Genomic DNA, 139,660 nt, shown 5'->3' with positions numbered 1-139,660 from the left:
CTAAAAATAATAGCGCTGACCTACGGAATAAGAGACTGTCTAAGAATCACAGAGTAGTTCAAACAGCAGTTTTCCAAAGGAGGGATCACCGTGCTTCACAAGGAGGAAGGAAAGCTGTGCCCATTTGCAGGTGTTATGATTGCTTATGTAAAAACCCAAGGAGCCCTGGCCGGCTTGGCTCAGTGGATAGAGCGTCGGCCTGTGGACGGAAGGATCCCAGGTTCGATTCCGGTCAAGGGCACATGCCTGAGTTGGGGGCGGGATCCCCAGTAGGGGGCGTGCCGTGGGCAACCGGTCAACGATTCTCTCTCATCATTGACGTTTCTCTCTCTCTCTCTCTCCTTTCCTCTCTCTGAAATCAATAAAAAAGTGTAAAAAAAACCCATACACACCAAAAACAAAAAAACCCAAGGACATCTATGAGAATTACTAGAACTAATAAGTGAATTTTGCAAGTTTACAGGGTAAGAAGTTAATAGATAAAATTCTATTGCATTTTTATACACTTTATATTCTTATACAGGGTGGAGCAAAAGTAGGCTTACAGTTCATATAAAAAATACAATAATTAATAAGTAATAGCCGGCCGGCATGGCTCAGTGGTTAAGCATCGACCTATGAACCAGGAGGTTTGGTTCTTTCTTTCTTTCTGTTTTTGTTGACTTCAGAGAGGAAGGGAGAGGGAGAGACAGAAACAGCAATGCTGAGAGAGAAACACTGACCAGCTGCCTCCTGCACGCCCCCTACGTGGAGCCTGCAGGCTGACGCTCTACCCGCTGAGCCAAACCAGCCGGGCTCCCCGGGCATCCTCGGTGGAGTCTATGAAGCCCATCGCCTCTGAACCAGGAGCTGCCGTGCTGTCCTCCTCCGGGATGCCCTGCTCTGGCAGTGACGCTCCAAGTGGTTGGGACAATGGCTGAGAGTGAGCAAGGCCGTGATGCCCAGGGCGTCCAGCATGCCCTGGCGGGAAGCATGAGAGCCCGCCCCCACCCCGGGACCGGAAGGGCAGGGCTCCACGGGGCCACCCTGACCGTGGAGCGGGCGCGGCGGGATCTGCACCCCATCCCGCGCTGTCAGGGGCGTCAGCGCTCAGGGGGAGGCTGAGCCGCAGGGGGGCCAGCGGGTTGCCGCACAGCCCGGGGCGGGCAGCTGGAAGCTTCATCTCCTCCTTCGAGGAAGAGGACGCGCGGCTGAGCTGCCCGCGGCCAGGGCCCGGGTGCAGGGGCCACGCCGCTCAGCCCGGGGCACGAGGAGCTCCAGGCCACGGCGCCCCGGTCCGGTCCGGTCCCGGCCCGCGCGGTGGCTGGAGCGCACGCTGGCCGGCAGGCGCGGTGCTGGGCGCTGGGGGCCAGGAGGGCAGCCCGCAGCCCGCACCCGCGTCCGCAGGCCTCCGGCGGGCCCGCCTCCGCGACCAGGGCCGGGGCAGCGCCCCCAGCGTGCGGGCCTTCCTGTGCTTTGTGCGCGGAAGCCGAGGGCAGGGAGGGCAGGGAGGGCAGGGAGGCGCGGGCTTTCGAGGAGAAGCCTGACCTGGTGACTTGCTTTGCGCGAACCCCAAACTGCCTTAGGGCTGAGCGAGTTTGATGAGCCAAGTGTCATATGAGCATCTCGTGCTGCTTCATGGCGCGTGCATGGCCGGAGACAGCAAGAGAGGCCGTGTCCCCCCCTCACCCTCCACCCCCCACTCCTCACCCCCACCGCCGCACCGAGCCTCTCCATGGCAGCGTTAGAAATACACACACAGGGCCCATCGCTGTACATGTGCCCTCAGTCGCCCTCCAGGCTCCCACCAATACCAGCCCCAGAACACTCTCAAGCCGGACCTGGTTCCAATGTCCCGTCACTGACTGCCCTTCTGCAGCTCTGTCAGGGCCACACTGCCTCTCCACCCTCCATCCCACCCGTTTAGCTCACCCCAGGAGTTGGGTGCACAGCCGAGAACGGGACAGGCTGGCAAGGTGACATGATCGTGTACGATGGGGACAGCGCAGGGCACCCGGGGTGGCCAGAGACCGCCGACACGGCCTGGAGATCAGGCAACGGTTCTGGGGCGGTGAGGATGGGTAGGAATTAGAGGGGTGTTCTAGGCAGAAGACACCAAATACGCAAAGGCCTGGATGTGAGATACAGAGAGAGCTCAGAACCTTCCAGGCTGTTCAGGCAGAGTTCTGAGATGGGGGGAGGGAAGGTGGAGAGGTGAGCAGGGTGAGGATGGAGGAGCCGGGAGGGAACAGCCAGGGCACAGTGTAGTGACTCCTGAGGCGGAGCCTGTCCACAGGAAAAGATGCTCAACCTCATTGTCATCAGGGAAATGCAACTCCAAACTGAGAGGTTAATGGGATGGCACGCGGACAGGCTAAACGGCCATCTCACATGGTAGATAAAGAAACATTGGCCAAAACCGGTTTGGCTCAGTGGATAGAGCATTGGCCTGCGGACTGAAAGGTCCCAGGTTCGATTCCAGTCAAGGGCATGTACCTGGGTTGTGGGCACATCCCCAGTAGGAGATGTGCAGGAGGCAGCTGATCAATGTTTCTAACTATCTCTCTCCCTTCCTCTCTAAAATATCAATAAAATATATTTTAAAAAAAGAAGAAACATTGAATGTATTTACGGGAAGGGGATGGTGGCTGGGAGACCCAAAGGGAAGGGCTGCACAGCCCGAGCCAAGCAGAAACCGGGTGGATGGCCGCAGCACCAGGGGCAGGATCTCACCCTCACGGGCAGCCACTGGCGGGAAGCTCCTGTCACCAGTGGGGCTGGGGCTGGGCTGGTGGGCTGGGAACTCAGGTGTGTGATCAGGTGTTTTTATTTTTTTTAAATTTTTTAAAACATACTTTTATTGATTTCAGAGAGGAAGGGAGAGGGAGAGAGGGATAGAAACATCAATGAAGAGAGAATCATTGACTGGCTGCCTCCTGCACGCCCCCCACTGGGGATTGAGCCCCCAACCCCGTCGTGTGCCCTTGACCAGATTCGAACCTGGGGCCTTTCAGTCCGCAGGCTGATGCTCTACCCACTGAGCCAAAGGACAGTTTTAATTGCTTACATGTTCAGACGCCTGGTGTCCAGCAAATCTTCCTGCTCTCTGTCCTTCTGCGGTGGAAGCTTACAAATGGCCGTTAAGGGTTATAGGGCCCTATGGTCCTAACACAATCCACCATGAGCCACTAGCTCACACGCACCAGAATGGGCAAGATTACAAAGATTCACAGTAGCACGTGTGGGTTATGTATTGCTGACGGGAATGCAAAATGGTGCAGCCAAACAATTCGGCAGTTTCTTCCTTTCTTTTTTTTGTTTTTAATATATTTTATTGATATTTTTCAGAGAGGAAGGGAGAGGGATAGAGAGTTAGAAACATCGATGAGAGAGAAACATCCATCAGCCGCCTCCTGCACACTCCCTACTGGGGATGTGCCCGCAACCAAGGTACATGCCCTTGACCGGGATTGAGCCTGGGACCCTGGAGTCCGCAGGCGGATGCTCTATCCGCTGAGCCAAACCGGTTAGGGCTCTTCCTTCCTTTTTTAAATATGCTTGTTTGTTTGTTTTAAAAAGTATTTTTATTTATTTCAGAGAGGAAGGGAGAGGAAGAGAGAGAAACATCAATGATGATAGAGAATCATTGATCGGCTGCCCCCTACCGGCCCTACACTGGGGATCGAGCCTGCAACCTGGGCATGTGCCCTGACTGGGAATCGAACCAGTGACCTCCTGGTTCATGGGTGGAATCTCAACCCCTGAGCCTCACCGGCCGAACTGGGTGGAGGTTACCTCATAAACGAAGAACCAGGAGGTGAGGAGCATGCCAGTGGCCAACAGTACCACAGTCGATGGGGGAAGGTGGCTGGGGTCACTGGGCTGGTGTGTCTGCTCATGGCTTCAGCTCCTATTTGCTGGGCACAGGCTAACCTGCCACTGTGCCCCCTGAGAAACACACCAGCAGGAGTTGGTACGATGTTCAGCTGGAAGACCTTTATTTTTTATTGATTTTGAGAGAGAGAGAGAGAGAGAGAGAGAGAGAAACATCTATGTTAGAGCTGCCTTGTGCCCTGACGGGGAATCGTACTAGCAACCTTTTGGTGCATGAGACCACACCCGACCCACTGAACCACACCAGCCAGGGCCAGTTTGGCAGTTTCTTAAAGTAGAATTATCCTACAGCCCAGCCATGCCACTCGTAGGTATTGAGAGAAATTACAGCAGGTGTCCATATGACATAAATGAACATCTATTGTAGTTTTATTCGTAATACTTACAAACAGAAAACAACCCAAATGTTCAGCAGGCAAACAGATGAACCTGTGGTCCAGCCATACACTGGAGTAGACTCGACAATAAAAGGGAACAAAATATTGATGCATGCGCCCACACGGAGCAGTCTCCGAATCATCACGCTACGTGTGTTGGATCGCAAATCAGCGAGCTGGACAAGACGCCCAATGAGCCAGTTAGTTAGGAGTCATCTTTATTGCGCGCAGGTTCAGAGCAGATTACCTCTGTCCAATCATGAACAGACACGGGAGGGAGTATTTCCTTTTTATAGCCTTCTCGTTCTTTGTGTAAGACAGCTTGTAACCTTGAGTACATATCGTATTTAATCAAACACCTGTCATAGCTACACAGACACCTTGTAACTTTGAGTACATATCATATCTAATCAAACACCTGCAATACCTATGCAGGGAACTTGTAACTTTGAATACATATTATATCTAATCAAACACCTGCAACCTGGGATGAACAAACACTTGGCAGAATATGTGAATTAATATCAGTATCAGTGTATCAGCCCCTTTAGATGGCTAGCTTGCAAGGTCAGACAGTTCAGTTTATCTTTTCTATTCAAGCAAAACACAAAGTTATTTTACAGCCTATACCAAAGCCGGTTTGGCTCAGTGGATGGAGCGTCGGCCTGCGGACTGGGAGGTCCCAGGTTCAATTCCAGTCGAGGGCATGTACCTGGGTTGCGGGCACATCCCCAGTGGGAGATGTGCAGGAGGCGGCTGATCGATGTTTCTCTCTCATCGATGTTTCTAACTCTCTATCTCTCTCCCTTTCTCTCTGTAAAAAAATCAATAAAATATATATATATATATAAAAAAAGTTATTTTACAGCCTAGAAATAACAGAGTTGATCTATAGAATAAGAGACAAAGAATAATGGAGTTGCCAAAACAGGTTTGGCTCAGTGGATATAGCGTCAGACTGCGGACTGGGAGGTCCCAGGTTCGATTCCGGTCAAGGGCATGTACCTGGGTTGTGGGCACATCCCCAGTGGGAGGTGTGCAGGAGCCAGCTGATCGATGTTTCTAACTCTCTATCTCTCTCCCTTCCTCTCTGTAAAAAATCAATAAAATATATTAAAAAAAAAAAGAAAAAGAATAATGGAGTAGTTCAAACAGCAGTTTTTCCAGAGGAGGGACCACTATGCTTCAAGTGCATGAAGCAAGCACAAAGCTTACATATGAAATTTGGAACATGCAAACTCATCTTTTTTTAAAACATGAAAATTACTCTTGATCACAGTCATGGCTTCATAGATTTATACCCGTGTCAAAATGGTGTAAAGTGTGGATTTAAAATACGTGCAATATATTATACGTGGACTCTAAAAAGCAATAAACAAACAAAATGGAAACAACTCATAGATACAGAGAGCAAATTGATGATCACCAAATGGGAGGGGTTGGAGCCTGGGTAGAAAAGGTGAAGGTAGTAAGAAGTCACAGAGTCTGACTGGTGTGGCTCAGTGGTTGAGCGTCGACCCATGAACCCAAAGGTCACAGTTCAATTCCCAGTCAAGGCACATGCCCGGGTTGCAGGCTCAAACCCCGGTAGGGGGCGTGCAGAAGGCGGCCGATCAATAATTCTCTCATCATTGATGTTTCTATCTCTCTATCCCTCTCCCTTCCTCTCTGAAATCAAAAAATATATATATTTTTTTAAAAGTCACAGAAATGACCCTAACCGGTTTGGCTCAGTGGATAGAGTGTTGGCCTGCGGACTGAAGGGTCCCAGGTTCAATTCCGGTCAAGGGCATGTATCTTGGTTGTGGGCACATCCACAGTAAGGGGGGGCGGGGTGCAGGAGGCGGCCAATTGATGTTTCTCTCTCATTGATGTTTCTAACTCTCTATCCCTCTCCCTTCCTCTCTGTAAAAAAAAATCAATTAAAAATACGTATTTTAAAAAAGTCACAGGAATGTAAAATACAGCACGGGGACTATAGTCAATAACAGTGTAATAACTGTGTCTGGTGTCTGGCTTATAAGTTATATAAATGTCTGATCACTATGTTGTACATCCGAAACTAATCTAATATTGCATGGCAAATGTAACTGAAAAATAAATTTTAAAAAATTTTAATGTGCAATTTAGTGTACTCCAATTATACTTCAATAACGTTGAAAAGACGGGTAGGAGGCAGAGGAAGGAATAACAAGGGGCCATTTCCACCCGTCAGACTGACAGATAAAAGGTATGAGAACTCAGTGTATTCTCAAGGGAGTGTAGAAACAAATCGTTTGCTGCTGTGAGGAGTGGAAATGGCTGGCTGTGCAGACTGGCTCAGCTGGGAGCTGAACAAGTTGCCCTGGGCCCCAGGGAGTCTCCTGTAAGCGAATGAGGCGTCCAGGAATGACATCCATCCAGGGTTATTTATTGACCTGAGCGCTGTTTGTACCGGCAACCAGCTGGAAAGGACCTAGACGCCTAGCTGCCGAGGATGCGCTGGGACGCTCTGGCCGTTCTCAGCGTGACGTGGTCGGCAGCTGTGCAAGAGAACAGGGCAGCGCAGTCCTGATGACGTGGGGAGACTGTGAGGAAAAGCAGGAGCAAATCCACCGGGGCGGGAAGGGTTAGTTTGTCAAGAGAGGAGTTGATGTAGATTTCCTCTGTGTAGACTCTCTCCGCATCGAAACATGAAAAACTTGTTCCTCTGGTGGCCCCTGGGGAGGGAGGGGTGCTGGGGAGCCATGATCAGCAAAAAGGGGAGACTCAGTTTATAGCTTTCCCCTTTGGTTGAATTTCGTATTTGCGAATAGTGTTTAAAAGGTGTTTCATACAAAAATAAAGGCTATGTAACCACACGGAATGGGAGAGCAGTGGGACGATGGGGGCTGTTACTCAGAAGTTGACCATGAACCAAAACAACCGTATTGTTACTGACAACAGCAAACGTATCCAGTGCTCAGCAGTGCACGGGCAGCCACCACTGCTTCTCACCCGTAGCCATTCCTTTAGCCCTGAAACCGTCTCAGAGGGGTGTGCTGTGACCCCATTTACAGAGGGGGACACTGAGGCTGGGGTGTGAAGCGACAGGAGGGAAGAGGTTCCAGCTTGCTCTGCTCCCCCTCGGACAACGCCCTAGAACACCCCTCGTTAGGCTGAGCCAAGGAGAAGGGGTCCAGCTGGGGACGGGGAGACGCTACGTGGAGCCCATGGGAACCCCTTCTTCACCTTCTTTTGCTTCCTAGCACATATCACTCTGCCCAGATACATATTTTTCTTATTTATTTTATTTTTGTTCATTTATTTACCCCGTTTGCCTGCCAGCTCCCCCCAGGACTGCAGGTTTTGGTTGTCCTGATCAGGACTGTGTCCTCAGTGGGAATGAATGAATGAATGAATGAACGAATGAATTCAGGAGGGTTGGGAGCAGGGACAATCGGGGACAGGAGGCCAGAGTCTGAATGGGTTGGCAGCGAGGGTCCAGGGGAGTGGGTGGTTTGGGGCGTTTTGAGCAGAACTCTAGCCAGGTGAGCCCTGGAGTACCAGGCGCCAAGATGGAAGCGTGGGTGAGCAGCATGAGAGGGCTCGGCTTGGGGTCCGAGGTCCAGGACCAGCTTACCGGGCTTGGATTCCTGCATGGGTGGAGGCTGGGGGGAGCAGAAGGGAGGGGTGCACTGGGACCAGACAGTGTGTCCCGGGCACAGCGGGGAGCCAAAATGTACAACAACAAAAAAGCTTTTAAACAAACATTAGCCAGATCATCCTCTTCAGCTGCAGGGTGGGTCGCCCTGACCAAGACCTTGGAGTCAGACGCACGAGGCCCCAAGGCTGGGGCTCTCCGTCCCCACGTCCTCCTCCTCCCCCTCCCTTTCATTTCTGTCCTCACTATTGACGGTCCTTTAGCCCATCTCGTGCTCTCCCGGGGACACTGAGTTTGTGCCCCGTCCCAGCCCCGAGTTCCTCAGGACCTCTGTCCACCCACCATTTACTCCACATAGTCTGGGGGAACTGGGGCTCAGAGCCGCGAGTTCACACACAAAGGGAGGGGCACGACCAGCAGGGCAGGACGCCTGCCTCCCCAGACCTGACAGTTATACGCCCTTTAAATCGCACAGCACCCCTAGGCGCCGGGACCGATTATTAGCTTCATCTATTGGGTGGGGAGACTGGGGGCCGGAGGGAAACTCTCAAAGGGATTCTAACCTGCCCCACACCAGCCAGTGTCCACGCTACCTGCCCGCCGGAGGCAAAAGGGCTTTGCTGCCACCTAGTGGATCCTTGGGGCAGTGCCGTTCGGATGGCGTCCCCTCTAGCCTGGAAAGGGACCAGGGCAAGACCCCAAAGTAATTCTGTAATTATAAAAGAGAGGATACCTGCATTGCTTCTCCTTTTGTCTCTTACATTATTCAAAAAACAGTTGTATAAAAATACAGGGTGGCCCTAGCCGGCTTGGCTCAGTGGATAGAGAGTCAGCCTGCGGACTGAAGGGTCCCAGGTTCAATTCCCGCCAAGGGCTCATTTCCCATTGGGGGGTGTGCAGGAGGCAGCCAATCAATGATTCTCTCTCATCATTGATGTTTCTATCTCTCCTTCTCCCTTCCTCTCTGAAATCAATAAAGAAATATATATTTAAAAAAAAATACAGGGTGTCCCAAAAACATGTATACACACGTTAACAGTTGATAGCCCAATTGATGCTTCTTTTCAGCCAGACTAAGATTTGAACAAAGGAAATTCATCCTAAAATGCTGCTGGAAGTTTGCAAACGCAGCTGAAGTACAAATACTGCCTTTATGATTATTCAAAGTGAGTATACATTTGGGGGGGGGCAGTATCCCCCCAAAAAAATGTATACACAATTTAACAGCTGATAACTCACTTAATTTTCACTCCTTTTCAGGTTTAACTGATTTGAAATAATGGGTGAAGTCAGACTAAGCTTCGAACAAAGAAAATTTATCCACTAAAACATTTTATGGGGATACATGAAAGATAAAGCTTTCGGTACAAAACCGGCAACAGTGGACAAATTGAGGGCACACAAATACCGAAGGAAATGATTCCTGATGTTTGGGATTCCAGTGCTTCACATTACCAGCAGTGCTTGCACCGGGACGGTCACCAGTTTGTAAACAGGTGTTGACCAAAAAAAAAAAAAAAAGATTAATTTCTGTAGTTTCTTTTAAATTTTGAAAACGAACTGGATGTTAATAAACACTGACTTTATCCACTGAGCCAAACCGGTTAGGGCTATAAACACTGACTTTATAATCAGTCAAAGTGTGTATATGCTTTTTGTGACACCCTATATACAGTCATTGTATTGTTGGGTTATAGCATATATATTTGACCATAACAGCACAGAGGAGGTGGAGGGAGCAAAGCTGTATTGGAATAAGGAAATGACACCAAGTAATAATCAATCCACAAAAACTAATGAAGGGAACCAGACACTCAAAAGTAGAAAATTAATATAACAACTCTATCCTATCTAATAAAAGACAAAAAGGGTAATTGACCGTACCTTCGCTACGCTTCCCATTGGCTAATCAGGGTGATATGCAAATTAACCGCCAACAAAGATGGCGGCCGGCAGCCACGCAGCTGAAGTGAGCAGGAGGCTTGCTTGCTCCAGTGATGGAGGAAGCCAAGGTTCCCCACCTGCCGCGGCTCGGCTCTGAGCTCCGAAAGCAACAAAGTTTCAATTATAGAAGCTAAACAAACCCCAGATACCTGCTTTCAGCAGGCCGTGGCCTCAGAGCTGGAGGGAGCAAGAGCCAGCTCTTAGCTCCAGTGATGGCAACAAAGTTTCAATTATAGAAGGTAAATAAATCCCAGAATTAAAAAAAAAAAGAAAAAAAGGAGAGGCTGGGAGCTTCAGTCGCCGGCAGCCTGAAAACGACCCTCAGCCCCTCACCCAGACTGGCCAGGCACCCCAGGGGGGACCCCCACCCTAAACAGAGTGTGGCCAGCCTGAAAACAGCCATCAGCCCCTCATCCAGGCTGGCCAGGCACCCCAGTGGGGACCCCCACTCTAAAGGGGGTGTGGCCAGCCTGAAAACAGCCATCAGCCCCTCACCCAGGCTGGCCAGGCACCCAAGCAGGACCTCCCACCCTGATCCGGGACACCCTTCAGGGCAAACCAGCCGGTCCCCACCCATACACCAGGCCTCTATCCTATATAGTAAAAGGGTAATATGCAAACTGACCCTAACAGCAGAAAGACTGGGAATGACTGGTCACTATGACACACACTGACCACCAGGGGCAAACGCTCAATGCCCTCTGGTGATTAGTGCACTCCCACATGGGGGAGTTCTGCTCAGCCACAAGCCAGGCTGATGGCTGCCAGTACAGCAGTGGTGGTGGGAGCCTCTCCTGCCTCCTCAGCAGCGCTAAGGATGTCCGACTGCAGCTTAGGTCTGCTTCCCGCTGGCAAGTGGACATCCGCCGAGGGCTGCCAGGCTGCCAGAGGGATGTCTGATTGCCAGCTTAGGCCCAATCCCCCAGGGAGCAGGCCTAAGCCAGCAGGTGGTCATCCCCCGAGGGGTCCCAGACTGCTAGAGGGCACAGGCTGGGCTGAGGGACAACTCCCCCCACCCCACCCCACCCCCCGCACAAATTTTGTGCACCAGGCCACTAGTAATAACAATAATTGTACAAAAGGGGAAGAGGAAATGATCTATATAGAAGTCACATTTCTATACGTCATTAAAATTAAGGCTGCATAAACCTGAAGTAGATTCTAATTTAAGATGTATATGTTCAGCCCTATAGTAACCACTAAGGAAATAACTCAAAAAATTTATTGAAAAAATCATTAAAGGAGTTAAAATGTTATACTAGAAAACAGTCAGTTCATGCATAGGAAGCAGTAAAGGAAGAATAGAGAAACAACAACAAAAAAGACACCAGATATAGAAAAAACAAAAGTAAAATTGTGGATGTCATGTTGTTAAGATGACAATCCTCCCCAAATCAATCTAAAGATTCAATGCAGTCCTTATCAAAATCCCAGCTGGCTTCTTTGCAGAAATTGACAAGCTGATCCTAAAATTCATATGAAAACTCAAGGGACTCAGGCTAACCTTTTCTATCTTAAAAAAGATCAAAATAGGAGAATTCACACTTTCCAATTCAAAACTGACTGCGAAGCTACAGCAATCAAAACAGAGTGGCACTGGCATAAAGTGAGAGAGACAAACAGAGCAGAGAAATCCAATTTAAAAATTCCAGAAATAATCACATTTTATTTTCAACAAGACAATTCAAAGGAGAATATAATCTTTCAACGAATGGTTGGAACGACTGTATATCCACATGTGAAAGAATGAAATTGGACCCCTGTCTCATAACATATGCAAAATTAATTAAAAATGGATCAAATACCTAAATAGAAGAGCTAAAACTATAAAACTGTTAAGAAAACACAGACATAAACTTCATAACCTTGGATTAGGTAATAGTTTCTTAGATATGACATCAAAAGTACAAGTAATAGCCCTAACCGGTTTGGCTCAGTAAATAGAGCATCAGCTTGCGGACTGAAGGGTCCCAGGTTCGATTCCGGTCAAGGGCATGTACCTTGGTTGCAGGCACATCCCCAGTAGGGGGTGTGCAGGAGGCAGCTGATCAATGTTTCTAACTCTCTATCCCTCTCCCTTCCTCTCTGTAAAAAATCAATTAAAAAAAAAGTACAAGTAATAGAAAAAGATAGTCTGGCCAGCATGGCTCGGTGGTTGAATGGTGACCTATGAACCGGGAGGTCATGGTTCAATTCCCGGTCAGGCCATATGCCCAGGTTGCAGGCTCGATCACCAATGTGGACCGTGCAGGAGGCAGCCGATCAACGATTCTCTCTCAGCATTGATGTTTCTATTCAATGATGTTTCTATTCTCTTTCTCCCTCTCCCTTCCTCTCTGAAATCAATAATATATATATATATATATATATATATATATATATATATATATATACCTTATCTAATAAAGAGGGAATATGCAAATTGACCATCATGCCTTAATAGTCAAAATGGCTGCACCCACAGTGGAGGCTGAGTTCCTGTAACAAGCCTTAATGAGCAATCAGCAGGGACCTAACGCTGCGCCCCCCGCCTGGTGGGGCTTGAGGGGACCTTAGGCCGTGCCTCCCACCCCCGCGCCAGGCTGGGGGACCTCAGGCCACACCCCCTGCCCTGGTGCCAGGCTGGGGGACCTGAGGCCATGCCCCCTGCCCCAACGCCAGGCCAGGGGACCCGAGGCTGCACTCCACCGCCCCCCTCCGCCATGTGGAGCTTGACAGGGTTCCTGAGACAGTGCCCCACACCCAGCAGGGCTTGACAGGGACCTCAAGGCATGCTCCCTGCCCCAGCCAAGGGACCTCAGGCCGTGCCCCAGCCCTGGCACTGGGCTGGGGGACCTGAAGGTGCACTTGGGGACCTGAGGCTGCGCCCCCCACCTGGTGGGGCTTGACAAGGGTGGGCCCGGCTAGGTCTGGATCTCGCCCAATGGGGGTGGGGCCAGCTGGGTCTGGGTCTCGCATAATTTTGAGGCTCTGCAGGTGTGCGGGGACTTGACTCTGGGTCCCGCTGCGCACCCCAGACTCTGACAGGAGGAAGATTTTCATATACATTTTACTAATTTTCTTTCATCTCTGACAAATAGCAATATTAAAATATTTCCTCTAATTAATCCCTTTTTTTTTTAATATTTTTTTATTGATTTTTTACAGAGAGGAAGGGAGAGAGATAGAGAGTCAGAAACATCGATGAGAGAGAAACATCGATCAGCCGCCTCCTGCACATCCCCCACTGGGGATGTGCGGGCAACCCAGGTACATGCCCTTGACCGGAATCGAACCTGGGACCTTTCAGTCCGCAGGCCGACGCTCTATCCACTGAGCCAAACCGGTTTCGGCTAATCCCTTTTTTAAAATATATTTTATTGACTTTTTTTACAGAGAGGAAGGGAGAGAGATAGAGAGTTAGAAACATCGATGAGAGAGAAACATCGATCAGCTGCCTCCTGCACGCCCCCCATGGGGGATGTGCCCGCAACCCAGGTACATGCCCTTGACCGGAATCGAACCTGGGACCCTTCAGTCCGCAGGCCGACGCTCTAGCCACTGAGCCAAACTGGTTTCGGCTAATCCCCTTTTAATGTGCACGAATTTCATGCACCGGGCCACGTGTGTGTGTGTGTGTGTGTGTGTGTGTGTGTGTGTGTGTGTGTGTGGCCAAATTATTATGACCACCTCACGTTTGTAGGCAAATTAGTTACAATTTCTCGCTGAAGTTGCTAGAGGGCCAGACCATTATAAATAGGGAAGCAGGTTGTTTACCATGACAGAAGTGATTTTTTTCTGAAGATACGGGTAGACAATGCGATTTAATAGCCTTTGAACGTGGGATGATTGTTGGCGCTTGGAGCCATGGAGCGAGTATCAGCAAAACAGCCGAAGGCCTGTTCGAACACCTTTGCTGTCTGCAGTTATCAAGATAAAACGTCTCCAATTCACACAGGAACACAAGGATTGGACAGTCGAGCATTGGGAAAAAGTCACGTGGTCCGATGAATCACATTTCCAGTTGCATCATGCAGATGGCAGAGTGAGAATTTGGCGGAAACAGCATGACAGCATGTACCCCACATGCATGAGTACAACCCTTCAAGCTAGTGGAGCATTGTTATGGTTTGGGGCATGTTTTCCTGGCATGATTTGGGCCCTTTAATTCGTGTGGAACAACATCTGAATAGCACAACATACCTAAGTATCGTTGCTGATCAGGTTCATCCTATCATGTTGATGGCGTATTCCAATGGAGATGGCTTCTTCCAAGAACCCAGCTGCCCTGCCATGCCACGGTGCTCGTGTTGTGCAGGAGTGGTTTCAAGAACATGAGGGAGACTTTACCTTGCTTAGGTGGCCCCCACAATCACCAGATCTCAATCCAATTGAGCATTTGTGGGACGAAGTTCAAAGAGCCATCAGGCAGCTGGTTCCACAACCATCAAATCTTACAGAACTGGACAGTGCTATCCATCAGGCATGGTGTCAGATTCCTTGCACCACCTTTCAACATCTCATGTGGAGTCAATGCCAAGAAGAATCGCCGCAGTACTGAAGGCAAAAGGTGGCCCAACGATGTACTGATGGGGTGGTCATAATAATCTGGCCACTCACGTTCAAATATATCCCATATTCAAAGGCTGTTAAATCTCATTGTTTACCCATATCTTCGGGAAAAAATCACTTCTACTGTCATGGTAAACCACCTGCTTCCCTATATATAATGGTCTGGCCCTCTAGCAACTTCAGAGCGAAATTATAGCTAATTTGCCTACAAACGTTAGGTAGTCATATAATCTGGCCACTCAGTATATATTTAAAGATAAATTGGACTTCATCAAAATTAAAAATGTTGCCCTGACTGGTTTGGCTCAGTGGATAGAGTGTCGGCCTGCAGTCTGGGGGTCCCGGGTTCGATTCCAGTCAGGGGCATGTACCTTGGTTGCAGGCACATCCCCAGTGGGAGGTGTGCAGGAGGCAGCTGATCGATGTTTCTAGCTCTCTATCTCTCTTCTTCCCTCTCTGTAAAAAATCAATAAAATCAAAAAATTAAAGTCGAAACTGGTTTGGCTCAGTGGATAGAGCGTCGGCCTGCGGACTGAAGGGTCCCAGGTTCGATTCCAGTCAAGGGCATGTACCTGGGTTGCGGGCACATCCCCAGTAGATGTGCGGGAGGCAGCTGATCGATGTTTCTCTCTCATCGATGTTTCTAACTATCTCTCTCCCTTCCTCTCTGTAAAAAATTAATAAAATATATTTTTAAAAAATTAAAAATTTTTGTGCTCAAAGAAACCAGTCAAGAGAGTGAAAGAGGGCTCTAGCCAGTTTGGTTCAGTGGATAGAGCATCAGCCTGCAGACTGAAGGGTCCCCTGTTCAATTCCAGCTAATGGCACATGCCTGGGTTGCGGGCTCGATCACCAGTAGGGGGTGTGCAGGAGGTGAGGGTGTGCCGGAGGCAGCCAATCAATGATTCTCATCATTGATGTTTCTATCTCTCTATTCCTCTCTGAAATCAATAAAAATATGGTTTTTAAAAAGTGGTTCATCAAAAAAAAAAAAGTGAAAGAAGGAAATTAAAAAAAATTTTTTTATAAGTCCTAGCTGGTTTGGCTCAGTGGACAAAGCATCGGCCCACAGACTGAAGGGTCCCAGGTTTGATTCTAGTCAATGGCATGTACCTAGGTTGCAGGCTCAATCCCCACCCGGCCCTGGTCAGGCCCTCTCACATCAATGTTTCTCCCTGTGTGTCTCTCCTCCTCCCTTCCACTCTCTCTAAAAATCAATGGGACAATATCCTTAGGTGAGGATGAGCAAACAAACAAAAATAAAATAAAGATTTAAAATTTTATTTATTTATTTTTTAACATATTTTATTGATTTTTTACAGAGAGGAAGGGAGAGAGATAGAGTCAGAAACATCGATGAGAGAGAAACATCGATCAGCTGCCTCCTGCACATCCCCCACTGGGGATGTGCCCGCAACCCAGGTACATGCCCTTGACTGGAATTGAACCTGGGACCTTTCAGTCCGCAGGTGGACGCTCTATCCACTGAGCCAAACCGGTTTTGGCAAGATTTAAAATTTTTAAATGAAAAGAGTGATGAGGTGGGTGTGGGCTAGAAGGGGGTCAATGTGGGGGGGAAGGGGGACATCTGTAAAACTTTCAACAATAAAGATAAACTTTAAAAAAAGAAAGTGAAAAGATAACCCACAGAATGAAAAAAGTTTTTGTCATGTATCTGATAAGGAACCATGTATCTATAGAATATATAAAGAACTCTTACAAAACTCAATTTTTAAAAACCTCATTTAAAATGGGCAAAGAGCCCTGGCGGGAATGGCTCTGTAGATAGAGCATGGACCTGTGGACTGAAGGGTCCCAAGTTTGATTCTGGAGAGTGGCACATGCCAGAGTTGTGGGCTTGATCTCCGTGGTGAGAGGGGGGTGTAGGTAGGGGTGCAGGAGGCAGCAATCAATGGTTCTCTCTCACATTGGTGTTTCTCTCTCTGTCTCTCCCTCTCCCTTCCACTCTCTCTAAAAATCAATGGAAAAATATCCTCTGGTGAGGATTAACAAAGAAATAAAATAAGAAAAAGCAAATCACAACCATGTCCACTCACTAGGAATCTACTTATATAAAAACCCTGGGTATAACATCACGTCCAGAACCGCAACCAACTGGAAGGAAGTCAGTCCTGCAGGGGTTGTCTTGGAAACAGCTGCACCCTCCCCTCCCCCCCCCCCCAGCTGTTTCCCGGAGCTGTTTCCTGTAAGGACAGGGTTTGAGGCAGGAACCCGCCCTCGGAGCGTGGAGGCATATCTTTATAAAGTGTGCCGCGCCAGCAGAGCCAAGGGTGAACCTGAGTGGGGCGGCTGAAAGGCTTAGAAAAGACAGACAAGAGAATGAAATCTGGGTCTCGATGGGAGGTTGCTTCTCTGAGAGACAGCGACCACGCCCACAGCTGTGTCTTTATTTTATAGCAGATGCCACAAGGCAAAGTAAGGACATGACCAAGATGTTTACAAGATTCTCCTGGGTTTCAATCCTACTCAACTACATGCACCGGAACTCTATCAAGCCCATAGTACTCAGACACGTGGGGCCACATGTTCCGACCATAGGTTCAAGCTCACAACTATAGCTGTTGGCTATAATTGTGCTGGGAGGGCCCTGCCCTCCAAGCTGGGACTTGCACGTGGCAATGAGAGGACTGTGCCCTCTCATCAGTCCAAGGCTTGAACGTGTCCAAAACACTGTAACGGCTCCCCACAATAAAGTTTGAATACATTATTATTTTTTTAAATTAAATCTTTATTGTTCAGATTATTACATTTGTTCCTCTTTTTTCCCCCCCATAACTCCCCTCCTCCCAGTTCCTGCCCCACCCTCCGCCCTCACTCCCCACCCACTGTCCTCATCCATAGGTGCACGATTTTTGTCCAGTCTTCCCGCATCTCCCACACCCCTTTCCCCCCCAAGAATAGTCAGTCCATTCCCTTTCTATGTCCCTGATTCTATTATAATCACCAGTTCATTCTGTTCATCAGATTATTTATTCACTTGATTCTTAGATTCACTTGTTGATAGATGCATATTTGTTGTTCATAATTTGTATCTTTACCTTTTTCTTCCTCTTCCTCTTCTTAAAGGATACCTTCCAGCATTTCATATAATCCTGGTTTGGTGGTGATGAACTCCTTTAGCTTTTCCTTATCTGTGAAGCTCTTTATCTGACCTTCAATTCTGAATGATAGCTTTGCTGGATAAAGTAATCTTGGTTGTAGGTTCTTGCTATTCATCACTTTGAATATTTCTTGCCACTCCCTTCTGGCCTGCAAAGTTTCTGTTGAGAAATCAGCTGACAGTCGTATGGGTATTCCCTTGTAGGTAACTGAGTTTCTTTCTCTTGCTGTTTTTAAGATTCTCTCTTTATCTTTTGCTCTTGGCATTTTAATTATGATGTGTCTTGGTGTGGTCCTCTTTGGATTCCTTTTGTTTGGGGTTCTCCGCGCTTCTTGGACCTGTAAGTCTATTTCTTTCACCAGGTGGGGGAAGTTTTCTGTCATTATTTCTTCAAATAGGTTTTCAATATCTTGCTCTCTCTCATCTTCTGGCACCCCTATAATTCTGATGTTGGTACGCTTGAAGCTGTCCCAGAGGCTCCTTACACTATCCTCGCATTTTTGGATTCTTTTTTCATTTTGCTTTTCCGGTTGGGTGTTTTTTGCTTTCTCGCATTTCAAATCATTGACTTGATTCTTGCACTCCTCTAGTCTGCTGTCGGGACTCTGTATAATATTCGTTATATCAGTCCGTGTATGCTTAATTTCTAGTTGGTTCCCCAATATAAGATCGAGGGTCTCATTAGTTTTCTTGTAGATCTCATTAAGTTTATCGGCGGCTTTTAAACAGTTCTTGAGAGACCTTAAAAGTGTGGTTCTAAAAAAAAAAAAAAAAAAAAAAAAAAGTGTGGTTCTGAACTCTAAATCTTCCATTGACAATTTTGTCCTGTTTCTTTGTCTCCGCATTTTGTTATGCTTCCTTGGTGCACCCCCTAATGGTCTGAACTTCTGTCCTCTAGGGAGGTGCTAATCTAGCCTTTGCCTGAGGCTATCCAGCAAATGCCGCTGTGCAGGGCTTGGGCGGGCGGGCAGGTCGCACAGGATCAACAGGGTGGGCCGGAGAGAGCAGTTATGGCGGCTCTCAGTCCTGTCCCCAGGGGCTCTGCCTCTCTGAGTCCCAGCAATGGCTGCAAACCTCGGAGAGAAAGCTGCACTCGCTCTGACGGAAGCCAGACAGTCCCGCTTCTCCCGTTTTGAGTCTGGGTCCCTAAAGACTCGCCTGTATCTGGAGCTCAGAGTCTGCGACTCCCTCCCGATTGAAAACGCCAACCGCGCCCTCCGCCGCCAGCCCGCTCCACGCACTCCGCACCTCAGAATTTGACTTCAGCACTGCGCCTCCTCTGAGTGTCCGTATGCGTTTCTCTTTCCTCCTAGTTGTAGGACTTCCACTCAGCCAGCGTTCCTGTAGTTCTGGGTGATGTCCGTGCCGTCTTTAGTTTCACTTTTGAAGTAGTTGTTCAAAGCAGCAAACTCCGGCGTTAACCTATGCCGCCATCTTGGTTCTCTCTCTGAATACATTATATTAGAGGTTGTGGTGGTACTGTTTTACCCACAGCGTCTACAGGAATTGCTGCAAATTTACTTCTCGGTGGAAGAACCTTTCATTCCCAATATAAATGACCAATTCAAGCATTCTGAAAGTGTTTTCACTCTTTTTTTTTTTTTTATAAATTTTATTGATTTTTTACAGAGAGGAAGGGAGAGGGATAGAGAGTTAGAAACATCGATGAGAGAGACATTGATCAGCTGCCTCCTGCACACTCCCCACTGGGGATGTGCCCGCAACCAAGGTACATGCCCTTGACTGGAATCGAACCCAGGACCCTTCAGTCCACAGGCTGATGCTCTATCCACTGAGCCAAACTGGTCAGGCTGTTTTCACACTTAATGTGGTGTACAGGGAGATATTAGAATAAGTTTAATCAATTTATCAGTCAGTTTGCATCACTGTTGTTTTTATATCATATTTTTGTTGTTTTCATATCATGTTTTTGTTGTTTTTATATATTGTATTGATTTTTTACAGAGAGGAAGGGAGACGGATAGCGAGTTAGAAACATCAATGAGAGAGAAACATCGATCAGCTGCCTCCTGCACACTCCCCACTGGGAATGTGCCTGCAACCAATGTACATGCCCTTGACCGGAATCGAACCCCGGATCCTTGAGTCCGCAGGCCGATGCTCTATCCACTGAGCCAAACCAGTTAGTGCAATTAATTCCCTTTTAATGTGCACAAATTTCGTGCACTGGGCTACTAGTGTTACAATAAAAAAGACAAATAATAAAAAGTGTTGGTGAGGCCCTAACTGGTCAGCCTGCAGACTCAAGGGTCCCAGGTTCGATTCTGGTCAAGAGTATGTACCTTGGTGGCGGGCACATCCCCAGAAGGGAGTGTGCAGGAGGCAGCTGATCGATGTTTCTCTCTCATTGATGTTTCTAACTCTCTATCCCTCTCCCTTCCTCACTGTAAAAAATCAATAAAATATATATATTTTTTAAAGTGTTGGTGAGGACGCGACGTTGAAACCCTCATAGATTGCTGATGGGAGTGTAAAGTGATGCAGGCATTTTAGAAAAAGGTATGGCAGTTCCTTGAAAGGTTAAACATAGAATTACCGTTTGACCCAGCAATTCCACTCCTAGCTATATATACCTAAGAGAAATGAAAACATACAACTTTTAAAAATCTGACTCATGATAGCTAAGACACAAAGATTTGCATGCAAATATCAATAGCTCATTATTTGCAATAGCCAAAAAGTGGGAACCACCCAAATACCCATCAACTGACGAATGGATAAACAAGATATATTCAGACAATAGAATATCATTCAGCAGTAATTAGAAATGAAGTACTAAGCCATGCTACACAGGGAATGAACCTTGAAGATGTTAAGTGAGAGAAACCAATCACAAAAGACCTCATATTTTGTCTGGTTATAATAATGTGAGATACCTGGAATAGGCAAGTCTTAGAGCAGTGGTTCTCAACCTTCCTAATGCCGAGACCCTTTCATACAGTTCCTCATGTTGTGGTGACCCCCAACCATAAAATTATTTTCGTTGCTACTTCATAACTGTAATGTTGCTACTGTTATGAATCATAAAATATCTGATATGCAGGATGTGTTTTCATTGTTACAAGTTGAACTTAATGAAAGCATAGTGATTAATCACAAAACAATATTTAATCATATATGTGTTTTCCGATGGTCTTAGGCGACCCCTGTGAAAGGGTCGTTCGCCCCCCGCTGTTTAGAGGCAGAAAACAGATTCCTAGTTTGGCTGGGGGAGGGGGGGGAGGGGGGGGGAGGGGGAGGCGGGTGGAGATGGAGGTGACTGCTAACTGTGCGGGGCTTCTTTTGTGGATGCTGGAAATGTTCTAAATTTTACTGTGATGGCTGCACAACTGTGCATATACGAAGTATATGAATGTGTCTGGGAATAAATGGTAGTAAAAGCCAGTGAATTGTACAATTTAAATGGGCGAATTGTATGGTATGTGAACTATGTGTTAATGAAGCTATTAATTAATTAGAAAGAGAAAAAGAAAAATGCGAACTGGGCTCAGTTGTCACCTTCTCCAAGGGCCGCCTCCGCCCCAATAAGCCCTCCAATTTATCCTCTTTCCTCTGTTTTTCTTCGCAGCCTGAAATCGTGAGGTGTTTGTGGTTCTTTCCTTTTCCATCTTCCGGTCTCTCCTCCGGGGGAGCCTCTCAAAGGCGGGGCTGCACCAGGTCAGTTCCAGCGCCCCCACTTCCTCCCCGCCCCCCAGGATCTGTAGTGGAGGCAAGGAGACAGGGTTTGAATTTCTGCTACTACGAAACACAAACAGGTCCCCATAATAATAGTAACAACTAGCATTCTAGCGCTTAATGAATGTTACCACTTGTTAATTGCTCTGTGTCTGGCTTTTACATGGGTTAGCCCAGCTAATTATGGTCACATTTTCTAGGAGAAAAACAGTGGAATTATTCCCATTTTACAGATAAGAATTCTCAGAGATGTGGCTTGAGATCTCCGTAATACACCTCCAGGAAAGGCGCCGCCATCGTATCATAACATCACGCCCACCCTAGAGCTGGTTCCATTTATACTTAAGCTTGAAGCGGGGGTAGGGGTGGGAAGAAAACGCTATAACCCGCCACGGAGGTCTCTCCGGGAGCCTACCACTCCCCGCGTGCTGCGTGCTGCGCGCGCCTACGCACCCTTACGGCCACGACAGAACCAGACGGACTCATCGCGTTGCCTCTTGGGAGTTGTAGTCTAGTCGCTAAGGAAGACGGGGCTGTAAAGTGATTGGTGCATCTAGAGCCAATGAAGAAACAGATCTGGTTGAGCGCGGAGCCAAGAAGCCAATGGACCCGCGGCTTCGAGAGGGCGGGACTTCCTGTAACGAAGTCATGGTGAGCGGCTGCGTGAGAGTAGACACTTCCTTTTGTGGGTGGTGGCGAACACGGGGAGAACGCCATGAAGGCCTCGGGCACGGTAAGGCGGCCGCGACAAGGGAGGGGGCCGGGAAGCGCATCATGGATCGGATGGGGGACCCAGGAGGGGTTGTGGACCGAGTTGGTAGTGCGCGCTCCCGGATGGGACCCGTGCGGTCGCGTGCGGCTGCCCTGAGGTGCAGTCAACATGGCGGCCATTCTGGGCGCCGCGTGGAGAGAGAGGCCGATTCTTGATCCGGGCCCGTTCGGGGATCGCGGAGTCGGAGGGAGGCTCGTGCTACCAGACCTCGTTGAGTCTCCGGATCTCAGTTGGGTAGTGAGCGTAGTTCTGGGGGCGACAGTAGTGTTCCATTTTCCCAGGATGGCCGTGAGAAGTAGAGGAAAGTTATGAACTCGAATTGACGAGGAGATTGCGAGCCTTATCGCTGTGGCAGGTGCTGGGCAGAATCAGAGGGCGCTTCCAGAGATGGAAGAGTGGGTCCTCGGGAAATACAGGGCTGGGGTGACGTCATGTGCAGCTCTCCAGCCCCAGTTTCCACGCTGGGAAAGGCATTGCGTCGGCCCCTTTAAGAACGGGTGGTCCGCGCGGTTCACGTGGCAGATTCAGAGGCGGAAGTAGCCGAGTCTGCAGTGTTTGGGGCTGGCTTCTCCTGATCATAATGAAACGATGGCGAGTCGTTTAGGTAGGTGGCTCTTTTCTGCTATGCCGCAGGGCTTCGGTTTGGCAGACACCTCACCTTAGTTAGCATCGTGTAGACGGGGAACCCACACCTCCTGGGCACCTGGGAAATGCAGGCAGCTGCAAGCTGCTGGCAGCGGTGCAGGAACCCGGGCTGGAGAGGGAACTGGGTTCTTGTTTCGGGACTACCTGGGGCGGGCTGTGAGATCCCGGGCTGGTTTCTGTCTCAGCCCCAGAGTGGAAGAGAACTTAGGCAAGATGTTCCTGAGCTGCGGAGATGCTGTGGGCGAAGAAGGTTGCCTGATGGTTCTGAACCTGAGGCTGCAAGTCTAGGCCTCCATTTTGCCACAAATATAAAGAGAAAGGGAGACACAGTGGGGCTGATGGTCCTGCCCAACTTTCTGGAGCCAGGGCAACGGGCACACCGCCCTTACTTTTATGGGGAAGGCGGGACAGTGGTGTGACCCACCATCCCCTGGATTCCACGTGGAAGCCCAGGGCTGGGACTGTCCCTCCTCTATCCCCTGATCAACATCACAAGTCTCGGGGAAGGAGAGCGAGGCATCTCCACAGTTGCCTGGTTGCTGGTCCTACCTCACCTCTGATTCTGTTTCAGCTTCGAGAGTACAAGGTGGTGGGGCGCTGCCTGCCCACCCCCAAGTGCCACACACCACCCCTCTACCGCATGCGCATCTTTGCACCTAACCATGTTGTTGCCAAGTCCCGCTTCTGGTACTTTGTGTCTCAACTAAAGAAGATGAAGAAGTCTTCAGGGGAAATCGTCTACTGTGGGCAGGTATGGAGCGTTCCGGACACGGTGGGGTCTGGAGTGGGTTTACATCTCCCATGAGGCAGCCCTGGCCTCACAGGGTTATGGCGCTTCAGAGCCCCTGGTCCTGTTCACAGGTGTAGTTCAGGCCCTAGGTCAGGATGGAGTGGGTGAATCTGCTCTTCTTTTAACGAGAAAGCCCAAGGCCAGGGGATGGTGTGGCTGTCGTGCTGGGATGTCTCAGCTGAGGTCACCACCTTCCCTGGACCTCATCTGTGAAGGGGAAAAGGTGCCATCGCCTGGGCACAATGGCATGATGGGCACTGGACTCTGCATCATGTGGCTACACTAGGTGGCAGCTGGTCCCCGTGAGGAAAGTGGCCTGGACTACTCTGCACCCCCCACTTTTGCCGTGGAGATTTCTGTAGACAGCAGATTGCCCTCGGTTGTCTGAAGGTTCAGGGCAGTGGCTCTCAACCTTGGGTGGCAACCCTTTCACAGGGGTTGCCTAAGACCATCGGAAAACAAATATATAATTATTGTTTTTGTGATTAATCACAAAAACCCAAGCACCTAAACCCAAGAACTGCTGTTTGCTGTAGCAGCAGTTGAAACAGGTGCTAACAGCAGTGGATCTTGTCGCCTTTGGGGGCTGTCACTGTGCCCCTCAAAGTGAATTGGAAGGTTCTACACTCCTGGTGGCCAGAGAGGGGTCTCCTAGGCAAGCACCTAATGGGAGTTTTGAGGAACACCCAGAGACCTAATGCTTTAATTATGTTCAATTTGTAACAATGAAATTGGGGGTCACCACAACATGAGGAACTGTATTAAAGGGTAGCGGCATTAGGAAGGTTGATAACCACTGGTTCAGGGGCTGTCCTTGGGACAGCAAGGGTAGAAGTATTGGCTCAGTGAGGGTAGGGGCTGGGGTGGAAGCCCATTTACTACTCTCCCCTCAGCCAGTCTCCTTTTTGACAGGTATTTGAAAAATCCCCCCTTCGGGTAAAGAACTTCGGCATCTGGCTGCGCTACGACTCCCGCAGTGGCACCCACAACATGTACCGGGAGTACCGGGACCTGACCACCGCCGGCGCTGTCACCCAGTGCTGTAAGTTGTCTTGTGTCACGTCCACGTCCTTCCTTTTAGAGTCATCCTTGACAGACATCTGCAGCTGTCTGACACCTCCCCCCTAGACTGAGGCAGGACAAATGCAAGAGGCTTTTGGGGGTGTGGGGAGTCCCAGGGATGGTGATGGGTGTTTGCTTAGGAGGTAGAAATGGAGAGGATATCCCAGGAACACCTTTTCCTGGAACCTGGCAGCAAGTGGACTTTTGGGGCCAGTCTCTGGTAGAGACGCAGCTCCCACCCATCACCGCGTCCAGCCCTTCTCCAGTTTTGGGACCTGTGGTGGGCCAAGGTGCTCCCAGGGTGGGCCACCTATCAGGGCTGAAACCCAAGCACCTAAACCCAAGAACTGCTGTTTGCTGTAGCAGCAGTTGAAACAGGTGCTAACAGCAAGCGGATCTTGTCGCCTTTGGGGGCTGTCACTGTGCCCCTCAAAGTGAATTGGAAGGTTCTACACTCCTGGTGGCCAGAGAGGGGTCTCCTAGGCAAGCACCTAACGGGAGTTTTGAGGATCACCTGTCTGTTCACCCTGCAGACCGAGATATGGGGGCCCGGCACCGTGCCCGTGCCCACTCAATCCAGATCATGAAGGTGGAGGAGATTGCAGCCAGCAAGTGCCGCCGACCAGCAGTCAAGCAGTTCCACGTGAGTGCACTGGGCCCCTGCTGGACTGAGGGGGGCTCTCCCTAGCCTTGGGTCTGACGCAGGAGCCCAGTGGGGCATGTCCACACCTCTGTAGACCTTTCAAAGGACAAGGTTAAGAGGCTTCCACCACACCACCCCCTCACCTGCCTCTCTCTGTCATAGGACTCCAAGATCAAGTTCCCGTTGCCGCACCGGGTCCTTCGTCGCCAGCACAAGCCACGCTTCACCACCAAGAGGCCCAACACCTTCTTTTAGATGCAGGGTCTCTCCCTCCCTTGGTCTGCCCAAATAAACTTTTTGGGAAAATCGGGGTGCTCATACACACTTGTTTTCTTTGCATCCCTGCAGAACTCAAAAGGGCATAGCCCAAGAGTTCTCTGCTCTGAGAGGGGTATTGCTCAAGTGGGGCCCAGACAGCAGGACCCTCAGAAGGGGTGGTGGGAGTCCCAGGAATAGCGAGGGTCTCACCCCCAAGCTCTCCTGCCCACTCAGGCTTTGTCCAGTAAGGAGCTGTCATAGGTGGGGTCCTAGTGTGAGGGCCAAGCTTTCAGCCCTATCAGGCAGCCCTCTGTTGTGAGCTTTGAGGGTGCATTGTAGGGCACAGGCTTGGCCCCTAAATCTGTCCCACGGGCCTCCATTTCCCTCCATTCTGGTGGTGAGATGCGGCAGCTGGACCCTGGAGGAAACCAGGATGGTTAGGCTGGTTCTACCTGGGACCTCCCCTCCTGGCCCAGAACCTAGTTCTTGGTTCCAAGATCCTTCCAGGGTATTTGAGGGCATCTGTCTCCAGGAAACCACTGAAAGCCTGGAAAAAATGCAGGCACGAAGCTAATCCCACCTGGCTGAGCCCTCAACAAGGAGGTTGACACAGGCCTTGGGAGCACCTGTCCTTAATGTGTCACCTTGATCCCTCTGAGCACAGGTGTCCAGGCCACCTACCACTTTTACTGATCAGCAGTGCCTCTGGTGCAAGCACCAGAGGCACAGGCTGGGCAGGACCCACCATGGAGCAGGAGGGAGCCCTAAGCACAAAAAGGCAGAAAGCCAGTCCTGGTCAGGGAACACAGCTGCTGCCCCCTGGAAGGGGAGTAGTGCATGAAAACAAGGTCTCCAACCCACCTGTGGAGAGGCCAGATCCCCAGGGCACAGTGTGTGCATAGCCAGCATTCTAGGCAAGACAGGTATCATCTACACTAATAAAAGAGAAACATGAAAATTGGTGTCACTCTGTTACATCCACAAGTCACACCCACCAGCCAATCAGGAGCGAGTATGCAAATTAACCCAACCAAGATGGCGGTGGCCACGGAGCTGGAGCAATCAGGAGGCTTGGGTTGCCCCCAGTGATGGAGGAAGCCAAGCTTCCTGGCCAGCCCTGGGCTCTGCTCAAGGCTACAAAGTTTCAATTATAGAAGGCAAATAAATCCCAGATACCTGCTTCCCTCTGCTCAAGGAGGCAATAAAAAAAAATAAAGAGGGGCTGGGAGGTTGGGTCGCCAAGGGCCTTGGTCAGCCTGCAAACAGCCATCAGCCCCTCACCCAGGCTGGCCAAGCACCCCAGTGGGGACCCCCACCCTAAAGGGGGTGTGGCCAGCTTGAAAATAGTTCTTAGCCCCTCACCCAGGCTGACCACAGCCCCCCAACGGGAACCCTCACCCCATAGGGGCATGGCTGATCTTCAAACCACCACAGGCCCATCGCCCAGGCCGGCCCACACTCCAAGGGAACCCCCACTCTGATCCGGGACACCCTTCAGGGCAAACCAGCTGGCCCCCACCTGTGCACCAGGCCACTATCTACTAATAAAAGGGTAATTAGACTGGGAGACCTTCCAGGAGACCTTCCATACATTCTTCTGGACAAAGTCATGGTGGCGGGCAGAGGCAGTTAGAGGCCAAGAGGGGAGGGCAGTTGTGGGTGATCAGGCTGGTGGGGGGCGGGGCCGTTGGAGTGAGCAGGCCAGCAGGGGGGCAGTTAGGGGCAAGCAGGCTGGCAGGGGAGGCAATTGGGGGTGAGCATACTGGCATGGGGGGCAGTTGGGGGTGATTAGACTGGCGGTGGGGGGCAGTTGGGGGCAAGCAGGCCGGCAGGCAGAGTGGTTAGGGGCAATCAGGCAGGCAGACAGGTGAGTGGTTAGGAGCCAGCAGTCCTGGATTGCAAGAGGGATGTCTGATTGCAGGTTTAGGTCTGATCCCTGTAAACCGGCAGTAGGACATCCTTCGAGGGGTCCCAGATTGGAGAGGGTGAAGGCTGGGCTGAGGAACACCTCCTCCCCCGTGCACGAATTTCATGCACCAGGCCACTAGTCCTATCTAATAATAGACAAACATGGTAATTGACTACCTTCGCTATGCCTCCCATTGGCTAATCAGTGAGATATGCAAATTAACCACCAACAAAGATGGTGGTTGATTTGCATACATAGGCGCAGAGCGCAGGAGCTCTGGCCCGGGTTCCCCGTGCTGGAGGAAAACCGGTGCAGCAGCCAGGGGAAGGGAAGGCCTATTGCACGAATCTTTTCGTGCAACAGGCCTCTAGTATATCCATAAAGACAGCTTTCAACCCCCACCAGACAGTCGGGGCTGGGACCACATCTGTCACTGTCCCTGGCAAAGCTGTAAGTTTGTGGGACCCAGAAAAGGGCAGATGGCCAATGACTATCCCTCCACCTGTGTGTCTGCAGCACATGGGCTAACTGTTAAGTTGCTGGGCCAGGTATTTGTTTTGGGCACTGCCAGACTACCCCCCATAGATGCATCTAAAGGGTGTCCCAAAATTCACACAAGAAGTAATTTTGATAGAAAACAGGTTTATAATTAAAAATTGTAAGTTTTTTATTGATTCATAAAGTATACAGTATAGGGTTATGTATGGAATAGGGTATTGGGTAAATGGTCTCCACGGCTTTGCTGGCACATATGCACTTGTTGAAATTTTCCATGACCGTTTTGCATAAATGTGGCTGAATTTCGTTGATACAGCGCTCAATTTCCTCCTTCAAGGCGTGGGTGGTCATGGGCTTGTTGGCATAAACCTTAGACTTCAAAAAACCCCAAAGAAAAAAGTCCAACAGCATTAAATCACATGATCTGGGCAGCCATTTCTGATCACCAAAATGGGAAATTACACGACCAGGAAATTACTCATGCAGTAATTGAATTGTTTCTCTGGCTGTATGGTATGTGGCACCGTCTTGTTGAAACCACATGTCATCCACATCCATATCTTGCAATTTAGGCACCAAAAACTGGATTATCATGTTGTGATAGCGAGCACCATTAAATTCAAATCTTAGGTGAATTTTGGGACACCCTTTATATCCAACAGCATTAAGGGCAGGAAGCAGCCAATCGATTCTCATTGTTGGTGTTTCTATCCCTTTCTGAATTCAAATATATATATATTTTTAAAAGGGATCCTGGTTTTCCCCAACTTTGCCAGCACTGGTGGGTTAGTAAACTGATGGCTGAAAAAATCAAATTTTAGGATTGGCTTTCCCCACCTCCCCATGAATTCATTTGTATCATCTTGGCTCATTATTGGGCCGTTGGTTATGGATCTGTAAAACCTTGGAAAAAAAATCTCCCCATGTTGCAAACACGTTTGCCTTGTGGATTTCGTTAACTTATTGTAGTTTCTAGCAAAAATTCCTAGTTTCTCCAAATATTACATTTCCCCCCTCAGTAATAGGTTCTCCATATCTAGATGCCACCCAGAAAGCTTCCCAGCCTTCCTTCCAGTTAGGAGTGGCCATGTGATAGCAGTAGCGATGTGTGCCACGAACAGGAAGTACCCATACAGTTGGAATATCGCCACAATGCCCAGTCCTCCAACAGCCATCCTTGGGCACAAGCCACACCAGCAACCAAGTGGGAAGAGCTTGGATTCCTGACCCTCTGTGCGCTGCTAGATCACTCCTGATGTGGCCTGGAGGTGGGCCCTGATGGCTGTGCCTGGAGCAAGTCACTGCCTACTCTGAGCCTAGTTCCTTTTATGTAAAGTGGGAATGGTGATCCTTTAGTTTGGGGGCGGGGGGGGGGGGGGGGGGGAGCTTCAGATAAGCTAGAGGCTGAGCATCCAGGATGTACTGCCAGGAATGTGGAAGTTCAGCGTCCCACACAGGCCCACCAGGCACCTCATCTCCACCTTGGGGTTCCATTGAGGCATCATCCACATTACGGCCTGGGAACCAGTTGGGAGGGCTTTGCCCCCACTAGCCAAGGTGTGGGGCCAATCCCATTATTGAGGGGCCTTGAACTGAGGACAGTAAGCCCAGCTCCCTGTCTTCAACCTGCTCACCCACCCACCCTGCCATTTGCTCATCGTCTTACTGGTTTGCTCACACACTCCTCTGCCATGTAACCACCCACCTGCCAATTCCCCTCAAACCCTGCCAAGAGCAGCTGGTGGGGACACTGGCTGGAGGTGAGGGCCACTGAACCAAGGGTGGTGTGCGGGAACCACCAGGGCAAAGGCCAGAACTAGGGGGAGGTGGGCCCGTGAGGCAGGATGGTCCTTGGATTGCGGACACCACTGGTCTGCTCAGAGGACGACAGGAACCCAGTGCACCCTTCCCACTGCCTCAGGTGCTGAGGCATCCCAGGACCCCTTCCTGGGCATGGCCAGGTGCCAGGCATCATGCCCTGGCAAGGCTGGGAGCCCTGGAGGAGAGAGACAGAACCCCTCCCTCCTCCCTGACCCACCCTGCACCCAGCTCCTGAGTTAGGACCATCAGGTAGGTACCAAGGCAAGAAGAATGGGGGGCCCAGGAGACCCAGAGACTTGAGAATCAGGATCATAAGATTCTCAAGACTGGATCCTGAACTTCTCCAACTGGATGCCCCTGGGCTCTGGCTGGATAGCTCAGTTGGTTAGAGCATCGTCCCAATAAGCCAAGGTTCCGGGTTCAATCCCCAGTCAGGCCACACAAGAATCAATCAGTGAATGCATAGATAAGTGGAACAACAAATCTGATGTCTTCCTCTTCCTCTAAAACCAATAATAATAATAATAATAATAATAATAATAATAATAATAATAATAAAGAGACTAGACTCCTGGAATCTCACAGTGACAGCACCAGGGGTAATATAGGTTTGCTTTACTGAGTGCAGGGTACAAGTTCAAGGACCCGGCAGATCATGCTGGAGCAAGTAGCTCACAGCCTGGCCCTTGCCATGTCTCCAGGGAGCCATGGGAGGACAGGATGCCCAGGACAGCAGATAAGATGACATCCCAATATTCCTGCCCCTTTTGCTTAGACTGCAGCTGCTGGGTCTTCAGGAATGCCTTACCTCTTCATATTCTGCGGCCCTGCTTGCCTCCTTCCCATTAAGGTGCTACTTCTCTCCACCCTGCTCCCTGCCCCCCTCCATGCTTCCTGCCCCAACTCCCCAGCAGGCACAGGAGATGGCCCTGCCTACCCCCAGGGCTCCCAACTCTGAACCTCCTCCTCTCACGCCCTGAAATTCCGGAACATTGTGAATCCGCACATTTCTCCCATCTCATTAGGTCTATGATTAGATCTGCCCCACTAGGCCCCACTGATTAGATCCCTCATTTGCTCCAGACTCTCCAGTGGCTTCCCAGTGCCCTTGGAATAAAATCCACACCCCCCACCAAGGCTCACGATCCCCTGGTGGCCCTCGCTGCCCAGCTCTTTCCACCCCTGTCCCTTCCCCCAGCCTGGCTCATTCTCTGCTAGTAAGTCTCCACTCACCACCCAGAAAGGGCCCCACCCACAGGCCCCGCCTATGGTTGCCCCCAGGCCATCATTCTTGTCATCCAATCGCTCCAGAGATGGGTATTCATTGCTGGCTGGGCCAGTGTCCTGATCCTGTGCCCGGGGGTCCACCTGGGTCCCCAGCGCTTGGTGCAGGGCCTTGTGCACAGTAGGTGCTCCATGAACAGGCCTCCAGGGTAGGGTAGGGGAAGACTCATGCTGACACCAAACAGTACCCCCTCCAAGAACCTCCCTGGGGAGATAGGACAGGTTTGCATATGTTTTAATTTGTTTGAATGACTTTTCCGGAAGAGATCCCTGCCTGGATTTCCCCTTTCCCAGCAGGTCTTCCAGGAAGATGTCTCGCCCGGGCCTGGAAAAATAATGGAGGCGGGAGGAAGAGGAACTGGTGTCCTCCACATCCTCCCGGCGGCATAGGCAGAGGGGGCAAGCCAGCGAGCCACAGATGGCCGTGTGACAGTTGCGGTGTCGGAGCCCTAAGAGAGGGGCCTACACATCACGTATATAACGAGAAGCGAGTCCCGGGGGACACTCGTGAAGGCGCCTCCCCTCCCCGTTCCCTCCCCCTCGCCCCCCGCCCTACCCGGCACGTTGGACTCAGCTGGGGCGGCGCATGTAGGCCAGAGGGGGCCACCGGGGGGCGACAGAGGCCGGTGAGGACGGCGGGGCCCTAGCATTCCACCCGCGGCGTTTTAGGTCCCGCCCCCTTACCGAGGAAGATACCCAGCTTTTCCAGGGCGAATCAGGGGTTGGAGCCACCAGAGGCCAAAGTCCTTTCTGGGCCCCCCCGGTGAAGGGCCCCAAAATGACAGTGTCTGGGTACCTGGGCGGCATGACCCCAGGCAAGGGACTTCCCGGCGCAGTGTCCTCATTGGTGTGATGGGCACTCGCCTGGCGCCACCTTCCCAGGTAGGCGTGGGTCTACCGCTTACTCGGGTTCGTGGCCACCGACTGCACCTCCGCGCGACCTTCGTACGGAACGCCCGACACAGGCAGATGCTCTGCGTGTTTGACAAGGAGCCAGCGAATAAATTAAGGAACGACGGGAAAGGCTCTTAGTCTGTGCCAGGTGTGTGTTCTGCGGGTGCAGTTTACTCCCCTGGGGCAGGGGCTCCTCTATTCCTACTTCAGACGGGAAACGGGCCCAGGGCGGGGCACCTCTTCCAGGGCGTGTGCACTAAGGACTTGGACCCCATGTCTTCCAGGCGGCTTAGCCCGAGGGTGGGGTTGGTGATGCGCTCCCGCTAGGCTCTAGAGAACGGGGAGCCCAGTTGGAGAAGGGGTCCAATCCAGCCCAGTTCTCCTGCGGTTCCCCGCCTGTGGGTTGCGACCCCTTTGGGGGGGTCAAACGACCCTTTCACAGGGGTCGCCTAAGACCATCGGAAAACACATATATAATTACACATTGTTTTTGTGATTAATCACTATGCTTTATGTTCAGTTTGTAACCATGAAAATACATCCCGCATATCAGATATTTACATGACGATTCATCACAGTAGCAACATGACAGTTATGAAGTAGCAACGAAAATAATGTTATGGCTGGGGGTCCCCACAACATGAGGAACGGTATGAAAGGGTCCCGGCGTTAGGAAGGTTGAGAACCACTGCCCTAGAGGACCCCGCAGCCTTGAAAGCGAACCCCCGTCCTGTGCGAGAGTGAGCTCCGGTCGCTCCAAGGCCCTCCAGCACAGCGGGGCTTGAATGCCGAGGCCGCTGCTGCCAGCTGTGGCCACCTCTGGGTGACAGCCACCTCTGAGCCTCAGGTGCCTCCCGCACCAGGCCACGGGAGACAGGAGGAGCCGGGTGGAGCGCCGCGCGAGGCCTCCCCGCCCCAACCCCCAGCAGACGCTCACGTGACCGACCCCGTCCAGGGAGGAAAGAGTGCGGGCAGGTCCGGGGGTGGAGTTTTGCTGACCTGGGCGGGAGCCCAATAAATCCGCAGCCCGCGGCCTGGGGCCGCCCCTTGAAGCCCCACCGAGACCTCCTGCTGTCAGCGCTGGGCGCGCCTCCCTGGGAGAGCGACCGAGCCCGACGGAGGGGGAGGCGAGGTGCACCGACAGACAGACAGACAGACGGCGGAGGCAACCGCGTGGACGGAAAGGAGAGCTAGGGAGGCAGCGGGCCACGCGAAGGCCGCGAGGAACCGAAGGGAACAGGCGTGCGCCTCGCGGAGGGGGCCGAGCATCCTCCACCGCCGCTCAGCCCCGGCCTCCGCCGCCGCCTGCCTCCCTCCCGGGCCGCGCGCGGGGTGGGCGGGGTCGCGCCTGGTCCCCGCACCTGCACCTGCCCTTCATGGCCGCCGTCGGGGCGGGCGCGCGGGCCACGTTTGGAGCCTGGGACTATGGGGTCTTCGCGCTCATGCTCCTCGTGTCCATGGGCATCGGGCTCTGGGTGGGGCTGGCGCGGGGCGGACAGCGCAGCGCGGAGGACTTCTTCACCGGGGGCCGGCGCCTGGCCGCCCTGCCCGTCGGCCTCTCGCTGGCCGCCAGCTTCATGTCGGCGGTGCAGGTGCTGGGCGTCCCCGCGGAGGCCTACCGCTACGGCCTCAAGTTCCTCTGGATGTGCCTGGGCCAGCTGCTCAACTCCCTCCTGACCGCTGCCTTCTACCTGCCCATCTTCTACCGCCTGGGCCTCACCAGCACGTACCAGGTACTGGGCAGAGGCCGGGAGCCGGACCTGCCTGGCTGGGGACGCGGGGATGCAGTGGGGGGAGCCCTGGGGCCGTGGGCCGCGGTGCAGGGGTACACAGAGGGGCTTCTTGGTGCTTCCGTGCCCGCCCCCACCCCTTAGGCATCCAGGTGGGCAGGGTTCTGGGAAGAAGCCCCAGGCAGTGAGGCCAGGGGCAGGAAGGAGGAAGAGGAGCCGGTGTCCTGGTTCTCTTCGGTGGAAGCCCGCAGGGGGTGGGGCCGGGCTTGCACTCACCTGTGGACAGGTGCACACCTGCCCCCCACATGCCTCAGCATGTCCATGCCTGAGTGCTCTCGGACGGCGGGCTGGAAATTCCAAACCTGACTTCCCCTCTGTCTCCCACTCGGGCAGGGGGCAGGCCTCTGCCCAGATTCCCCAGGTGTCCAACCCGGCTGATTACAGGACCTTCCTTAGGCAGTGGGTGAAGTGATTAATATCGAGGTTAATAATTGTTGGCCACGAGTGTGTGTGTGTGTGTGGGGGGGGGGACGTGTACACACATGCTGTGGGCACAGGCATGGAGATGGTGGGTGTGCACAGGTGTGTGCGGACAATGGGAATGTGTGCACTTGGTAGAGGTTCCCACGGGCAGGAGTGCAGAGAGCAAAGCTGTCCTCTGGAGAGAGGGCAGAAGCCAAGGGGGCGGGTGAAGGAACCCAGATGTCTGGAGCCCCGAGGTAGGATCTGTCCAGGTGACCACGAGCCCTCGCCTCCTCCTTGCAGTACCTGGAGCTCCGTTTCAGCCGAGCGGTGAGGCTCTGTGGGACGCTGCAGTACCTGCTGGCCACAGTGAGTGGCCTGGGCCCTGCCCTCTTCTCGAGGGTCCTGCTTTCATCAGCCCCGCCCACAGCCCTCCCCCCTCCTTCCCCACCTACCCCTGTGGGTCCCATCTCCACCCAGCAAGGCTCAGCCCGTGCCCTGCCCACTTCTGTCAGGTCTACAGGTTTGGTCCGCCAGCCCCCCCCCCCCGCTACCCCCCTTCCCCCCGCTTATGCCAGCCCTGACCTGACCTGACCTGACCCTGCCCCCACTTGCCCGACCCTGCCCACCTGCCTCCTCTCTACCCCAAACACCCTCCTTCTCCCTCTCTGATTCATTCCCAGTCACCACAGCCACTACCCTCCCCCCTCCCCCCTGCAGGTGCTATACACTGGAATCGTGATCTACGCCCCTGCACTCATCCTGAACCAAGGTTTGGCTCTGAGAGAGAGAGAGAGACAGAGAGACAGAGAGAGAGAGAAAAGAGAGGGGAGGGTGTCTGCAATGCAGCAAAGGCTTACAGGCTATCCCAGAGGAGGCGGCAGGGGCTGCCCCAGGGACATGGGAGGGAAGACTCCTGGAGGGAGGAGAGCCCAAGACATGAGTCCAAATCTCCACCCCACTTGGTGGCCTAATGGGGGGGAATTTCCTTGAACAGTGACCGGGCTGGACATCTGGGGGTCACTCCTGTCCACTGGAGTCATCTGCACCTTGTACACCACTGTGGTGAGTGACACCCCCCCTCCCCGCCCCCGCCGACCCCACTTGGGGGCTTCATGCCCCCTGGATAGGGGAGACCCTGGGCTGGCTGTCTGCACTTTCTACTTTTCCTTCCTCCTGAGGAAGCCCCGTGTCAGCTGGGCCGGTTTCCTCATTTTTATAATGAAAGAATATTTGAAAGGCTTATTGGTTAGGGCCCAGGGCGTCCCTAACTGTCATGGGCGTCCTGCTTCAGGCCTGGCTGGATCCAGGGGCTACAGCAGTGTCCTCTGTGTACCGCTCCCATCTCTAGGGGCTCCATCAGCTCCATGCATCCATCCCTTTGGCAGAAAGTGAGTTCCTGTTTCAGGATGGGCTGGCTAAAGTCCGGGAGGGCTCCGTTTGGCCGGCTTTGGTCTTGTGCACAGAATGAGCAGAAGTTTGGGGGGCTGGGATATTCTTTTTTTTAAATTGAGTTTCTTGAGGTCACATTGGTTAATAAAGGTATATAGGTTCCGGGTGTACAATTCTATAATGCATCATCTGTACGTTGTGTTGTGTGTTCACCACCCCAAGACGTCTCCTTCCATCACCACTTACCCCCCGAGGCCCTCTTCCACCTCCCCACACTCCCCGTCCTCCTTGGGAATCGCCATGTTGTCGTCTGTGTCTATGAGGTTTTTGGCTTTGTGGCTTAATCCCTTCACCTTTTGGGGTTCGGATATTCTCATTGGCTATTCTTGGAGCTGGGAGCAGGACTGGCCTCACCTGAACAGCCTATGAGGGAAAAGGGGCTTCTGCAGGGGAAGGTGCAGGGGCCGCCATGGGAATGTAAAAGCGTGGAGGCCGGGAGGGTAAAGGCGGCAGGTGGTAATAATGGTGATAATCATCATAGCAGCAGCCATCACTCACTCACTGAACACTTATATGCGCCATTCCAAATATCTTTCTCATGTCAACTAATTTCATTCTTACATCACCATAAGGAGAGTGCTGTTATTTGTTTTAATCGAGTCTAGAGAGAGGAAAGGGGAGGAGAGAGAGAGAGAGAGAAACATCCAGCTGTTGCCTCCCGAGCACACCCTGACAGGAGATCCAACCCCTGCCCCAACCGGGAATCAAACTCGCCACCTTTCCTTGTATGGGACGACACTCCAACCAACTGAGCCACACCGGCCGGGGCAGGAGAGTACTGTTCTTAACACTGCTTTACAGAGAGGAAACAGGCAGACGGGGGCATTGGTCCAGGCTACTGCTGGAGGCCAGGCCAGACTGGCCCCAGCCAGGTCTCCTGTCTGCTCCCTCTTTGCCTCACTCTGTCCTGTCTTGCAGGCCCCAGACAGGTCTCTGTCTGACCCCCTCTCTCCCTCTCTGTCACATCCTGCAGGGCGGCATGAAGGCTGTGATCTGGACCGATGTGTTCCAGGTTGTGGTGATGCTGGCTGGCTTCTGGGTGGTCCTGGTTCGTGGGATCATGCTTATGGGCGGGCCCAGACAGGTGTTCAAGCTTGCCCAGAACCACTCCCGGATCAACCTGATGGAGTGAGTGAAACTGTAGAGGGGGATAATGCAAGAGGATGGAGCTGGCATCCCTCTGCCCTGGGAGAAGCCAGCCAATGCCTACTGCTCCAGGAAGCGCCCCCGCCCCCGATTCCCTCCCCAGGCTCCCCAAAGATAGTACCCTGGCTCCCCTTCTCTGTACTCCCCCACCCCCACCTCTGGCCAGACTGGAAACCGAAGGCTCTCTGAGGTCCTAGCGGGGCACAGAAAGGATGGTTTTGGAACACAAACACAGATGACTCAGTAAACAAATAAATGAATTTCAATCAGGCAAACTCCTACTCATACTTCAAAACCCATTCCAAATGTCCCCTTAAGGCCCTTAAGGGTAATGGCCATCTGGGGCCCTTGGGAGAGTGAATTCAATGTGGTATCCCCACATGGATGGCTTGCCCTGCCCTCACCCAGCTTTGACCCAGACCCGCGGAGTCGGTACACATTCTGGACTCTTACGGTGGGCGGCACGTTGGTGTGGCTCTCGATGTATGGCGTGAACCAAGCACAGGTGCAGCGCTATGTGGGTTGCCGCACAGAGAAGCAGGCCAAGCTGTAAGTGTCTGGGGGAGGGGGCAGGATGGGGGTCTCTAGGATGCACCCCCCACCCCATCCCCAGCCTGAGGCATACCTCCCCACAGGGCCCTGCTCATCAACCAGCTGGGCCTGTTCCTGATTGTGTCCAGTGCTGTTGCTTGTGGCATCGTCATGTTCACACTCTATATGGACTGCGACCCGCTCCTCACAGGGCGTATTTCTGCCCCCGACCAGGTGAGTCTGGTCCAGGCTCCTAGGCCACTCCTGGCACCACCCCCGCTCTGAATCTCTATATGGATGAATCTCGGGGTGACGGTAGAAGGGCTTTCCTAGCAGCCTGTGCAGAGGTGCAGACACAGGAGAGCGTTTGGCTCAGGGGAGGATCTGGGAGGCGATGAGGAGCCAGGGTAGATGTGAGCAGGAGAGGGGCACATTCAGGCCTCGAGTCAGACTCCCTGAGGCGTATCAAGGAGAAGATGGGACCGTGGTCCCACACACAGTGATGGTGTTAATATTAGTAATAATGGCCAGCTCCCGTGTGCCAAGCACCGACCCTGTGCCTCATGCCGCTCCCTCCCTTCACAAGCAGCTAGTGACCCATCCAGTCCTTCAATACGTGATAAGGCCAAGGATGTCATGGTGCCCACTTTACAGATCAGCTAACTGAGGCGGGAGGGGGTAGGAGGCAACTGTCTGAGGTCTGCAGGCAAGTCAAAGGCAGCTCTAGCTACAGGGTACAGAGTGGACAGAGGCTGCAAGGCTGTTGCATCTGCCATCCTCTGGGGTCAGAATCCTGCCTGCCTGACTGCAACCTCAGGCGGGGCTGCACCTTTCAGCCTCACTGTCCTCATCAACAAAGTGATGGCACGGGGCCCTGCCTCACCGGGACCCCGGGGCTCTGTGCGTGGCGGGGCTCAGTGGCAATCACAGGTGCGTGCAGCCCATCCACAAACACACTCTGAGTGCCCACTGTGAGCCCGGTCTGCACTGGGCGCTGGGGCCGTGCAGGGTGAGGACAGACAGAAGCCCCAGCCTCTGGGTGCTCCTGTCCCAGAGGCTGACCCCCTCCTCCCCCCAGTACATGCCCCTGCTCGTGCTGGACATCTTCAAGGACCTGCCTGGAGTCCCTGGCCTCTTCCTGGCCTGTGCCTACAGTGGCACCCTCAGGTGAGTGGCCCTGCTTGCTCGCCCAGCCTGTCCCAGCACCTCAGAGCCTTGTCCCTACCAGCCGCCCCCCTTCGGGGCAGAATGCTCTGGATGGTGCCCACCGCTCACAGTTCCTGCTTGGTTCCCAGCAGGCAGCTCGGGTGGGCCTGGCAGAGGACACACCCTGGACACAAGGACCCCAGCTGTGGGGTCTTTGCCTCAGTACCTGGCAGCCACACCTGGCTCCCCTCTTTTCCTTCCCCCTCTCCATCCTTCTTCCCCAAACAAATGTTTATTGAGAATGACTATGCTTTAAAGCTGCTGTTTTAAATCCTGGGGGGCACAGCCGTGACCAAGTAGCCCCCCTCTCCTGCCCTCATGGGCCTCACATTCAGGTGGTTTTAGGTCTTCCATGACTTCTGGCCACAGGGTGACCAGAGTCCCAGGTGGCAGGTCTCTGCAGCCCATTATGACTCTGTAACAAGAACGTTGTCATCCGTGTCCCTGGGTGTGGGTATCCCTGCTCCTGTGTGTGTGTGTGTGTGGGGGGGGGGGGGTGTGTCTCAAGTCTGTGGAGGGGGGTAGGGTAGGCCTTGCCTCCACTCTTAGGGGAGTCTGTCACCCATCCCTTGGCTAGGTGGGGTCCTGGCAGGCCAGACGGTGTGGCCAGCAGGGGGATCCCCAGCAGGTGGGCCCCAGAGTTGGCGTGGCCAGTCTCTGGATATGGCCTGACCACACTCTCCTCCCACCCCTGCCCCCCAGCACCGCGTCCACCAGCATCAATGCCATGGCTGCGGTCACAGTGGAGGACCTCATCAAGCCGCGGCTGCCGGGCCTGGCACCCCGCAGGCTCGTCATCATCTCCAAGGCGCTCTGTGAGTTGGGGGGGTCTGGGTGGGGGGCCAGGGCAGCCTCTCCCCACTGACGGTGCCTCCCCTCCTCCCCTCGCTGCAGCGCTCATTTATGGCTCGGCCTGCATCTCCGTGGCCGCTCTGTCTTCACTGCTGGGGGGCGGGGTCCTCCAGGTGAGCCCTCGCCCGCCCCAGAGGTCGGGCACCTCCTGCCTGGCACTGAGGTTAGAGGGGGTCACGCCCTCTCTGGGTCCCGTCTGCCAGCCGCCTGGGAGGAGGTGGGGGGAGGGGGGGCGGTGGCCTGGGGGCAGGAAGGGGCTGACGTGGGATGGGATCGATCGCACCCGCATGCATCCGTTAGGGGAGAGAATGGGCCTCTTTGCCTCCAGCCCCGGGGAGGCAGAAACAGGGCTTCCCCTCCCCGAGGGAAACGGAGGCACAGAGGGTCTCAGGCCCGCAGTGGGATTCCTCAGGTCCTGCTTTCCCAGCGGGTAAACCGAGGCTGGAGAGGGGGTGGCTCTGCCCTCAGTCTCCCGTCCCCCCACCCCCCGCCCCCGCCCCCCGCAGGGCTCCTTCACCGTCATGGGCGTCCTGAGCGGCCCCCTCCTCGGAGCCTTCTCCCTGGGCATCTTCCTCCCCGCCTGCAACACGCCGGTGAGTGGGGCCGGCGGGGGGCTGGGGGCTGCGGGCGCGGCCAGCCTCCCCGGGGCTGACTCCGGCTCGGCTCCCAGGGCGTCCTCTCCGGGCTGCTGGCCGGCCTGATCGTCTCGCTGTGGGTGGCCGTGGGCGCCACTCTGCACCCGCCCACCGCGAAGGCCATGGGGGTCCTGCCGTCCTCCGCCGCCGGCTGCGCGGGGCCCGCGGCCAACGCCTCCGGCCTCCTGGGCCCGCTCCTCCTCGCCAACGCCTCCAGCGGGGCCGCCAGGTGAGCGGGGGAGTGCGGTCCGGAAGGGCCTTAAGCTGAGCCCAGGTGAGGAGCCGGGGCCGGTGGTAAGAGGGGAGAAAGGGCGTTCCCAGTGGGGGCAGCCAGGGGAATTGGGTCTGGTTTTTTTGTTTTTTGTTTTTTTAATTAACAAGTGTCTTCTATATTTTCTTTTACTTTTTAAAAATTTTTAAAATATATATATTTTTTATTGAATTCAGAGAGGAAGAGAGAGGGAGAGAGAGATAGAAACATCAATGGTGAGAGAGAATCATTGGTCGGCTGCCCCTACTGGGGATGGAGCCCACAACCTGGGCATGTGCCCTCGACTGGAATCGAACCTGGGACTCTTCAGTCCACAGGCTGATGCTCTAGCCACTGAGCCAAACCAGCTAGGGCTTTGGTGGTCTGATTTTTTTTTTTTTATTGTGACATAATTTACAGACCATAAAATTAGTCATTTTGCCGAAACCGGTTTGGCTCAGTGGATGGAGTGTCGGCCTGCGGACTGAGGGGTCCCAGGTTCGATTCCGGTCAAGGGCATGTGCCTGGGTTGCGGGTGCGTCCCCAGTGGGAGATGTGCAGGAGGCAGCTGATCGATGTTTCTCTCTCATCGATGTTTCTAACTTTCTATCTCTCTCCCTTCCTCTCTGTGAAAAATCAATAAAATATATTTTTTTTAAAAAAATTAGTCATTTAAGCGCAGCCGGCATGGCTCAGTGGTTGAGAGTCAACCTATGAGCCAACCAGGAGGTCACAGTTGGATTCTTGGATCCTCAGTCAGGGCACATGCCCAGGCTGCGGGCTCAATCCCCAGTAGGAAGCCAATCAATGATTCTCTCTCATCATTGATGTTTCTATCTCTCTCTCCCTCTCTCTTCCTCTCTGAATTCAATAAAAATATGTTTTAAAAATTAGTCATTTAAAAGTGGGTTTTAGTATATTTGCATGATTATACAGCCACCACCACTAACTAACAAGAAAATTTTCATCATTTCAAAAAGAAGCTGTGTGCCAATTAGCAGTCACTTCCTATTCCGAAGCTACTGGCAACCACTAAGCACTTTCTGTCACTATGTATTTGCCCATTCTGGACGTCTATACCAATAAAAGGGTAATATGCTAATTAGGCCAGGAGACCATCCAGGAGACCTTCCGGATGTCCTTCTGGATAAAGCCATGGTGGGGGGGGGGGGCAAGGTAGAGGCAGTTAGGGGTGATCAGGCCAGGAGGGGAGGGCAGTTGGGGGTGAGCAGGTTGGCAGGGGGGGCAGTTGGGGGCAATCAGGCCAGAAGGCAGAGTGGTTAAGGGCAATCAGGCAGGCAGGCAGGTAAGCGGTTAGGAGCCAGCGGTCCTGGATTGCAAGAGGGACCTATGTGATCGGGCCTAAACTGGCAGTCGGACATCCCCTGAGGGGTCCCAGATTGGAGAGGGTACAGGCCAGGCTGAGGGACACCCCCCCCCAATGAATTTCATGCACCAGGTCACTAGTTTCATATAAATGGATTCATACAATGTGTGGCCTTCTCTGTTTGGCCTCTCACTCAGCATGATGTTTTCCAGGTTCATCCATGCTGTAGTGCTTGCCAAAGCTTCAATCCTCTTTATGGCTGAGTAACATTTCCTTGTGTGGATCGACCGAATTTTGTTTGTCCATTCATCAGCTGATGGATATTTCAGTTGTTTCTACTTCTTGGGGAATGTGACCAGTGCTGCTATGAACACTCACGTACAAGTTTTGGTGTGGACATGCGTTTCGTTTCTCTTGGTCTACACCTCGGTGTGGAATTGCTGGGTCATATGGTGATTCTATGTTTAGCTCTTGGAGGACCCACCAGACAGTCTTCTGTAGCAGCCGCACCATTTCACATTCCCACAAGCAATGCCTGAGGGCTCCAACTTCTCCACCAACACTGCCAGTTTCCTTTTTAAAAAATTCTAGCCGCCCTGTGGGTGTGAGGGGGTATCTCACTGTGGTTTTGATTTGCATTTCTCTAATGACAAATGATGTTGAATATCTTTTCATGTGCTTGTTGGCCATAAGTATACCTTCTTTGGAGAAATGTCTATTTAAATTCTTCATTTTTAAATTGGGTCTTTTTATTGTTGAGTTGTAACTTATATATTCTTTTTTTTTTAAAATATATTTTATTGATTTTTCACAGAGAGGAAGGGAGAGAGATAGAGAGTTAGAAACATCGATGAGAGAGACACATCGATCTGCTGCCTCCTGCACATCTCCCACCGGGGATGTGCCCGCAACCAAGTTACATGCCCTGACCGGAATCGAACCCGGGACCCTTGAGTCCGCAGGCCGACGCTCTATCCACTGAGCCAAACCGGTTTCGGCTATATATTCTTTATATCTTTATATATTCTGGATACTAGATCCTTATCAAATGTGTGATTTGCCAGTATCTTCTCCCATTCTGTGAGTTGTCTTTGTGTGTGTGTGTGTGTGTGTGTGTGTGTGTTAGGTTTTTGTTTTGTTTTGTTTTTAGAATATATTTTTATTGATTTCAGAGAGGAAAGGAGAGATAGAGAGAGAGAGGAACATCAATGATGAGAGACAATCATGGATTGGCTGCATCCTGCATGCCCCCTACTGGGGATCGAGCCCGCAACCCAGGCATGTGCCCTTGACGGAAATTGAACCCAGGACCCTTCAGTCCACAGGCCAACGCTCTATCCACTGAGCCACACCGGCTAGGGCAAGTGTTAGGTTTTTTAATTAAATTTATTGAGGTGACATTGGTTAATAAAACCATACATGTTTTAAGAGTACAACTCAATAACACATCCTCTGCATTCTGCATCGTGCACTCACCGCCCAGAGTAAAGTCTCCTTCCAGCCCCATTCTGTGGGTTGTCTTTTTTTCTCTTGATAGTGTTCTTTGATGCACAAGAATTTTTAATTTTTTTGAAGTCCAATTTATCTATGTTTTCTTTGGTTGCTTGTGCTTTTGGTGTTATATCCAAGTAATGATTGCCAGATCCAAAGTCATAAAGATTCACCCCTATGGTTTTCTTTTTTTAATTTTATTTTCTTGTTTAAAGTATTACAATAGTAGTACATATGTCTCCTTTTTTTCCCCCATTGACCTTCCCTGGCCTCCCCTATCCCCTGGCACATGCCCTTACCCCACCCCCCAGTGTCTTGTGTCCACTGGGTATGCTTATATGCATGCATACAAGTCCTTCAATTGATCTCTTACCACCACTGCCCCCCCCCCAACACTCCCCAGCCTTCCCGCTGTAATTTGACAGTCTGTTTGATGCTTCTCTGCCTCTGTATCTATCTTTCTGTTCATTAGGTTATAATGTTCTTTATTATCCATAAATGAGTGAGATCAAGCGGTATTTTCCTTTCACTGCCTGGCTTATTTCACTTAGCATAATGCTCTCCAGTTCCATCCATGCTGCTGCAAATGGTAAGAATTCCTTCTTTTTTACAGCAGCATAGTATTCCATTGTGTAGATGTACCACAGTTTTCTAATCCACTCATCTGCTGATGGACACTTAGGCTGTTTCCAAATCTTAGCTATTGTAAATTGTGCTGCTATGAACATAGGGGTGCATATGTCCTTTCTGATTGGTGTTTCTGGTTTCTTGGGATATATTCCTAGAAGTGGTATTACTGGGTCAAATGGCAGTTCCATTTTTAAATTTTGGAGGAAACTCCATACTGTTCTCCACAGTGGCTGCACCAGTCTGCATTCCCACCAGCAGTGAAGGAGGATTCCTTTTTCTCCGCATCCTCGCCAGCACTTGTCATTTGTTGATGATAGCCATTCTGGCAGGTGTGAGGTGGTACCTCATTGTTGTTTTGATTTGCAGGTTTTGGATGATTCGTGACTTTGAGCATGTTTTCATCTGCCTCTTGGCTTTCTGAATGTCCTCTTTCAAAAAGTGTCTATTTAGGTCCTCACACCTATGTTTTCTTCTAAGAGTTTAATATGGTTTTATCCTGAGGATAGTAGTGAGCCACAGAGGGCAACGAGCAGAGGCAGGAGGTTATCTAAGTTACATTTTGGTAACACTCCCTCTGGTTGTGTGAGGAAAAAGCCTGGAGCAGAGCTGAGGGCAGGATAGTGGGAGAGAAGTATTTGGCTACTGCACACATCTGGGTGAGCAATAATGGAGGCCTGGGCTAGGCTGTGGCAGTGAAGATGAAAGGAAGGGAATGGATTTAGAGTGGCTTCTAGACTCAGGCTCGTCTCTCCCACCCCCAGAATGGACCCTGGTCGACCCACCTTGGCTGACAGCTTCTACACCATTTCCTATCTGTACTATGGTGCCCTGGGCACACTGAGCACCATGCTATGTGGAGCCCTCATCAGCTACCTGACAGGTAAGCAGGGCTTATGGCTTCCTCAGAGGCACCCTGTCCATCCCTCTGTCTCCAGGACCCATTGGGCAGGAAGAAGAGGAAGGAAGCCCCCATTGGCCAAGCAGCCACTATATACTGGGCACATCTGCACCCTTTATCCTGTGTCACCTTCAGGACCACCCTGCACCTTGCAGGGCTTGTCTTATTTTGCAAAGGCAGAAACGGAGACACCTCGCACACCCCCAAAGATTAAGTCCTTGCTAGAGAATGTGGGGTAAGGCCGCGCGATGCTGTCCGTGGTGCTGAAACACCTTCCTATTGGGACCTTGGCCACTATGCATTCCACAGGGAATTCTGAACCCCACAAAGAAGTGAAAAGAGATAAAGAGAAATCAATAGTGCCCTGACCAGTTTGGCTCAGTGGATAGAGCGTTGGCCTGCGGACTGAAGGGTCCCAGGTTCAATTCCGGTCAAGGGCAAGTACCTTGGTTGCGGGCACATCCCCAGTAGGGGGTGTGCAGGAGGCAGCTGATCGATGTTTCTCTCTCATTGATGTTTCTGACTCTCTATCCCTCTCCCTTCCTCTCTGTAAAAAATCAATAAAATGTATTTTTTTAAAAAGAGAGTTCAATAGTAATAACAGTACCCGTTCAGCTTTCTTTTTTAAAAAAATACATTTTGTTGATTTTTTACAGAGAGGAAGGGAGAGGGATAGAGAGTTAGAAACATCAATGAGAGAGAAACATCCATCAGCTGCTTCATCCCCACTGGGGATGTGCCCGCAACCAACGTACATGCCCTTGACCGGAATCGAACCCGGGACCCTTCAGTCCGCAGGCCGACGCTCTATCCACTGAGCCAAACTGGTCAGGGCCCGTTCAGCTTTCTGAGTGTAGGCTTTACATTTACCAGGCGTTTACTGAGTCGGTCTCCGTGCTGTGAACAGAGCCACACCCTGGCCCCTCCTGGCCATCCACTGATGTAGAGATGAGGGAACCGAAGCCTGGAGAGGGACAGAGGCTTGCCAGGGTCACCCCGTGGGTCCCTATCGGATCTTGGATTGGAGTCCATCCGAGCTCTCCCTTCCCTTCCCAGCCTCCAGTTGTGGCCACCCCTCCCTTAATGACCCCAATTCTCTCTGACCCCCAGGCCCAACCAAGCGCAGTGCCCTGGGTCCTGGTTTGCTGTGGTGGGACCTCACGTCGCAGACAGCATCAGTGGCTCCCAAGGAAGAAGTGGCCACCCAGGGTGACAGCTTGGTGAAGGTGAGTCTCAGGGCGGGGCTCCCCAAATGGGGGAAGGGACAGTAAAGTCGCTGTGAAGTAGCTTGGGGTGCTCTGGGCGTGGCCATAACTCAAGGGAATGACACGATGATCAGTCACTGTCTTTCTCAGCTTCTTGTTACCACCAGTGGAGAGACTCCCTTGGGAGGTGATGTATCTTCAACACGTTCTATTATCCCCTTTAACAAAGATAAGCAGAAGTTCCTAATTTTCATTAAAAAACAACAACAACAGTATATCTGTTTTTACACTTGCTTTCGATCTATGGCAGGTGAAACTGGTTTGCCTTTAGGGTATTGATAGAAAGTCTCTTCTGAAAATAAAATTACTTAATTCAAAAGTGACTCAGCCCTGGCCGGTTTGGCTCAGCGGTTATACCGTTGGCCTTGAAGTCAGAAAAGCCTCAGGTTCGATTCCCCATCAAGAGCACATACCTCATACCTCGGTTGCAGGCTCAATCCCAACCCTTGGTTAGGGTGTGTGCGAGAGGCAACCAATCGATGTGTCTCTCCTTCATAGATTTTTTTTCTCTCTCTCCCTCCTCCCTCCCCTCTCTCTAAAAAAAAAAAAAATCAATGGAAAAAAATATCATCGAATGAGGGTTAACAAAAAATAAAAACAGCCCAGCCAGGATAGCATGGCTCAGCAGTTGAGCAGTTCATAGAGCAGGAGGTCACGGTTCGATTCCCAATCAGGGCATATGCCTGGGTTGTGGGCTCGATCCCTAGTGTGGGGCATGCAGGAGGTAGCCAATCAATGATTCTCACTCATCATTGATGTTTCTGTCTCTCTCTCTCCCTCTCTCTTCCTCTCTGAAATCAATAAAAAAATATATATATATATATTTTAAAATATATTTTATTGATTTTTTACAGAGAGGAAGGGAGAGAGAGAGTTAGAAACATCGATGAGAGAGAAACATCGATCAGCTGCCTCCTACACATCTCCCACTGGGGATACGCCCGCAACCCAGGTACATGCCCTTGACCGGAATCGAACCTGGGACCTTTCAGTCCGCAAGCCGACACTCTATCCACTGAGCCAAACCGGTTTCGGCAAAAATATATATATTTTTTAAAAAGTGGGTCAACATGGAGATAACTTACCTAAGGAAATGTGATGGGCTAGACCAGCGGTTCTCAACCTGTGGGTCGCGACCCCTTTGGGGGTCAAACGACCCTTTCACAGGGGTCGCCTAAGACCATCGGAAAACACATATATAATTACATATTGTTTTTGTGATGAATCACTATGCTTTAATTATGTTCAATTTGTAACAATGAAATACATCCTGCATATCAGATATTTACATGACGATTCATAACAGTAGCAAAATTACAGTTATGAAGTAGCCACGAAAATAATTTTATGGTTGGGGGTCACCACAACATGAGGAACTGTATTAAAGGTCGCTGGCGGCATTAGGAAGGTTGAGAACCACTGGGCTAGACAGCCTTTGCTCAAAGCCCCGTGGTTGCTATGTAAATGCCTTGAGTTTGGGAAACACTGTCCCTGAGGGGTCTGATTCATGCCCTGCTTTGGATCCCCTGTTTCATTTCCTCATTTATTAAGCACTCACTGTACCAAGCCCACTGCCAAGCAGGAGCAGATAAAAACTAAGCTGAGAAAAGAGTAGGGTCTTGGGCGGGGGGTGAGTGTTAGGAAGACAACAAAACAGGCTACTGTATGGGGGTGGCCTCCTGAAGAGGGGACATGGATAGAGCCCAGATGAGGAGGAAAGAAGCCAGCGGAGGAAGGGCAGTCTCCGTGGAGGGCACAGCAAGTGTGAAGGCCCTGAGGCTGGAATAGGTTTGACAAGACGGGGGTTGGGGAGGAATCTATTTGGCTGGAATGTTCTAAAGCTCCCTCCAGCTGCTGTGGGGAAATATTTTATTTTCTTGAAGGGTGACAGGCAGAGAGTCAGAGAGAGAATGGAGGCGGGCCTGCATGCGAGCACTGATGGCCTGGACTGTAGATGACATTGGCATGGGGGAGGCAAGTGGGTGGAGACTTCGGAGACCGCGGGAACTGGCTGGGGCGCTGGACAAGAGGACACTCTGTAACCCTGCCCAGGGTCCATCCTCCCGGGCCCTCGGCGTCCCCATCTGGGAGATGAGCTAACACAGAAAAAGGAATCTCTGAAGGGGTCTTTCTTTTCTCCTCTCCACAGGGGGCCGAGGAGCTGCCTCCCAGCGCCAAGAGGCCTCCTGGCTTCCGGCCCACAATCGAGGACCAGCTGCTCTTCCTGGGGCAGAAGGAGGTGAATGGAACTAGATCCGGCTCTTGGAACCCTGGCAGAGGACGTGAGGGTGGCCGTGACCTGCGGGAGACACACCTCTGAACCAGCCCAGGACTGGCCACCTGGAATGGAAACTCATGGGGCAGCCCCACCTCCAGTCAGCAGTTAGTCAGTCTTAGATGCTGTACCCCTGCCAGCACCCCCAAAATGAGGCCGGATTTTTCCATACCTGCAATAAAAAGATGTTGGAATCCCCTCTGGAGAACATGGGAAACTTCCAGGTCCCACCTTAGGGTCAAAGAAAGACCCCAGCTCTTTCTGCGAGGTGCCTGAACCTTAGCAAGGATTGTGGAGGTCCTCAGGCCCAGCCCCCCGGTACCTCATTTCGCAGGCAGGGGAACGAGACCTGGAGAGGGGCAGGGAGGTGGCCAAGGCCACAGGACAAACCAGAGACACACTGAGAGGTGGACACCAGCCTTTCCTCCTTCACCTCTTCCTGTTTTCCTCCCTTTGAAGGGTCCGATGGTCCGTGGCCTCCGACCTTGGGAGCAGGGTGGGAGGAGGAAGGAGAAATAATGTTTCAGCTTTCCTCCTGCGTCTGGACACTTTCCCCATCTCATTCATTAAGAAGCGTGAACCCACTTTGCAGAGGAAGAAACGGAAGCTCAGGGAGTTTGCCTGAGACCCCCCAGCAAGTCCAGTCAGGCAGGGACAGGCCTGGGTGCTGCATGATGCTCCATTGAGGACACGGTGTCCAGGGTCTGATCCACTGGGCGAGTGCACACCCCTGGCTCTTGGCTGGAGACGACATCCACACACATCAAATAAATGGACTCAGGCTTGATATCTCTGAAAAGTCATTCTGGCCTCAGCTCTCGAAGTCTGAGCACGGATCCCTGTGTCTCTTGCCCAAGCCTGCAAGTGAATAAACCTGAGTCTTTAAATCACCAGAGAGAGGTGGCCACTCCCAGGTCAGGGTGCACGGTACTGCCCTCCCTCACCCACCGTTCGTCTCCCCTCCTGACTCCTTCTTGAAGCACTCCCTCCTGGCTGCCCTTTGCACCCAGTTAGCCTCCTCCATGTCCCTGCACCAGCCCCCGGGGTCTCTGTGATCACAAGAGCTGGCTGCACTTGCCTCTGCGCACACACCTGCCATGGCTCCATGGCCCCCTGCTCACCTGGCCGTCGAGGCTGCCAGGTCCGATAGAGCCCCTGCCCCATTCATGAGAGTTGGACACCAGCTTTTCCTCAGAAAGTGGGTTTATTTTAAAATAAGTTCTTGGCAGGTGTACGTAATCTAAATTAAGGTAAGGGCATGCTGGATTCGGATGGGCCCTGAATACAATGACTGTGTCCTCATAAGAAGAGGAGGAGAGCCCTAGCCAGTTTGGCTCAGTGGATAGAGTGTCAGCCTGTGGACTGAAGGGTCTCAGGTTCGATTCCGGTCAAGGGCACGTACCTTGGTTGCAGGCTCCAGCCCTGGGATGCAGGAGGCAATCAATCGATGTGTCTCTCACACTGGTGTTTCCCTCTGTCTCTCCCTCTGCCTTCCACTCATTCTAAAAATCAATGGAAAAAATGTCCTCAAGTGAGGAATAAAAAAAAAGGAAGAAGAGGAGGAGAGACCCAGAGACATGAACACAAAGGGAGAGAGTCATGTGGACGTGGAGGCAGAGATTGAAGTGATGCTGCCACAGCCTCCGAACTCAGGGGCCGCCAGAAATGAGAGAGGCAAGGAGGACCCCTCCCCTCGAGCCTTCAGAGGGAGCATGGCGCTGCCCCCCCCTGGATTTTGAACGTCTGGCCTCCAGAACTGCGAGAGAATACATTCTTACTGGTTTTAAGCTATGGCGGTGACAGCAAACTAACGCAGTAGTCCCCGCTCATCTACGGGTTCACTTTCTAAGGTCAACTGGGGTCTGAAAACATTACATGGAAAATTCCAGAAGTAAATAATCAATAAAGTTTTAAAAAATATTTTTATTGATTTTTAGAGAGAGAGAGAGAGAGAAACATCTATGTGAGAGCTGAATGTCCATCAGCTGCCTCCTGTATGCCCCCTACCAGGGATTGAGCCCACAACCTGCACATGTGTCCTGACCCAGAATCGAACCGGCGACCTTTCAGTGTATGGGCCAATGCCCAACCAACTGAACTACACAAGCCAGGGACACAATTCATGTTTCAATTACACACAGTTGTGAGCCGCGTCATGAAATCTCTGCTGTCCTACTTGGTCTGGCCCTGGCCATCCAATTTGGATATATATTTTTTAAATTAATTAATTAACTAACTAGTGTTTTTTTTTATTGTTGACACTGTTACAGATTTCCCCCATTTCCTCCTCTTCGCCCCCTCCACCCAGCGCCCCCTCCCCCAGGCCTCTGCCACATTATTGTCTGTGACCATGGACTGTGCATATATGTCCAATTTGGGTATCTCTAAGTTCCTTTTCATGCCTCATTGCTTTGGCTGGAACTGCTAATACGACATTGACAGACATTTTTACAAAGCAGACAGTCTTGATTTTAGACCTCAACTCACTGGGTGCCAGTAGCACCCTCCCCCAGTGCGACAACCAAAAATGTCTCCAGACATTGCCCAGTGTCCTCTGAGGGCAAAACTGCCCCTGAGCGAGAACCCTGGTCTATGCCGACACAAGCACCTCCCCAGCTTTATAGTAAGACCTCGGCACTGTCCAAGGCCAGGGACTGCGGGCCTTGGGAGAATGCCACCTGGCCCCGGTCCAAGGGCATGGGCCGGGGTGTACAGGGGGCACGCTGGCGTTCAGAATACCAAGGGGCTGGCGGTAACAAGAAAGAAAACATTCATAGGTCCATCCAAGAGCCTGGAATATGGGACGTGGGGCTTTTCGGGGACAGCACACCAGGCTGGCAATTAAATAATTCACCGGGGTTGGAGGGCTGCAGCGGATTCCAAGGGACAAGGTGCAAAAGCAAGTTGCTCAGCAATGCCCATAGTCAGGCGAAGGCCAGGATTTCTCAGCCTTGGTGCTATTGATATTTTGAGCTGAGTAATCCTCTATTGAGGGGCCTATCCTGTGGATTGTAGGGTGTTGAGCAGCATCCCTGGCCTCCACTCACCAGGTGCCAGTAGCACGCTCCCCTTCTCCAGCTATGACCACCAGAAATGCCTCCAGTATCCATAGGCAGTGTGTGTGTGTGTGTGTGTGAGTGTGTGTGTGTGTGTGTGTGTGTGTGCAGGGGGGTAGAGTCATCCTCAGTTGAGCACCACTATTCTTTTTTATTGTTAATCCTCACCTGGGGATATTTTTTCCATTGACTTTCAGAGAAAGTGGAAGAGAGAGGGAAAGACAGAGAGAAACATCGATGTGAGCGAAACACATCGGTTGGTTGCCTCCTGCACGTGCCCAGACCAGGGCCCGGCCTGGGGCGGAGCCTGCAACCGAGGTACAGAATGCCCTTGACCGGAATCGAACCCAGGACCCTTCAGTCCGCAGGCCAACGCTCTATCCACTCACCCAAACCAGCTAGGGCAAGCATCACTATTCTGCTAGTATGTGCAAAAAGAATAGATGACATATGTATTCCATTGTATTATTTCATTTTTGAGGTGATTCATTTTTAAAATTCCCCCCCCCCATAACTCCCCTCCTCCCAGTTCCCGCCCAGCCCTCCGCCCTCACTCCCCACCCACTGTCCTCATCCATAGGTGCACGATTTTTGTCCAGTCTCTTCCCGCATCTCCCACACCCCTTTCCCCCCAAGAATAGTCAGTCCATTCCCTTTCTATGTCCCTGATTCTATTATAATCAACAGTTCATTCTGTTCATCGGATTATTTATTCACTTGATTCTTAGATTCACTTGTTGATAGATGCATATTTGTTGTTCATAATTTGTATCTTTACCTTTTTCTTCCTCTTCCTCTTCTTAAAGGATACCTTTCAGCATTTCATATAATCCTGGTTTGGTGGTGATGAACTCCTTTAGCTTTTCCTTATCTGTGAAGCTCTTTATCTGACCTTCAGTTCTAAATGATAGCTTTGCTGGATAAAGTAATCTTGGTTGTAGGTTCTTGGTATTCATCACTTTGAATATTTCTTGCCACTCCCTTCTGGCCTGCAAAGTTTCTGTTGAGAAATCAGCTGACAGTCGTATGGGTACTCCCTTGTAGGTAACTGAGTTTCTTTCTCTTGCTGTTTTTAAGATTCTCTCTTTATCTTTTGCTCTTGGCATTTTAATTATGATGTGTCTTGGTGTGGTCCTCTTTGGATTCCTTTTGTTTGGGGTTCTCCGCGCTTCTTGGACCTGTAAGTCCATTTCTTTCACCAGGTGGGGGAAGTTTTCTGTCATTATTTCTTCAAATAGGTTTTCAATATCTTGCTCTCTCTCATCTTCTGGCACCCCTATAATTCTGATGTTGGTACGCTTGAAGCTGTCCCAGAGGCTCCTTACACTATCCTCGCATTTTTGGATTCTTTTTTCATTTTGCTTTTCCGGTTGGGTGTTTTTTGCTTCCTCGCATTTCAAATCATTGACTTGATTCTTGCGCTCCTCTGGTCTGCTGTCGGGAGTCTGTATAATATTCCTTATTTCAGTCCGTGTATGCTTAATTTCTAGTTGGTTCCCCAATATAAGATTGAGGGTCTCATTAGTTTTCTTGTAGATCTCATTAAGTTTATTGGCGGCTTCTAAACAGTTCTTGAGAGACCTTAAAAGTGTGGTTCTGAACTCTATATCTTCCATTGACAATTTTGTCCTGTTTCTTTGTCTCCGCATTTTGTTATGCTTTCTTGGTGCACCCCCTAGTGGTCTTTGTTAGCAGTCTTATAGTTAAATCTTGATTGTTGTAGCTAATTCCAGGGAGGGTTTGACCTCCAGGCCAAGTGGCTATGAGAATCAGCTGTGTCAGCAGTGAGAGAACTTCTGTCCTCTAGGGAGGTGCTAATCTAGCCTTTGCCTGAGGCTATCTGGCAAATGCCTGTGTGCAGGGCTTGGGCGGGGCGGGTCGCACAGGATCAATAGGGTGGGCTGGAGAGAGCAGTTATGGCGGCTCTCAGTCCTGTCCCCAGGGGCTCTGCCTCTCTGAGTCCCAGCACCCGCTGCAAACCTCGGAGAGAAAGCTGCACTCACTCTGACCGAAGCCAGACAGTCCCGCTTCTCCCGTTTGAGTCTGGGTCCCTAAAGACTCGCCCGGATCTGGAGCTCAGAGTCTGTGACTCCCTCCCGATTGAAAACGCCAACCGCGCCCTCCGCACCTCAGAATTTGACTTCAGCACTGCGCCTCCTCTGAGTGTCCGAATGCGTTTCTCTTTCCTCCTAGTTGTAGGACTTCCACTCAGCCAGCGTTCCTGTGGTTCTGGGTGATGTCCCTTCCGTCTTTTAGTTTCACTTTTGAAGTAGTTGTTCAAAGCACCAAACTCCGGCGTTAACCTATGCCGCCATCTTGGTTCCTGAAAGACTATTTCTCTGATTCTTAAAATTTTTTTAAATATGTTTTTATTGATTTGAGAGAGAGAGAGAGAGAAATGGGGAGGGATAGAGAGGCCACAACCTGGGCATGTGCCCTGACTAGGAATCGAACTGATGACCTCTTGGTTCATGGGTTGATATTCAGAGAGGAAGGGAGAGGGAGAGAGAGAGAAACATCGATGATGAGAGAGAATCATTGATCGGCCACCTCCTGCATGCCCCCTACTCGGGATGCAGCCCGCAACCCGGGCATGTGCCCTTGACCAGAATTTAACCCGGGACCCCTCAGTTCACAGGCTGACTCTCTATCCACTGAGCCAAACCAGCTAGGGATAAAGTGATCCCTTTTTATAATCTGAAGGATATTATGAAATGGTTGACATTCCTTGATCATATACTGTGTGCCAAGTGGTTTACTCATATACTGGTGAAAGTGTCTGTGTTTATTGAGCATCGACTCAGTAACAAGCACTTTTTGTAATTATTTTGGCTTATTTTTAATTAATATACATTTTTAGAGCAGTGTCAGGGTTACAGAAAGATTGAGCAGAAAGTTCAGAGAGCTCCCACAGATGCCTCTCTCCCTGCTCCCAGTTTCCCCTATTAACATCTCTCATTAGTGTGGTACATGTGTTACAATTGATGAGTAAATATCGGTGCATTATTATTAACTGAAGTCCACAGCTTACATTAGAATTCACTGTGTTGTACATTCTGTGGATTTTGACAAGTGCATAATATCCACCGTTATGCTACCATACAGAATAGTTTTACTGCCTTAAAAATTCCCTGTTACTCCTATACTGTATTCGTCTTGCCTTCAACCTCTAAATCAGTTCTATCCATTTTGTTTGTTTTTTCTTTTTGATTTTTCTATTGATCACAGTATCATCTGGTCTCAATTCTTTTTCTTATTACATTGGCCCGCACTTGCATATTAAGCATCTAATATTAGCTGTGATTGTGGGCACCCCTGCCCCATTCTGGAATACGGTATCTGTTGTTTCAACATCCAATACAATGCAGACGGTTTCTTTTGAATCACAATCTTTGATCCGACTAATTCCTTCCTACTCCAAATCAGGAATGGTTGCTGAATGCTGTCTGAGTTTTCTAGCACCGAGAGATACTCATTTGGCCTTTTTCTCCTTCCGTGTCTTCACGGAGTCAAGGAGCCTTTCTGCTGTGAAACGTTCCCGCCTCCTTGGAAGAAAGCCCTGCATGCCCCTGGTATGCTGCCCTTTAAAGCAGAGCTGAGCTCAGATTGCATGTGCCCAGGCTTCTGGCCCTCTCCTGGCAGGTCCTTACCCTGCAGCTGAGCTGACTCCCGCAGGGCGTGGGGGAGGGTCTGCTCAGAACTTCTGCAGGAGCTCAACCGGGCGACTTCGCCTCCGCAGCTCCCAGAACTGCTCCTCCTCCAGGAGCCTGCTGGCCAACCCTGCACCCTGCGCAGCCTCCTTACCTTTTTTGTTGTTGTTAATCCTCACTGGAGGGTATTTTTTCCATTTATTTTTGTTGTTGTTAATCCTCACCCATTTTTTCCATTGATTTTTAGAGAGTGTGTAAGGGAGGGGGAGAGTGGAAGAGAGAAACATCAGTGTGAGAGAGACAGATCGATTGGTTGCCTCCCGCATGTGTTCTGACCCGGGCCAGGGGATCGAGCCTGCAGCCGAGGTATGTGCCCTTGACTGGAATCGAACCCATGACCCTCCAGGCTGACACTCTAACCACTGAGCTACGCCAGTGAAGGTCTCCTCTCCTTTTTTTAAAAAATTGATTTCAGAGAGAGGAAGGGAGAGGGAGAGAGAGAAACATCAATTATGAGAGAATCATTGATTGGCTGCCTCCTGCAGTTCGAGCCCATAACCCGGGCATGTGCCCTGACCAGGAATGGAACCGTGACCTCGTGGTTCATAGATTGACACTCACCCACTGAGCCACATGGGCTGGGCAGGCCTCCTTGCCTTATTTCACTGGTCCTCTACACCCCATTCCCCCCCTATCCTGTTGAATCATTCTCCTAAAGGGGGGAGGGGCCAGCCATACAGCTCCCCCTCACACGCACACACACCCCAGAGCCGTGGGCTTGTCCAGTGTCCCCTGCTGATTTAGGTATCCTCAGCTAAAGCCAAGACAGAGGCCACAAATTCTTTTCTTTTTTTTTAATTTATTTATTTGAGAGAGAGAGTGAGCAAGCATTCATTGGTTGGTTCTTCTATGTGCCCTGACTGGGGATGAAACCCACAACCTTGGTGTATTGAGATGACGCTCTAACCAAGTGACCTACCCGGCCAGGGCCCACAAATTCTTGGTTTTTCTGGTCCTGGGGACAGTTGTCAAGGAGCCAGATTGAGCAGAACTCGGGGCTTGGCAGGTAAGTTTCATTGGAATGCCCCAACTGCCTCCTCCCCAGGTTCACAACTGGGTCAGCCTCAGGCTCTGCTGGCTCCAGGGGCACCGCAGTGAAAGGAGGATCTGGCTTAGGTTCTGTCCTTGCAGCCAAGTCTCAGACTGGGGCTGGGGTCAGGGGTTCCCCTAAACCAGCAGCTCTGCAGGCGGCAGCTCACCTAATACCACCCCATCCACCAATATAGATCCCAATGGAAAGCTGGCCTCCTGCAGCCAGTCCCTGCCCCTCTCTGTGTCAGCCACATCCCGTTCTCCGAATCCCGACCTGGCAATGGGTCATGCAAAGAGTAGGTGTACCAGTTAATAGTGCGGATTTGTAATCAAAGAAAACGCGATAATTTCAAGAGAAACATCGAAAGCGCTTTATTCAAAGTAATGTCCATCGCTAGCTACACATTTCCCCATCTTTCAGGTAATTTGTGGATACCGTCCCAATAGAACTTTTCTTGTTTTGAGGCAAACCATTCAGAGACCCAACTTTCCACTTCTTCGTATGTTTTGAAGTGCTGCTCAGAAAGTGCGCGTGCCATCGATCAGAACAAGTGGTCATCTGAAGGAGCAAGGTCTGGTGAATACAGCGGATGGGTTAATACTTCGCAGGCAAGATCTTTTAATGTGTCTTTAACTGGTTTTGAAGTGTGTGATGGTGCGTCATCACGAAGCAAAATTACTTTGCCGTGTCTTCTGGCCCATTCTGGTCGTTTCATGATCAAAGAGTGGTTCAAATTATTTGTTGTTGGTAGAGATCAGTATTAACGGTTTCACCTGATTTTAGAAGCTCATAATACACCACACCTTCCTGATGCCACCAAACACAGAGCATTGTCTTCTTTCCGGAGTGATTTGGCCTTGCAGTCGATGTTGATGGTTGACTTGGATCAACCCATGATTTTGTGCATTTGGGATTCTCAAAATAAACCCACTTTTAATTGCCAGTCACAATTCGATGTAAAAAAGACTTTCTTTCGTGCTGTTAAAGCAACATTTTACTGATGACTTTTCCGTTTTCCATTTGTCTCTCGTTCAGTTGACGTGGCACCCATTTTCCTTCCTTTAAAATCTTTCCCATTGCTTGTAAGCGGTCGGAAATTGTTTGCTGAGCAACGTTTAATCTTTCTGCAAGTTGTTTTTGAGTTTCACACGCATCTTCATCCAATAATGCTTGTAATTGTTGGTCTTCAAACTTTTCCAGTTGACCTGGACGTTCTTTGTCCTTCACATCGAAAGCATCACTTTTAAAGCGTGTAAACCAGCGTTCACAAGTATCTTGAGATGGAGCATGTTCACCATAAGCTTCCCAAAGTATATGATAACTTTCAGCAGCACTTTTCTTCAAAATAAAGTAATGAATTAAAACTTCCTGCAAATGCTCTTTTTTGGGCACAAAATTTGACATTTTTAAGTGTAAAAATATCTGTGATGTTAACACCGTCAGCAAATTTGACATATGAAGTTTTGAAGCTTGCTGTCAATGCAACAAAATAGCATACATATCAAATCACATATATATCAACATATGTGTAACTCCATCTATTGAAAAAAATCTGTCAAGCCTGGCCGGTGTGGCTCAGTGGTTGAGCATTGACCCAGGAGCCAGGAGGTCACAGTCAGGGCACATGCCTGGATTATGGGCTAGATCCCTAGTAGATTGGCTGCAGGAGGCAGCCATTCAATAATTCCCTCTCATCATTGATGTTTCTATCTCTCTCTCCCTCTCCCTTCCTCTCTCTAAAATCAATAAAAATATATTTTAAAAACAGAGTCGGTCAAACCCAGGTTGCCCCAGCAAGGCAGAGCCCCCACATTATGAAAAATGAAAAAAAAGATTTAGAGAGAGAAAGTTTTTCTTTAAAAAAAAAAATGATTATTTACACACACACACAAAGATTATTCACATTTCTCAGAAATTTAGTTTTTTTCACCAAGACTAAATCATAGATAACATGAAACTGCCCAGGGAAGACCTGGGGGAAGAGCCCGGCAGAGGCTGGAGACGGAATTGAGCTGCCTGGGCGAGTGCAATGGTCCTGGCAAGAAGACATATATTTCATTTCCTGACCCACAACATAGAAGCTGAAGTTCTATGACATGACACTCACACCACGCGTCAGGCACCCTTAGTCCACCCTGATCACACTCCGCTAAATGGATTTCACGGCCCAACTTGGTGGTTAAGAGCTCAGACTTCAAGCATGAGTTTGAATGTCAATTTTGCAAATTACTAACTGTTATACTTTCATTATGTTGCTTAACGTCCCTGTGCTGTAGTTTTATGCTGTAGCTTTAAAGTGAGGACAATAAGAGTATCTACTCGTGAGGTTTGATGCCAGATTTGCCTCCAGGAAGAGTGAACCGATTTATACTTGTAACTTTAATATATTCCTATTTCATACACTCTTTCTCTAAACCCACACTATTCATCTTTTTAATCTTTAATAAATTAATGAGTGGGGGAAAAATGTTTCCTGGTTAGTAATTATAAATCTTATTTATCTTTAAATTTTTTAAATGTGGCTTTTCTTGTTACTTTTTAATCACATCATATTAAGTTTAAAGAGCCAGATTGTTCTGGAAGGCTTGTTATGAAAAGCTGCAGCCCCCTACAGTTCCCAGGAATTATGAAATCAAGAAAAACATCAACACAGCCCTGGTGTGCTCAGTTAGTTGGAGTATTGCCCTGTACACCAAAAGGTCGTGGGTTTGATCAGGGCGCATACTCAGGTTGTGGTTTGATCTCCTCTCAGGGTGCATGAACGGGGGATGTGAACAATCGATGTTTCTCTCTCCCTCTCCCTTCCTCTCCCTCTAAAATCAATGGAAACATATCCTTGGGTGAGGATTTTTTAAAAATCAACACAATCATGGGAGAGATATGAACGCTGCTGTGGAGTCGTAGACTCAAAGGTGTTAGGGAATCGGGAGGTGTGAATGAAGCCAAACAGCTGGACAAGCCTCCCTCTTGTCCACTCCCGGCACCCATTTGTTCCTAGGTCCTGTTCATTCAGGCTGGATCAGCCCCTCTGCTCCCCTTTCAGTGTTCTGGCCTCTACCAGCCTCCCCCTCCCCCTGCCCTCCCCTGGCTCACACACCCTGCATAGCTCCCTATTGCTCTCAGAACAAAATTAATCTGGTAGCATGAAGCCAGCTCTGATACCCTGCTCCGTCCCCCACTCCCCGCCTCATCCCCACACCCATGAGATGAGGAGGACCCTGGACTTAGAGCCTGGTGGAGCAGACTTTGAATTCTGACCTTGTTGTTTACTAGCTAAACCTGGGCAGCTCCGTCACTTTTTTTTTTAATCCTCACCTGAGGATATGTTCCCATTGATTTTTAGGGAGAGTGGAAGAGAGAGGGAAAGGCAGAGAGAAACGCTGATGTGAGAGAAACACAACCGAGATACGTGCCCCCGACCGGAATCGAACCCGGGACCCTTCAGTTCAGAGGCCTACGCTCTACCCACTGAGCCATACCCACGAGGGCAGCTCCATCACTTTTACTTCAGTCCCTGTCCATGACAACAGGTGTGTGTGGCTCTGACCAGTTGCTCAGTGGTTAGAGCATCGGCCCGTACACCAAAGGGTCGTGGGTTCAATTCTAGATCAAGGCCATGTACCTGGGTTGCAGGTTCAATCCCTGGTCCTGGTCAGGGTGTGTGCGGGAGGAAACCAATTGATATGTCTCTCTCACATCGATGTTTCTCTTTCTCTCTCTCTTTCTCTCTCTCTCTCTCTCTCTCTCTCTCTTCTTCCCCCTTCCACTCTTTCTGAAAATCAATGGGAAAAAAAATATCCTTGGGTGAGGATTAACAAACAAAGCAAAGGTGTGTGTTGTGGGTGCTGTAAAAGCACAGCTCTGGATGGGAGGCATTACCAGGGTGGCTGCCGGCTCGGAGGGCCCCAGGCGCCGGTGGCTGGTGGAGACCCATGTTTGATGTAGGGAAAGAGGCATCCAGATTGGCCATTAACGGGCAAAGTGAAAACACCTGAGGTGTGCAAGGACGGCAGGGAGCCCACAGATTGCATCTATTGGGGAGAAGGGTCAACCCTAGAAAGCAAACAGCAGTTCTGTGTCCTCAAGGGGCCTGGTCACACATTAACATCTAATCCCCAGCCCAGCCCACCAGGCCACCGCCGTCTGCACGAAGGCGAGGGTGTTTGCTGAATTCTGTCCTTTCTCAAACATTTGTTTTCAAGACAAGCTAAATCCAGAGGCCCCAAGCCCTCTAATCAGGGTCAGAGCTCGCAGCTGGGGCAGAGGGGGAGCGGTGCACGTACAGGGCTGCACGCAGCTGGATCTGACGGCTTCTCTCCAAGCCTGAGGCTCGGGGCCAGGAGCCCTGCAGCAGGAGAGCATGCACTGTTCAGAGCATGAGCCATGGACTCAGATTCTCCAGCCTTCGCCATAGGAAGAATGGAAGCACGGATGCACGCTAGAACATGGGTGGACCCTGAAAGCATCCCCCTCAGTGAAAGAAGCCAGTCCCGGAAGGTCATATAGTATGTGATTCCATGTCTAGGAAATGGCCAGAGCAGGCAAATTCGTAGAGACAGAAAGTGGGTTAGCAGATGCTAGGGGTTGGAGGAGCGAGAATGGGGAGTGACTGCTCATGCAAATATGGTCTCCCTTTGGGGTGATGAAAATGTTTGAGAACTAGACAGATGTGATGATTGCACATGATGAATGTATTAAATAACTGAACTGTATATTTTTTTCTGAATTGTACACTTTAATCGGTTAATCAAATCATGTGAATTTCACTTTAATAATAAATAAATAAATAAATCATCTAATTAAAAAAGAATCCCAGCCCTGGCCAGTGTTGTTCAGTTGGTTGAACATCATCCCATGCACCAAAAGGTCACCAGTTTGATTCCTGGTCAGGGCACATGACCAGGTTGTGGGCTCGATCCCGTGTGGGGCATGCAGGAGGCAGCCAAGCTGAGCAATGATTCTCTCTCATCATTGTTGTTTCTCTCTCTCCCTCTCTCTTCCTCTCTGAAAGCAATAAAAATATTCTATATAATAAAAGGGTAATATGCAAATTGACCCTAACAGCGGAACGACCGGGAACAACCGGTTGCTATGATGTGCACTGACCACCAGGGGGCAGATGCTCAGCACAGGAGCTGCCTCCTGGTGGTCAGTGCACTTCCACAGGGGTAGTGCTGCTCAGACAGAAGCTGGCTCATGGCTGGCAAGGGAGCAGGCCTAAGCCTTTAGTTGAATATCCCCTGAGGGCTCCCGGGCTGCCAGAGGGATGTCTGACTGCCAGCTTAGGCCTGATTCCCCTGGGGAGTGGGCCTAAGCCAGCAGGTGGACATACCCTGAGAGGTCCCGGACTGTGAGAGGGCTTGGGCCTGGCTGAGGGACCTTCCCCCCCCTCCCCCGCCGTGCACAAATTTTCATGCACCAGGCCTCTAGTCTTTTAAATAATAAAATTAAATCAATAAAAACATTTAAAAAATAAAAACATATTTTTTAAAATTAGACACAGAACTGCCATATGTTCCAGCAATACATTTCTGGGTTTATACCCAAAATAGTTTAAAGCAAATATTGAAAAGATTTCTGCACACCTATCTTCATAATGGCTTTATTCAGAATAGCCAAGAGGGAAAGTCTATTTCTTTCTTTTTTTTTTTTTTTAAATATATTTTATTGATTTTTTACAGAGAGGAAGGGAGAGAGATAGAGAGAGAGTTAGAAACATCGATGAGAGAGAAACATCGATCAGCTGCCTCCTGCACATCTCCCACTGGGGATATGCCCGCAACCCAGGTACATGCCCTTGACCGGAATCGAACCTGGGACCCTTCAGTCTGCAGGCCGATGCTCTATCCACTGAGCCAAACCGGTTTCGGCTTATTTCTTCAAATAGATTTTCAAATACAGTGGGGCCTTGACTTACGAGTTTAATTCGTTCTGAGACCAAGCTCATTAAGGAGCTCGTTAAGGAGCTCATTAACTCAAATTACTCTATCAACTCAATGCAAAAAATCGGCCGAGAGACAGCTGGTATCTCAAAAAACTCATTAGTCAGGACACTCATAAGTCAAGGCCCCACTGTATCTTGCTGTCTCTCTCTTCTCTTTCTGGCGCTCCTATAATGCAAATGTTGGTACTCGAAGTTGTTCCAGAGGCTCCTTACACTATCTTCATATTTTTGAATTCTCTTTTCTTTTTGCTCTTCTGATTGGGTGTTTTTTGCGTCCTCATATTTCAAATCATTGATTTGATTCTCGGAATCCTCTACTCTACTGTTGAATCCCTGTATGTTATTCTTTATTTCAGACGGTGAATGCTTAATTTCTGACTGGTCCTTTTCCATGTCTTTGGCATTCTCACTAAAATCCTTGAAAGTCTCTCTGAGTCACTTTAAGGTCTCATGAAGATTCTTTTCTTTCTTTTTTTAAAAATATATTTTATTGATTTTTTACAGAGAGGAAGGGAGAGGGATAGAGAGTTAGAAACATCGATGAGAGAGAAACATCCATCAGCTGCCTCCTGCACACCCCCGACTGGGGATGTGCCCACAACCAAGGGACATGCCCCCAGAATCGAACCCGGGACCCTTCAGTCCACAGGCTGGTGCTCTATCCACTGAGCCAAACCAGTCAGGGCTCATGAAGATTCTTGAGTAACCTTATAACTGTGGTTTTGAGTTCTGTATCCAGTAGTTTGCTTTCTTCCATTTCTTTCATTTCTGACATGTTTAGTCTTCACATTTTGGCTGCTTCCCTGTGTTTGTTTCTATGTATTGGGTCAAGCTACTGTGTCCCCTGGAGTTGGTGGAGTTGCCTTGGGTAGAAGGTGTCCTTTAGGGCCCGGTGGTTTAGTCCCTCCAGTCGCCTGAGCTGGGCACTCGAGGTGCACCCCTTTGTGGGCTGTGTGCACAGTCTTGTTGTAGTTGAGCCTTGATTGCTGTTGGTGTCACTAGGACGAATTGACCTCCAGGCCAACTGGCTGTGAGGACCAGCTGTGAGGGAGAGCTGCTGTGCAGGAGACACCCTGATGGAGCAGGACTTGCTTCAGTGGGGCTTCGGTGCTCACTGAGTCTGCCCATTGAGTGTGTCGCTTATGGATGTGAAGAGTTGTAATCTGGTGTCGAGTGTTTCCTTCCACGACCCGCGTGGAGTAGGGTTCGGTACCTGAAAGAGGAGCCGCACAACAAGTGAGAGAAAAAGACACGAGATAATTTTGCAATATTGGAGGTCCAGGCGGGCAAGTTCGACTCAAGGAGAGGGACTTCCACCCATGCTCAGGCTGCTCCAATCTTTTCTTGATCTGGAGTAGCCCTTAGGCAGGTGACCCCCTAGTAACAAACAGACTAGCCCATCAGCAAGGATTTACATAATAATAAATGGGGGAGTAGTTTCAGCTACCACTGTCTGGACAAACAGAGGTGGCGCCTAGCTCCGGGCTTTGCTAGGGCTTTAAAGGCACCCAGCCTTTGGGGGGTTCCGGGGAGTTCTTTGTCTATGCTTATCAGATAGTGAAGGCAATAAACAGTTTCCCACATCTGGTATGATCTGATGCTGGCCACCAGGTGCACTGGCTCTAGGGTCTCCAGGAAGGTACAAAGTCAGCCACTGTCTGGGCCACCTGACACTTCCTTCTCTTTTGGTTGCAGTTGCTAGATATTGGCTCTACAGTAGAGTTTCAGACTTTGGGCAGGCTATAGTGGCCAACTGCACTATTGCAACTTTCAGAAATAAACTATTAGTCCATGTAGTGGGCCCTATAGTCGCTCTATACTGCGGCGTGAGAAATGACCCCTAAAACTTAGCAGCTGAAAGCAAAAAAACATTTATCTCATTGTTTCTGTGTGTCAAGAATCTGGGAATGGCTTAGCTGGGTACACATGGATTAATGTGATTGATGAGACCACAGTTGAGGTTTTGTCCGGGACTGTGGTCAGCTCAAGGCTTGACTGGGGTTGAAGTATCCAATTTTATATTCACTCACTCCAGAGGGATGCCTGATGGCATACCAGCTGGCTGCCATCAGCAGGAGTGATCCAGGAGAGAACAGGGATCTAAGACAGTAGCCATGGTCTTTTTTTTTCCTTCTAAGCTTAAATACATTTCTTTTTTTTTTTTTAATATTTTATTGATTTTCTACAGAGAGGAAGGGAGAGAGATAGTTAGAAACATCGATGAGAGAGAAACATCGATCAGCTGCCTCCTGCACATCTCCCACTGGGGATGTGCCTGCAACCCAGGTACATGCCCTTGACCGGAATCGAACCCGGGACCCTTCAGTCCGCAGGCCGATGCTCTATCCACTGAGCCAAACCGGTTTCGGCGAATACATTTCTTATGTAACAATACATCTAGAATAGGCAGCTACAGGTGTCCTTTCACCTGCTCCATGATGCCATGGATTTTTTTTCCTTTTTGATCCCACCATTTCCATGTTCTCTTCATCCCCAGACTTGGTGCCTTCTGATTGAAAAATGGTTGCAACCTCCAGGTATCACAGCAGAAAGGAGGAAGCCGGCGGCAGCTCCCTCTTATCAAGAGGGAAAAGCTTCCCTAGAAATCCCACAGCACCCTGCAAACATCACCACCCCTGCGCAAAGGAAGCTGGGAAGTTGGGAGGTAGGAAACCATCGTCTTGTAAACCTAACCTTGGAAGTGCTGTCTCATCACTTCTGTTGTGTGATATTCATTAAAAGCAAATTAACAAGCCCTACCTGGTTTGGCTCACTGGATAGAGCGTCGGCCTAGAGACTGAAGGGTCCCGGGTTCGATTCCGGTCAGGGGCATGTACCTTGGTTGCAGGCACATCCCCGGTGGGGGGTGTGCAGGAGGCAGCTGATGGATGCTTCTCTCTCATCGATGTTTCTAACTCTCTATCTCTCTCCCTTCCTCTCTGTAAAAAAAAATCAATAAAATTATTTTTTAAAAAAAGCAAATTAACAAGTCTAGCCCAAGCTCAAGAGGCGGGGATTAACACAAAGATGTGAATACTTGGAGGTGGGGTATCACTGGGGACCATCTTGAAGGCTTCCCCTCCCAGATCCCAAAGCCAGGATCCCAGATAACTAAATCCAGGCAAGGAAAGCGTGCCCCCAATCCAGCTGGGGGGTCTGTACTGGAGGTCCAGGTGACCTTCGCCTTTTTTTTTTTTTTTTTTCCTGATCACAGACTCTTCTACTTGACCTGCAGAATTATAGTGTAGCAGGAAGTGTTTGCCATAGTACGGACTCCTCCATGTCTGGCTATGAGGAAACCAATACTGGCCAATGAATTTAAAGGGTCTGCGGGACTTCCAGGGCAGAGCCTGTGTCATAAGAAGCAGTAACAGAGAAAGGCACAGACTCTGTTGGGAACACAGCATTATTTACTACAGCAGGAGTGAAGCCAGACACTGGTCCCTTAAGGGGAGAGATTTTCTGAATGGAGTTAAATAGTTCCTGCAGAGCTGGTGGGGGTGCCTCTAGGGAGAACATGTTGGTTATTATGGCAAGGAGAACCCAAATATTTGTCCCCACTCTCGACGGGCTGGGCTTGCTGATAGGGTTGCAATTATCTCAGCAGAAAGTCATTTTGTTGACCTGAGATCAAGATCCAGTTGCTACAAGATGAAGTTTGGGATTAAGTACCTCGTCAGAGGACCTGCAAAAGGAAATCTACTGTACCAGCTTCTACTGTATTGCACTGTAAAATAGTTCCACAAACTGGGTGGCTTAAAACAACAGAGACTTATTTCGATTTCCCTGTGTATGAGGTCAAGTTGTCAGCAGGCTGGGCCCTAGCTGGTTTGGCTCAGTGGATAGAGCATCAGCCTGCGGACTGAAGGGTCCCGGGTTTGATTCTGGTCAAGGGCACATGCCTGATACCAGCTCGATCCCCAGTAAGGGGCGAGCAGGAGGCAGCCGACCAATGATTCTCATCATTGATGTTTCTGTCTCTCTCTCCCTCTCTCTTCCTCTCTGAAATCAATAAAAAAATATTTTTTAAAAAGTTGTCAGCAGTTGGTTCATTCTGGTTGCTGGGAGAATCCAGCCATAGGGTAGGAGGAAGGTCTATGCCCCCACCCCCGTCATCACAGCCAGCAAAGGTGGGCTTCTCATTTTTCTCCTCTCTTCTGCCTGAAGCTAGAGAAGGTTCTCTGCTTTTAAGAGCTGTGTGATTAGATTGGGCCCATCAGGAAAATCCAAGATAATCTCTATTTTTTTTTTTTTAAATCCAAAAGGTGAAAAGATTGAGACGTACAGATCGGTAGTTACAAAGTAGTTATGGGGATGTGAAGTACAGCATAGGAAATATCATTAATAATATTGTTGCCAAAACCGGTTTGGCTCAGTGGATAGAGCGTCGGCCTGCGGACTGAGAGGTCCCGGGTTCGATTCCGGTCAAGGGCATGTACCTGGGTTGCGGGCACGTCCCCAGTGGAAGATGTGCAGGAGGCAGCTGATGGATGTTTCTCTCTCATCGATGTTTCTGACTCTCTGTCTCTCTCCCTTCCTCTCTGTGAAAAATCAATAAAATATATTAAAAAAAAATAATAATAATATTGTAATAATTATGTATGGCACCAGGTGGGCACTGATAACTTCGGGGGCAACACTTTGTAAAGTATGATCTAAGCATTATGCTGTACACCTGAAACTAATACAAAACTATGTTGAATGTAAACTATAATTAAAAAGGTATTTACATTTTTTTAAATAAAAAAAAATAATAAAGTCCATAACCTTAACTGTATCTGCACAATCCCTTTTGCCATAGAACTTAAGTTTTAGGATCCAGGGTCCAGAGTGTGGACATCTTTGGGGGCTTAGCTATTACTCTCGTTTTTTGTCTGTGATCAGACACGATTATGGAGGGGTCTTGTTTTTGTCTTGCTCCGTCCTGGCCAGGTGGCTTGTCTGATGTTGACGTTCTATGAGCTTATGTTCAGCAAGCTTAGCTGTGGCCACCAGGCCGATCCCAGCTGACTGGCGTCAGGGCCTGCTTTTTCTATTTTTCCCCGTACACTCACCACCCAGCTTTTGGACATGCTGTTCCCTCTGCCCAGAACACCCTTCTCTCCCTTTCTTCACCCAACTCGTCTCCTCTGAGAAGGCCTCTTTGATGATCCAGCCTGCTGGCTTCCTTAACCCATTCTCAGCATGAGCACGTCTTCTGGCTGTGGTTCGGATCATAACATTTTAGACTCCCTGTGAACCCCGGGGAGACCGTGCACCCTGTCTCATTTGCCGCTGTTTCCAGCACAGATGTGCAGCAGACCCTCAATACTTACTTGAGAATGTGAGCAACTAAGAGCTGTAGGTGGTCAGACCAATAGAAGTCAAGAGGCCTCGGGTCTGGGTGCTGTGCCCATGGTGGGGGTACCCGGGAGGAAGCAGAAGTCACCTTGCAGGAGACTTTGCTTGTCCCAGAATGTACTGTAGGAACTCCAACCTCAGGAGCACCATGCAGGTCGTTGCTAGTCCAAAAAAATCGCATCGGGGACCAGCGGGGAAAGACATAGCCTCTATTCCTCACACAATGGGGAAGACCCAATGGTGGCCGGCAGGCTGGTGGGGTGAGTTTCCAGGGTCCAGGGTCGGCCACAGGCCTAACTAGCAGTGGGGAGGGGGAGGAGGCCCTGCTGGGAACGGCCTGTGTTCAGGCCAAGGACAAACAGAGTCTGGTGAAGCTTGTTTAGCTGCCAAGGATGTGAGAACCACCGGGGTCTGGGCTGCTCTCCTCCTGGTGGCTGCTGGCCAGGCGGATACCCATCCACCGACTGGGAGGGGGAATGGGGCTATAGCCTCGCTTGACCCCACGCTCCATCCCCACCCTGATATTTCCTATTCCACCTCATAGTCTATGCGCCCGTCATCCGGCAGGGGATCTGTGTGATTAGAGCGTTGGCACATTGCATCCAAATGCCACAAATGCAGGACAGGCCACACGCGCAGAGTAATAGCAGGAGGAGGAGGCCCACCTGCAGGAGCCAAGAGAGTTCCACCAGGAGGGGAGGGGTCAGTGCCTAGGGCGGGATAGTCCGGCTCTCCGTTCTCAGGGCCTGCGAGCCTAAACGGCCGCTGCGTTCTGAGTCAGGTATGTAGGTGCAGCAACGGGGCCGATGAGAGCCAAGGTCCCTCCGTGTCTAGAACCATCGGTTCTGTAACACTACCTTGCGCATCTCTGCGACTTACCGACTCAGGAGGGGGAAGGCTTGGTCCGTGTGGTTCAAGGCTCGAGCTGTGTGGTCTGCTAGAGCCTGGATCTCATGTTGTGTCCATACGTCCCTCCCTGGGGGGAGAAGATAGCAAGAGAGTAGAACCACGGGGGGGTCAGGCGTACGCAGGTCCCATGCTGGGCCGTGTAGGCCTCCCAGTTGTGGGGGAATAGCCAGCAGAGTGGTCACCCCTTGGCCGGGGATGGAGGGGCTTCCCAGAGTGCAGCGTCCTGTCCGGTTATAGGGGAGATATGGCCAGCCGTACGTTCCACAGACCCAGAGGGTCCCCCAAGGGGCAGGGAATGCACCGGCCTTTAAGCTGCGGTCCTGTTTTCCCCAGGGTCTTGAGGTCAGTGAGAATGGCTGAGTTCAGGCATTGTTCCTTAAGTGTCAACCCCATGTGATGTTGTATGGTGTTTGCTGTGGGATTATTCTCTCCATACAGTGGGGAGTCTGACCCTGCAATTCTACCTGCACCACCGTCAACCGGCCTCATCTGTCCCACACAGAACACCCCCGCCATGGTCCAGTGTGAGCGATCTGTTCTTGGAGGAGGCGGAAGACCTCCTCGGCTTATAGTGGAATCAGGGGCAGTGTCATTCCACAGGCGCAGGGGGCTCCGTTCTGTCTCGTCGCTGGGGCTGATGTGCCAGGGGAGACTCAAAGCTACCGACGGAGGAACTTGGGATCCTACCCAGCAGTCTGGATGGCTGGCCACCCTGGTCAGGGTACTTGCCGACCGGTGGGACAGGCTCCCTGTGGTCAGACAAGGGGTGATAAGAAAGATGTTTTTTTTTTTCTTTTTCTTTTTTATTTTTTTAAAATATATTTTATTGATTTTTTACAGAGAGGAAGGGAGAGAGATAGAGAGTCAGAAACATCGATGAGAGAGAAACATCGATCAGCTGCCTCCTGCACATCTCCCACTGGGGATGTGCCCGCAACCCATGCACATGCCCCTGACCGGAATCGAACCTGGGACCCTTCAGTCCGCAAGCCGACGCTCTATCCACTGAGCCAAACCGGTTTCGGCAAGAAAGATGTTTTAATGGGATCAGCCAAGGCAGGTCTTTCCTATCCGGTAACACCCTTGCAGGGGTGCGATCCTGGGTTAGTATGGTCACTTTTGTGGGGGTGAGCCTGCTTGGTATGCCAGGCCCAAGTAGGCCCCCCTCTGCAGGTGGTTGCGGAGGTCAAAACCAAGGGGGGCCAGGCGAACCTGCCACATAGATGCTCCGTATGTTCCCGCGGGCACAGTATGTGTGTTGGGATTATGGCACACCGGGTGAGGTGCCATGTCACAGATACTCCTGGGACCAGCGTCAACTCCCTCTCTAAGCCCTCACCCCAAAGGGCCACCAGGGAGCATCAGCGGGGCCCAACTTGGGCAGCCCATGGCCACCTTTCGCCCGGGGCAGTGAGGGGGACGTCCTAAGGGGCCAGCAAAAGCAGATTGTTTGGGGTTCCCACCCCTGGTCTCAAGGCCTCCTCTCCCTGCCATAGCTCTCTGGAGGCACACAGGGGAAATCCAGGGCTGCGTTAGCAGGTCGACGGGGACCGACCCAGGCATGTCCCAAGGTCTCTCACTCAGGGTCCACAAGGCATCATGCAAGCAGGTAGTCCAGCCCGCCCTGCAGGGCCTTCTTGAGCAGGCCATTGTATCGCCCGCTCGATGAGCCCTGCTCCCATGGGGTTGTATAGGAGGTGGAAGCGCCAGTCGATGTTGGGCTCTTCGGCCCCTTGCTGGACTAGGTGCCCAGTGACATGGGTGCCTTGGTCGCTCCAGATGGTCGTTGGGTGCATACGCAGCACCCAGTTGCTTCAGGGCCTGGATGGTGGCTCCCTGTGACGCCTCTCCACTCGGTGCGCTTGGCACAGGCCTGAGCAGTGTCCGCACAGGTCACAGCGTACTGAGCTCCCTCCGAGCAGGGCAGTGGCCCATGTAGTCCACTAGTCAACGCACCAGGGGTTGGTTGCCCTGACACAAGAGGCCTCCCTCAACTGGCAGGTGTCTCTGCCAGGAGGGGCCCGCTTGGCAGGCGGCCACCATGGCTCAGGGGGAGACCCGGCCTTCACCATGGCCCCGAGCGTCCGCTGGCCCACACGTGTCATCTCCTGGTGGGACCAGGCTGCAGCCTCTTCAGTGGGGGCCTCCTCTCGCCAGGGCATGCGTGCTAGGGCATCCACCCTGTCATTCCCCGGGCACCAGCCACAAGGGGGCATGCCCAGTCACCTGATAGAGGGGACAGCCTTTTGGGCACCAAGAGTGACCAGGTCCTGCAAGAGGTCTGACCCCCAAAGGGGCTTTCCAGCCAGTAGCCATGAATCGGCTTGCCACTTGGGGAGCCAGAGCGTCAAGCTTCGAAACACCACCCATCGGTGTGTACATGTCACCAGCCACACCGCCTGGAGCGCTGCCCGTTGACTGCCGTGTCCTGCCTCGTCCTCCATCCAGATACTGTCTGTCTGTGGGTGGTAGCCACCACCCTCCAACCGGGCGGCTGCCCTTTACAGGCCCCCTGTGTACACCCCGCAGGTTCTGGTATGGGCGGTCTGCCTTCAGTCATGGGCAATGGGTGGAGGCTGTCATCTGGGTGGGGAGGGGAGTCTTCAGTGGTCACATAAGTGTCAGGGCCAAGGAGTTCTTGCAACTGGGCGCTTAGAGGGCTCCTGGAGAGAGTACTTCTCCACATCAGGTGTGCGCTCCGCTTTGTCAAGGTGGTGGTCGGCTCTCGGGCCACTGCCCTATGTTGTAGATCCAACCTGAGACCGGAAGGGCAGTCCGCACAAGGACAGGTGCTGGCCCAGTTCTTGCTTCCATGGCGATGAGAGCATGGCAGACAGCAAGAACTTGTTCAGTGGAACTGTAGCAGCTCTCAGCCCCTTTCTTTTAAAAAAAAAAAAAAGTATATTTTTTTATTGATTTCAGAGAGGAAGGAAGAGGGAGAGAGAGATAGAAACATCCATGATGAGAGAGAATCATAGGTCAGCTGCCTCCTGCAAGTCCCCCACTGGTGATCGAGCCCACAACCCGGGCATGTGCCCTTGACCAGAATCGAACCTGGGACCTTTCAGTTCGCAGGCCGATGCTCTATCCACTGAGCCAAACCGGCTAGGGTTCAGGCCCTTTCCATAGTTGGGACCAAAAGCCTATGGGGACCTGTGTTTTGCCTTGCTTTTGCCAGAGCCCTCAGCCCTACCCCTCAGGCGAATGGGTAGCATCTAGTTCACAGGATGAGGAGGGTTCGAGGCTCCCAGGGTCTGTACCATGGCTGCCGCTGCTTTGGCAGACGTGAAGGCCTGTTGGTGGGCCTCAGTCCGTTCCCAGGTGGCCCCCCTTTGGGTCAGTGCATATAACGGGCAGACTATCTGAGCTAAGTGCAGTATGAAAACTCAACAGCCCCCAAAATTCTTGCAGATGCTTGGGTGTGAGGGGCTGTGGGTAGGCCTGGATCTTATCAACTACTGTTTGCAGGAGGACCTTCATCTTATCCGTCCAGACAACAGCCAAGAATTTGACAGATGAGCCAGGCCCAGCCCCATTTGTCTAGGTGCTCCAGGAGCTAGGGGCACGATTCTCTGATGTGCAAGGTAGTCAGAGGTTAGCAAGGTCATAGAAGGGGGTGGGCCATTTTGCCAGGTACTCCACTACCAAACCATGAGCCAGAGTAGGGCTGTGCAGGTACCCCTGGGGCAGGACTGTGAACGCCCATTGGCATCCTTCCCAGGTGAAGGCAAATTGGTCCTGGCTGTCAGGGTGGATGTCAAGGGGGAAGAAAGCATTAGCTAAATCCACCACGTAGTGGTCCGTGTCGGCTTGACCTACCTGCCAGCGTGTCTAAGACGTCACTACTATTGGGCGCTGCCACAAAGAGGGGAGGAACCACTTTATTAAATTCCCTATAGTCTGTGGTCACTGACCATGTCCCGTCTGGCTTTCTCGCAGGCCAAATGGGGGAATTGTGGAGACTATGAGCTGGACAGACAATCCCTGCTTTGTTGAGCTCCTCAATAGTTCCCCCTGTTTCTCTGAGGCCCCCGGGTAGCTGGTACTGCTCAGTGGCTACCACACACCCTGGCTGTGGCAGAACTATTGGGGGTGCTCTCGCCCGCCCCTGCAAGGGTTGCCTTCACCACCCAGACGCACAGCCTGAACTCCCAGCAGTAGTTCTCAACCGGAGCTCCAGGAGGCCATCAATCCCTAAGACATACCCTAGTATAGGAGAAACAAGCACAGCACAGGGTGGGAGGGAGGGCAGGCGCCCAATGGCAAATGAGCCAGTGACGTGCCTCACGCCTATGGCGGCACCCCCGTACCCATCGATGGCACTGATGGGCCCGGCCAGGGTTCCCATGGAGAAGTGTGCACTCAGGCCCTGTGTCTATGAGGGCTGACACCCGTTGAACATTCTTCCAGGACCAGGAGATGGCAACCTCTACACGTGGCTCCCGGAAGACCCCAAACCAGGTGGGAACTTTAGCCCACTCCCTTTGCAAAGAGGCTGCCCCAATGGTCATCTCCAGGAGAGCCTGCAGTAGAGCCACCCGGCCAGACCCCCGGCCACCTGCGGCCACCGCGGAGTCTCTGCCCCAGCCCGATTTGAGGTAACCCACCAGCTGTGGGGCAGGGGGGCAGGGGGGGCTCGACCTTGGCGCTCAGGGTTCATTCCAAGACCTGCACCTCTGGCTTAGCCTGGGGCGAGGGTTGAAACGGCTGCTGCAGCTTCACCTGCGGCCACAGGAGAACCGAGATCTTATTAGGTTGCCTGTCCATTTTCTTGGGACTCACCCCGACTCTTAGGAGGTCCCGCCACATTTGCTTCTGGGTGACTTCCCCCGCCCTGCTGCTCCCTGCCAGCCGCCGGGGCTGTTTATTCTCCTCTACTGCCCATGACTTTAGGGGTAAAAGGCTAGTTCAGTCTCTCCCAGATCCGACACTACCTGGGCGGCTGGCTGCACTGTCTCCCAGCAAACCTGAAAGGCTGGGAACCAGGGGCCTGGAGTAGGCAGCCAGGGCCGCCTGCAGGATGTGGTCTCTCACGCCAGTGGTGAAAGCCATTGCCTCCGGCCCCAGAAAGTCGTCATCGTAAATAGCGAGCCTCATCCCCATCTCCTGGAGGAGAGTTCGGAGCTCCGCCAGGGGACCCCAGCTAGGCACAGACATGGGTAAATGTCCCTCGTTGGGCCAGGCCGCTGACACCCTGCCATCACCCAACGGCCCCAAGGTACCACCACCTCAACAGCCACCCTGCGCTGGATGGTCCCCTCCTGGTGATGTTGGTGGCTGACCCTGCCAGCTGGGCTGAGGTGTAAGGCTGGGCTGAGATGCGCATGTATCTGAGCAGTAGAGGCAGCTGGGCAGGTCCTGCCCGTCAGGCCGCTCCTGGTGAGTTTTCAGTGTCTGAGTAATAAGGGACCGAGCCTGCATGGCTGGGTCTATCTCAACTAATATCTCCTCATCCGAGGCAGAGATATTTCAGCAGTAGGACCTCACTTACTATGGCTCCATTCTGGGTGCGCTACCATGGCCTGGATCCAGGCCGGGGTCAGCTTCCGCACCCTCAGGAGAGCAAACCAGACCACTCAATCCTGCAGCTGGCCCCGTTTGCTCTCGCTGCCACCCCAAAGTCTCCACGTGAACTGCCTGCATCAGACGCATGTCCCATTCTAATTTTACTTCCTCCTCCAGCCTGAGTACTTTGGCTTCAGCCGCCAACTGTTTTGCTGCTGGCATCCCGCACGCACTTCACTTCGGATAAAAGGGGCCACGCCTCATAATCCTTTCCTTTCCTTATTTGCTCTTTCCCCTCAGTCCCCAGGACCATGAGCAACCCTGCCAGCATGCAGGGGGCATCCCCCCTGTCCCTTGGTGGTCCCCCAGAATACAGCGAACCATGGGACTTGCGGGCCACCCTGGGATTTGCCCTGTGGATCCAGGATTGCCCCAGGCAGACTTTGAGGTTTCCTTCCCAACACTTCCCCGCTAGGCTTGCCCACATCCTCGGTCTAGAAGCCAGGTTTTCCGGACTAGCCTAGTGTACTGTAGGACCCCCAAGCCTGGGAGTGCCGCGCTGTTCTTCGCTAGTCTGAAGAAACCACGTGGGGGACCAGAGGGGAAAATCATAGCTTCTGTTATCTACACAATGGGGAAGGCCCAATGACAGCCTGGCAGGTGCGTTTCTGCTAGGGGTCTGCTAGGCACTTAACTAGCACTTAACTAGGAGGGAGCCAGGCTTGTAATGGCTTGTGCAGGCCAAAGACAAAGAGAGACTCTGGTGAAGTTTGTTTAGCTATCAAGGACGTGGGAACCACCCAGGTCTGGGCTGCTCTCCTCCTTGTGGCTGCTGGCCCGGCAGACACCTTTGCACTGACTGGGAGGGGAACTGGGCTATAACCTCGCTTGACCCCATACAGAATAATTCACTTGACCTGCAGCCTTCAGCTATGTCAATGTGAAGTAACAGGCTCCTCGCCCCCGGGAAGGTGTGACAAGCCTCTTTTAAAAATTTTATTTATATTTTTAAAAATATATTTCCATTTATTTCATCAAGGAAGGGAGAGGAAGAGAGAGATAGAAACATCAATGACGAGAGGAAACCATTGATTGGCTGCCTCCTGCACGTTGGACTGAGCCACAACCCAGGCATGTGCCCTTGACCGGAATAGAACCTGGGACCCTTTTGTCCGAAGGCCAGTGCTCTATCCACTAAGCCAGACCAGCCAGGGCTTATTTATTTTTAAACCTGGTTCAACCCTAGCCAGTTTGGCTCAGTGGATAGAGTGTCAGCCCTTGGACTGCAGGGTCCTGGGTTCGATTCCGGTCAAGGACATGTACCTTGGTTACAGGCTCCATCCCCAGCCCAGGTTGGGGCGCCTGTAGGAGGCAATCAATCGATGTCTCTCTCTCACATCGATGTTTTCTCTCTCTGTCTCTCCCTTCCACTTTCTCTAAAAATCAATGGAAAAAATAGCCTTGCATGAGGATCAACAAAAAAGAAAAAGATAAACCTGACACGAACCGGTTCAGTGGAAGGTTAACTAGGTGTTGCCTGTGGCACCTCCACACCTCCGCACCCTGATAGTGAACAACAATACATGTTTACATCAAGCATGTCACCTAAAAGGCCAAGCAAACAAGGTTCAAGTTTATGTGGGCCGGAAAAAAACAAAGGCTTCCATTTTCATAGAAACGCAGGTTTATTTCGATAGAGACAGGCTGAACACAAGGGGCTGACATAAATGAGTAAACGTTAACATAAAATCATCGAACATTTTAACAAAAATTAATATTTTTTCTTGAACATTAACTTACCAGACACTGAATAACTGCACAAATTAATAAATGTAACGCAAAGAAACCTATTTTTCTTGTTCTCCAAAAGCGAAATATTTCCTATTGTGCACACCAAACAAGTCAGTACAAGACTAATGACGTGGCAATCGGCTGCTAAAACATTCGCTGCTAGTATTAGTGGAGAGAAATGTGCGTAAGAGAAATGAATGCAACATGATTATAGTCATCAGTCATTAGTGAACGTTGTAGCTCGTTATTAATAATTATGTGTAACAGGATATTGTAAAAATCAAGTTACGAAATTTTTATTAAAACGTTTCTTACATACCGTTATATTGGCTGGGCCGCAAAGATACTCGTTGTGGGCTGCATGTGGCCCGCGGGCCGCAAGTTTGACATGCTTGGTTTACATTAAGCCCCTTCTTCTTGATGACAAACACCATTCCATGGGGAAGACAGGACACAAACATGTCACTAAATGGACAAAGCAAGTTGATGTTATGATGGAAATAAAAAAGAGGGCTGGAGATGGAGCACCAACTACTCAGGAGGCCAGGGAGGTCTTTACTCAGGACGGGATATTTGGGCCAAGGCCTGAAGGAAGGGAAGGAGCTGGCCACCGGAAATGCTGGGTGAGGACAGAGGGAAGAGCACAGATGAACTCCCCGAGGCAGGACAGTGACTGGTCATTTGGAGAAAGGAGGCTGGTGTGGCTGGGGCTGAGAGAGAATGGGGAAGACAAGGGAGGAGAGGTGGGGAGATGGGAGGAAGGGGGCAGGAAGGACCTAGGCGAGGCTTTAAGGCAGGAGAGGTCCATGGTCTGACCTAGGTCCCAGCAGTGTCACTGGGGTTGGACTCTGTGGTCAAGTCAGACTCTTGTGAACTGACTCCCAAGTTCACTCACTGCTTCTCCTCACAGCCAGGCCCATTGTAACCATCCTCAGATCCCTAGCACGTATTGTTAGGGGTGGGAGGGAGAAATAGAATAGTGGGGACTAGCTGTAGTTATAAGAAACTAGAGGCCCGGTGCATGAAATTCGTGCACTTGGAGAGGGTCCCTCAGCCCGGCCTGCTCCCTCTCGCAGTCCGGGAGCCCTCGGGGGATGTCTGACTGACAGCTTAGGCTCGCTCCCCTCAGGGCAGTTGGACATCCTTAGCGCTGCCATGGAGACAAGAGAGGCGCCCACCACCACTGCTGCACTCGCCAGCCATAAGCCTGGCTTCTGGCTGAGCGGCACTCCCCTTGTGGGAGCGCACTGACCACCAGGTGGCAGCTCCTGCATTGAGCGGGATTAGGCTGAAAGCAGCTCTCCAACATTCCCCAAGTGTGTATGTTCCCCCACGTCCCGCATGGTTCAGGGTTCAGGATCTGGAGGAGGGGCCGCACGCAAATGAAAGAGACAAGAGATAATTTGGAAATATTGGGGTCCAGGCAAGCAAGCCCAACTCAAGGGGAAGGACTTACACTGGTGCCCAGGCCTCGCCAGCCTTTTATTCAATATTGGATACACATCTAGCTCTTAGTCAGGCAGGTAATTTGCGGTAACAGACAGACTATCTTAAAGGTCAGTAAATATTAGAAGGATCAGTTATCAGGAAATAACTTGAACGCCCATTGTCTGGACTAGACAATTGGTGCATAACTTTGGCCCTTGCCATGGGTTCAAGGTTCACCAGTGTTCCGGAATCCTTGTTTGCATTCTCTGTAGTGAAGACATAGGGTGGCTTTGTCCTGCACCCAAGGGGCCCCGGATTGCGAGAGGGCGCAGGCCAGGCTGAGGGACCCCACTGGTGCACGATCGGGGCCAGGGAGGGATGCAGGAGGTTGGCCAGCTGGGGAGGAACCCCAGGAGGGCTCTAGGGCGTGTCCAGCCCATCCACTCAGTCCTGATCTGCTGAACCCCAGCAGCAAGTTAACCTACCGGTTGGAGTGTCTGCCCCCTGGTAGTCAGTGCATGTCATAGCAACTGGTCGACCAGTTGATTGTCTGCCCCCTGGTCAGTGCATGTCATAGCGAGCAGTAGAGCAGCCTTAGCGTATCACTAGCATATTATGCTTTGATTGGTTGAATGGACGACCAGACAACCGGACACTTAGCATATTAGGCTTTTATTATATAGGATGTTAATCATGCTCTGTTAACTGTGATTGTTTTGTTCTGATTAAAGAAAGTAATTCTGCCCTGCCCATGTGGCTCAGTGGTTGAGCACCAAACTACAAACCAGGAGATCAGGGCGCATGCCTGGGTTGCGGGCTCAAGCCCCAATAGGGAGCATGCAAGAGTCAGCCAATCAACGATTCTCTCTCATCACTGATGTTTCTATCTCTCTCTCCCTCTCCCTTCCTCTCTGAAATCAATAAAAAAATCTATATATATAAAACCCTAATATGCAAATAGACCGAACAGTGGAACAACTGAACAACCAGTCACTATGAAGTGCGCTGACCACCAGGGGGCGCATGTGGACCATGGCAGGCATCGGCCATGGCAGGATGGTGGAGCAGGTGAGCTGGGGCACCAGACCAAGGCAGGGTGCCGGTCAGTCATCAGGGCAAGCCTCTGGTGGTTACTGAAAATTCTTTGCTCCCATGCACCACAGTCCCACCCAGTGCCTGGCGCCAGCCTCAATCACTCCACACTGTCAGCAGGTGCGAGTGGGGCCGGTGCCTGTCAGTGTGTGGGATCAGAGGCAGCAGGAGCGGAGCTGCTGCCAGACAGGGGACTGGGGGCATGGTGGGAAGGAGCAGGCGAGGGCCTGGAGGATGGGCTGAGACCCGCCCCTGTGCCCACCTCTCGGTCCACAGTTCCTTTCAAGGTGCACAAATTTGTGCACTGAGAAATATATATATATATATATATATATATATATATATATATATATATATATATATATAATTTTAAATATCTAAGAAAAAGAAAGCACATTCTGACCTGCCTGGGAGTTGTACATCCTGGGACCTGGGGATTAACCTCAAAATGTGGTCCATTCTCCTTATCCAAGAAAGATTAACTCCATAAAACAATGGAGTCCCGGAGGTGCCCCCACCCCTTTGCAACCCCAGCCCGCACTGCCAGTAACCTGTAACCGTTACACCCTTTCTTATTCCTTTCGCCTACTTCTCCATATCATCTTTGTCCTGCCACCCAATATAAGCAGCTGGCTTTGCTGGGTGGGGCGGGGGAAGCAGATTTCTGTGGATGGCCTGCTGCTCTCCCACGCTGCCCTTATTACTGGAATAAACACACAGGATTCAACCCTGCCTCTGCTTAACTGGCTCAAGTAGTGAGTGACAGGCAGCCCAGACCCGGTTTCAAAATGACCCCCAAATCTGTTTAACAAAATAATAAATAACATTGCAAGGGGGTAGGGGAGACAGTAATCCAGAAGGAGGGGCCCGCGAGAAATCGGAGCCGCTCGCGGTTACATTTTGGCCAAATTCAATTCCTGGCCTTGACGGGCCTCAGTTTCCCCACCTGGACAGCGCGGTGTTAACTTTCCTGCCCCCTTCTCCTGCCGCCTCCCTCCCCAGCTCCGCAAACGGGAGGCAGGGAAGGGGAGACGGGAGAGCGCTGAAAAAATAAAAGCCATAGCGCAGGGCTCAAGACTATTTCCCCGCCTCCTGGGGCTACAGACCGCGCGCGGGCTGCGGGCTCTGGCGCGCCCTGGCGGGGGCAGCGGGGACAGCCCCCGGCTGATGCCACCCGACCAAGTGCGAGGTGCCAGCGGCCGTCCGGCCTCCGGGCAGCGGCCATCTTGGTAAAGGCAAGGCTCTAGGTTGCCTGTACCTGCCCCTCCCGGCTCGCAAATATCTACAGTGAGCACCAGGGTAGAGTTTTTATGGACTATACGCTTCTTCTTTTTTTTAAAATTGATTTTTTTCAAAGAGGAAGGGCGAGGGATAGAGAGTTAGAAACATCGATGAGAGGGAAACATCGATCAGCTGCCTCCTGCACACCCCCGACTGGGGATGTGCCCGCAACCAAGGTACATGCCCTTGACCGGAATCGAACCTGGAACCCTTCAGTCCACAGGCTGACGCTCTATCCACTGAGCCAAACCGGTTAGGGCAGACTATCCGCTTCTTGAAGAAAATGAATAAATGAACCTCGGCTTGGGGCCGGCGATCGGCCGGCACTTCCTTTACCAAGATGACGGCAGCGCGGATACGTCATCAGCGCGCGCCGCCGGGAGCGCAGCACGCAAGCCCCGCGATGACTTCACAGGGGAGCGACCTGACCGGCGCCGGGGGCAGGAGGTAGGAGCGGCCGTGTGCGGGCGGAACTGGGGTTCGGGGGGCGGGGTGCGGGTGGGCCGGGTGGGCGCCTGGGCCTGGGACCGTCCCCGAGGAGGGCGAGAGGTGGGGTGCTCGGGGCGGGCGCACTTCCGGCGCCCAGTCGCGGGGGCTGCCGCGGGGGCTGTGCTCATTAACCACAGCTCGCGACGGAAACCCAGAGGGACAGCTGCGTGTTCGAGTCCGCCCAGCTCCGGCCCTTCCCTTGAGCAGCTCCCAGGCTGGGGGATGACAGAGCTCCGTCCCCGGCTTCTTGCAGTGGGATCAGGACGGGAGCGAGGGACGGTGGCCCGGGCGAGCCCAGAAGGGAGGGCCGGAGGGCTTCTTGGAGGAGGAGGCGTTGCGCTTCATCTCTTCTCTCTTACCTTCACATCCAAGCAATTTTGTGGTTCTTGATTCCCACCTGAGTGTACCCCCTGTCCAGCCATAGCCACTCCCCGGATCCCTGCTCGAGCTCCCTGCTTCTGTCTCCTCCCCACTCCCCATCCCAATTTACTTCCTCACCAACCTCAGAGGGTTCCTTCCCATAGGTCTGCGCCTCCGGGCTCTCGCACCCTCCTCACCCTCCCATCACCCTGGAGTACAAATCCCTCCTCCTAGCCTGCCTGCCCCACATTCCTGGGGGCTAGGATTTTCCTCTCCTTTAGACTTTTTCCTGGATAGCTCATCCAGGAAGTCTTTTGACACACATCTCCCAGAAGCCCCCTCCAGGCCTCCCTCCCCCTTTTTTGCAGGTCCCTATCACAGCTCAGATCTCAAGTTGTCACTCTTAATGCTTATCCCCCAGACAGCCTGGCAATCCCATGTGGGCAGGAAGCCCATTGGCTCCACCTCTTTCTCCAGCGTTCCCCTTGTTTTAGGTGCTTAGTACCTGCTTGCTGAATGACAAAGTGAGGGACTGTGTTCCAGAGAAGAGCTGTCTGTCTTAGTCAGCCTGGGCTGCCATAGCAAATACCACAGACCAGGCAGCTTAGACAACAGACAGGGATTTGCTCACAGTTCTGGAGGTGGGAAGTCCAAGATCAAGGTGCCAGGTAGTTTAGTTCCTGGTGCAGGCTTTTCCTGACCTGCCGACGGCCACCTTCTCCTTGTGTACTCACATGGTGGAGGGTATGCTCTAGTGTCTTTTGCTCTTACAGGGGCACCAACCCTATTAGATTAGGGCCCCACCCTATGACCACATGAATCTTTTTTTTTTAAGGTAGGATTTCCACCAATGTCTTCTTTTTTTTGGAAATATTTTTATTGATTTCAGAGAGGAGGGGAGAGGGAGAGAGACAGAAACATCAACAATGAGAACCCTAGCTGGTTTGGCTCAGTGGATGGAGCTCCGGCCTGCGGACTGAAGGGTCCCAGGTTCTATTTCAGTCAAGGGCACATGCCCAGGCTGTGGGCTTGATCCCCAGAATAGGGCGTGCAGGAGGCATCCGATCGATGATTCGCTCTCATCATTGATGTTTCTATCTCTCTCTCCCTCTCCCTTCCTCTCTGAAATCAATAAAAGTATATTTTTTAAAAAATACCACACAATGAGAGAGAATCATTGATTGGCTGCCTCCTGCATGCCCCCTACTGGGGATTGAGCCCTCAACCCAGGCATATGCCCTTGACTGGGAATCGAACTGGGGACCTCAGTCCATAGGACAACGCTCAACCAACTGAGCCACACCGGCCAGGGCTGACCTCATTTAATCTGTATCACCTCCTCACTGGTCCTGTCTCCAAATACAGTCACACTGAGGGTTAGGGCTTCAGCATGGGCATTTTAGAAGGACACAAGCAATCAGTCCTGGGTTCTCAGTCTGAAGAGGGGGCCAAAAAGCCCTGTCAGGCCTTGGGTTGCAGGTGAGGATGAGATGCAGGGGCAGAGTCCCTGTGGTTGGGCCGGGTTTTCACAGGAGGAGGGGTTAGGGCGGGGTGTGTTAGATGAGGGCATAGCAAGAGCAGAGTCCCAGAGGCAGGGGGGGAGGGGGTGAGTGGGAAGAACAGTAAGAAGCTGAGTTTGGACACAAGCCAGCATGAAATAAATACTGGCGGAACCCTGGAAGTCAACACTTGTTCACTCATTTGCCTAAAACATTTACTGAGCCCTGGCTGGTAGTTCAGTTGGTTAGAGCACCATCCCCGTACACCAAGGTTGTAGATTCACTCCCTGGTCAGGGCACATACAAGAAGTAACCGATGAACGCATAAATAAGAGGAACAATAAATCAACCTCTCTCGAGTCAATAAATAAAAATTTTAAAAACACATTTATTGAGAGGAAAAAGAAAAACATTTATTGTGCAAGTGAATGAGGGAACTGGGGACACGGTAGTGACCTAGGTAGTCCCAGCCCTGCCCTTATGGCGCTCTCAGCCTGGTGAGAAAAAGGGACATTTGTTAACCATATAAATCAGGGGTCCTCAAACTTTTTAAACGGGGCCAGTTCACTGTCCCTCAGACCGTTGGAGGGCCGGACTATAGTTTAAAAACTAGTCGGCTGCTAAGCAACAGGCAACGGCGGCAAAAACACTCGGCGGGCGGATAAATGTTTTCGGCGGGCCGCATGTAGCCCGCGGGCCGTAGTTTGAGGACCCCTGATATACATGAACGGAAAGCAACCCAGACAAGGATCTCAAAGAAAAGTTTGAGGTCTAAGAGTCAAGGGGACCCAGGGAAGGCTTCTTGAAGGCTGCAAGAAGTTTAAATAGGAGTTAACTAGGTACAAAGAGGAACAAAGAATAGCCAGGTAGAGCGCACAGCAAGTGCAAAGGCACTGAGGTGGGGACCCTCTTGACGTATTTGAAAAATAGCAAGGAGGCTGGTGTGCCTGCTGCGGGATTCATAAGGGAGAAATGGAGGGACTCACACTGGAGTAGGGGGTGAGGCATGTTCTCATCTGTAACTTGGACAGTAATCCCCACTCCGTGTGCTTTCCTGGGGAATCTGGAGGGGGTTTCTGTTGTAGATGCTCAGTGATGGATGCTGGATTTAGTGTGGGGAAGGACTAGAATCACCCCCACATCTCAAATAAGAAAACGGGGGTGTGAAGGGAAATACATCAATTACGATTACAGAGCCGAGGACTCAACCCTGAGTCTCCTGGATCCACTGATCCCCAGTCTGTCCCGTTCTTCCTCATGGGGTTTGCTTCCCATCTCAGCCCGGAGGGACTGTCCTTCTGTGTCAAGTGAGGGGCCCTAGTGGCTTCTGAGTCCTGATCTGTGTTGATGTTCCCTGAGGGACCTGCCAGGACCCTAGGGTGGAGCAGTGATACAGAGCATGGAGTCCGGCCTGGCCAGTATAGTTCAGTGGTTGAGCATTTGCCTATGAACCAGGAGGTCATGGTTCGATTCCCGCCAGGGCACATGCCCGGGTTTCGGGCTCAATCCCCAGAAGGGGGCCTGCAGGAAGCAGCCCATCAGTGATTCTCTCTCATCATTGATGTTTTTATCTCTCTCTCCCTCTCCCTTCTTCCCTGAAATCAATTTTTTTTAAAAAATATATTTTATTGATTTTTTTACAGAGAAGAAGGGAGAGGGATAGAGAGTTAGAAACATCGATGAGAGAGATCGATCAGCTGCCTCCTGCACGCCCCCCACTGGGGATGTGCCCGCAACCAGGGTACATGCCCTTGACCAGAATCGAACCCGGGACCCTTGAGTCCGCAGGCCGACGCTCTATCCACTGAGCCAAACCGGTTCGGCTGAAATCAATTTTTTGAAAAGAAGCATGGAGTTGGGACCGAGGAGCTAGGCCTGGGTTGGAATCCAGGCCCCTTCACTAACCCCCTGTATGGCTCTCAGCCTGTCACTTCACCTTTCAAAGCCTCAGATTTCTCACGTGTACATGGGCACCTGATGAGGTACCTCAGCGTTCCCACCTTCGAATGGGAACAGGGACAGTCCCCATGGTTAAGGTTGTGGGACATTTGTTTGAGTTGGTCCTTGTAAAGTGCTTGGTGGAGGATGCCTTTGCTGCTGCTGGGGATGAAATGGTTTAGAACAGTGGTCGGCAAACTGCGGCTCGCGAGCCACATGCGGCTCTTTGGCCCCTTGCGCGTGGCCACGGAGTTTCAATCGCACTGTACGTGCACGCCCGGTATTTTGTGGAAGAGCCACGCTCAAGGGGCCGCAGTTTGCCGACCACTGGGTTATCCGATCAAACCTCCGGCTCTGCCGGTTGCGTCATCATCATCCCCTCAGTGTTTGGTGCCGCCCACCTGACAGCCAGGGAGGGCTCTGGAACCAACTAATCAGGAAGTGTTCCTGCCCTGCTCAAAGCTGCCTTGTAACTCCCTGGTGCCTGAACATTCTTGCCTCGAGGCCTTTGCATGTGTCGTGCCCTTCACCCTGTCTCCTCACCCCTTTATCCTCACAGGGCTGCCTTCAACCCCTCCTTCAGGTCTCAGCCGGGCTGTCACCCACCAGGGTGGCGGGAACTCACTAAGACGCTGCCTGTAAAGCACTGGGCCGGGCGCGCACAACTGCCGCAAACAGGAGCTGATGTTAGCGTTTCTGCCGAGGGCTCAGAGATAGCAGCTTCCTCCCACCAGTCACCCCGCTGAGAGTTCGGACTTGGAGGTTGCCTGTCCTAAGTCGGGATGGCCCCGCATTCCCTCCCCTTTATTCTTGGATGCTGGGCCCATTTCTCCAAGGCTCTGCGAGGGGTGAGGATGGCATAGGAGGGATGTGCATCAGCCCATTTCCCAGATGAGGACCACTGCGGCCCAGAGAGCATGTGCCCTGGCCACACAGCACGTCGTCCCCACCTGAAAGGCAGACTTTGGAGGGGACACTCCAAGCTCAGCCCCGTGTGACCTGGCCAGGTCCCTCGGCTTTCCTGTCTGAGAATGGGAATAAGAACAGTCCCCACATTTACGGCTTTGGGGCATTCATTGAATTGGCCCATATAAAGTGCTTAGCAGAGGGCTGGGCACAGGGAAGTAGCTGGGACTCGCACAGACCATGTGCCCCCCAGACAGCAGCTTCATGATTGTTGCAGCACCTCCCAGCTGTGCGAGCCGGGGCTGGGTCCTTCTTTGCCGTTCACGGCGCTGCTGGCCCAGGATGGGGGGGACTGAGCCTCAGGGTTGTGGGACTCAGGAACTGAAGCCTCGAGGGGGCAGACTGGCCTGTAGAAGTCCACACGAGCATGACTCACAAGAGCTAAGAAGTGGAGAGAGCCCAGATGTCCACCGGGGGTTGGGTGGATAAACAAAAGAGCCATTCGCACAGGGGAATGTTATTTAGCCATAAAAAGGAATGAAGCCCTGACTCACGTTACGATGTGGATGATCCTGGAAAACATGCTGAGTGAAGGAAGCCAGATGCAGACCACATGTGTGATTCCATCTCTATGCAGCGTCCAGAACCGGCAAATCCATAGGGACACAAAGCAGATTATTGGTTGCCAGGGGCTGGGGGAAGGAGGGACGTGGGGGGAGAGGAATGTTCTGGAACTAGTTAGAGGTGGTGACTATACAACATTGTGAATGTATGAAATGCCACTGAATTGTACATGGAAAACGGTTCATTTTGTGTTCTGTACATTTCACGTCAATACATTTTTTAAAAAGAGAAATCGCTAAGTCTGAGCCCTTGTTTTACAGACGACGCTAGTGAGGCCCCAAGGGGGTCCCGGCTGCCCAGGAGTGAGTCTGGGGCTCCTGGAGATGGGTGCCCCTGACTCACTGGTCCCCACCCTCCTCCCACAGCCTGCTGAGGGATGCCCAAGAAGTTCCAGGGCGAGAACACCAAGTCAGCAGCAGCCCGGGCACGGAGGGCTGAGGCTAAGGCGGCGGCCGATGCCCGGAAGCACAAGGAGCTGGAGGATGCCTACTGGAAGGATGAGGACAAACACGTCATGAGGAAGGAGCAGCGCAAGGTTGGGGGGCCCTGGGCTGCTGTGCCTGTGCCTGAGACAGGCATTCATGGGAGAAGGTGGGGGGAGGCCTCTGGGGCTTTGGCCTGAAGGGCAAGGAGGCACTAAACCCGGAGCAGGGGCAGGGAGGGAGGCAGAAGCAACAGCCCATACAAAGGTCCTGGGGTGGCCAGGACTTGGCACGTTGGAAGAACAGCAAGGCAGCCACCACCCTCCATGGGCTCGTTTCTCTTCTTCATGTGATGCCAGGATCAGGTTACACTGGCAGTTCTCACTTGGGTGATTCTGCATCCAGGGAACACCTGACAACATCTGGAGACTTAAAAAAAAAATATATATATATATGTATATATATATATGAAATTGATTTCAGAGAGGAAGGGAGAGGGAGAGAGAGATAGAAACAACAACGATGAGAGAGAATCATTGATCGGCTGCCTCCTGCACATCCCCTACTGGGGATCAAGCCTGCAACCTGGGCATGTGCCCTTGACTGGAATCGAACCTGGGACCCTTCAGTCTGAGGCCAACACTCTATCCACTGAGCCAAGCCAGTGAGGGCATGGAGACATTTTTGGTTGTCACAACTGGTTGGTGGAGGGTGTTCCTGGCATCTGGTGGGTGAGGCCAGGCATGCGACTGGGCCCCTAGCAAAGAATGAGCCAGCCCAGACATCAGCAGAACCGAGGCTGGGAAGTTCTGGATAGACTCCCACTTGTGACCTGCTGACCTGGGCCTGCAGGATCTTCCAGGAGTTTATGAAAACACAGAAGAGGGCAGAGATGGCTGGCTATCCCTGATGGGCCCCAGTGCCAGGCACACAATGGGTGCTTAATTGTCTGGGAATGTTTGAGGGCTGGTGCTTACCTGTCCTGCCCAGTAGGTGGCACCAGAGACCCGCAGAACACGTCCTGGTTCCTGGGCTGGTCCCGCCTGCCTAGGATCCTGGGGGATGCGATGGTGACTCCAGGCAGAGAACAGGGGTTTCCTCCGTTGGAAAACTGATAAAGGTTGTGGAAAGTAGCAGTGCTGATGCAGTCCCTGCACACCTAGATCATGGAGTGCCTGGGCACTTTTGAGAGTTTTCCCATTGTCTTTCTGTGCAGAACTGGATCCTGCCTTATTGTTAGTGGACATTGAATGTCACTGGTTCCCTCCACTCCTCTTCACATGCTACATTGGGTTTGTGGGGGAGGGGTCTTTAAACTTTTTGATTGTCAGCATTTTGACAACATAGCAAAGTTGAAAACCCAAAGGGAAAATCAGTGTCCGCCAAAGACCCATTATGCAGACAGAAAAGCCAGGAACCTTTTGACAGTCTGGGCCCTGGGAGCCCTCCCCAGGCCTTCGCTTTGGGCCGTGGGGTCATCCCCATCCTCCAGATGAGGAAACTGAGGCTCAGAACACAGTGGCCTTGCCTGAGGTGCCTGAGCACAGAAGTGGGAGCCCCAGAAGCTGTACTCAAACACCCTTGACCTTTAAACCTGCCCACACACACTTTTGTGCCACGCAGGCAGGATGGAAGCTCAGTGGGTATCCTCAGGCACATCAACCCCTCTCCTGGGACATTTAGTCCAGCCACGGGAGTGTCCTGGGGAACTGCAGGCAGGGACCATCCCGGAGGCATGGGAGGCAGGTGGCAGAATTGTAGGCAAGTGAGGGGGCCTGCAGTGCAGAACCCAGCCAAAGGCCACACACACTACAATGGGACCTCACTCTGTCCCCTGGAGCAGTGGAAGGGCAGTGACCAAGGATAAGTTCTTAGGCCAGATGTCCCCTCGTCCCACTGGCATCTGGGTCTCCGTGGGGAGCCTTGGTGCCATCAGTCCCATCCACTGTGATGTTAGACTGGGGACAGTGCCTCCCCCAAGGTCTCTGTACCCAAAAGGGCAGAACTCTTGCCCCAGCTCGCAAATGGATTCAGACCCTCTGTGGCTCCTGTCGCCTTTGGAATCCAATACAAACTGTGCCCCAAGCCCTTGAGGCTCCTAAGCTGCCCCACCCCCAACTCCACACACACACACACACACACACACACACTTCTCCCTCTACACTTCCCATCCCCAGGTCAGCTACACCCGTTCTCTGTGCTTCTGGGTGGCTCTTGCCTCAGGGTTTTTACACCTGCCACTCCCACCACCACCACCCCCCTCCTGGCTGGCTCCTCCTCTGCCCAGGGGTCACTTTTCCCTTCCAGACCTATCCCCCACCTGTGTTGTTCCTATCCTCATATATGTTGGGCCGTCGTGCTCCCAGCCATGTCCCCTGTGTCCAACACAGGGTCTGGCACACCGCAGGGTCTCAGTCCACCTTGGTGGTGGAGTGGGGTCCACCCCTGACTGCCCCATCACCCCAGGAGGAGAAGGAGAAGCGGCGCCTGGAGCAGCTGGAGCGCAAAAAGGAGACCCAGCGCTTGCTGGAGGAGGAGGACTCGAAGCTCAAGAGCAGCAAGGCCCCCCGGGTAGCTGTGCCCAGCAAAGTCACCCGTGCCCAGATTGAGGAGACGCTCCGCAGAGACCATCAGCACAAGGAAGCCCAAGAACCAGGTGGGGCAGGGTCCCCTGTGCGCCGCCCTCTTACACATTAAAGAACAGGCAGCGGCCCTCCCCACCCCAGAAGCCTGGGCTCCGCAGGAAGCATGGGGGGGGCGTGGCCCGGAAGGCCTGCCCTGAGCGCGGGCACACGCTGGGTACCTGCTCTGCACCGACCTCGGCTTGAGCGCCGCTCCTCCCCAGCATGGGGGACACTGCCCGAGGCTGCGGAGCTAGCAGCCATGTGCGAGCCTCCTTCCTCCGTGTGCCCAGCTCCAGGGGAGGGCCGAGGGCAGAGGGCTGGGCACCGAAGGGTAGGACCACCCCCTAGGTCGGTCCTGGAAGGGCTTCTCAGCTCAAGTCGCGTTCCTGCAATCTTTCTCCCCTCCCTTCTGTCCCCACTGTGTCTCTCTCTGGATACGTCTCTGCCACCCGGCCGGCTGCCCATCCCCAGCCGAGAAAGCCAAGAGCCACCTGGAGGTGCCACTGGAGGAAAACGTGAACCGCCGAGTGCTGGAGGAGGGCAGCTTGGAGGCGCGCACCATCGAGGACGCCATCGCGGTGCTCAGGTAGGGGGGCGGGGCCTGAGCTTCTGGGGCGTGACTTAAGCCTGGGCGGGGCCTGAGCCTCTGGGGGCGGGGCCTGAGCTTCTGGGGCGTGACTTAAGCCTGGGCGGGGCCTGAGCCTCTGGGGGCGGGGCCTGAGTCTCTAGGGCGAGGTCGCTCCTGGGCCCCTTTGAAGTCCTGTGTCCTCCCTGCAGCGTGGCGGAGGAGGCCGGAGACAGGCACCCAGAGCGCCGCATGCGGGCTGCTTTCACCGCCTTTGAGGAGGAGCAACTGCCTCGGCTCAAGCAAGAGAACCCCAACATGCGGCTGTCGCAGCTGAAGCAGCTACTCAAGAAGGAGTGGCTGCGCTCACCAGACAACCCCATGAACCAGCGGGCTGTGCCCTTCAACACCCCCAAGTGAGCCCCGAACTGCTGGAGCAGCCCCACGAACTGGGGGAGCCGCCCTAGGGGCGGTCAGGGTCGTGATCCTGCTGCCGTCTCACCGGGTCAGGTCCCAAGGTTAGAGAGGCCTGGGCCAGTGCGTGTCCTGGGGGCTAGCTGGCATCATCAGCCATGCCTCCCGCCCAGGGTCCCCGCTGTGAGTGACACCCACCGCCCTCCCGTATGCAGTCCTGGGCTGATGCCCAATAAAGGTGGTGGGTGAGGCAGAGTGTGTACTTGAAGTCTGGGGGGCAGGGGGATGAAGGCTGGAGTGAGGGGGGATATGCCATACACAGCCAAGGATGATAAGAGCTCCTAGCAGCACTCCTGTTCCAGCAAGCTACCTGAGACCTGTGCCTCAGGTCCAAAGGTGCTCCCTCCTGGCCGGGCCATTTGTCCAGTGAAGACCCTTGCCGCCATTCCTGAATCTTGATGGGCTCCTGCAAGAGTGCGAATCAGAGCTTGAGGAGGCTCTGGCTCCAGGTCACTTTAGGGAATGACTCAGAGGAGAGGAGAGGCAAGTTGCTGGCATCCTAAGTCTGGGTCAGAGTCAGCGGCCAAGTCACATGCTATGCTTGGGGTCAGGCAGTGCTGGCTGCTCTGTTGTTCCAACACAGGAGGCATCTGGGGGGAGGCCTGGGCAGGCTTCCCAGAGGAGTGTTCCTCCAGAGCAGGCCTTAGTGGAAGATCAGTCAGATTCCATCACCGAGGCAGGGCACTGGGCAGGCAAAAGCCTGGAGGCTGCAGCAGGCAGATGGGTCTGCATAGCAATAAGGATCCCTTCAGAGGCCACATGACTGTGAAGGGCTGAGTGAATCTGAACCTGGTATCTGCTTCCAAGGGCTTAGTTACCCTTAGGGAGTCAGCAGAGAGGGAGGGCAGCTTGGAGATGGGCCCACAGGTGAGGAGTGGGGTCTAAGCATTTACCAAGTCACTGCTATGGCTCCCACTGAAGTGACACCCTCCCTGCACCCACAAGGCTGCCCGAGTCCTCCTTTCCCCACCCCACCCCCTCAGCTCTAGCTCCTCCTGCCTCCTTGATCTCAGTTCCAACACAGCAGGCTTGTTTCCCCTCAGGGCCTATGCCTTGTTGGTTCTTCATGCCAAATAGGCTATTCTTTCAAGTGGCAAGTCTCAGGTGCAGATCCTCATAGATATCCCCAACTGTGCGGAGTCAGGGCTAGGCCAAATGGGGCCAGGCTCTGCCCAGAGGGAAGGCGGGCCTTGAAGGATGCATAGAAGTTCTCCACAGACAAGAAACAAAAAAGGCCAAAGGAGCCACTGGAGCAAAGGCCTGGAGGTCACAACTCTACTGTTCAAGGGAGGGGTGCCATTAATAATTGGGTACAGCTGAAGTGCCGTATGTAGGGTGCCTGAGACAGTGGCAGCTGGCATAAAAACTAACCAACAGTGAGCACTGGCTTAGGCCGGGTCCCCCAGGAGCCAACCCTGAGACGAGGACTGGAAGGCATGTGAAGGATTCAGGAGGACCCTGTGGAGGTGCGGGAAGAAAGATGGGGGAGGAGCCCTGCAGAGGGTGCCCATTAACAGGGAGTGGGGGGACTAGACCAGCTGTAAGAAGCATCCCCTGAATGCTGGGCCCTGGTAATATCTCACTGAGCCCAGAGGACAGCCCTGTGAGGTGTTGGTCCCCTCTACAGATGGGAGAACTGTCACCTGCCTGTGTCATAGAGCCAGGAAGTGCCCAGAGCTGTGAGGGAACCAGCAGGGGTGGTGGTGGGGCCAAGAATCAGGGGTGAAGGTGTCTGCCAATAAGCAGTGCAGGAGTCCAGATGGCTCCCCACAAATGGAGGCCTCTGCCTCTTACCTCTAGGACCTTAGGCCAGGGACTTAGTGGGTTTGAGCCTGTTAACTCCTGTGTACAATGAGACTAAAACAGTACCTGCCCCTGAGCTATCCGAGAACCAACAAGATGGTGGTGGGGAGGGCATAGCTTGAAGGACTTGGCAAGGGAACCTCCGACATGGCTATGATGGGTCTTTGGGGCCTGGGATAAGGGAAGATCAGGGACCAATGGTGATTAACCCTAGGAAGGAACCCTCCAGGCTGAGGAATGGGGCTCCACGCGAGGGCGATAGGCAGTTGTGTGGCTAGGGGAGGAAGTGGATTGGAGCTGAGGAGTTGTGCTCGGCAAGCCTGGCAAGCCCGGCTTGGGGACCTGAAGGGGGACAGCCAGCCAACTAGAGAGTAATGATAAAATTCAGGGCAGGAGCTGAGAGGACCGCCGTCAGCCCCTAAACGTGAAGATGTTGGTAATAACGTCTGTTCCCTTAGACCAGTGGTGGGCAAACTCATTAGTCAACAGAGCCAAACACCAACAGTACAACGACTGAAATTTCTTTTGAGAGCCAAATTTTTAAAACTTAAACTATATAGGTAGGTCCATTGTTATTAACTTAATTAGGGTACGCCTAAGGCTTAGGAAGAGCCACGCTCAAGGGGCCAAAGAGCCGCGTGTGGCTCGCGAGCCGCAGTTTGCCGACCACGGCCTTAGACCAGTGGTTCTCAACCTTGGCTGCACATTAGAATCACCTGAAAGAACCAGAATTTCCGGAGGATGAGGCCCAGAAACCAGGATTTTAAAAAGATTCCCAGGTGATTCTAATGTGCAGCCAAGGTTGAGAACCACTGCCTTAGACAGAAAAGCCCCTTCTCTCTCCGCCCCGCGAAACCCCGAGCGCGCACGTGCGCGCCGGCAGGAAGGAATCCCCGGCCTGTCGCGGTGGCGGGAGGGAGCGTGAATTGGGAGTTCCCAGCGCTTCCAGACCTCCCCGCCCGCGGAGCCGGGACGACCTTGCGGGGCCGAGGGTCCGCCGAGTGCGCACTGCGCCTGCGCGGGGCCGGGGGGTTGGGGGGGGGGGCGGAATCTCCACGCTTCAGGGCTTTCCCGTTGCGCGCGAGCGGCGGGGAGGGAACGCCGCGTCCAGCGCGCATGCGTCGAGCCCTGCCGGTGGGCCAGGGAATCCTCACCCGCCGCAGTGCGCCCGGGGGGCGGGGCGGGGAATCCGGCTCAAACCGGAGCGGGGTTCGCCTTAGTCCAGGAGGTGGCGGGCGGAGGGAGAGAGAGCAGGGTCTTCCCCAGGTTCCCGCTCCGGCCCTCGCCGTTGCCTTGGCAACTTGGCGCGCGGGCTGCAATGCGGAGGCGGCCTCGGGGAAGCCGGACTGCTGTGCGCCTGCGTGGAGCTCAGCGCCGGTGGCCGGGGTTTCCCTTCGTGCTCCCGGGGGATCCGCAGGGGAGGATGCGGGGAGGAGAGGAGAGGGTGGCGCTGTGGGAGAGGGTGAGCGAGGGGAGAGGGGCTGTGGAGGAGGGAAGGGTTCCGGGGAAGGTTGGGGGAAATGCGCAGGGTGGGGATGGTACGGAGAGGGGTGCAGGAGGAGGAGGGGCTGGGGAGAGCGCAGAGGGAGACGGACAACAAAGGAAGAGGGAGGGGAGGGGGACCTTGGGGAGCAGTTAAGGAAAGGGACCTTGTGAGGACAAAGAGAAGCCTATGAAGGTAGCACGGGGGTGGGGGTGTTGTGCGGGTGATGGGAAGAGACTGGGACGGACACCTCTGGAGCCCCAACCCTACCCCAGCAAACCCAGAAGGTCCCAGCCTAAGGTCTCCAGGGGAAAAAAGTACAGGATGCCCACTTAAATGATGAATATAATTTATATGATTATAAATAGGTTCTATTTCGTGCCCAATATATTATCTGGCAGCCCTAATCTTGGTCGGGCGTCCCCCCTTCCCCCCCCACCCCGCTCCCCCCCTCCCCGGCCTTTGAGGTCCTTTGAGTCTTTCTGAAAGCCACGGGAACAGATGATGTCTTTGTCTCTCACCTCCCTGGTTCCCTACAGCCGATTCCCTATGCCCTCTCCCAGCCTCCTGGATTTCAACACCAGCCTGAGGTGGAGTCGTGGCCAGGTAGTGAATGTCACAAAGGCGTGGCACTAACAGGCACCTTCAAGGGCCTTCTCTCTTCCCCCAACCCAAACCCTCTGCCTTGGGCCTGGCCCTGCTGAGGCAAAATGTCCCGGCTCATCCTGACAGCCATCACCTCCTGGAACCTCCAGGGCTCCCGACTCTCTGCCTGCTCCCCAGGAATCCCCACCGGCCAGGCTCACGATCAATCTCTGAGCACATAGCACATAGAAGGTGCTTGAAAAACATTGGAGAGTGTGTTTTCTGTCCCAGAGCGGGATGCCCTCTCTGAACCTTTATACCCTCCAACAAAGCAGTCTTCCTTCTATCTTTCCCTTTGGTTTAAAAAATGTAAGATAATAAAGCTTTATGGAAAAACTAATCATGGGAACGGTCAGCCCCTGAGGGCCTCTGGCCCTGGGCTGTCCCCAGGGCCTCCCCCCCCCCCCATTGTCCTCTTTGCTTGTCAGACTTATTTGCCAGGGGGACACTTCAACAACTGCTCCTCTGGCCTGGCTTCTGCTTCACAGATGGGAGCTTGGTGCCTGTGGATCACTGTCCCCAGCTGCGTGTTATTCTGGAGACAGGCTAAGAGGGTCCAGGTGGGGAACACGTGTTTTCAGTGTCGCTGTCCTAGGCAATGCGCCCGCAGAAGCAGGACCTGTACCTTTTTTGCATGTCCTAGGGGTGCTTTCCAGGGTGGCGAGCTGAGTAGTGCTGTCACTTTATTTGGAGCTGGGTAGCTTCTGAGGTGGCGCTGGCTCAGAGTGACCCCCTCTTCTCATCAGCCAGGCCCAAGTGCACTGGGACCCACATTCTTTGGGGCAGGAAAGTGAATAAGTGAATAGACCGTACCAGGGGTTGAGGACAATAAACTAGGGCAGTGATGGCGAACCTGTGACACGCGAACTCAGTGTTTTGGTTGATTTTTCTTTGTTAAATGGCATTTAAATATATAAAATAAATATCAAGAATATAAATCTTTGTTTTACTATGGTTGCAAATATCAAAAAATTTCTATATGTGACACGGCACCAGAGTTAAGTTAGGGTTTTTCAAAATGCTGACACACCGAGCTCAAAAGGTTCGCCATCACTGAACTAGGGTGATATTCCCAGAGAAGGGATGACTCTAGAGAGGAGGTGACATTGGATCAGGCTCTGAAAGACAATAGCGGGTGAGGAGAGCCAGGGAAGGGCAATTCTAGCAGAAGGAACAGCAGATGCAAAGGTCCTGGGGCTGGGCTGGTTAGGATAGATGCTGGGCATGGCCAGAGCATAATGTATGGTCCAGGGAGACAGCTGGAGGGGTTGGACAGAGGGGAGGGAGAGCCAGACTATGTGGGACTTTGAGGAGGGGGTGGTCCCAGGTCCTTCTCTTGGTTCAAGCAGGAGAGTGTCAGTTATTAGGGGTAGGTAGGGACTGGATCAGTCACGTGGGTGAGAATAGAATTCTGTGGCTGAGTCATGGAGAAGGGACTGGGGAGACATTGGAGACAAGCTGCAGGACTGGGAGGGGCCTTCTGGGGGCTCCAAAGGGCAATTGTGAGGATTCAAGGGTAGGGAACCTTTCCCAATGATGTGCGTTCTGTGACTGCTGACTCCCGACTGTCCATCATGGTGTCTGACCAAGGCATGGGCCTCAGCCTACCCCCAGGAGTGGTGAGTCACCCCCACGGAGATGCTGGCAGGGGTACCTGAGGTACTGTCAGCTCGCTCCCTTTCTGTCTCCTCAATATCGACCCCGAACCCCCACTTTGTTCTCGTCTTTGTTCTCTTTCCCTGTACACGGTCACGGTCACGATGGCAGTGCCCTCTGAGCGTGTCTCACTCCCACAATGGGAGGGAATGCGCTCCCAGTGCCCCACCCCCCACCCCCCTGCTTCCAGTCCTTCAGCCCCACCTTCACCAAGGAATCGGGCCTTGGAATCCCAGCTTCAGGACCTGGCCCCGGGATCACATTGTCTTTCAGGAGATGCTTCCGACCAGTTGGGGGTGGGGTGTGGGGGGGAGCTTGAAGGGAGAGGGCTATTTTTAGAATGAATGGAAGAAAAGGGGGGGAAATCACAACAACAACAAAGGACGGAGGCTTGCAGAGCAGCCCTCTGGCTCCCAAGAGGAAACCCCCCTCCCTCCAGGCCCAGGCAGAAGGTGGGTGGGGATTGGAGACAGGTTGGGTGGGGCAGGGGGTGGCGTGGGGAGAATTCTGATCTGGAGGGCAGCGCGTTTCATGGGGGTGAGGAGCTGGAGGGGAACAGCAAAACGCAGCAGGCACCCTACGGCCTCCCCAGAGCAGAAAGGACCCCCAGAAGCGGGCGCTGTCCAGGTGCTGAAGTGAAACGGGCTCAGGCCGCCTGAGCGGGACCAAGGTCACCGCAGGTGCTCAGCCCTTTGCGACCCAAAACAGGGCAGCCGCATTGTTCTAATTTGGCAGAGTGACCTTCACAATCTGCTGCCCAGGCCTCTGTCACTCACGCTCAGCGGGGTACCCCAATAGTGAGGGGAGAGGGGAGACTTCATGGCCCAACAATGGCGTAGAGAAGTTTCCGTGGTTTGTTTTCTGGCCATCCAGGGTGCCCCCACTTTCACCGGGACCTTCCAGCCTGGGCAACACCACCAGCTGTCCGCGAGGCCTCGGGGTTCCCACTGGACACCCCCCCCCCCCCAGGCCCCAGAGCCCGCTCAGGGTGTGGGGGGTGCTTAATTGCTTTCCCCTGGCTCTTTGGCTCCAGTTCTTTTCTGACACAGGAAAGCAGCTCCCAGAGGTAGGGGGACAGCGGTAATCTGTGCTGCTGGGGTGCTGGGCCCTGGCCAGGGACACCCCCTCTCAGGATCTCGGCTCCCCATCTGTGAAATGAGCGCTTTGAGGCGGCAGAGGGTCCCAACAGCTCTTGGAGCGGTTCTCTGAGGTTGGCAGGCGCGCTTGTGAGGGGAGGGAGCTTGCTGGAGACCCAGAGGGGGATCCCCAACAAAGCAACGTGGGAGGGAGGGCGGTCAGGCAGCGGCCCTTCCCAGTTGGGGCGGTGGGGTGGGGTGGGGCCCCGGACCACGGGGAGGGGGCGCTCTGCGGCGGCGCGCTCACACCCTCTGGCTCTCACGCCCTTGCCCTGCCTGGCACTTGCCTTCGAGCTCCGGCCAGGCGCGGGCTCCGGCTGCAGCGGCCGGCGGTCTCCAGACAGTGAGTCGGCAGTGCGGCGGGGTGTCCCGGGGTCCCGGGTGGAGGTCCCCGCAGAGCTCCTCTTCCCTGGGAGGGGCGTTTTGGTGGGAGGGGCGTGCCCAGCTCGGGGAACTCAAAGGGGGAGCTGCGGGAGGGAGAGAAACCCCTTCCATACCCGCCCCCCCACACCCAGCCCCGAGTCAGCTCCAAACCCCCCCCACCCCTGTGAGGAGGGGGCTCCTGCTACTGCAGTTTGGGGCGCAGAGACTCCCCGCCCCCCCCCCCCCGTGAAGGTGGACTTGAGGACCTCCTAGGCAGCCCTCAGTGGGGGAGAGGGAGAGGGAAGGACTGGCCTTCTCCCCCCTTCCAGCCCCTCACCCCCAGTCATCGCTCTCGCGGTGTGGCGGGATTCCCCGCCTCGGGCAGAGCGGATGGGAACTCCCCCACACGCACGCACCTGCCAGCCTTTTGTGCTTCGGAGCTGCCGCTCAGCTCTCTTCCTGCTCCGCTCCCCCTTCCCAGCACCCTCGTGGGCAGACCCGTTAGTGCTTATCCAAGGTCACCCAGACGAGCAGGGGCTGAGCTGGGTCTGTGGCTGACTCACTAACCCCGGAACCCAGTCTGGTATCAGCATCAGGGTTTTCTGCTCCCTGCATTTCACTGCAGGTGTGAGGAGCTTTCTGGGGACCCCAGAACTGGGAGGCGGAGGGTTCCTCTCTCCCCCAGTCTCTCTGCCCTGCTGGAGCCCCAGGCAGGATTGCCCTGCTCGGCTTCCTTCTCCAGGCTCACAGGTTTCTAGTCCCCCCGCCCCAATATCTCCAACCCATCCTCAGGCTGCCCAACCTCAAAGGAAATCCCTGGGGGGCATCTTCCTGATGGGTGGGCCAGAGCATCATGAGCTGGTTGAATAACACTTATTCTGATGCACCTGCCCAGTGGATGATCCTGGCCCCCTGGCCCCCCGGGGTCAGAGTCAGCTCTGGGGTGTACCTGGCGGGAACAGGCAGCAGCCCCTGAGCCATGTAGGTGGCCATTGGCCCCACCCCAGACCCCTGATGCAAGAAAGGGCAGCTGGAACACCCACAGCCAACTGTGTTTCCCGTTCAGCCTCATTCTGAGGTCTGGCTATGCCCTCGCACTCCCCCCACCATGGGGCTGCTCGCTCTTCCTTTCTTCCTCCTCCTCCAGGACGGGCACTGTGTGCTCCTATGGGAGCTCTGCAGACCCTCCTGTATAGACGGAGGGAGTACCATGAGGGAGCTACAGGCCCCAGGACAGCAGTGGATGGGGGCGGGATTTGGGGGTAGCCAAGAATAGAGCTGCTCGAGCCATTGATCCCTGATGCTATCATCCTCATACCAGCCGCTCCAACCTTACCCACTCAGACCTCCTCGTGAGAACGGAATTGGGGGGAGGGAGGACAGGGAACAGTATGGGGGAAGTCAGAGAGCCTTAAGAGTGCAGTGTCCAGTGGAAGACGGTGGGGCCTCCAGGGAGGTGGCCTGGCATGAGGGGTATATGGAGGGACTCACTGAGGAGCCTGAGGAAGGAAACAGGGCTACACTGGCTGGACGATGCCGCCAACCTTAAGTTTCCTTAAAACTTTCAAGGTGATCCAGACCTCATATCTGCTGTAAAGACCATTGCCGTCTGGGAGGTGTTTGCACCCCGTCCTTCTGGGGCCCTGCCTCCGCCCTACCCCTATGTCTCGTCCTTACAGGTCAAGGGGGAAAGAAAGGCAGCCACCGCCCCCCACCAGCCAAGTGGTAACCCAGCAGGACTGCAGGAGACAGTCCCTTTGGTGGTGGCCCGTCTGGAAGATCCCTACACCCCAGGGTGAGTGGATCCCTTTGGGGGTGGGGGTGGCCCAGAGATTGGACAGAAAGCTGATGACTTAAGAAAAAGTGCCAACCTTTGAAATAATAGTAACAGTATGATGATGATGATGATGATGATGATGATGATGACTGTGTTCTCTAGAGCCCCCCTGAGCATCACGGTCCACTTTCTCTGCTCACTCGTGGAGAGCCTGTGCAGAGGCTAGGTGACCTACCCGGTGTCACACAGCGGAAGGAGGAAGCTGACCCCGGTTGGCAAGGCCTGACTCCCTACCAGATCTTCACCACCAGGTTTCTGTGGCCTCAGTCTCTGGAGACAGCCCTTAGGGAGCCGCTCTTTGCCCTTCTTTTCCTGAATGGACAAGGCAGCTCAGGGCGGGGCCCATGGATACGGCAGGGGGCTCCTGGACCTCAGCAACTTTGAGGGGACTCTGTGCTTATGACAGAGGTGGTTTCCTGCCTTCCTGTCACCCCCAGGTTCTCACCTCCTCCTCCAGAGCAGGGACTGAGGGCCCGGTGGACTGCCCAGTGGAGAGAACCAGGGGGTGCCAGGTGCAGCTCCTTCCCATCCCTCCTTCGCCTCATTTCCTCCGTGTATCTTCTGCAGGAATCAGTTGTATTTATTTATTTATTTATTTATTTATGAATTTATTTATTTATTTATTTATTTATTTATTTACAACTTATCTTTATAGTTGAAAGTATTACGGATGTCCCCTTTCCTCCCCATTGACCCCCCTCACCCACCCTGTATTTATTTATTTATGTATAATCCTCACCTGAGGATATTTTTTTCATTGCTTTTCAAAGAGAGTGGAAGGGAGGAAGGGAAGGAGGGAGGGAGCATGTCTCACTCACACAATGGGAGGGAATGCGCTCCCAATGCCCGCCCCCACCCCCACCCCCACCCCCGGGGTTCCAGACCTTCAGCCCCACCTTCACCAAGGAATCCTGGCCTTGGAATCCCAGCCTCAGGACCTGGCCCCGGGATCACATTGTCTTTCAGGAGATGCTGAAAGAGAGAAAGAGAGAAACATGGATGTGAGAGAGACACATCGACTGGTTGCCTCCGCAGTGCCCTGACCCAGGGCGGGGAGTGAACCCACAACGCAGGTACATGCCCTTGACCAGGAATTGAATCTGAGACCCTTCAGTGTGCAGGGCCCACGCTCTAACCACTGACATACACAGGCCAGGGCTGTATTTATTTATTTATCAAGATCTTATCTCGCCCACTGGCCTGAAACCATAAGTTTGGTTTTTTTGTGTGCTTTTGTCACCACAGGATCCCCATTTCAGGGTATAAGCCTTGCATACAGAAGGTGCTCAATATATGCTGATAGAACAAAGGAAGCTTCTCCAAGTCTCTGAATTTGGAGACCCTAGGAATAAGCCCTCCAGGATGCTTGCCCCTGTTCCTCATCCTGCCCCAACAATTTCCAGGACCCTAGGGGGCTTAACCCTCCATGACTTTTGCTCTGCTCAGAGTCCCCCCACACACAGCCCTGCTGGTGTGACCCCTACCCCCACTCCCTGACTTGTCCCACCCTGTTTGTCTCTTCCCTCTAACCCCGCTGGTCTCCCAAATGCCCTTGGTCCTACCTCAGGGCCTATGCCCTTGAAGTGGCCTCTGCCAGGTGCACCCTTCTCCCAGCTCGTCCAGTGCAGCTCCTGGGCCCATTTGAATGCTCCCTCTTCTGAGAGGCTTCTCCTGATCACCCCAGTTAAAGTCTCCCCATCCCTTTTCCCAATACTTTTATCTAGAATTCTTATTGGTTCTTAATTTGGAGAGGATTGTTCCCCTCTTCTAGAACTTCAGCTCCAAGATGGGCAGGTTTGTATCTATCTCAGACTAGATGTCCCCAGCACCAGTCAGAGAAGGGGCTTGGTGGATATGTGAGTAAATGAATGAGTGAGTGAATACCTTTCCCACTCTTCCATCCCACCCTACTCACAGGGGACCAGCATCCAGCCTCACCTCTGTCCAGGTAGCCATCAGTTAGACCTAGGATAGGGCTGAGATTTCTGTGGATGCACAGCTGGGAGCTTTGGGGGGTGGCCAGGCCATCCCTGCTCAGGCGGCTCCCTCTGGGTCCCTCAGCTCCTATGAGGTTCTCCCAGCTCTCCTGTACCTACATCCTGGAGGAGAGGCTTCCTATTCAGCCACCAGCCTCTCCCTTGCCACATCTGTAGGCCATTTCCTGGGGGAATGGGTCCTGGGACACCCAGCCATACTCCAGTCCCTCCTGGCCAACCATGGGCTGAGAGGTTCTGTCTTGAATGGAGACCCAAGTGGACCCCACCTATTGCCCTACCACCATCCATCCCCCCAATTCCTGTCTACCACCAGCCTTGTCTTTGAGAGGTGAGGTCCAAGCAGGCAGCAGGCAGACTTGGGCAGGAGGTGATCAGTCACCAGGTTGACCATCCTAAGTTCAGCCCCTTGAAGGGAGTCCCTGATCCCTCAGCACAGGTGAGCTCAAAGGAGAAAAAGGGTTTTTCCAGGGGAGGCCTGGAGAGGCCTCTGGTGGGGGTGGAGGTGGCTGGTGCTTTTGTAAGTTTCTGGATGGTTACATGTTGGACTTGAATTTAGAAAGTGTCAGATGTTGCACGGCCCTTGCAGCAGCCTGTGTATCCAGGGTCAGCCTGTGGGCATGATATGAATGCTTGTTGTGGGGCAGGGACCCGTATGTGGGCCGGGACGATGAATGTGGTGCAGGGATGTGTGCCAGACCCCAAGGGAGGAGTGGTTGGCTTCATCAGTAGTTTAGAAAGAGTCCCCGGCAGCCCAGGCCGGGGAAGAGCCAGCGCAAAGGCCTGGAGGTGGGAACAGCTGAGGGGAGATGGGAGACCTGGTGGGAGTGGTGGGTAAATGGGGGGATGCAGGAGGGATGTTGCGCACAGGGAATGACCCCTTTAGGGTCACCACAACCCCATTCCCGGTGCCCTGTGGACATGGCAGGGGATGGGTGCTCCCCAGGCCTCCCCTTCTCCACCATCACAGCACCGGGCACTGCCACCTGGAAGGACACAACCAGGCCTCCCTTGGGGTGTCCCCATCCGGCTGGAATGAAGAACAGCTCTCGGGAGGAGGGGACAGGAGTCACCAGCCCAAGGCTGTCACTTGTCCCTGCTCAGCCTCCCTGCCCTTACCCACCCATGGGACCACCCCTGCCCAAGCTGTCGGGTCCACTCATTCATTCATTCCATCCAGCTGTTTTCTGGGCCTCAGAGGAAACAAAACAGGTCCTGACCAGGTACGAAGCTGAGGCCAGGAAGAAAACAGGTGTGGGGCTGGGGAGGAGCTGGAGGAGCTGCTGTGTCAAAGGGTCATTTGAGGGGTGGGGACAGGTGTCCAGTCGCTTTGCAAAGTTGTCCCGGAGCACAGAGGTTGAGGGGTAGCTGGAGTTTGGGGGACCTGATTTTGGGGAGGGGTGGCTAGGAGTTCCTGAGGACTGTCAGCGCCGGTGTAGTCGTTTGGCTGAGGTCCCCTCTGTCGCGCGATGCAAGAGGGCGAGTTTGAGGAGCCGCCGAGCGCTGGGGGGTGGAGGGGAGACCGAGCACCCGGAATAAGGGATCTTTAAATGTAGGCGGGGCTTGCGGGGTCGCTGGGGGCGGGGCCAATAGGGCTTAGCCAATTGGCTGCACCGCCCGCGTCGCGCCGCCCCCACCTCTCCCGGCCCCGGCGGGCGCTCACCGCCCCCCGGCCCCGCCGGTGCACCGGGCGGCGGGGGATGCTCCCGCTGTCGCCGCCGCCGCCGCCGCCTCCCCCCGCCCCGCCGCCGTCGGGCCCACCGTCCCGCCGCCGCTGCCCGGCCCCGCCGAGACCCCGGCCCCGTCCTGTGGGTCCTTGTCCGCGCGGGACCCTGTCTCCTCCAGCCTCGTCCGCCCGCCTGAGCCGAGCCCCGCAGGTATGGGGTAGGGTGGGCAGGGCTGCCGGGGAGGGAGGCACGTCCGGGAGGGCGACGCGGTTTGGGGCTGGGGACACGGGGAAGGGCATGTGTGTCTGTGCACTGCCAGGTTGAGCGACGAGTCTCGGACCCCCATCCCGGATGGGGCGGGTGCTGGGTTCTCTTTGGGGGGAGAGTCTCCGAACTCCATAGGTCCGGGGGCGGTGTTCTCAGGCTGGAGGCAGTGACCCGAGACTGACTTGGGAACGGGAGCAAGGAGACCCTCGCTGCTGGCCCCTGGATCCAGCAGGCAGGGGTCAGCAAGCCCAGCTCACCTTGGACAGAGGTTGGGGCACCCCGCACAGGGCACTGCCCGCTCTCCGGGAGGGTGGCCCATAGATGTGAGCGCTGATGGAGATGGAGCAGTGTGGAGGGCGCTGGTGGAGGCAGCCTGGGGAGGGCAGGGCAGGCTAATTGCACCCTGCTGGCTGCTGGCAGGTCCCTGATGGTGGTGATGGGGGGAATGCCTGAGGGACCAGGCAGCCAGCCAGCACCTCACTGCACCGGTGCTGGGCAGTGCATGGGGAGGGAGGGCGAATGAATCCTGTCCACCCTACAGGGTTAGGGCCCCAGGGTGCTGGGATGGGAGGAGGGGTCCCGGGGTCCGTCCCCACCCTCCACAGGGACACACAACCCACGACTTGTCCACACATCCCAGAAGGTTCCACCATGTGCTGCTCTGGCCGCGGCTTCTGGAGACAGTGTGGTGGGCATTTTGCCTCACGGGGGGCTCTGCCTTGGGCACCTTCTCCGGGTCCATCTGTGAAGGACAGAGCTTGGTGCTGAGCAGCACTGTGGCAGGGGTATCCATGGCCACATGCCAAGAGTTTCCACATGAGATCTGGCCTCCCACCCTGATGGGTGGACACCAAGATGCGGCTTCACCGAAGAGGCAGCTGAGGAGGTGACTTCGCCCCGGCTGGGATGCTGGGGGTCCCTCGGCAGCTACTGCAACCAGCCTGTCATTTGTAAAAAGGCTCACTGGAGTGCCTTTGGGGTCTGTTGGGTTTCTTTGTCTTCCTTTTCCGGCTGCCTGCCCGCCTTCTTCAGTCCCGCAAAAGCCCTCCTGAGGGCCCCGGTCCCACTGGCTCACAAGGTTCCCACGGTGTCTTCTGGGATGGCGTGGAAGGGAGCTCTGCTCACCCTCCGACCCTGGCCTTCAGCGAATGGAGGGCTCAAGCCCCAGTACATTTGACAGTTTGGGCCATTCCAGGACCCCGCAAAACCGAATGCAGCCCATAGGGTGTTACTCACCATTTAGGGGCGCTCCTTGGAGAGCTTGAGAGAATTCACTAAAAAAAACAACACAGCCTTTAATGGATACCCCAACCTTGCCCAGGGTCTCAGAGGGGCTCGTGGGTCTTTGGGAATCCCTGAGGGTCCTAGGGACCCCAGCTTTAGGTCCAGGTTGCAGTGGGGGCCGGAGGTCTACCTGGGAAGGGGAGGGGCCTCTTGTCCCCAGGTCCCTCTGGTCCCACGCAGCCTTTAGAAAAGGACTGCTCTCCTCCTGTGGGTGCTCAGGCAAACCACTTTGTCGTTCTGTTTTCTCGGAGGTCACGGTAGGGCACGGGCACCCATCAAGCCTGTGCCCTGAGCTTTGGGGGCCCTCAAGGATAGGGCCGGGCTGGCTCCCTCTCCAGATGGTAGCTCATCAAGAGGGAGTCAGGCAGATCTAGCCACCCACCACCCTCCCTCCCCGCAGTTGGCATTTAGTTCCTGCCCTTCCTGGCTGTGTGACCTTGGGCAGGGTACTGAAACTCTCTGAGCCTTGTCTATAAAATGGGGTCAGGGATACCACCTGCCTTGCCGAGTGGCGATGGCGATTAAATGTGATCATTCTGAGGGCTCAGCCCTCAGTAGGCACCAGGGGCATGTCAACATGATGGGATGCCTCCACCCTCCGCTCGCATGGAGCCCACTCGCCCACTCTCACGCTGCCCAGGGCACCTTAGGACTCAGCTGTCAGGCCACGGGCAGCATGGCCGACTAACGGCTGACTTTGGCCTGTGTATTGGGTGGCTGAGTCACATCCCCAAATTGCATCTTCATTGGTGCATTTCCGAAGGTCGTCTGCGGGCCCCCGCCCCCTCCTGGTCCTGTCTGCCAGGCCACCCAACTCTCCTGCCTGTGCCCCCAGAACCCCCAGCAAGGATTTGCGCTTTCAGGAAGGATGGTGAGAGGGATGCCTGGGGTTTCCTATTCTCCCAGGCAAGGGCAGGGTCTGGGGCTGCTGTGCTGACAAGCTCCCAGACCCGCCTAGCAGCCAAAAGCCCTTAGGGTGGCAGGCAGGAGGAGCGTAGCACCCCAGTGTTTGTGAGACACACACACAGAGATCAGGGCCAAGGTCAGCCTATGAACTATAAAGTGCAAAGCTTGCAGAAGGCCAGGCTTACAAACTGTGATATATCGGGCCCACGTGAGAGGCCAGGCCTTATAAATTGCGGAGTGTCCGGCCACAGGTGGCCACAGCCCGGGTGATGTGATGGGTGGTAGTGGTGAGGGAAGAACATGTTCTAAGACCCATGAGGTCACTCACCGTGGAAGGAATGTTTCTTGCACTTCTGTGTGCTGGTACCAGCATCTGGGAACGCACAGTGAGCAGGACATACCCAGTCTGGGGGCACCGGACAAGGACACAGTGGCCCTGTGATGCTTGGGCTCTGGCGAAGGTCGCCTATGCCCTGCCCAGCAGCATGGCTTATCTTGGCGTGTCCTGACATGACAGTTTCTGCACCTGTCGCCCCCGGAGCATGGTTTCAGGGCCCGGGAGACGTCCTGTCTGTGCCCACAGTCCCTCTCCCCGTCCCCCAGTGCATGCTGGCTTAGCCTTTTCAGAGGGGACCACACTTGGCACACAGCTGCCAGGCTTGTTGGGAGAATTTCAACCAGGCAGCGTGGTCCAGAATCTGCCCTTAAGGAGACAGTCCCATCACAGCATAGCGCCTCAGTTTCCCCATCTATAAAACTGGCCAAATCCCGGGACCCCCTTCTTGGGGATATTTCGAAGATTTAAGAGAAAATTTGTGTGAAATACAGAGACTAGTATGTAATAGATCGGGGGTGGGGAATGTCCGGGGTAGGGAACAGCCTTATACACTGTGAAGCGCTGGGTCTGCAGGAGACCAGCCCATATAAACTGTGCAGATGGTTAAGAAACATTGATGGGGTGACAGCAGGGGGCGTGCAAGGTTTAGAGAGTCAGCTGGGGTGGGTCTGCCAAGTCAGAACCCAGCAGACAGGATCGTCGAGGTCCCTGCTGTTGCACATGACACCCACAATACTGCCCTATGCTGCGGCAGTAGCTGAGGATGTTGCGCAATCAACTGCTCCTCAGCCTGGCGGGGAAGCTGAGGCTGGCCCAGGGTCACAGGGCCAGGCTGAGCATGTCCCACAGGCCCTATAGATTCAATTCTGGGATCTTCGAGTTAAGTCCCAGATCGCCATGTTGGTCCTAGAATCTGTTTGGAGACCACTGACCTCCCTCCACCCAGGCAGGAGGGAGCTGGGGGTCTCTATCTAGCCCTAGCCTCAGTCCCTAATGTTACCCTACCATATCCTGTACCTGCCTACATGTGTTAAGGCTTTGGAACAGCTTGAGGGGAGGAACTGGGGGCTCAGCAAAGTGAGGTTAAATTGTCCAAGAGCCTGAAGGTCAGTGGGAGACTAGCCCCGGTTGGAATCGCCTCCCGACTGTGCCCCTGCATGACCGCTGCTCCTCCCAGGAAAACTGCCAGTTCAACCTCAGGGCATACAGAAGTGTTTCCTGGGAATTGGCTGTGTGCTAGGCATTCTCGAGGTACTTGGAGACCCAGAAAGTCAGTGGGCAAAGGTCAGATAGAGGGTTTTCCAGGCGGAGGGCACAGCACATGTAAAGGCCTGAGGCAGGGGCAAGCTGGTTGGGATAGGTGAGGGGGAGGCCACTGTTTCTGGAAGAGAGTGATTCTGGGGAGAATGAGAAGGGTGAATGGTGTGGAACTCGGACCCCAGAGGGCCTCCTGGCCACGGTGGGGAGTTTGGTTTTTACGCAATGACACTGCGGAGCCACAGGCGGGTTTAAGGGTTCTAGCAGGGGAGGGAAATAGGTTGACTTGGATGTTTCTAGAATGGCAAACCCATGTGTCAGCTGCTCTGAGTTCATGGCCTCCCAGGTCTCAGAGTGGAGTGGCAGCAGTGGTCCCGGGCCCTCTGACCAGCTGGCATGACCATGTCCCTCATGCCCCTGCAGGTCAGCGTGGGAGCCCAGCCGCTGAGCCATGCCGGGCCCCAGGCAGCCTGCCGTGAGTCCAGCCCCGGCACCCACATAGTCATGAACAACCACAGCCACAATGGCTGTGGGGGGCGGCCGCTGGGAGGCGGACTGGGGGCCCTGACCCGAGACCCTCCGGACGCCGAGGCCAGCTGCCCCCTGCAGCCCCCACATAGTTCAGGCCTCCAAGTCGTGGTGGCCAAGAACGAGCTGGGCGGGCTCTCACCCGGCAGCCCCCGAGGGCATCCCCAGGACCAGGAGGAGGAGGAAGACGATGAGGAGGATGAGGTGGTTGGGCAGAGGGGCTCCAAGAGGCCCCCCAACGTGGGCCACCGCCTGGGCCACCGGCGGGTGCTCTTCGAGAAGCGGAAGCGCCTTAGTGACTACGCCCTCATCTTTGGCATGTTTGGCATCGTTGTCATGGTGACAGAGACGGAGCTGTCCTGGGGGGTCTACACGAAGGTAGGCATGGCCCTTGCCCCTGACACCTCAGGGAAACCCTACCCAGCACCCCACAGAGGCCCTGCCGGGTACACCTGGCTCCCTGTCATCCCTGGGGAATGGAATCAGGGCACATCGGCCCCAGGAGGGGGGGGGTACAGGGGACCCTAGAGATGGGAGATGGGGGGCTCCTGGGGATCCTGCTGTGCCCACTTCCTGGGGTGGCAGGGAGACCGCAGATGGGGCCGGAGACTCCAGTCCATTCCCTCGCTTGCACCAAGGGCCATACCCTGGCTCAAGGTGGGGTAGGGGATGTCCCCCAGGATACGCCTGGGCTGGGGGAGCTCCAGACAAGGCCTGGGTGGAGAGCTGGGAAAGAGCGTCCCCCTGCCCCCCAGCAGTTGGGGCCAGGTTATGAGCCTGGCTATGGGCCCCTGAGTGCTGCCTGCGAGTGTGTGAGGACAGAGAGAGATCAGGCTGTCTGCCTGTAAACTGTGAAATGCTGTGCCTGTGCGAGAACAGGCCTGATAAACTCTGAAGTGCTATGTCCGTATGAGGCTAGGCCTTATAACCCGTGACGTACTGAGCCTACAGGAGGCCAGGCCTTACACATTCGGAAGTCCTATACCCACATGAAGCCAGGCCTTACAAACTGTAAAGCACTGATCCATCTTACTCGAAGCCCAGGCCTAAGAGTAAGGGCAGGAGTGTCACCTTCCGAGTGAAGTGCCCAGGTATGAGGGTCAGAGGGCTGCCCCACCCCCTCAGCATGGTCCTGCTATCTGCTCTCTCTCTGCCCAGGAGTCCCTGTACTCATTTGCACTCAAATGCCTCATCAGCCTCTCCACAGTCATCCTGCTGGGTCTGGTTATCCTCTACCATGCCCGGGAAATCCAGGTCAGTGCCCAGCTGGGCTGGGGTACCCCTCTCCCTCCACACCAGCCACCTGGAAGCCCCGCCCCCTAAACATAAGAGGGCCGGGAGCTTCCTCATAGAAAAGGATCTCTGTGAAGACACACCCTTTCGGCTGCTCTAAAGTTTCCTGGAACGTGTGTCTGTGTTTTAATTTGTATTGATTATTTGAGAAAGGGTCCGTCAGAGCGCAGGGTGGGAGGTGGGGGTGAGCTAGGGTCCGGCACACATGGCCCATGTGGAGCCCTGGGGTCTTCCGAGGGCTGACAGTGGTGGAAACCAGTGTTATTAACACCAGACTCCTTTCGTGTTCAATAGGACCCTACATTTAGAAGACTTATCCCAGGCCAGGGAGTTTGTTCTTCTGTTGGGGGATTAATCAAAACCAGGCCAGGCTTGAGTCCAGCTCAGGGCATGCCAGGCAGGCATGCCCACAGAGGTGCCAGGTCCCAGGGACACCAAAGGTTGTCAGATCTGGCTCCTCACCTCTGGCCTCTGACCCCTGACAGTCTGGCAGGAAGTGGGTGGAGGAAAATCCTACCTGGGTCGCACCCATGTGTAGATGTCTGTGAAGGCACCAGGTCGGGCACACGGGAAGGGCCCTGGATGTGGCTGAGGGCAGCAGAGAAGGGGCAGTGAGAACTGAGCTGAAAGGAAGCAGTTCTGAGGGTACAGCCATTGGGAACAACAGTCTGGCAGCTCCTCAAACAGTTACTCACAGAGTTAGTTACCAAATGATCCAGCAAATCCACTCCTAGGTATAGATCCAAGAGAAACAAAAATATCCACGCAAAAACTTGCACACAAATGTGCATAACAGCCCTCTTCACAATAGCCAGAAAGTGGAAAGAAGTCAGATTTCTGTTAACAGGCTTATGGATAAACCAAATGTGGTCTATTCATACAGTGGAGTTGCTATTCATTGTATTATTATTTTGTTGTTGTTAATCCTCACCTAAGGATATTTTCCCATTGATTTTTTAGAGAGAGTGCAGGGGAGGGGAGAGACAGAGGGAAATATCAGAGTGACAGAGACACATTGATTGGTTGCCTCCCTCACGAGCCCTGACCAGGGCCAGGAATCAAGCCTGCAACTGAGGTACATGCCCTTGACTGGAATCAAACCTGAACCCTTTAGTCCACAGGCCGACGCTCTATCCACTGAGCCAAACTGTCCAGGGCTCATTGTATTATTCATATATTTATATATTATTCATTTATTTACTATTCAACCTAAAAAGAAAGAAGGACGTTTGCACTGCTGAGTGGCTTCAACAAACAGAAGTTTATTTTCTCACAGTTCTGGAGGCCGCAAGTCCAAGATCAGGGGCTGGCAGGACTGGGTCCTGGTGAGGCCTCTCTCCTTGACTTGCAGGCAGCCACGTTCTCACTGTGTCCTCACATGGCCTTTTCCCCTGTGCACATGTATTCCTGGTGTCTCTTCCTCTTCTCCTTCTTTTATATTTTAATTCTTACCCGAAGATATGATTTTTTATTGATTTTTAGAGAGAGAGGAAGGGAGAGAGAGAGAGAAAAACAGCCATCTATGTGAGAGAGAAACATCAATTGGTTGCCTCTCGCACACATCCTGACTGAGGCTCCAACCCGCAACCATCTGGTGTACGGGACGACACTCCAAACAGCTGAGCCACCCGGCCAGGGCTCTTCCTCTTCTTAAAAGGACACAGTCCTATAGTATTATGACCTCATGACCTCATTTAACCTTAATCACCTCTTTAAAGGCCCTGTCTCCAAATACAGTCCTGTTGAGAGGGCTTCAGCATATGAATTTTTTTTTTTATTGTTTAAAGTATTACAAAGAGTATTACATATGTCTCCTTTCCCCCCGCCCCCCGCCCCCCCGCCCTTGACAATCCCCTGACCTCCCCTACCCCCCAGTGTCTTATGGCCATTGGTTATGCTTATATGCACAGCATATGAATTTTGAGGGGACACGATTCAGCCCATAGCAATCCACCCTCTGGTCCATCCCCCAAATTCATGTCCTTCGTCCATGCAAAATGCATTTCATTCCATCCCAATAGCCCCCAAAGCCTTAAGCCATTTCAGCATCAAGTCCAAAGTCTCATTTAAATGTCATCTAAGTGAGATCCGGGTGAGGTTAAGGTGAGCTGCTTCTCCAGCAGTGACTCAGACACGAGCTGGCACAGGCATCGGACAGACATTCCTCTTCCAAAAGGGAGGACCCAAAAGAACAAAGGGCATGGGTTCTGATCAAGCCTCAGAGCTCGCCAGGCAGATTCCAGGAGAGCTGAGGGCCCCGCCTTCCAGACCCACGGGGGTGGCAGCGTGGCCCCTGGGCCCTGGGGAGGCCTTTGTGTCTGGCTTCTGCCCCTCAGCCTGACATTTTCGAGGGCCACCCGCACCGTGGGGTGTGCCAGCGTCCATTCCTCCTTCTGGCTGAGCAGCACTCCTTCCTGTGAATGGACACACTGTGTTCATCCTCTGGTCCTTGGACGGACACTGGGCTGTTTCCGCTTCGGCGGTGTCAGCAGTGCGGCTGCGGCTGCCCACGTACAAGCATTTGTTCCGTCTGCTTTCATTTCTCTTGCGGATCCCGCCTAGGACTGGGCTTGCTGGGTCATGGTCATTCCGTGTTTAACTCTTTGTGGACCACCGGCCCCATGTTTAGTGTGAAGAGTGGCCAACCCCGGGATGTAAGGAGTGTTGCCGAGGAGGCGTGTCCTGGTAAAAGTCGAGTGGGAGGGATTTCATCGCGGGTCTCGCCGGGGGGCCTGGGTGTGTGTCTGAGACCCGCCGCTGCCTGTCCGCCCCCCGCAGCTGTTCATGGTGGACAACGGGGCGGACGACTGGCGCATCGCCATGACGTGCGAGCGCGTCCTCCTCATCTCCCTGGAGCTGGCCGTGTGTGCCATCCACCCGGTGCCCGGCCACTACCGCTTTACCTGGACGGCGCGGCTGGCCTTCACGTACGCGCCCGCGGCGGCCGAGGCGGACGTGGACGTGCTGCTGTCGGTGCCCATGTTCCTGCGCCTCTACCTGCTGGGCCGCGTCATGCTGCTGCACAGCAAGATCTTCACGGACGCCTCGTCCCGCAGCATCGGGGCGCTCAACAAGATCACCTTCAACACGCGCTTCGTCATGAAGACGCTCATGACCATCTGCCCGGGCACCGTGCTGCTGGTCTTCAGCATCTCCTCCTGGATCATCGCTGCCTGGACCGTGCGCGTCTGCGAGAGGTGTGTCCTGACCCCCAGCCCCTAACCCGGTGAGCCCCAGGCCCACCCATGACTTCAGTGGCTCAGAGCTCCCTCAGCCGTCGCTTCTGTCCCCCTGATCCCAGTGAGCCCCAGGCCCACCCATGATCTCGGGTGCCCAGGGCTTCCCTAGCAGTCACTCCTGACTCTGACCCGGACGCTGATGACACCAGGCCCTCCATGACTTCCGTGACCCAAGGCTCCTCCCGCCAGCTCTTTCATCCCCTTGATCTCCCCTCCCTGCCCCGTCCAGTTCCTGGCCTCAGTGACTGTCCATAACCCTGGGACTCCAGCCTTGTGTCCCCAACCACCCCTGACCCACACCCCTCTGCGGCCCCAGCGCCCTTCCTCCCACTTTCCTCCAGGGGGACTCATGCTCCTCTTTCTCCCAGCCCCTCTACTCTGCGGGCAGGCAGCCGGCCTCTGACCTCTGGCCCAGGCAGTGGAGGCAGCAGGCACAGGGATGCCCGCCATCTGCCTGTCTCCACCCCAGTGTAACTTGCTCTCCTTCTCCCCTCTGCCTGCCCCGCTGGACTGTAGGGGAAACATGTGAGTCCCAGCTTTGGCCAAGCTGTGTGCGCAGAGCTGCTGCCACCATGCTGCCCGTGAGGAATTTAAGATTAGCTGCCGAGAGGGGAGGGCATGGGGAGGGGAGGCAGGGTGGCCAGGCTGGCAGGAGCTCGCGGGGGTGGGGAGAGTCCATCCCTGGAGGGCGGGGGGGGGGGGGGGGGGGACGCGAGGCAGAGGGGCAGGTAGGATTGAGTCAGGCTCAGGGCAGTGGACAGTGGGAGGCAGGCCATTCTCAGCTTCTGTCCACTTGGGGTCCTTGGGGGCTTTGTCCAAGGTGAGGGGAGGAAGAAGGGCTGAGCTCTAGCATCTTGTTTGGGCAGCTGACCCGGGGATCTGGAGTCTGGGGTGAAGGAAAACTGGCCCAGCCTTTAGGACCCCTACTTGGGTTTTGTTCTCAACCCAAGTTACAGATGGGGAAACTGAGGCTCTCAGGGGCAAAGGGACATTTCTAAGAGCCTGTTTCTGGTTGTCTCCCAACCCCCGGGATTCAGGGAGGGAGGGGCTCTGCTGGGCCTCTCAGGGCGGAGGGACACCTTGTCCAGGAGGGGTCTCCTGCCTCGTGCCTGGTTGCGGAAGGCTCTGGAGGGGCCTGTCAGGTGGTGCTATGATTGGGCTTCCTGGGGGAGGGGTCCCTGGGCTGGACTTGCCCCCCAGGACCTCAGTCCTCAGTCTTCAAGCCCCCCTCCTTGTCATAAGGGCTTACCATTTGGGGGTCACACGGGGCCTCCATGGACCCCTCGTAGCCCCCAATGTCAGTTCCCACAGCCTGTTCCCCTCCCTTCAGGGCAGGCTCAGGATCAAGGTCTGGGGAATGAGAGAGGGGCGTCCCTCCTCAGGCATCCCTGAGGTCCAGGCTGGATCATTTCAGGGGTGCCCAGGCGGGGGTGGGGAATGGGCAGGGTGGGGGGCAGCCAATCCTAAATTCTGAGCCCAGATTGCTGCTTGAACCCCCCTCGCCTGCCTCCCTCTGCCCCGCAGCTCTGCCCCGCCCCCACCTCCTCTCCCGCATGCCCCCTCCCTGGTCCTGGGGGTTCTGCAGCACCCACCATGGCTGGAGTGCCCCCTCCTGCCTCCTGAGTTGGGGGTGCTGGTGTCCCCAGAGTTGGAGGCTGAGGCAGTTTGGGGTTCAGGTACGTCAGTGAAAGAGGGGGTCAGTTTCTGTCCCCTGCACCCGGCAAGCAGCATGGGAGCCCCCCAGAGGGGCGGAGACTCCCAAACACCAGACCTGCTGTGATGGCCTCCATCCCTCCCGCTCTCACTGGGGCTTCCCTTCCATCTCCTCCCCACCTTGAACCCCGGCCCCAGCCCCTGCCCACTGCAGCGAGGGGCCCACCTCCTCTGTGCCACCATGGTTGGCCTCTTACCTTGAACCCTTTCCGTGGAGGTCTTTGCCCGCTGGCGGGGGTTTCAGGTGGCCTGAGGCCTGCTGAGGAGGGTGTTAGTTGGAAAGGGCTCCCCAAGCTGAAGGGGCCTTGCAGGCTGGGGGCTGGCCTAGAGCAGAACATTGAGCTGCCCCCTGACCCAGAGAACCAGCCCCTCGGCCCCCAGCCTGGGCCGACACAGGTGGAACCTGTCCATAGTCTGTGTGGCCAGGGTCCCAGGCCAGGCTGTGATGGGGACAAAGCAGTGTGCTTTGCAAGGCCTTGGGGCCTGTGCCCCGCTCCCCCCCCCCCCCCACACACACACATCAAAAGGTTAGCCCCAGGCCTCTCCCCAGGGCTAAGTATGCTGTCCCCTCTCTCCTTACCCCCAGATCAACCCAGGCCTGGGTTGGGGTGACTGGTGCTGCCCTCCACATATCCCTCTTCACCCAAGTCCTGGAGCATGATTCTTCAACCCCCGTCTCCCCGACAGACCCCTCCCTCAGGGCCTGGCTGGCTAGGGAAGTTCTTCCTGGTGTCTGATGTGAATCCTCACCTCCACTCCCTGCTGCTTCTGGTGCCCATGGCCACCCGTGTCCGCGCCTGTCTGTATGTCTGTCTATGGGAAAGGTAGCCGGTGGACATGCGTGGACACAGGTGGACGTACCCTCGCCTGGACCCTCTGCTCCATGACCAGGGCTGGAGCAGCAGCTTTGGGGTCGGTGAAAGGGAGCCCGGGAGGAGGATTTGGGTGCCCTCTGTCCCGGAAGCACCCCCCCCAACCACGCCTTTATCATGGGAGCCCTCGGAGTGACTGGCTCCCTGATTCAAGGCACTGCCCAGCGGGTGTGATGACGGAGGAGGGACCAGTGCGGGCTGACCAGCCCTCCCTACTCTCCCCAGGTACCACGATAAACAGGAAGTGACCAGCAACTTCCTGGGGGCCATGTGGCTCATCTCCATCACCTTCCTCTCCATTGGCTACGGAGACATGGTGCCACACACCTACTGCGGGAAAGGCGTGTGCCTGCTCACCGGCATCATGGTAAGGCCGGGCCCTTGGACATCCCCCCCCCCCGCCGCCCCCCACAGGGAGGTCACCGTCACAAGCTGTACCGCACAGACAGGCGTTTGTTCTTGCAAAAACATGACGCCATCCCCACCACCATTTCCTGTCCTCCTGCAGGAGGAAGGGCCGTCACAGAGGCTCCGCACAGCCCCCTTCTCCGAACGCACTGTCCCCACTTGCCACCATCTCTTGAAACCTGAAGCCCAGTTGCTCTGTTCCTCTTCACTTCTCACTCCCTCCTGTCTGGACACCGCCGCTGGGGGTCGGCTTCCTCCTGCCTCCCCACCAGGCCGCCCTCCTGGCCAAGCTGAGCGGCCCCTCTTGTGAAACGGCATCGTGCACTTTGCTTATGTTATTTTGTGACAGTGGAAGGGGGGAAGTAAAGCTCAGCCAATCCCTCCCCCCCTCCCAGCAAATGAACTTTCCAAATAAACAAACAAAACATTCAGATAAATGAGTTTAAATCCAGAAAACCCTCAGTGAAATGGAAAAGCCGTGCTCTCTTCTCTGGGATGCGGCTCCTTCCAGAAAACCAGTTTCATGTCCAGCCTATAGCTGACTCCCAGCCCTCGCCCCCAGTGCGCGCGCGCGCGCGCGCACACACACACACACACACACACACACACACACACACACACACACACGGTCATGCTTGGGTCCCTTTTAGCTACTCTGTTAGCTCTCTCCTGTTCCATCTGTGCCCAGCGCGCCCCCTCCCGGTCACTGCTCACAGACTCATCCCGGCCACTGTCTCACCAACCACGTGCTTCCCTGTTCTTGAACTTCAAGGTCTCCCAGCGGGGCTGCCTCTGAGCCCAGCGTCTTTTGCTCAGCGTGGCCACTGTGCTGTTGTGCAGAGCGGTCATCTGTTCTCTTTCCGCCACGTGCAGGTCCCCAGCCTGTGGCTTTGCCCCTAATCACAGGGCTTTTCCTGAGAACAGGCTCATGGGTCCTCCCAACGCCCTTGCCCTGATCAGGAACCCTCATCAGGGTTTCCTTGGCGGGTACCTTGGTGCCCACCTCACCAAGCTGGGCATGGTGGCCAACCAGGAGAGTTTGACAGTGTCCCTGGCCCTTGTCCACTCCTCCCCATAAGTGTTTCCTTCCACCCCTGAGAAAAATTGAACTAGTGCCAGCCACACCCCCAGCCCCCGCCCTCAGGGCCCAAGCCGGGGTTTCTCCCTCCTCCACCCTGTACTCAGCAGCCGCAGGAGGAAGCAGCTGGCCGGTGAAGCACCAGGGACAGCCTCCAGCGCAGGCAGAGAACCAACTTCTGGCTCCATCTCCAGCCCCTGCCACCTACTTCCTGGTCACTTCTGAGGCTGATGACACCCCCTGAGTGTCCTAGGCTCCCTGGACCCCACTTCTCAGTGGCAGAACCTCCCCTCTCCCCCACTTCCTTCCTCCTGTGTTGCCTTTTGCTGCCCCTCCCTTACCTACCCTTCCCTCCTCCTTGGCGCCTCACTCCTGCCCCCCGTCCCTCCCAGCAGCCCCCAGTGACCTCCTTTTCAGGCTGGGCTGCCACTAAGGGCATCCTGGGGAGAGTGGTGGCACCCACCAGGGAACCCACATGAGGAGGCGTCCTTCCCCACTTCCCGCCTGCTGGGACCTGCATTGCCTCTTCCCTTCTGCAGACGCCCCACTGTGGGCAGCTGGCTGGCCCTCCCCTGACACGTCCCTTCTCGCTGTCAGCGGACCCTCGTTACCGATCAATAACCTGTTAGCCCAGTCTCTGTCCCCAATACCCAGACCCAAAGCCCTGGCAGATTCTAAATCCTCCCACTTCCACGGTCATCGGCCCCAAACTTGCCTGCAGATCCTGCTGTTCCTCGTCCCTTTCTTATCTCCGAGCCTCAGTTTCCCCCTCTGCCCAACGGAGATATGAATAGAGTTGTTGGGATAAAATGAGCTGATCTGTGGGACACATTTGATGGATAAAGCACATGGGGTCGGGCGTCAGTGAACTCTGTGCCAGCACTGCAGGCGGGAAGGGTAAAGTCAAAGGTGGGATCAGGACAGGCTTCCTGGAGGAGGGAGCGTGTCCTGCTTTGGCCTGGGATCCACATAAAGCAGGATGCTGATGTGCTCCCACCCTCCTCACGCAGGGGGCGGGCTGCACAGCGCTCGTGGTGGCGGTGGTGGCCCGGAAGCTGGAGCTCACCAAGGCAGAGAAACACGTGCACAACTTCATGATGGACACACAGCTCACCAAGCGGGTAAGGGTGCCAGCCCCTCACGGCCGCCTCTGCTGATCATCAAGGGCAGACCCTCCCCGCCTTCTGCCCATTGCAGGCGCACCCATGTGCCCACAGGTCACCACCCTGCCCTGTGCATGCCCACACCGCACTGGGCTCTGCCACGTGTGAGAACGCCCGTGAGCTGTGCACAGAGACGTGGTGAAGGCCACAGGCGTCCACCTGTGTGCCCAGTCACAGCCCCGCCGCGGGCCAGGCAGTGAGAGGCAGGAACGATGGGACCAGGCAGCCAAGTGCAACTTACCAGCTGACCTTGGCAGGTTGACCTCACCGTGCCTCGGTTTCCCCAGTGTGAAATGGGGAACTGCTCTTTCTCTGGCCCCAGGTGAAAAATGCCGCTGCTAACGTTCTCAGGGAGACGTGGCTCATCTACAAACATACCAGGCTGGTGAAGAAGCCAGACTACGCCCGGGTTCGGAAACACCAGCGTAAGTTCCTCCAAGCCATCCATCAGTAAGTCCAGCACCTTTCCCACTCACGTTTCTGTGTCCGCCTGGGGCGGAGGCAGCGTGACACCCCCCACGGGAAGAGGCCAAGGGCCAGGCCAGACAGCCCAGCCCTCCTATGCTAGGTGGTCAGTTGATTGGGGCCAGCAGCTTCTGTTGGATGGGGTAGTGGGGTTGGCCAGAGGGAGATATATGATGGGCCCAGCATTCGTCCAGGGAAATCACCTTTGATAAGGCATGCAGTCCATCCAACATAAATGGCAAGAAGCATATTTTATTCCCTGGGATAGCCCAAATGATTGTACCCCTTAGACACTGAAGCAGTGTCCGCTTTTGCTTTGGCTGGCAGGAAGCTCAGAATCTGTGGCCTGATCTATAAGCTCGTGTGGAATAATTAGAAATTACTTAATTTCCTCTTTTGTCCCTTTGTCCTGAGAATTACTTATTCAAGTGGTTCTCATCCTTGGCTGCTCGTTAGAGTCACTCAGCTGGCTTTTAAAAATCCTACAGGCCACACCCAACACCAGTTACACCACAGTCTGGGATTAGCCTGGGCTTAAGCTTAAATTCCTCAGGTGAGTCAGATGTGCCACCAGAGTTGGCAGCTTTTCCTGTAACGGGCCGGATAGTAAACATTCCCCGCGCCGTGGGCCAGGTCGTCTGTCTCTGCTCGGCTCTGCTGTGGTGACAGGAAGGCAGTGGAGATGAGTGGGTGTGTCTGTGCTCCAGGTTGTTTTCTAAACAGGCATCCGCCAGGTTTGGCTCACAGGACATGAAATCTCACAGGATGTGAAATGCCAGTTACTGTCCACTAAAAATATCATATGAGCTGCATGTATAATTTCACATTTCTTAGTAGCCACATTTTTTTAAAAAAGCAAAAGGAAGCAAGTAAAATAAAATTAATATATTTATTTAGTGTATCCAAATTATTATTTTAACATGTGATTAAGATTTAAAAAATCATTGAGATACTTTATAAAGTTTGTTGTACTAAATCTTCAAAGTCCATTGCATATCTTACACTTACAGCTTGTTTTTATTCGGACTAACCACATTTCAAGGGCCACATATAGGGTGCATGAGACAGCACCCTGTCCAAAATTTACACAGCTCCGAATTCTGTGGGGTTGAGTCACGTGGCACCTGATTTTTTAAAAGAGTAAAAACATGTTCCTAGGCACTTTTCAGAATGAGCCTCTCTGGAGAGAGTTCCCGTGTCTCAGATCACGAGAAAACCCATTCACAAGTGGCTTCTCCTCGGTGCCCGAGAGGGCTCCTGCCCCCAGAACTCACAGGCCAGACTCAGGGGCTGATGACTTAGAGTGAGGTGAGCAGAGTGAGGGTCTGAGCTAGTGCAGCAGGAAGGCAACCGACTCAACCATAACCAAGAGGCCGCACAGGGGACACCAGTGTGAGTGGTGGGGTGGGGAGGTGGATAGAGCAGGGAGCCCAGGTGCGGCTGGGGCAGCCCAGAGCCGGGGCGTCCAGAGGTAAAGGAGAATGACCACTTACCAGGGAGAGGCCAGGCCATGGGAGAAGAGGCTCACCAGCTGGGCTTTAATGGTTTAATTCTGTTCAATCATGTTTACCTCTTTTTTAGAAACAGCTTTATTGGGGTACAATTGACATAGTCAACTGCACTTACTTAAAGTGTACAGTGCGATGAGTGTTAACTTATATTCACACCCATGAAACTATCATCACAGTGAAGATAATGAACAGATCCATCCCCCCAAAAGTTTCCTTATGCTGCTTACCATCCTTGTCTTTTAACTGGAGAGTTTAGTTCCTTTACATGTATTGTGTTTGCTGTTATAATTGGGTTGCTTCCGAATGATAATGATCCCCACTCCCCAGGACTTCGGGAGGTCTAAATGGGACGATTCGCAGAAATGCCTGGCATGGTCCCCAGCACAGAGCAACCTCTTGGTAGCACATAGCGTCCACCTCACCCCCAGCCCCTGCTCTCTGCCTCTGCTTCCACCACCATCTGAACACCCGGGAGAGGAGCTGGTATCCATTGACTTCACTGTGCCCAGGTGTTAGTCCTGCCTCCTCACAAGCCTTTGAGACCCTTGAGGACAGGGACCTCCCCTTGCTGACTCTCCCATAGTTGTTAGCTGACCACTGGTTCCCAATCCGGTCTCTCCCACCGAACAGTGGGGCCTGGACAGGTGACTACCCTACTCCAAGTACCTTATGTGTAAAGCGGAGATGATGGTGATGTGCCTCTTTCCCAGGAGGGTGATACCGATCGAACGCAGTCCGGTGACCGGATGACTCACCTGGGCCTGACTGTGTTTATTTAGAAAACACAGTGTTTTCTAAATATAGGAACTGGAATTGGTACTTCCACCCTCGATCTGGTCGTTTTGTCATTCCACAAGCGTTTCCTGCACCAGCCGGTGTGGGGGACAGTAGATGTGGCCCCGCCCTGGATCTTGCCCTATGGGATGTTCCAGAAAGTTCTTTGGGGAAAGCAGGAGTATGAGAACTGAGGAGAGCCAGGTCTGGGGAGAAGGCACCTGCTCTGTGAATGATCTGTGACCATCTCTTCTGGGGCAGGACTGTTGCACTCACCTTTAGATCCCCCTGCACCCCCACCCCCCACCCCCCACCAAAACCAGTGGCCCTGTAAGAACAGATGATGAAGTCAAGCAAGTGTGCAGTAGGGCCTGAGGGTGGATAAGATCTGAGTCGGAAACTGAGAGGCAGGCTGCATACCAAGGAGTGCCCACAGCTTGAGGAAGGCAAGGCGGTGGGCACGAGCACGCGCCAGGGAAACGAGGTCTGCTCTGCACACACGAGGCAGCGGGGCACGTCCTTGAGCTGGAGAGGCCCCCGAAGGGAGCGCTGTGTGCAAAGCCAGAGGAAAGGAAGAGGTGGTCTCGGAGGAGACGGAGTGGGGAGTGTGCGTGTCTCCGTGGCTGTAATAAGTGGGTGGTTTGAAGCGGCAGAATTTATGATCACTGTCCTGGAGGCCAGAAGACCAAAATCCAGGTGTCAGCAGGGCCCTGTTCCCTCTGAAGGTGCCAGGGAGGTTCTGTTCCAGGGCTCTCTCCTGGCTTCTGGCAGCGTCCAGCGTTCTGAGCTGACAGATGCATCGCTCCAATGGTCATTGTCATGAGCTGTTCTTCCTGCGTCTTCATACTGTCCTCCATCTGTGCGTGTCTGTGTACAGACTCCACCTTTTGTATAAAGACACCAATCATTGGGTTAGGGTTCCCCCCAGTGACTTATCTTCACCTGGTGAAACCAGGTCACATACTGAGGTCCTAGGGGTTAGGATTTCAATATATCTTTTGTGGGGAACACCATTCAACCCAGATGACAGAAAGGTTATAGAGAAGCCAAGAATGACTCCCCAGGGAAGGCACGTCAGGGCTCCTCAGCAGCCTTCTGGGGCCGTCTGTATTCACCTCCATTTCTCCAGGCTGAGGGCTGGGTCTGGGGGGCCCGGCAGTATTCAGCATGGTGGGCCCTGAGGGGCCTCCCCATGCGTCCATTGCATATGGGCACACGGGCTGAGTTTGAACCAGTGAAGAAGAGAGTCTTACCTGGAACCATCTTCCTGGCCAGTTTAACTACAGAGGCATGGAGAGGAAGGGCGAGGACACACAGGCCCATGCCCCATGCCTCGGGCAGCTGTTGGAGTCCAGGGGCATAGAGGCTGACCAGATCCTGCCATGGTGTTACCAGCCATTGGCTTTGCCACTATGAGCCTCAGTTTCCCCCTTAGGAAACATCATGGGTATAGTTTCCTGGACTAAAAGTCACCTCTAGGGCCAGGTGCCTGGCACCAGTTGGCAGACGGCAGAGTTGCAGAGCGAGGCAGCTGCATTTGTCCTGGCCAGGGCTGGGTGGATACTGCTCGGGGGAGGGGACAGAGGACAGGTGCATCTCTGGGGGGCTGGCACTGCCCTCTCAGAAGCTGAGCCCCTCTGCAGGGCAAGGGCAACAGCCCCTCGGGTCCAGGGGTCAGCATGTGGGAGGATGGCAGCATTGGGCATGAGCTGCCCAGCAAGTGCTGAGATTAAAATTGCCCTGTGATTTCTCTCTGCTCCACCGGGTCCTGCCAGAGCTCAGAAGTAAGTCTCTCCCTGAGGGTCAGGGGTGCATGGTGGTCATGGGTCAGGGTGCATCCCGGGGCAGCTCCTGGAGGCGGCCAGGGCTTGTGTCCACCCTGCAGACCAGTGCAGGCTTTACCGAGACATCCTGCCTCAGGCCCTGTGGACATAGCCAGACGGTGGTCACTTGGTTGGTGGCTGAGCTGCCTCCCAGGCCCTGCTGCCCCCTACATGTGGGGAGGGAGTGGGCTGCAGGGGGCCAGGCCCCAACCCCCACCTCATCTCCCCACTGCATGTCCCACAGGGCACCCCTGGGTGGGGCAAGTGCATGCAGGACTCCCCCATCCCCCCGACAAATGCATCCTCCACACAACCCCACCCACCCACCTGTCCCCAGGCTCCGGAGTGTGAAGATTGAGCAGGGAAAGCTGAACGACCAGGCCAACACACTCGCAGAGCTGGCCAAGGTGAGCAAGGTGGGGCCAGGTGGGATGGCTCCCTGGGCCGGTCTGGGCTGGTTGGGTCTCTGGGGAGAAAAGGGGGCATTTCCGTAAAGGACAGGGCACAGCTCCTGCCGAGGGAGGGGCAGCACCGGGTTCTCAGGGCTGGCAGGTGACACGGGCAAGGGATGCAGGGCGGCAAGAGCCACCAGGGAACACCAGCCCTGTCTGCAAGGGCCCATCGTGACCAGAGCTCTGACTGTGAGAGCAACTCCGGGAATCTACGTCTGTAAAAGCTACTCTTCACATTGGCAGTAGTTTCATTTTTTAAAAATATACTTTTATTGATTTCAGAGAGGAAGGGAGAGGGAGAGAGATAGAAACATCAATGATGAGAGAGAATCATGGATCGGCTGCCTCCTGCACGCCCCCTACTGGGATCGAGCCCGCAACCTGGGCATGCGCCCTGACTGGGAATCAGACTGTGACCTCCTGGTTCATAGGTTGATGCTCAACCACTGAGCCAAGCCGGCAGGGCTAGTGTTATTTTTTTTAAAATTAATATATAAGAAAATAGTATATATGGGCAAAATTGATGATGTGGTACTTTTGCTGTGGATATAAATTCAACTAATAGCACCAACAGGAAGCTCAACGCCTTTTAGGAAATTAAAGTTGATTCCACAAGCTCAGTAAGATCAGTTTGTGTCATAAATGGATCTATTTGTTGGTTCAAACATCAAGTCCTACCCTCCTCCTGCTTTTCTCTTAGAATGTGTTCACACGATTCAGAACTTGCTCCTGACGATGCTGCATACTTCATAAATAGTTCAATGTGTGAGCTTAGCCTATTGGTCCCACTCCGTAGTCGATTATCAGTTAGAGGCTACTTTAATGTTATCTTTAGAAGATGTTAAGTCCTATTCTATTTCACTTCTTATACCCAGCTCATTGTGGACTTGCTCTCTTCCTCATTTCAAGAGATTGCAAAGTAATTTAATATTAACCTACATAAAATGAACTTGGAAGGGAACATTACAGAGGAAAAAAATTCTAGAACCCTGAAGAAATAGCTCAGCCCTGCTGGCGTGGCTCAGCGAGTGGTTGAGCGTGGACCTATGAGCAGGAGGTCACGGTTGCATTCCCATCAGGCACATGACCGGTGGCAAGCTTGATCCCCAGCAGGGGATGTGCAGGAGGCAGCAGATCGATGATTCTCATCATTGGTGTTTCTGCCTCTCTCTCCCTCTCCTTCCTCGCTCTGAAATCAATAAAAACATGTTTTAAAAATAAATAAATCAATTGCTAGTAGAAACTAGAACATAACCCTAAGAGAATATAAAAATCATTGGCCAACTAATTTGATGTCACATGAGATTATAGCTATAAGTATGAAATGCCTTGGAAAAACTCAGATACTCGGAATTATAATTTGAATTATCCATATTACACTTCTTTAGCACAAATTATTGAAATGTTAATTTTTAAATTATATAAACCTTGTAATCATGGTGGTATACTCTCAAAATACATTGTACAAAAGCTTATTTGAATTCAGTCTTTAATTAGATTGGATTATATGGGTTTCTAATTTTTTTTAATTAAACAAGGTTAAAATGTTTTCCAATCAAATTTTTCTGCTTTCCTTTCCAAGTTTGCTAATTTAATTGGTATTTCTCTGGCAAAAATAAAATATATAGGGTGGCCCATAAAAATGTGTACACACTTTACAGCTAATAGCTCAATGGTGTTTCTTTCTTTTCAGATTTAACCCATTGGAATTAATTATTCAAAGTGTGTATACATTTTTGGGGACATCCTGTATATCCTAAATTTAAAACAATTTTGTTTAAATCTCAGAGAGGGCCAAAATGAACCACCCCAGTGTTGGATGCCTCCAGGTATTACCGTCTGACCCTGGGGACTGTGGTTCCTGAGGCAGGCTGGGGTGAAGGTCAGGGGCCCTAGGAGGGGCTCCGAGGGAGGGGTTTGTCCTCCCCCAGGGGGTCAGCCTGCTGGGAACAGAAGAAAGGGTAGAGGGCACGGAGGAGGGCAAAGGTGTGGAGTGGCTGGGAGAGTCTGCAGGTGTGTAATCGGTGCCTCATCCTCTTTCTCTCCCACGGAGCGAGGGGTTGGGGGTGCTTTCCCGCCTCGGCCAGACCTGCCCCTGCAGTCCTCCCCTCCAAAGCCTAGGAGGGGCGGAGGACTCCGGTTCCCGCCTGCAGGTCTGGGCACCGGGAGCTGGGGTGAGAGACGCAGGGCGATGTTGTAGCGCCACCTGGTGGCGAGAGTGGATCCTTCTGAACAGTAGCACTGGCCCGTGCTGGCTGCCCTGTGGGGAGCAGTAAAGGTGGTGGGGACACCTGTGGCCCATCAAACAGCGATTATGGCTGTCGTGTTCCTGGGTCTGGGATTGGGTCAGACCCTCTGGGTACGCACCTCCCTCCAGACCCCTGTGCAACCCCTCATCTAATGTCTGTGTTATGTGGCAGTTCAATCCCTCAGGGCAGCTCTGGTCACATCCACCCTCCCCAGTACAGCCCTTGGCCTTTCCCAGGCCTGCTGGCCCCAGCTTGTCATTTAACTTGTCTGTCCCTCACCTATTCTCCCACCATTTCCTGGGATCTAGCAGGAGACCTGCAGGGCTGGGGATGTCCTCACAGTTGCAACTGTCTGTGTGTGTGTCTGTCACTCCCTGTCTCACTCAGCCTCTTCTCTCCCACCTCTGTCTCTCACAGACGCAGAATGCCATGTACGACCTCATGTCCGAACTGCACGCCCAGCACGAGGACCTTGAGGCCCGCCTGGCTGCCCTCGAAAGCCGCCTGGATGCGCTGGGCACCTCCCTGCAGGCCTTGCCTAGCCTCATCACCCAAGCCATACACCCACTTCCCCCACCCCTGCCTCCCCAGCCTGGCGCCCCAGACCAGGCAGCCCAGAGCTCCCCCTGCCGGTGGCCACCCGTGGCCCCTTCAGACTGCGGGTGATGGCCATGCCCACCACCGGACCCCACAATCTTGGCCATTGTGTGGCCGCCACCTCCACACCATCCAGGAAGGCCGGTCTAGTTGTGCCTCTTGGAGTATAAGGAGCCAGAGCTGAATTGGGCTGAGTGGCCAGGGGCCCGTCCCACCCAGACTGTCTGGACAGGGGTGGCTGCTGCCTGCTTTCTCCCTGATTGGAGCTTAGGGAGCCCAGGGCTTCCTCTGGTTCCCTGGCCCCCTAACTCTCCCCAGGCCCCCGGTGGGCTCAGAACAGCAGGGAGAGGGGTCCTTGCCAGTTCTTAATAAAGCAGGACCCATCCAGTGGCCGCCTGTCGTGTGTAGCTGGGGGACACTCGTAGTCACAATATGGGAGGTGGACACCTGGTCTGGGGTCCCAGAATGGATATGGGAGTTCAGGTGAGCCAATCTCCATCATGTCCTAGCCTGGTAGCCTCCTGAGCCCGAGCCTGAGGACAGCTGCACCAATCCCCCCTGGCACTGGTAGAGGGGCCTGCAGAGGATGTGGCCCCGCCCCCACAGGAGGCATTGGAGAGTCAGGCATCCTTCCCTCTGACCAGCTGGCTTTGCTGGAGCACCCACTGTGGGCCAGGTGCCAAGGAAGCACAGTCCAATAAGGGAGTTGACACGGGTGAGGAGGGCTATTGGGTCTTCATTGGACATGTATTGAGCACCTGCTGTATTCAGGGAATGTGAGGTAAATGATCACACTGACTCTTTACCAGAACCTGACCAAGGTGGGATAGGGAAGCCAGCTGCCTGGGGCTACAAAGTGAGGAGTGGTGAGCCAGGGCTCACACTTGGGGACCCACTGGCCACCATGAAGAACCCAGACTTGGGGGAGGACACTTCGGGGGGGGGGGCTGGTGTGAGTTGGGGAAGGTGTGGTGCAATTGTGGGGTTAAAGTGGCCCATTTGGGGTGGATGGGAAGGGAAGGTTCTGGATAGAAGTAGAATCAGAACGATCCCTCCAGGCCTTGGGCTCAGGGTGCTGGGGTCAGGCAGGGGGCAGCAGGCACTAGGCAGATGCTGGGCCCTGAAGGGGGTGGAGAGGGAAACCCTGGCCCCTGCAGAGGCTAATCTGGGCCCAGCAGACAGCCCAGGCCCTGGCAGCTTCTGATAAGCCATTGGCACCTGGCTGGGGGAGATAGGTTGGGTGCAAGAGAGAAGGGTGTGGACAGGTGCCAGTGGGCTGCTGTCAGACCTGGGTTCGAGTGGTGACTCTGCCGTCCCTGGGTACCTCTGGCAGTGGCTGCCCCTCTGGGGGCCTCGGTTTCCTTATCTGTGAAATCCAGTGAGGAGAAAAGGGTGCCCACCCTTGGGTGCAGCCAGTCTGATGGAGGAGCCACAGTAGACACCTGGCAGTCACAAACACAGAGATCAGAGCCATAAAGAAGTAAACACGGCCAGAGCATGACTAGGGGACGGGGAGGTGGATCTGGGGAGGGCGTTCCTAGTAACGGAACAGCCCGTGCAAAGGCCAAGAGGCAAGACGAGAGCTTGGTGTGTGAGGGGACAACCAGTAGGTGACAGGGGCGGGAGGAGGTGACAGGGGGCGGGGGCAGCACCCAGGGCCAAAGGTGCCAGGTGGGGGACCTGTGAGACCACAAGGCACAGCTCGGGGCTGCCCCACACATCCAGCCACATCCGCCCCCGCCCCGCCCGCCTCTGACTCATCAGCGCCGACCCTGCAAAACAGGGCCCGCCCCGCGCGGGGCGGTAGCAAAGTCAACAACGCGGGCACACGGGCAGCACGTCCCGGCGGGCCCCGGTGCGTCACGGGGGCGGGCGGGGAGAACCAGGAAGTCAGCCGGGGGCCCGGGGCATCTGCACAAGTGGGCAGAAGCGGGAGAAAGCGCGCGGGCGCCCGGGGCGGCAGGGACCAGGCTGAGACCCGGAAGACACGCGGTGCGCCTCGTGGCCGCGCGCCCCGGCCGTGCCCCTCGCCAGGTGCGCCGTCCCCGCTGCGCGCCCAGGCCTCGCCATGCGCCCCTGGGGCGTCCGCAGGTTCGCGCTGGAGCTGGAGCGGGGCGGCGCGTACCGTGGCGGGGAGCTGCTGTGCGGCCGGGTGCTGCTGGAGGCGGCGGCGCCGCTGCGGGTGCGAGCGCTCGAGGTGGCCGCTCGCGGCGGGGCGACCACGCACTGGCTCCAGGGCCGAAGCGTGGGCATCAACGCGGTTTCCAGCGACTTCACGGCCGTCGAGACATACCTGCGGCGGCGGCGGCTGCTGCTCCGAGGTGAGCCGCTCACCCTCCCACTCCATGGCCAGGATCCCCTCAGCACCCTCTCCCCAGTGTCTCCGCTCTCCCACTGGGACATTCACCCACCGACCCCCTCCAAAACCCTCTTTGCTGCCCCCCCTCCTCTCCCTCCCCCCGCCCAGTGTCTGGGCACGCCCCTTCCAGAGCACAGACCCCCTCGATTTAGAGGCTGTGGTGTGTGGTGGGGGCCTCTGTCTGGGGGAATACCTGGGTGGGGCAAGGAGATCCTTCTCTCTGCACCCCAGGACCCCTGTTAGCCCCAAGCCTGGGATCCCTGATTCCAACGAAGGCCACTGTGTCACTCAGCCAGTGCCCCCTCCCAAAGTTTAGCGCACAGTGTTTGCTGGGGCGAGTTCTTCCCTGGGTTGGAGTTCTGGTGGCTTTGCAGGTGAGGGGAAGGAGACTTGGGGTGAGGTCAGATTAGGCTGGGAGTCTCACCCTGGCAAACCTCAGCCCCCCACTCTCGGGCCCAATGGCCGGCCAGGAGCAGAACAGGGGCCACAGAAAGGGCTTTGGGGGGCATGGGCCTCTTTGGGTGACCCTTCCATCCCCTCCCTATACCCATCTGTAAAATATGCAGGGCAGGAGGCAGCTCAGACCTGGCCTTGCGGCCTGGTCCCACAGCCCCCAGGTTTGGGGGACTCTGGCCTGACCGGCGGTGGAAACCGAGGCTAGCAGGCGTGGGGTGTGGCCGGAAGGGGCCCCAGAGGAACTTCCTTTCTCCTGCAGCTCAAGCCAAATTGGGGCTGCTCTCACCCTACAGTCCCCTTGGTCCCACTCACAGGTGGCTTCTTCAAGACCCTGGAGAGGTGAAGCCTTCCTCATCTGTCTGACCCTGCCCATCTCTGGGTCGGTGGGTGAATGTCCCACCTTTAAAATGGACTGAGGGAAATGCTTGCTCACTATGAGCCTTCCTGTCCTGCCTGAGTCACCTCATCCTCCACCTCTTCCTGGCGTATGGTCCCCCGTCCTCTCTTGGCTCCACTTGGCCGTGACAGAAGGTTCCAACGCCTTCTTTCAGCCCCAGAGCCGCCTCCTCTAAGCAGACCCCAGACTGATCACCGAGGAGACAGCCTCTGCCCCACCCTTTGGGCCTGCTCTCACCACCATCGCGGGCTGACCCCGTCTGGTGACGGCCGTCTCCCACTGGGGGTGCGGAGGCCTTTGGGGTGCGGAGGCCTTTCGGGGGGCGTCCCAGCGTGGCCTGAGCCAGGCTCAAAGGCATGGCCGAGGTAGGCATGGCTTCGGGCGGCAGCGCATCTCGCTGCCAGGAGAGGGCGCAGGTCCCCCGTAGATCGCGAGAAGGCAACTCGCGGCTTAAAAACTCCTACGGATGATTCTTCTCCGGGAAACTGAGGCCCAGAGAAGGGTCATCCCCGGCCCGAGGTACCCTCGCAGCCCTGGACCCGGGGGTGCCTGGAGCTCCCCCTGCACTCGGCTCTGTCTGAGAGGGGACCAGGGCTGGAGGTGCCCAAAGCGGGCACAGGGGCTAGGCCTAAAAGTCTAGAAGGCATTTGCCCGGGGCTGGAATTGGGAAAGGAAATGTCGGCTGGGGCTTAAGCGCTTTGGCGCCACCGAGTGGCGGTGCGTTGGTGACCCGGGCACAAGGCTCTGGGAAGGGTCGGGGAGGGGCAACACTGGTTCGCGCACAGCCTCTGAGAGGGGGGCTCCTTTTTTCCGGCACTGCGCACGTGGGAACGCGGGCTCCAAGAGCCTGTCACCTGTCCGGGGTCACCCAGCTGAGCGCGGTTTGAATCAGAAGAGGGGGGTAGCAGGCACGGGGGGCGGGGGGGGGAGGCCCCACCGACTTCCTCATCCCTCCCCATGGCACAGAGGGGGAAACTGAGGCCCGGGTGGCCTAGGCTCTCAGCGCCCCGATCGGCGCCAGGCCATTGCACACCCCTCCAGCTCTGGCTGGACATGTCCCGGTCAGATCTACAGATAGTGGCGAGTTGATGATTAAGCCAAAGGACCGAATGGTCTTTCTGAGTGACCTCAGGCCCAGGCCCCGCTTCCTGGCCTCAGTTTCCCCTCTCTACCCCCGGGATCCGCGAGAGGCCGAATCTGGTGTCCAGTGCTTCCGTTTCAGCCCGGGGTCCACGAGGGTGGAGGGCTAGCGGACCCGGAGCCTGGGAGTTTGTTATTTTGCTCCACGCCCGGGCGGAGCCACGCCCCTCGCCGCGCCATTGGCGGATTCCATTCCGGGGCGGGGCAGGGGTCTCGCCCCGCCCCGCCCTGCCATATAAGAGCGGCGCCAGCGGCGGCGGCGAGGCACCCCCGGCTGGCTCAGTAAGTGCTCCCGCGCGGGCCGGGTGGGGTCGCGTCCTGAAGCTGTGGCCTCTGCACCTCGCTCCGCCGCGTCAGGGGTTCGAGGCCAGGGCCCACGTGCCTGCCTAGGATTTGCTTCCCCGGCGCGATGCTGTTCGACAAGGTGAAGGCATTCGTGGTGCAGCTGGACGACGCGAGCGCGGGCGCCGATCCCGTGTTCAGCGGCGGCCAGGCCGTAGCCGGCCGGGTGCTGCTGGAGCTGGCGGGCCCGGCGCGCGTGGGCGCCCTGAGGCTGCGCGCGCGGGGCCGCGCTCGCGTGCACTGGAGCGAGTCACGCAGCTCCGGCTCCAGCACCGCGTACACGCAGAGTTACAGCGAGCGCGTGGAGGTCCTGAGCCACCGTGCCACGCTTCTCGGGCCAGGTACAATTAGGGACCCCCGCGTGGCGCAAGTGCTCGCGCCCTACGAACCCCTCAGCCCCTGAGCCACCCCCTCTTGCTCCTACCTGCAGATACTGGAGAGACAACCACGCTGCCTGCTGGGCGCCACGAGTTCCCATTCCGCTTCCAGCTGCCTCCGTAAGTCATCTGGGGTGCTGGATTGGGGGGAGAGGACCCCTCAGGTTTGGGGCTCCACTGCTTCGTATCTGGGGACCTATGAGCCCCAAGACTGTCTCCGCGGGGAAGCCCTCAGGAGTGTCTCTGTGTCCCTCAAGCTTAAGTCCTTGGGAATCTGCAACCTGCTAGTCTCTGGATGGCCTCCCCCTGAAGCCCCTTCCTTCCACCCCAGGACACTGGTGACCTCATTCGAGGGCAAGCACGGCAGTGTCCGTTACTGCATCAAGGCCACCCTGCACCGGCCCTGGGTCCCGGCCCGCCGGGCAAAGAAGGTGTTTACTGTGATCGAGCCTGTGGACATCAACACCCCCACCCTGCTGGTGTGTGGCTGGCCGCCCCTGGGGAGGTGGGATGGTAGCCCAGAGGCCAACTGGCTCCTCACCCCCTTCACAAACTGTCACGAAGTGCGGGTCGCAGCTGGGTCCTGGCTGGGAGGGAGGCAGGCAAGGGAGTGTCTGTTGAGTCAGTGCCGCCGGTGCAAATGCCAGCTGCACCGATCTGCCTTGTGGCTCGGAGCGAGTGTCTCACCCTCTCTGTGAAATAGGGCACAGCCAGGGCACAAAATAATGATGGCTTGCTGAGCACTAATTGCATACTCGCTTGCTCGTTTCAATTTTAGGGTCATGAGCTGGGTCATGTTCCTAGATCCATTTCACAGATATTTCCTAGATTGTGGAAAAGAGACCAGGAAACTGGGCCCGGACTCAGGTCTTCCCTCCGCTGGGGATAGTGTGGAAGCCCCACACGGTGGCCCATTTATGTCTTTTTCCTCCGCCCGTCAGGCCCCCCAAGCAGGAGCCCGGGAGAAGCTCGCCCGATCCTGGTACAGTAACCGCGGCCTCGTCTCCCTCTCGGCCAAGATCGACCGCAAGGGCTACACACCAGGTAGCAGGCGGCGGCAGCCCGATGGGGAGCAGGGCCAGTGTCCGGGCTGCAGGTGGTGAAACTGAGGCCCCGCCGCTTCCCATCACAGGTGAGGTGATCCCTGTGTTCGCTGAGATTGACAACAGCTCCACGCGCCCGGTGCTGCCGCGAGCAGTTGTGGTCCAGACACAGACCTTCATGGCGCGAGGCGCCCGCAAGCAGAAGCACGCGGTGGTGGCCAGTCTCTCGGGCGAGCCCGTGGGCCCAGGGCGGCGGGCGCTGTGGCAGGGCCGGGCGCTTCGGATCCCCCCGGTGGGCCCCTCCATCCTGCACTGCCGGGTGCTGCATGTGGACTACGCCCTCAAGGTGAGTGTCAGAGGAGGTGGTGGGGGGGGGTTGCATCTGCTCTGTCCCCAGGTCGGGTCCCCCAAGGCTGGAGCTGGGACCCCTGAGTACAGGCAGGGCCTCCTTCTGTAGACGGCAGGTGCGAGAGGCTGCCTGGGCACCCTCCATTGCGGCTCCTTCCTCCAGGTCTGCGTGGACATTCCGGGCACATCGAAGCTGCTCCTGGAGCTGCCGCTGGTCATCGGCACTGTCCCCCTGCACCCTTTTGGCACCCGCTCGTCCAGCGTGGGCAGCCATGCCAGCTTCCTGCTAGACTGGGGGCTGGGGGCCCTGCCAGAGCAGCCTGAGGGTGAGTGCCCATCCTGGTGTCCCCCGGGGAGGGGTAGAGGTGCCAGGCCAACATGCCCTCCCCAACGTGAATGCCCCATCTGAATAGCACACAGTAATGATGACATTGACAACCACGGACGCCCCACGAATCCCTGATTGAGGACACACAACCCCAGAACTGGCACAAGCAGGCTCCTGGCCACTGTCCCCAAGTCCAGGGCTCCCCGCCCACCACCACCCTCACCCCCTTGCTCTCATTTCCAGCCCCTCCAGAGTACTCAGAGGTGGTGGCAGGTGACGCGGCAGCCGGGGGCCAGAGCCCCTTTCCTCTACCTCAGGACTCCGACATGAGCCTCGAAGGCCCCTTCTTCGCCTACATCCAGGAGTTCCGCTACCGCCCACCACCCCTGTACTCCGAGGTGAGCTGGGGGATCCAGGAAGCCCCCACGCCTTTCCGGGCCCTGGGAGCCGAGAGGGAGGTGGGAGACACAGGGCCTGAACCAGCCTTGAGCCCAGTCTGCTCTAGGGGTTGGAGACGATCAGGGCAGGGCGGGGTGTTTCTCTGGTGCCCCCTGAGGCTTGATGGGTTTGTTTTCCTCAGGAGGATCCAAACCCCCCCTCTGAAGCCATGAGGCCACGCAGCATGACCTGCTGAGTGGGAGTGGACACCTCAGGGATGAGGTTGCACATGTGCTTCCAGCCTCCGTGGACATGGGGAGTGGCTGGCCCAGGAGAGACCCGCCTGACTGTGGTTGAAGTTTGGGAAATCAAGTCTTGGAACGGGGCAGGGCTGTTCACACAGGACAGAGGAAGAGCCAGTCTGGCATCTGACTGAGCTGGTCCTTGTACGGCATCAAATGGCTGGTGCAGGATCCGAGTGACTGTTCAAGCTGTCTGTGCTGGCCTGTGAACAGGGCTGGGCTCCCCAGGAGCCTCCAGTCTGGGAGAGGCACAGCCGGGCACAGATACTTCCAGTCTAGTGGGACCAGAGGAAGGCCTGAGAGAGTCCAGGGAGAAATCAGGGAAGGCTTCCTGGAGGAAAGGGCATTTTAGCCGAAGCTTTGGCATATGAATAAGCTCAGGAGACAGGCAAGCAAGAGAGAGGAGAAGTCAGACAAGGTCAAAGCCGAGTGAAGTTTCAAGACTGCCCCCTTCATCTTAGTAACAGGACTCAGAGGGCAAGTGCTTCCGTTGAGGTCACGCTGCAAGGTCCAGCAGTCCCGAGGGCCCAGGAATGAGTCATTCAGGGAAGCAGGTCCTGGGAGCTATGTGGGACCTGTGGGTGGCAGGGGCAGCGGCTCCAGCCTTTGAAGGCTCTGAAAGCTGGAGATTCCACCCCAGGCTGAGACTGCCCGAGGGCTTCTCCAGGCACTCAGACACAGAGCTGTGTGGCCGGGAAACCCAGGTTCTGAGCGGGACAGACAAGATGTGCTACATAACTTGCAAATGAAAGTGTGGGGGCCTTGTTCAAGGAGGATTAAGAATTTCAAGATCATGACAGCAGAGCATTCAATCAGGCCCTGGGACAGAGGTCAGCCTGGGGTGACACAGCAGGGCCAGTGTGCTTCTGGAGACCCCAGTGTCCAGAGGGACAAAGCAGGAGGGAGTGGCTAAATAAGCCCCCAACTGCAGAGTCCTGGCCCCGGTTGGGGCAGAGTCCCGGCCTGGGTCTCAGCATTCCTAAGCCTTAAATTGTTCTCTTTTGTACAATTATTTTTTTAAATAAAAGTGTTGTAAAGAAGAGACGAGGCTTGTTGGTTTCTCTTCCCCCAGCTGCTGAGGAAGCTGGGGTAGCCTGGACTACCGTCCTGATCGGATTCCAGGCCAAAGAGCGTTGAGGGGCCCATTGCCCAGAAGGGGAAACTGAGGCCCAGGGACACACAGGGAGGCTGAGCTCAGGTTGGAGCCAGACCCCCACAGCCCTCACCTCTCCCCTGGTGCGGTCCCAGGTGCTAGCAACGTGAACGGTGAAGGACAGGAAGCTTCTGTTCTCAGCAAATGGAGAGGAAGAGGCTGGGCTGGATGGGGTTCTGGGCTGCAGGGGGTCCTGACTCTCTGAGTCTGGGCTTTTCTCTTTCTTTTTTTTTTGAGATACAATTCTATCATAAAATGAACCATTTAAAAAATATTTTTATTGATTTCAGAGAGGAAGGGAGAAGGAGAGAGAGAGAGAAACATCAATGAGGCGAGAGAATCATTGATCGGCTGCCTCCTGCACGCCAACTGGGGATTGAGCCCGCAACCCAGGCATGTGCCCTGGACTGGAATCGAGTCTGGGACCCTTCACTCCACTGAGCCAAACCAGGACATAAAATGAACCATTTTAGAGTAAACAATTCTTTAGTGTTTAGCGTATTCACAATATTGTGCAACCATCACCTCTATCTAGTTCTAGAACATTTCATCACCCCAGGTTGAGACCCATCCCCTCTCCTACCCCCCGACAACCACTAATCTGCTTTCTGTCTATACATTTCCTGTTCTGGGCATTTTATATCAGTGGGATCGCACACTGTGTGTGACCTCTCTGTCCAGCCTCTCTCCCTCAGCATGTCTTTGAGGTTCACCCACACTGTAGCGTGTCATTGCTTCACTCCTCATGGCTGAGCAATACTCCACGGTGTGTTCATTCGCCAGTTGATGGACATTTGAGTCATTTCCACATTTGGCGCTTGTGACTAGGGCTTATGTGGACCAATGTGCACAGGGTTTGTTTGAACACTCACAAGGCATTAGAAGGCAGCCCGCGTGGTGGGAGGTGGTCATTCTCCTGGGGTTGCAGGTGGGGAAAGTGAGTCCAAGGGAGTGAGGTGACTTGCCCAGGGTCCCCCATTAAGGGACTGAGGGAACCGCCACTCAAAACAGCCCCTGGAACTTAGGAGGCCACACCCCACTTGCTCCTCCCGCAGAGCCAGCAGCTCAGGCTCTGCCTCAGATTCTGAGGTCCTGCCCCTTGGGGCAGGGCCCAATTAAAGCCCTGGTCTGATCCTAGACTGTCCACCAGCCAGCCTAAGGGCGTAAGGCCGTGGAAATTAACTGGCCACTCGGGATGGTCATTGGTGGGGCTGAGGGGCAGGGATGGGTACGTGGGGGTGGGGGGTGGGAACCTAGGGACAACACTGGGAGAGCTGGGTTGAACTTTTGCTGTGTGACTGTGGTCAGGGCACTTGCTTCTGAGCCTCAGTTTCTCCATCTGAGGCTCTGGGGCACCTCCCCTCACAGCCCCCATCACCTCCTTCCTTGACCTGATTTGGGGTCTGATTTCCAGCGGCTCCTGATCCCGGGGTCCCCCCAGCAGCATCTGCTCTGGGCAGCGGGCCTGGCACCAATCTCGGAGGGTGCCAGACCTGAATGTCCTGAGACTGGGACCGGGGGAGATCTTTCCACAGCAGAGGCGCCCAGACCCCAGAGTGGCAGCCTCTAGAGCAGTGGTTCTCAACCTTCCTAATGCCGCGGCCCTTTAATGCAGTTCCTCATGTTGTGGTGACTCCCAATTTCATTGTTACAAATTGAACATAATTAAAGCATAGTGATTAATCACAAAAACAATATGTAATTATGTATGTGTTTTCCGATGGTCTTAGGCGACCCCTGTGAAAGGGTCGTCCGACACCCAAAGGGGTCGCGACCCACAGGTTGAGAACGGCTGCTCTAGAGGATGAGTTCCCTGTTGCCCAGGGAGTGCATGACGCAAGATCCCAGTTCCCAAACAGACGAGTCCCAGGTGTTTATGGCAACAGCAGATGTGGGTGCAGTTCTAAAAAAGGTTCTCCCAGCAGGCTCGGGAGGGCAAGCCACCCGTGTCCCCGGGAGTCCTGCATCTGCAGCTATGGGGAACCTGATCCTTAGAGGAGATGGATTTTCTGTTTCAGATCATTGATAACCAGGATGCAGCTGGCTCAGGCAGTCCAGAATCCAGGGAACTCCCTGAACACAGGGAGCGCCCCTTAGGGCATAGAGGAGGGTGGCCAAATCTTCTCCTAAAATATAATCCCACCTGTCCCCAGGCTCCTAAGACCTCCCACCTCTCTCCTCCCAGCTCCTTTTGCATCCCTGGCTGCTACTCCAACACCCGAAGCTGGTTCCCACCCCAGGGCCTTTGCACAGGTTCCTTCTGCTGCAGGCTCTTCCTTATGGCTGGCTCCTCTTTATACCCAGCCTCATCTTTTCAGGGACATGCCAACCTCTTGGCTGGTGTGGCCACACAGCCCCCCATCATTCCCTGCCCCTGTTGCCCTCATAGCCCTCATCACTCTCTGAAATTCCTATTTAGATATTCACTTATTGGTCTGAACCTCAGAGGGCAGGGCTGGGTTGGGTCTGTGTCCCTGGCTCCAGGACACGGCAGGCCTTGCTGACGGAGTGCCTGGAGGGGACTCCTTCCCTACTCTGGTGTAAACAGAGTTGCTGGTGGAGGTGGGGGTGTCACGGCCTTGCCCTGGTTCCCAGGACCCCCACCTCAGACCTGGCACCCGTTCAGAGTCTGTCTTTGGCTCTCAGTGCTATCTCAGTCTCTGGCTCTGTCTCTGGCTCACTGTCTCTCTGTCTCTCTCAGTCTCTGGCTCTGGCTCTGGCTCACTGTCTCTCTGTCTCTCTCAGTCTCTGACTCTTTCACTCTCTGTCTCTCTTGTCTCTGTGTCCCCCTACCTCTGTCTCTCTCACCATCTCTGTCTCTCTCACTCTCTCTCTAGCTCACCATCTCTCTCACGGTCACCATCGCTCTGTCTCTGTCGGTCTCTGACCCTCTCGCCATCTCTGTCCCCTGCTGTGGCCGGGCCAGGCCCAGGGCCCGGGGGACAGGCAGGCAGAGCTTCCACGGCTTGTTTTCCGCCCTCGCTGGCAGGGGGCCCAGCAGGCTGCTGTTCAGGAATCCTCCCGCCACCCTGCTCCAGCCACCAGACGCAGCCACCACTGGCCCTCCTCCGGCACATTCTGTCCTGAGCAGGCTGTGCTGAGGGTAGACAGGAGGGGGGACAATTTCCTGCTGGCTCCAGTTACAGGACAGCCTGTCCTGGTGGCCCTGCTCCCCACCCAGGGATGCTCCCTGCTGCCTCCCCTCCCGGCTGTGGGCTTAGATCTTCCTGGATTGGGCCCCTCTGCCAGCTCATCCCCACCTCAGGGCCTTTGCTCAGCCCCACCTGTTGTGCCTTTTACCTGGAGCTTCCTCTCCCCAGATCTGCCCGGACCTTCGCTCCTGCGGGCCTCAGGCCACACACCACCTCCTCAGCACACTCCTGGTATCTAGGCCAGAGCGCCCTGGGGTCCCCTACCCTGGCCTGGTGCGTTTTGCTTCCTGATCTTTTCCCTTCCCCAGGGTTACATAGCTGCAGAGTTGTTTGTTGTGGCGGTTTCTGTTGCCCCGGAGCCCTGCTGTGTCCTTGCTCCAGGCACACAGAGTAGGTGTTCAGTGAATAGTTCAGAATTGATGTCACTTCCTCCCAAAGCTCAGCTCTGCTGAAGCTGCCCAGGCTCACTCGCTCACTCCCCATCCCCCTCAGCCTGCCTGACCGCGCACCCCTGCTGCTCCCTGCACCCCTGCTGCTCCCTGCAGCCCCCTGCTGCTCCCTGCACCCCTGCTGCTCCCTGCACCCCTGCACTGTTCCCTGCAGCCCCCTGCTGCTCCCTGCACCCCTGCACTGTTCCCTGCACCCACAGTCTCCCTGCCTTCCAGCCTTTGCCCAGGGAATCCTCCACGAGATGCACCTTTTCCAGCAAGGGGCTGGGTCTCTGTCACTCAGGCCCCCAGGGCTCACACACAGGACGGCCCTAATGCACACGCACATGCAGAAGCACACACGTGCACGTGCACACGTAGACACTTGGAAACGGGCCAGTGAACAGGCACCAAGAATGCTAACATCTGTCCAAACAGGTACAACAGTAATGACCAGGCTCAGCCCAGCGCTGGGCGCCCGCAGCCCGGCTGAGGGCCTGAGGGTGTTCACATGCTGAGTCCCCACTCCAGTGGCCATGGCCGTGGCCTCCTGGTACGGGGGGGAACAGGATGCGGATTGAATCTATGCCGGGTGCACGCAGACTTGTCCGCGCGGTCTCTGCCCTCCCTTTCCCTGTCCTGGAGTCTTCACCACTTTATGTTTCATGTCCAAGGAAGGCCAGGAAAGTCCCCACACAGCCTCAGGCTGGGCACGGGCCCAGGAGAATGGGTGACTCAGCAGGTGGCCATGGGTGCCTGCCACCCTGGGCAGCTGTCTGGGAGACTCACAAAGAACAATGAAGGATGCGGGCATAAGGGTAAACAGGGCCCTGCCCCCAACAGCGGGTGGGGGAGGGGAGGACCCCTCTGTGCTCCAACACCTCAGCCCTGACGAGCTTGATTCACAGGTGGGGAAACTGAGGCACAGAGAACAGGTGATTTGGCCAAGGCCCACCAGCCAGGGTGGGGCAGGCAGGAACCTCCGAGTCTTGAGGGCATCTGCTCTCCCTGCCTGGCCTCAGTGAGCAAAAGGAGCCAAGTCCAGAGTGGACATGTGATCAAATCTGGCCAAATAGAGCCTTTTGTCACCACAGACGTGGGAATTGGTTCAGGGATGGGCGTGTGACCCTGGGAGTACGGGGGCTCCCTGGAGGTGAGGATGGGCCTGGAGGTGAGGATGGGCCTGGAGGTGAGGATGGGCCATCTTGCCACCATGGCAAGGACAGCAGGACAGAATCCCAAGGACATTGCGGTGGAATCCACAGATACCTCCAGCCCCATGGAGTCAGTGGAGTCATAGGGAAGGATGGGGACTGGTAGGTGCTGGGGCGGCTTCCGAGAGAGGAGGACATTGGAGTTGGGGCTTTGATGGATGAAGAGGAGTTCACCAGGGAGCTAGGCATTCTAGAGCCGGCTGGGCTGGAACACCTAGAGGGCGTAGCAGCCCTGTTTGTTTATGCTCCTGGGCTGGTATTCCCCCACCGCAGCCCCGGAGTGTGTGACCGGGTCTGTTTTGTTTGCAGCTGACGTTGGGTTAATGTTTGTGACGTAGGTGGCCCTTCTTTGGGGGTCAGATGGGTGAGATGGGCTGGGGGTGGTGAATACGGGGAGGGTGCATCCACCAGCAGGAAGGTCTGCAGCTGCTTGGAGCCTGGGAGCCACAGGACAGGCAGGAGGGTGATTCTGTTTGTAAACCCTGACCCCAGGCTGGCAGGTGCTCCAGAGGAAGGAAGGTTAGAGCTCAGCGTCTGGACTCTGGGCTCCACCCCTTCTTCCTGTGTGACCCTGGGCTAGTGGAGACACCTCTCTGAGGCTTAGTTTCCTCATCTGGAACCTGATCTCACTGTAGGACGGGGTCAATAGGGGTCAGTAGTGGGCGCGAGAGGAGATAAGGTCTGTGGGGCTGGATTGGGGTGCTGAGACAGTGGGCCAGGGGCCCGGGCCGGGGCCGGGGGGGGGGGGATGGGGGGGATGGGGGGGGCCTCCAGGACATTCCATCAGCAGTTCTCAGCCTCTTTGAAAACAGGAAGCTAGCTCTCGAGGGAGCCCCCAGCAGCGCTTCCTGAGCTTCCTCATGATGTGGCAAGGGGGGGAGTGGGGTGTCAGGCGGCCTGGAAAGAGGTAGTGCTATCAGGGTGCGCCCGTGTGTTGTGTGTCGGCCTTGCCGGTGGAGCCATCCAGAGGTGTGTGCGCATGTGTTATAGGGACCTCACATGTGTGTTTACACATCTCGGCCGACGTGGGAAGCAGACGTGCGTTGCTCTGTGCATGGCCAGTCTGGGTAGTGGTGTGTGCCGGCCACTACCAGCCTGTGCTGGCCTGGGCTGGTTTGTACTGCCCGGTGCTGGCAGATGGGAGCCCCCCCAGGTCTCTTTATCCCCAGGTCCACCCTGCTTCAGCTGCCAGTGGTCACTCTAGATTCCATCTTTTCCCTGCTCCAAACCCACCATGGCTCCTTTGGTCCCCAAGGCTCTGCATGGCCCCATCTCCTTTCCTTCCATGTGCCCATCTACCATCGCTTACCGGCCTCCAGCCCACTTGCCTCCTTGCTGTCCCTTGAAGCTCCCAAATAGGTTCTTGCCTCAGGGCATTTGCACCTGCTATGCCCACTGGCCAGGCTGCTCCTCCCCTCTCCCCTCCCCTCGTCTCCATCTCTTGGGCCTCAGAATAATGGCCTTGCATGACTCACCCCCTCCTGATTCTCAGCCGCCCCTGCCACACCCCCAGTCTGGACCACAGGCCCCAGCTTTGACTCCGTCTGCATCCTAAGGTGGGTGGAGCCTCCGTTTATTCTTCTGTAAACCAGGACCAATCTTGGTGTGGCCTCACTTGCCCAGAGTCACCCAGAAAGTGGAAAAGCCTGGATTCAAACCTGGGCTGGTCTGATCTCAGAGCCTTGACCTTGTCCAAGTGGGAGAAACACTGTGGGTCAGGGACAGTCTGGGGTCCCTCAGCCATGGAGGCCAGAGGAGGCCAAACTGGAGCCTCCTACACGTTCCTGGATGCCTTTTATCTTGCTGGCAAACTTCTATTCATCCTTCAAAACCTCACCTCTAATACCCCCCTTTCTCTGTCCCCGTCCTGACCCCAGGGGCTGAGGGCATCTGTGTCTGGCTGCCAGGGCTGAGGCCTCTCAGGAGTCCAACAACACCCAGCCAGAAACATGAGACCATGTTTTCCACGCGCAGACTTTCTGGACCTGGCCCCGGTGCCCCTGCCAGGCTTAACCCCAGGAGGTGCCTCCTGCTGGCGTATCACCTGCCGGCCCTGCCAAGCTCTGTGGTTTAGAAGGGCAGGCAAGACAGTCCACTTGACCCAGAGGCCCGTGTGTTTGGGGGAACTTTCCTGCTCAGGCCAGTGGCCCTTCTGGCCTCGGCTCACGCCAGCCCCACACCAGGCTGGTTCACCGGTGGAACGGACCAGAGATATTCTAAGGCCCAGGCAGTGCCGTGGAAGCTTTTTGCTGGTGTCTCAGTGCCCCAACCCAGGGCAGCCCCAGGGACTGTGAAACGAGGCTCAGATCCCTTACACACCCTCCGCAGCCCCCACAGCCGCCATCACAACAGGTTCAGTCCTACCTCAGGGCCTTTACACATGCTGTTCCTTCTGCCCAGACAGCCCTTCCTTCACTCCCCGCAAGCCCTCACCTTCTGTTTCAGGTCCAAGTCCAAACGTCCCCTCCTCAGAGGCCCGTCAGCCTCCCCGACCAAAGCTGCCCCAGTTTCTCTGTCAGCTCCTCCTTGTGCTTCCAGAATTC

General features: G+C 54.2%; 5 protein-coding genes across 11 annotated transcripts; all 5 read left to right on the top strand.

Annotated features, from left to right (window-relative positions):
* The first annotated feature begins 21,811 nt into the window (after positions 1-21,811).
* Positions 21,812-25,404, top strand: RPL18A (ribosomal protein L18a). Its single transcript, XM_081093144.1, has 5 exons — positions 21,812-21,917; positions 23,173-23,352; positions 24,304-24,433; positions 24,987-25,096; positions 25,259-25,404. Exons 1-5 carry the CDS (start codon positions 21,900-21,902, stop codon positions 25,349-25,351), a joined length of 531 nt encoding a protein of 176 aa, XP_080949270.1. The 5' UTR covers positions 21,812-21,899; the 3' UTR covers positions 25,352-25,404.
* Positions 25,405-33,136: 7,732 nt separating this feature from the next.
* On the top strand, positions 33,137-48,108 carry SLC5A5 (solute carrier family 5 member 5; the record flags this gene model as incomplete). Its single annotated transcript, XM_081090683.1, has 15 exons — positions 33,137-33,493; positions 34,256-34,321; positions 34,673-34,724; positions 34,950-35,017; positions 36,378-36,532; positions 36,959-37,099; positions 37,186-37,315; positions 38,160-38,248; positions 38,990-39,102; positions 39,182-39,252; positions 39,646-39,732; positions 39,810-40,003; positions 44,234-44,352; positions 45,481-45,596; positions 47,785-48,108. 15 exons carry the CDS (start codon positions 33,137-33,139, stop codon positions 47,953-47,955), a joined length of 1,929 nt encoding a protein of 642 aa, XP_080946809.1. The 3' UTR covers positions 47,956-48,108.
* A 31,296-nt stretch (positions 48,109-79,404) lies between these two features.
* Positions 79,405-89,092, top strand: CCDC124 (coiled-coil domain containing 124). Its single transcript, XM_081090994.1, has 5 exons — positions 79,405-79,446; positions 85,181-85,350; positions 87,704-87,893; positions 88,333-88,447; positions 88,639-89,092. The coding sequence occupies exons 2-5, from the start codon at positions 85,192-85,194 to the stop codon at positions 88,844-88,846; spliced, it is 672 nt and encodes a 223-aa protein (XP_080947120.1). The 5' UTR covers positions 79,405-79,446; positions 85,181-85,191; the 3' UTR covers positions 88,847-89,092.
* Positions 89,093-105,588: 16,496 nt separating this feature from the next.
* KCNN1 (potassium calcium-activated channel subfamily N member 1) lies at positions 105,589-124,092 on the top strand. 3 transcript variants are annotated; one of them, XM_081092987.1, is made up of 8 exons: positions 106,025-106,441; positions 107,222-107,317; positions 110,135-110,553; positions 113,406-113,547; positions 115,677-115,787; positions 116,152-116,279; positions 120,740-120,809; positions 123,521-124,092. In XM_081092987.1, exons 1-8 carry the CDS (start codon positions 106,040-106,042, stop codon positions 123,767-123,769), a joined length of 1,617 nt encoding a protein of 538 aa, XP_080949113.1. In that variant the 5' UTR covers positions 106,025-106,039; the 3' UTR covers positions 123,770-124,092. The 3 variants fall into 3 exon arrangements, 2 of the variants coding, with proteins under 2 accessions (XP_080949114.1, XP_080949113.1); XR_013996092.1 differs by having other exon boundaries at positions 106,040-106,441; positions 116,152-116,283; XM_081092988.1 differs by lacking the exon at positions 107,222-107,317 and having other exon boundaries at positions 105,589-106,441.
* A 1,527-nt stretch (positions 124,093-125,619) lies between these two features.
* ARRDC2 (arrestin domain containing 2) lies at positions 125,620-132,213 on the top strand (the record flags this gene model as incomplete). 5 transcript variants are annotated; one of them, XM_081092420.1, is made up of 9 exons in its annotated part: positions 125,769-126,021; positions 128,424-128,735; positions 128,825-128,891; positions 129,103-129,250; positions 129,713-129,815; positions 129,904-130,160; positions 130,326-130,488; positions 130,734-130,888; positions 131,071-132,213. In XM_081092420.1, 9 exons carry the CDS (start codon positions 125,769-125,771, stop codon positions 131,122-131,124), a joined length of 1,512 nt encoding a protein of 503 aa, XP_080948546.1. In that variant the 3' UTR covers positions 131,125-132,213. The 5 variants fall into 5 exon arrangements, 4 of the variants coding, with proteins under 4 accessions (XP_080948544.1, XP_080948546.1, XP_080948545.1 ...); XM_081092419.1 differs by having other exon boundaries at positions 125,990-126,021; positions 128,410-128,735; positions 131,071-132,212; XR_013996062.1 differs by lacking the exon at positions 125,769-126,021 and having other exon boundaries at positions 128,296-128,735; positions 131,071-131,791; positions 132,006-132,212.
* Positions 132,214-139,660: the final 7,447 nt, after the last annotated feature.

The sequence above is a fragment of the Myotis nattereri genome (genome assembly GCF_964212035.1).
Source record: "Myotis nattereri genome assembly, chromosome: 5".
Lineage (NCBI taxonomy): Eukaryota > Metazoa > Chordata > Mammalia > Chiroptera > Vespertilionidae > Myotis > Myotis nattereri.
Note: the sequence above shows the minus strand (reverse complement) of the source record. Positions and strands in the feature narration are given on the sequence as shown.

What these genes read in the sequence shown, in the direction of transcription:
- RPL18A (XM_081093144.1), top strand. An exon ending in CGGCGCTGTCACCCAGTGCT is followed by an intron (nt 24,434 to 24,986) that starts GTAAGTTGTCTT and finishes TTCACCCTGCAG; the next exon opens with ACCGAGATATGGGGGCCCGG. An exon ending in CAGCAGTCAAGCAGTTCCAC is followed by an intron (nt 25,097 to 25,258) that starts GTGAGTGCACTG and finishes TCTCTGTCATAG; the next exon opens with GACTCCAAGATCAAGTTCCC.
- CCDC124 (XM_081090994.1), top strand. Translation starts at nt 85,192, where the DNA reads ATGCCCAAGAAGTTCCAGGGCGAGAACACCAAGTCAGCAGCAGCCCGG. An exon ending in CAAGGAAGCCCAAGAACCAG is followed by an intron (nt 87,894 to 88,332) that starts GTGGGGCAGGGT and finishes GCCCATCCCCAG; the next exon opens with CCGAGAAAGCCAAGAGCCAC. An exon ending in GACGCCATCGCGGTGCTCAG is followed by an intron (nt 88,448 to 88,638) that starts GTAGGGGGGCGG and finishes TCCTCCCTGCAG; the next exon opens with CGTGGCGGAGGAGGCCGGAG.
- KCNN1 (XM_081092988.1), top strand. Translation starts at nt 105,932, where the DNA reads ATGACCATGTCCCTCATGCCCCTGCAGGTCAGCGTGGGAGCCCAGCCG. An exon ending in CCTGGGGGGTCTACACGAAG is followed by an intron (nt 106,442 to 110,134) that starts GTAGGCATGGCC and finishes CGCCCCCCGCAG; the next exon opens with CTGTTCATGGTGGACAACGG. An exon ending in ACCGTGCGCGTCTGCGAGAG is followed by an intron (nt 110,554 to 113,405) that starts GTGTGTCCTGAC and finishes TACTCTCCCCAG; the next exon opens with GTACCACGATAAACAGGAAG.